The sequence below is a fragment of the Chlorocebus sabaeus genome, chromosome 21 (genome assembly GCF_047675955.1).
Source record: "Chlorocebus sabaeus isolate Y175 chromosome 21, mChlSab1.0.hap1, whole genome shotgun sequence".
In the NCBI taxonomy this organism is placed as follows: Eukaryota; Metazoa; Chordata; class Mammalia; order Primates; family Cercopithecidae; genus Chlorocebus; species Chlorocebus sabaeus.
The window spans coordinates 123,678,022-123,812,787 of NC_132924.1; the positions used below are offsets into that span (position 1 = coordinate 123,678,022).

The 134,766-nt window shown below is 56.4% G+C and overlaps 9 protein-coding genes across 21 annotated transcripts in view; 5 read left to right on the top strand and 4 right to left on the bottom strand.

The window, feature by feature from the left end:
* Positions 1–848: 848 nt before the first annotated feature.
* ABCB8 (ATP binding cassette subfamily B member 8) lies at positions 849–18,134 on the top strand. Its single transcript, XM_007983475.3, has 16 exons — positions 849–1,036; positions 6,114–6,426; positions 6,786–6,941; positions 7,018–7,112; positions 7,238–7,343; positions 8,207–8,368; positions 8,487–8,572; positions 8,678–8,775; positions 9,149–9,254; positions 13,094–13,127; positions 13,326–13,462; positions 13,656–13,750; positions 13,933–14,066; positions 14,799–14,946; positions 16,544–16,794; positions 17,779–18,134. The coding sequence occupies exons 1-16, from the start codon at positions 942–944 to the stop codon at positions 17,917–17,919; spliced, it is 2,157 nt and encodes a 718-aa protein (XP_007981666.3). The 5' UTR covers positions 849–941; the 3' UTR covers positions 17,920–18,134.
* Positions 18,135–19,219: 1,085 nt separating this feature from the next.
* ASIC3 (acid sensing ion channel subunit 3) lies at positions 19,220–25,927 on the top strand. Of its 2 annotated transcripts, XM_007983474.3 has the most exons (12): positions 19,220–20,544; positions 21,747–22,624; positions 23,305–23,455; positions 23,682–23,809; positions 23,958–24,147; positions 24,233–24,289; positions 24,367–24,514; positions 24,984–25,075; positions 25,157–25,236; positions 25,338–25,409; positions 25,588–25,646; positions 25,745–25,925. In XM_007983474.3, exons 2-12 carry the CDS (start codon positions 22,091–22,093, stop codon positions 25,821–25,823), a joined length of 1,590 nt encoding a protein of 529 aa, XP_007981665.2. In that variant the 5' UTR covers positions 19,220–20,544; positions 21,747–22,090; the 3' UTR covers positions 25,824–25,925. The 2 variants fall into 2 exon arrangements, with proteins under 2 accessions (XP_007981665.2, XP_007981664.2); XM_007983473.3 differs by lacking the exon at positions 25,588–25,646 and having other exon boundaries at positions 25,745–25,927.
* A 1,063-nt stretch (positions 25,928–26,990) lies between these two features.
* Positions 26,991–31,130, bottom strand: CDK5 (cyclin dependent kinase 5). The gene is made up of 12 exons (XM_007983477.3): positions 30,996–31,130; positions 30,260–30,348; positions 30,095–30,162; positions 29,923–29,983; positions 29,767–29,823; positions 28,943–29,038; positions 28,722–28,796; positions 28,466–28,562; positions 28,216–28,285; positions 27,585–27,645; positions 27,389–27,469; positions 26,991–27,271 (listed from the first exon to the last, which is right to left on the bottom strand). The coding sequence occupies exons 1-12, from the start codon at positions 31,030–31,032 to the stop codon at positions 27,185–27,187; spliced, it is 879 nt and encodes a 292-aa protein (XP_007981668.1). The 5' UTR covers positions 31,033–31,130; the 3' UTR covers positions 26,991–27,184.
* Positions 31,131–34,600: 3,470 nt separating this feature from the next.
* On the top strand, positions 34,601–37,420 carry LOC140709726 (uncharacterized). The gene is made up of 3 exons (XM_073009499.1): positions 34,601–34,702; positions 35,082–35,195; positions 37,353–37,420. Exon 2 carries the CDS (start codon positions 35,085–35,087, stop codon positions 35,133–35,135), a length of 51 nt encoding a protein of 16 aa, XP_072865600.1. The 5' UTR covers positions 34,601–34,702; positions 35,082–35,084; the 3' UTR covers positions 35,136–35,195; positions 37,353–37,420.
* SLC4A2 (solute carrier family 4 member 2) lies at positions 35,087–50,539 on the top strand. The gene is made up of 22 exons (XM_007983485.3): positions 35,087–35,195; positions 37,353–37,518; positions 37,678–37,919; positions 38,000–38,118; positions 39,665–39,897; positions 39,987–40,129; positions 41,539–41,719; positions 43,650–43,785; positions 43,888–44,053; positions 44,165–44,279; positions 44,436–44,620; positions 44,781–45,006; positions 45,099–45,314; positions 45,398–45,546; positions 45,651–45,845; positions 48,043–48,297; positions 48,403–48,492; positions 48,678–48,844; positions 49,260–49,513; positions 49,611–49,780; positions 50,022–50,195; positions 50,299–50,539. The coding sequence occupies exons 1-22, from the start codon at positions 35,145–35,147 to the stop codon at positions 50,377–50,379; spliced, it is 3,714 nt and encodes a 1,237-aa protein (XP_007981676.1). The 5' UTR covers positions 35,087–35,144; the 3' UTR covers positions 50,380–50,539.
* Positions 50,540–50,630: 91 nt separating this feature from the next.
* Positions 50,631–54,857, bottom strand: FASTK (Fas activated serine/threonine kinase). 3 transcript variants are annotated; one of them, XM_007983479.3, is made up of 10 exons: positions 54,683–54,857; positions 53,505–53,927; positions 52,854–53,033; positions 52,575–52,714; positions 51,887–52,100; positions 51,629–51,788; positions 51,320–51,411; positions 51,110–51,245; positions 50,922–51,036; positions 50,631–50,841 (listed from the first exon to the last, which is right to left on the bottom strand). In XM_007983479.3, exons 1-10 carry the CDS (start codon positions 54,762–54,764, stop codon positions 50,734–50,736), a joined length of 1,650 nt encoding a protein of 549 aa, XP_007981670.1. In that variant the 5' UTR covers positions 54,765–54,857; the 3' UTR covers positions 50,631–50,733. The 3 variants fall into 3 exon arrangements, with proteins under 3 accessions (XP_007981670.1, XP_007981672.1, XP_007981671.1); XM_007983481.3 differs by lacking the exon at positions 54,683–54,857 and adding an exon at positions 54,439–54,641; XM_007983480.3 differs by lacking the exon at positions 54,683–54,857 and adding an exon at positions 54,211–54,450.
* Positions 54,858–55,083: 226 nt separating this feature from the next.
* TMUB1 (transmembrane and ubiquitin like domain containing 1) lies at positions 55,084–57,635 on the bottom strand. 2 transcript variants are annotated; one of them, XM_007983487.3, is made up of 3 exons: positions 57,424–57,635; positions 56,167–56,585; positions 55,084–55,892 (listed from the first exon to the last, which is right to left on the bottom strand). In XM_007983487.3, the coding sequence occupies exons 2-3, from the start codon at positions 56,553–56,555 to the stop codon at positions 55,541–55,543; spliced, it is 741 nt and encodes a 246-aa protein (XP_007981678.1). In that variant the 5' UTR covers positions 56,556–56,585; positions 57,424–57,635; the 3' UTR covers positions 55,084–55,540. The 2 variants fall into 2 exon arrangements, with proteins under 2 accessions (XP_007981678.1, XP_007981679.1); XM_007983488.3 differs by lacking the exon at positions 57,424–57,635 and adding an exon at positions 56,755–57,144.
* Positions 57,636–60,526: 2,891 nt separating this feature from the next.
* AGAP3 (ArfGAP with GTPase domain, ankyrin repeat and PH domain 3) lies at positions 60,527–119,548 on the top strand. Of its 9 annotated transcripts, none has more exons than XM_007983492.3 (18): positions 60,528–61,153; positions 91,870–91,928; positions 92,164–92,251; positions 92,440–92,525; positions 92,706–92,847; positions 93,273–93,407; positions 93,566–93,693; positions 95,064–95,222; positions 98,850–98,942; positions 103,724–103,828; positions 109,509–109,677; positions 113,269–113,439; positions 115,103–115,240; positions 117,019–117,173; positions 117,279–117,369; positions 117,528–117,750; positions 118,457–118,712; positions 118,854–119,548. In XM_007983492.3, the coding sequence occupies exons 1-18, from the start codon at positions 60,820–60,822 to the stop codon at positions 119,058–119,060; spliced, it is 2,739 nt and encodes a 912-aa protein (XP_007981683.1). In that variant the 5' UTR covers positions 60,528–60,819; the 3' UTR covers positions 119,061–119,548. The 9 variants fall into 9 exon arrangements, with proteins under 9 accessions (XP_007981685.1, XP_007981683.1, XP_007981684.1 ...); XM_007983489.3 differs by lacking the exon at positions 60,528–61,153 and adding an exon at positions 90,564–90,730; XM_007983490.3 differs by lacking the exons at positions 60,528–61,153; positions 113,269–113,439 and adding an exon at positions 90,568–90,730.
* A 3,582-nt stretch (positions 119,549–123,130) lies between these two features.
* The window catches only part of GBX1 (gastrulation brain homeobox 1), a 20,765-nt gene continuing 9,129 nt past the window's right edge, over positions 123,131–134,766 (bottom strand). The window contains exon 2 of the mRNA XM_007983495.3: positions 123,131–124,253. Coding sequence (XP_007981686.2) covers positions 123,700–124,253 — 554 coding nt within the window. The 3' untranslated portion in view covers positions 123,131–123,699. The remainder of the gene's footprint in view (positions 124,254–134,766) is intronic.

Below are 134,766 nucleotides of genomic sequence, written 5' to 3' on the forward strand. Positions count from 1 at the left end.
ACTAATCCTGGGAGACTGTCCTACCTAGTTTCACCCTGAATTCATTCTCATTGACAGCCCCCTACCACCACCCCCAATTCAAGTCGATTTATTATAAAGGGCACTTTTCCTGGCCAAGCATTTGGAAGGGAAAAGGACAGATAAATAAAACAGAGCCAGTACCCAACAAGAAGCTGCAGCCCAGTGGGGAGACAGATACGCAAACAAATAATTACAGAGAAGAAATGAGTGGTGCAAACTCTGGTAAGAGCCTGAGGCAAGTCATTCTGACCCGGGTGAGGAAGGTATCTGCGAGGCAGAGAGATCTGAGGCCGCGCCTTGATAAATTACAAGACCTCCATACCAGTAGTTCTCAATAGCTGAGGCGTAGGGCAAGAGTGTCAGAATCACCGGGGACGTGACAGATGTCCCAGCAGTTCTGACGCGCCTAGGAGAGCGGGGTGGGTGGCAGGGTATATGTGCGTGTTTTGAAAAAACTCCCAGTCGATTTTTGTTCATTCCTCCCCCAAAGCCCGTTCTACACGCCCTGGAGATGACGGGACATCTAGAGATCCTCAAGCCTTGGGAAAATTGCCCGAGGTCGGCGGCTGACGCGTTACCATGGATACTCCGTAGCGTGGAGGGCCGGACGGCGCACACCCTTTAGACGTCACTCGGAGCCCACTGGCGCACCGAGCAAAAGGCAGGCCCACTTCCTACTCGGCTCCGCCCAGAGCAGGGGATCGGGCGGGTAGGCGAATCTCTCCAATCACAGTTCCGAAAGGAGGGGGTTGACAACGTACCCTCCAGTCACAGCTTGAAACGAGATTGATGTGTCTTTTCACCAATCACCGCCAAGGCGCGAGGGGATTGTCGGGATGGGGGCGGCAGCCATCATGGAGCCCTCAATGGGATAAGGGTGAAAGTGCTATTGCCTGCTGCTCCTGTTTTCGCGCCCCAGCATGCTGGTGCATTTATTTCGGGTCGGGATTCGGGGTGGCCCATTCCCAGGCAGGCCGCTAGTGCCCCTCCGCTTCCAGACATTCTCAGCTGTCAGGTAAAAAGGGAAAAACCTACTCAGTGCGGGCCATTGACCGACCGGCAGGGCAGTGCCGGGCCCGCCGGGAGATGGAGTCCGCGGGCTTGCGCGAGGCTTGCTGGGAGCTGTAGGCCAGACCTGCCGGGGTGGAATGTCGCTCCGCGGGTATTGGTCTCAGTTATTTATAGTGACACTCCAGGCGCCAGCAGGAGGTTCCGGCGTCTGCATCGGCGTGTCAGCCAGAAGGAGGGAACGCTCTGGGTCTGTGACCACGCCCAGTCCGCACTCTCGGCCAGGGGTCGCCTTTCCTGGACCCCGAGTTGATTGGGCGATTTGGATGAAAATTCTTATTAGTATCAAGAGACATTTAATGTAGTGGTGCTCCCAGGATTCAAAGTGAGTCAAAGAAGAGCTAGAGATGTTCAGCAGGGATAAAGAGCCAATCTAATAGGCCGGGCACGGTGGCTCACGCCTGTAATCCCAGTACTTTGGGAGGCCAGGAGTTTGAGATCAGCCTGGCCAACATGGCAAAACCCCGTCTCTACCAAAAAATACAAAAATTTGCCGTGACTAGTGGCACGCGCCTGTAATTCCAGCTACTTGGAAGGCTGAGGCAGGAGAATCGCTTCAACCTGGGAGGCGGAGGTTTCAGTGAGTCGAAGTCACGACCACTGCACTCCACCGTGGGTGATAGATAGTGAGACTCTGTCTCAAAAAAAAAAAAAAAAAAAAAAAGAGTCAGTCTAATAACTTGTGCATGCGTGTTTTTGGCGAAACACTCTACACAGGTTGGTCGAGAGAGAGACAGACAGATAGACAGGTGGGAAACAAACAAGGACCCTGAAACTACAACTGGAATGTAAATGCTTTATGAGAAGGGACTGATTCCTTTTTTTTTTTTTTTTTTTTGAGACAGAGTCTCACTCTGTCACCCAGGCTGGACTGCAGTGGCGTGATCTCAGCTAACTGCAACCTCTACCTCCTGGGTTTGAGCAATTCTCATGCTTCAGCCACCCAAGTAGCTGGACTTACAGACGTGCACCACACCCGGCTAATTTTTGTATTTTCAGTAGAGACAGAGTTTCGTCATGTTGGTGGCCAGGCTGGTCTTGAACTCCTGACCTCAGGTGATCTGCCTGCCTCAGCCTCCCAAAGTGCTGGGATTACAGGCGTGAGCCACCTCACCTGGCTGTCCTTTCTAATCCTACAACGAATTACTTGGGGGACAAACAGATAGAAGATTCCCAAGGGCAGGTGGATATGGAGTTGTCTCATTTGGAAAGCCCATCTGACTGATGGAGGACAAGAGCTGGATCGAGCTGGAGCTGGAAGTCTTGGTGCTGGGAAGTAATCCATATGCTCTTAGCAATGACCAAGCCTTTCTTAGAGTGTTAGTTTGGAGACAATGCAAGAAGCTGGAAAAAGACCATGCTAAATTATTGAAAGGTTTAAAAACAGTCCTTAGGAAAGAGGAAAGGTGTTGATATTATTTAAGCCAGAGAAAAACCCAAGGAAAGACATCAAATAATATTCAAGTATATATATGTTCATTAGTCAGTATTTTTCAATAGATTATGAAATGAATTCAGTTGGTCAGGACCATTTAAAAGTAAATATAAGCTGGGAGCGGTGGCTCGCGCCTATAATCCCAGCACTTTGGGAGGCCAAGGCAGGCGGATCACCTGAGGTCAGGAGTTCAAGACCAGCCTGGCCAACGTGGTGAAACCCCATCTCTATTAAAAATATGAAAATTTGCCAGGTGTGGTTGCACGCGCCTGTAGTCCCAGCTATTCGGGAGGCTGAGGCAAGAGAATTGCTCAAACCCAGGAGGCAGAGGTTGCAGTGAGCCGAGATTGCGCCATTGCACTCCAGCATGACAGAGCAAGACTCCGTCTCAAATAAATAAATAAATAAACAAATGTAAATGTAGGCCAGGCACAGTGGTTCACACCTGTAATCCCAGCACTTTGGGGGCCAAGGCAGGCAGATCACTGGAGGTCAGGAGTTCAAGACCAGCCTGGCCAACATAGTGAAGCCCCATCTCTATTAAAAATACAAAAATTAGCCAGGTGTGGTGGCTCACACCTGTAATCCCACCACTTTGAGGAGCCGGGACAGGCAGATCACTTGAGGTCAGGAGTTCGAGACCAGCCTAGCCAACATGGTGAAGTCCTGTCTGTTCTAAAAATACAAAAATTAACCAGGCATGGTTGTGGGTGCCTGTAGTCCCAGCTACTTGGGAGGCGAAGGCAGGAGAATCGCTTGAATCTGGGAGGTGGAGGTTGCAGTCAGCCAAGATAGCGCCACTACTCTCCAGCCTGGGCAACAGAGTGAGACCCTGTCTTAGATAAAGGAAAGGAAAGGAAGGGAAGGGAAGGAAAGGGTGGGGAAGGGAGGGGAAGAGAGGGGAAGGGAGAGGAGAGGAGGGGGAAGGGAGGGGAGGCAAGGGGCATGTTAAGAATTAGAGAAAATATTATTTTGTGAAGCATTTCCATTTTGTGTGGTATGTATGTGTTCATTGTACTGGGTTGCAATGTAAGATATGTTTCTTGCTGTAGGCCACAGTAAGTGTAAACATTTGCAAAACCCTGTAGTAGTTAGGTCAGATTGTCCTGCGCCTCTAATGAGGGCATGCATGTGCTCAACAAACATAAACATTTGCAGAACATCTATTATGTACCAGAGTTCTGCCAGTGCTATCTAAGATATAATTTCCTGCCTTTCAGAAACACATGGTGTAATGGGAAAACTGGACAGTTACACAAGGCAGAAGGAGAGTAAGCATCTCTATCTTTATGCTAGAAACAAGAACACAGTGGAAAACAGGACATAAAAACCTGGCATGTTGGAATGGGGTGGGAGAAGGCCTCATGTAGGCAAAAGGCACAGCAAGGGAAGGATGAGATGAAGACTGCAACTAGAAGGGTCTAGGGATGTGAAAGGCCATGATGGTAAAGAGAAAAACTCACACTATTACTTTTTTAAAGCCTTTCCCCATCAGTAACCTCATCTAGATCTTCTAGATCTCACCCTCTTCTCCTGGCTGGATAACTTCTGCTTCCTACAACCAGTCCTGTCTGCCTCCAGCCCACACCCCTCTGCTATGATCTTTTTTTCTTTTTCAAGACAGAGTCTCTGTTGCCCAGGCTGGCATACGGTAGCACGATCTTGGCTCACTGCAACCTCCTCCTCCCAGGTTCAAGTGATTCTCTGCCTCAGCCTCCCAAGTAGCTGGGACCACAGGCACACACCACCACACCTGGCTAATTTTTAGTAGAGACACGGTTTCAGCATGTTGATTTTGAACTCCTGGCCTCAAATGATCCACCTGCCTCAGCCTACCAAAGTGTTGGGATTACAGGCATGAGACACTGCACCTGGCCATGCTGTGATCTTTAAAATGCAAACCTGATCTTGTTACACCTCAGCCTAAAAATCACCACGACCCTTATTGCCCCCCAAGTCCAGGAGCTTTATAAGAACTAGAAAACTGCCCCCCCCCCCCCCCCCCAAGTCTCATGTCTCTTCTCCCTTCTTGTAGGCAAGGCTTCAGCCACACAATTCCTGAAACTTCTCTCCCATCGTTTTGTACTGCAGACACTCAGACTTACTTTCCCTGTGCCTAGAGCTCTCCCCTTTATAGCCCACCCCCACCTGGGCCTGGCCTCCTGTTCCCCCTCAGGCCTCACCTAGAAGGCCTTTCCTGACTCCCTCTGAGGAGAAGGAGGAGCAGGACTTCAAGCTGTTTTGTGCCTCTGATTTCCAGTTAACTGTGAGTCTCCTGCACTCAAGCATGACTACTGTGAGGGGAGTTACTTCAGCTGTCATGTTCATCTCCATCCTCTCCATCACCCAAGCAGAGCACCTGCACACAGTAGGTTCAAAATGTCTAGAATAGGCCAGATGCAGTGACTCATGCCTGTAATCCCAGCACTTTGGGAGGCTGAGGTGGGTAGATCACAAGGTCAGGAGTTCAAGACCAGCCTTGCCAATATAGCAAAACCCCGTCTCTACTAAAAATACAAAAATTAGCTGGGTGTGGTGGCACGTGCCTGTAGTACCAGCTGCTCAGGAGGCTGAGGCAGAAGAATCTCTTGTACCCGGGAGGCAGAGGTTGCAGTGAGCTGAGATTATGCCACTTCACTCCAGCCGGGGTGACAGAGCGAGACTCTTTCTCAAAAAAATTAATTAATTTAAAAAAAAATGTCTAGAATAGTGGAATCAATGTTAGCATTTTATAGATGCGGCAGCTGAAGGAAAGAGAAGGTAATTGGTCTATCCAAGATGACAAGATAAGTTACTAGAATTTTTATTTTTCTTTGTTTCCTCCTTCAGCTGTGGAGAAGGAGTGTGTGTCCATGGTGCCCCAGGCCAGGGAGGGGAGGTGGGGTCATGGGCCTGGGACATCAGAAGACACGGCACACTGGCAGAGTAGAGACAGTCTGGGTGCTGGAGTCAGACTGCAGACTTGGTTCCCTGCTCGTCCCGGTTCTGCAGCCTGGGGACAAATTATTTCAGCTCTCTTAGCTCCACATGATTTTTTTCATCTGTCAAGTGAGAATAATGGCACCTCCCTCCTAGGGAGGTGAGGATCAAGGGAAGTGGCCCATTAGCTCCAGGAGGTGGAGCCATGTCTGCCCTGGTGGCTGCTGTGAGCAAGTCCCATGCCGGGCACAGGAGCAGCTCTCTTTCCTCACCTCTGCACCATAGTCCCTTAAATCCCCGGCCCCGTCCTGTCCAGGCAGTGTGTGGCCATCTAATATGCCATCCAGTTCTTCAGTCTGTCATTCTGTCAGAGCCTGGAGTCGAGGCTGCGAGGACCCTGGCTGGCTGGCTGTGGCCTGAGAGGCGCCCAGGGGAATAAGACAAAAGACTCGATTTTTTGCTCAGCGTCTCATTCCTCTGTGACTTTGCCCATGGACGTCTGTCTTAGAAACTGAAGTTGCTTCAGAAGAGCCCTGGGAAGGGCAGGGGTGAGGGCCTGAAGGAAGAGGAAGTGCTGCTTCCAGAGGGCTCGGCCAGAGCCCCGTGGGTATGCTGGTCAGTTGGAGGGCAGTTGGAGCCTTGAGCCATCCATGCCTCTTTCTCCTTACAGGTACTCTGATGGCTACCGCAGCTCCACCCTCCTCCGGGCCGTGGCCCACCTGCGGTCCCAGCTCTGGGCCCACCTCCCTCGCGCCCCTCTAGCTCCCAGACAGAGCCCCTCTGCCTGGTGCTGGGTTGGGGGAGCCCTGCTAGGCCCTGTGGTACTGAGTAAGTGTCCCCGCCTCTACTTTGTGGCCCTCTGTGAGGCAGAAGAGGCCCCTCCTGCCAGCTCCACACCCCGTGTCGTGGGATCTCGCTTTAACTGGAAGCTCTTCTGGCAGTTTCTGCGCCCCCACCTGCTGGCCCTGGGGGTAGCCATCGTGGTGAGGCTTTCCCCACTTCTCCATCCTGGGGACAGGGCAGGACCCAGAGCTACAAAGGGATGGCATTCCTGCCTCGCTGCCTCTCAGGGGAGAGCTCACGGGAGCAGTGAGGGCTAGCCAGGGTGCCAGGGGTGCCAGGGGCATCAACACTGGGTGGCTGGGTGTGCAGAGGTCTGTGGGGGCTGGAAGCCAGGGTTTGAGCCTCTGAGAGGCACTGATGTAGGTCCAAATGACCAGCCACGACCTGGACAAGAGCAGGGCTCAGTAGTGGGAGAGGAAGGGCCAAGATCTGGCTGGGGATGGGGAGGAGTGTGGCTCCCCCACTCAAAACATTTGTACCCTCTGCCTCCCCATTGCAGCTGGCCTTGGGTGCGGCACTAGTGAATGTACAGATCCCCCTGCTCCTGGGCCAGCTGGTAGAGATTGTGGCCAAGTACACGAGGGACCACGTGGGGAGTTTCATGACTGAGTCCCGGAAACTCAGCACCCACCTGCTTATCCTCTATGGTGTCCAGGTACAGCTGGGAGTGGGGCTGGGGGCCGCCGAGGAGCCACCCAAGGCATCCCTGAGTGCGCTGGGCTCTTTCGCAGGGACTGCTGACCTTCGGGTACCTGGTGCTGCTGTCCCACATTGGCGAGCGCATGGCTGTGGACATGCGGAGGGCCCTCTTCAGCTCCCTGCTCCGGTATTGCCAGCTGCAGGGTGCAGAGTTGGGGTGACTGATGGTCCGAGGGGGCCTGGGGGTGGGGCCTCATCCTGAAGTAATGTCTCCCTCTTCTTCCCTGCTTGTTGGTCCATGTCCCATGCCAGACAAGACATCGCCTTCTTTGATGCCAATAAAACAGGGCAGCTGGTGAGCCGCTTGACGACTGACGTGCAGGAGTTTAAGTCATCCTTCAAGCTCGTCATCTCCCAGGTCAGTGGCCCAGTGGCCCCTCCACATCCACACACACACTTTCCCACGTGGACTCGCCAGGCCAGCCCTGCCTGCCCCAGCCCTGATGTTGGGCTGACAGGCGCACACTGACTCGAGAAGCCCACTGCCTGGTGAGGCTGTGGGTGAGGGACCATGGAAGTTCATAGAAGGAAAGTGTAGAGGCAGTGTCCAAGGTCAGTACAGGCTGCTTCTCCACTGCTCTGAAACCGAATCTTCCCTGGAAAGCCTTCCCAAGCACTCAGACAAGAGCCTTTCCTGGCAAGAGCAAAATCACTTCGCCTGCCTTGTCCCCAGAGTGCCTGGATTGCTGACAAGCATTGAGCATGCACAGAGGGTCTGCTTTGTGCTCGGCCCTCCCAGGACTCACTCCTCTTCCCGTTGCTCCATGGCGAAGGCACGCACAGTCTGGACGTTGCCCAGGGCCTCATCTGCTACGCCCATTGCCTACCTAACACCGATGCCATCCCCTTATCCTCCCCCACTGACTCTGTGGCTGCGGGATTGTGCCACACACTGGCCTAGGCGGTCACTGGTATACCGCCATGCGGTTCTCTTTGTTCAGTTCCTAGAACAGAAAGAGAAGCAAGCTGGGATTTGTCTAGGGGAAGGATGCCACAGTTCATAGCATTCTCACTTGGCCCCTTGAGGCCTGCTGCTTGCACCCAAACTGGCCAAGTTAGGGTTATGTACTGTGACCGGTGGACTGCCACTGGGCCTCCCAGGGGCCAAGACCTGGGGCCTTGGCCTTGGGAGTGCAGAGCTGCAGCCAGCTGACCCTTGGAAAAGTCCTTCCTGTCATGGTGCAGACGCTGTAGCCTCCCGCCTTCCCTCCCCCTCCCTAGGGGCTGCGAAGCTGCACCCAGGTGGCAGGCTGCCTGGTGTCCCTGTCCATGCTGTCTACACGCCTCACGCTGCTGCTGATGGTGGCTACGCCAGCCCTGATGGGAGTGGGCACCCTGATGGGCTCCGGCCTCCGAAAATTGTCTCGCCAGTGTCAGGAGCAGGTACTGGCATTCCTGACCGTCCTCCTCACCCTCCCCACACCGTTTCTCTTTCCACTCCCTGGAACTCCTCCCTCTCCCCAACCTGGACTCCTTGTCCCATTTCCTGAACTCCTTGCAGATCGCCAGGGCGATGGGCGTAGCAGATGAGGCCCTGGGCAATGTCCGGACTGTGCGTGCCTTCGCCATGGAGCAACGGGAAGAGGAGTGAGTCCTGGGAGGGCCAAGCACAAAGCAGAGATGTCCCCCACACCCTGTCCACCCTTCGTGCCAGCCCAGCTGCCTCCTGAGTGCACTGGCCTCTGTCACCAGGTGCTACGGGGCAGAGCTGGAAGCATGCCGCTGCCGGGCAGAGGAGCTGGGCCGGGGCATCGCCTTGTTCCAAGGGCTTTCCAACATCGCCTTCAACTGTGAGTGAGCCAGTTGGGGGTTGGAGGGGCACTTGTGGGCTGGGGAGGATCTGGGAGCAGCCAAGGCAGGCAAAGGCCCGCCCTCTATCTGCTGGCTGCCTGCATTCGCCTCGGGCCAGCTGCTAACTCTTGCAGGTAAAGGGAGGGTACCAATGTCCCAACCCAGCTATGGGATCCCATGCGGAATGCACAGGGCCACCCTCGAGGAGGCCATGGAGGCGTGCCCACCCCGACTTGCTCTTCCGAGGAGGAAGCCAGGGCTGGGACCAGCCATGTGCCTCACCTGACTCTCACAGCCAGCACTGGCAGAGCAGGCCCAGCGCTGTTTCCTCTGCTCCAACTTCGTCCTCCCTCACTGTACCCTCTCCTGCAGGCATGGTCTTGGGTACCCTGTTTATTGGGGGCTCCCTTGTGGCCGGACAGCAGCTGACAGGGGGAGACCTCATGTCCTTCCTGGTGGCCTCCCAGACAGTACAAAGGTAAGTGGGGGCTGTTCCCATTGCTACAGATCCCCCTGCCACCCTCCAGAGCCCTGCTGGGTCAGGGGACACGGTTGCAGCCTTTTCTGGGGGCTGACTGCTGTGCAGCCCCAGGCCTGCCCAGCTCCCCCAGGGATGCATAGGGTCGGGGAGAGAGAGCCCCTCAGGGCCCAGAACAACCCTCCCGGCCGGGGCAGTGGTGCTGCAGCAGGCAGGTGCGTGTCATCTTCAGCCTTCCAAAGGACCCAAAAGTTTCCTTGACAGGTTTTTAAAAATTTGTTTTAGCTGTGGTAAAGTACACATAACATAAAATGCAGCATTTTAACCATTTTGAAGTGTGCGGCTCATTGGCAGTGGGTGTACTCACATTGCTGTGTGGCTGGCACCGCCGTCCGTCTCCAGAACTCTTTATCTGGCAGAGCGGGGCGAATCCCCATTCGCCCTCCCCCAGCCCCTGGCACCCACCATTGCGCTTTCTGTCCTTATGATTTGACAACTCTAGAGACGTCCTATAAGTGGAGTCAGACTGTGTCCTTTTGTGACTGCGTTTTGTCACTCCACATTGTGTCCTCAGCTTCCTCCGTGTTGCAGCCTGTCCGAATTCTCTTCCGCTGCAGGCTGTGACATTCTATGCATGGAAGGACCATCCTTGACAGGCTTTGTGAGCTGCCCTTCCCTATGCCTGCCACTTCCAGGGATGACAAATTGACCCCTGTCCCCACACACCCCACCCTTATAGCTTATTGCTTTGCGTTGGTCCGAAACCACTCGCTCAGCTGAGCCTCTGGGGTGACCAGAGCCGATCACCAGACAGCTCAAGGCGGGCCTCCCCGTTCCTATCTCTTTCCAAGCTAAACAAAAGCAGTTGTACATAAATATGGTAAATAATGAGATAGTAAATATGCTGCAACAGATCATCAAATGGTGAAGACCTGTCTCCACCAACCGTACATCACCTCTGCCACCCCCTCCCTCCCCAACAAACCCCCTGCTCTTCCTCCTGGGCCCCCACCCCATTCTGCTGAGGCATGTGTCCTCCCCCTGCTGCGTGGTGCACCCCTGCGTGGGTGTCCACCGGATCGGAAGCCCTCACTGCAGGGCGTACTGTCCCAGGAAGGGGGAGGCGGATGGAGACAGGCTCCCATTTTCAGCCCCAAACCTGACATTCCACAGAGATCTTCCTCCCATTTCCGCAGATGCACGAACACCCTCGTGGGCCCCATTTCTGCTCGATGCTCTCTAATCTGAACACGTTCAGACCCTTTCTGGCCTGGGCTCAGGCCTCCTGGGAAGCCTCATCCCTCCTCCAGCCCAGGGAGCTATTCCCTCGTGGCTTTGGAATTCAGGTGTTCTCCCTGTGACAGAGATGGGGCCTGGGGGAGGCTGCTTCCACCACTGCCTGCCCTGCTCAGTGCTGACCCACTTCCCGTGACCAAAGCTTTGGCCTCACCAAACAGGACAGTCGTTTTAGTCCTGAGGACCCATAAGAAGCCTAGTGGCGGCCAGGCACGGTGGCTCACACCTATAATCCCAGCACTTTGGGAGGCCAGGGTGGGCAGATCTTGAAGTTAAGAGATCGAGACCATCCTGGCCAACATGGTGAAACCCCGTCTCTACTAAAAATACAAAATTTAGCTGGGCGTGGTGATGCGCACCTGTAGTCCCAGCTACTCGGGAGGCTGAGGCAGGAGAATTGCTTGAACCTGGGAGGCGGAGCTTGCAGTGAGCTGAGATTGCGCCACTGCACTCCAGCCTGGCAACAGAGCAAGACTCCGTCTCAAAAAAAAAAAACGAGAAAAGCCCAGTGGCTCCTTTGATAAAATCACCCCTTAGCCCTCTGTGGTGGGCAATGGTGGGACAGTCTCCCTGTAGGGAGGGTGGCTGTGCTGTCCAGCCCCAACCCTCCCGCTTCGGGGCCCCCACTTCCCCTTTAGGGCCTGAGACTCTGACTTTTTTTTTTTTTTTTTTTGAAACGGAGTCTCGCTCTGTCACCCAGGCTGGAGTGCAGTGGTGCGATCTCAGCTCACTGCAAGCTCCGCCCCCCGGGTTCACGCCATTCTCCTGCCTCAGCCTCCAGAGTAGCTGGGACTACAGGCGCCCGCCACCACGCCTGGCTCATTTTTTCTTGTATTTTTAGTAGAGACGAGGTTTCACCATGTTAGCCAGTATGGTCTTGATCTCCTGACCTCGTGATCCGCCTGCCTTGGCCTCCCAAAGTGCTGGGATTACAGGCCTGAGCCACTGTGCCCGGCTGAGGCTCTGACTTTACCTCTCACCGCACTGCTTGGCCATCCCGCAATTTTATGACACACACAAGAACCCCCAGGGGCTTGTCTGTACTGTTTCGCTGGCTGCTCCCACAGCCACAGGCCCTAGACCCATCCTCTTGGGGGTCCTTCTAGCCCTGGCTATGTGGAGATTCTTCCCCACCCACCTTGGGGGAATTGGGTTTGTTGCATAAAGCAGCTGGTGTGTTTCCCACTGGGTCCTGCCAGCCAAGCCAAGGGCCCATGCATTGGCACTGGGGTCTAGCAGAGAGAAGGCAGAGGGGGGAGCAGGATGGCCCAACCTGCCTCAGGCAGCCTAACCTATGAGCGCATCCTCAGCACTCCTGAGGGAGATGGGGAGGCGCCTAAACAGACAGCAAGCGGGGCCCAGCTGCCTCATCAGAATCAGGGCCAGGCTTCACCTGGGAACAGGCCCGTAGCCCACAGCCCATGGCCCCTGAGAGCAGGGTCATCGCACTCCAGTGAGTCATGTGCATTTTGAATTTCAGTTGCTGCCCAGCCCCTCTGCCAGGTGGAGAATGTTCCCCTGCTCATCAACAGATAGCTGACTGGGCTGGTTCCTTCCTGCCTGGAGCCTCCCCGCTCCCTTTAGCAAGTGCTGACTGCGCTGAGTCCACTGGGACCTTTTCCTTTTGGATTTTGAGGCTCCTCCCACTCACCCCCACCCCAGTGCTGGAAGAAGTGAGTCCGCAGCTGAAGGGTTCCTGAGGAGTCAGTCTTTCCTCTTCTTAAGGAGGGGACCAGGCATACACACACTGTCACGGGTCAGCCAGGCCAGTCAGGGACCAGTGACTCACCTTCCTCCCCAGCCTCCTGGCAGCCGGCCAGCCCTATCCCAGCCCTGCCGGGGCAAAGGAGGCCACCCACTGTCTAGACAGATAACACCGTGGGTATACTCACCTGCAGGGCAAGCTCATGAGAAAAGTTTTTTTCAGGGAATTTTGTTTTGGGTTCTCCCGAGAGTTCCCCTGTGACCCAGTGTCTTCTGTTTTCTTCTTTCTCCAAAAAGATTTAACATCACTTTTTCCACCTAAATGTCAGCCGAAGTCATTGCTTCCCCAAGCGTCTGCAGTGTTAGATCTGCTCTCCCCTTGTGAGCCACGCGCCCTTGATCTGTGTTCACGGTGGCAGCCTCTGCATCCTCAGGGCACAGCAGGGAGTTTGCGGGTCAGCTGGACTCCCTTCCTCTGGGCCGATATCACCCCTACATGTGTGCACAGGCTTCACCCTGCAGACCACAGGCCAGGGCAGTGGAGGACACCCACAGAGGCCTGTACCTTCACTTCCATTTCCTCCTGGAGTACCCCCTCCTGGGGCTTGGGCTGGGCTGAGGGACAGCTGTCATCTTCATCTGGCCAAGGAGGGAGCCAGGGCTCAGCGATCTGGTGTTGCTGCGTCCCAGGGCTCCATGCCCCCATGGTGCAGGAGCAGTCTGCGTTTGGCCACAGGCCACCTGCTTCCTTGCTCCCCTACCCCAGCATGGCTTCCTTCCCCTCCTCTCTGGCTCTTCTTATTCCCATCTATTCCAACCCTCTCTCCTCCTTCTGCCAGGTCCATGGCCAACCTCTCTGTCCTGTTTGGTCAGGTGAGTGGCCAGTAGGGTGGAGGGCCTGGGGTGTGGAGTTTGTGCCATGTGTGTGCCACTGTGGGAGTTGCCTGTTGACTGGGTGTGGGCGGGTAGAGAAGCTGGGGAGACCCCAGCCCAGAGCCACGGCCACTCCCTGGAGATGCTGTGGTCACCCCCACTCCTGCCTCTCTGCGGACTTTGGATCCTCTCCCACAGGTGGTCCGGGGGCTGAGTGCAGGCGCCCGGGTCTTTGAGTACATGGCCCTGAGCCCCTGCATCCCACTGTCTGGGGGCTGCTGCATCCCCAAAGAGCACCTGCGTGGCTCCGTTACGTTTCAGAACGTCTGCTTCAGGTCAGCACGGGTGAGCAGGTGTGGGGATGGGTCCCTGGGCTGAGGATGAGGCGAGAGGATTTGGGGGTGGAGGTCTGGCTTAATGCCCCCCATAAACAGGCCCTCTCAGAGGGCTACAGGGAGACTTCAGGAGGGACCCGGGCAACAAGGGCTGGGAGCCTGGTCTGACTGGGGGTCTCTCGGCTCCTCCCAGCTACCCCTGCCGCCCCGGCTTCGAGGTGCTGAAAGACTTCACCCTGACTCTGCCCCCTGGCAAGATCGTGGCCCTCGTGGGCCAGTCTGGGGGAGGTAAGGGGAGCCCACCACCTTCTCACCCTCTGACTCTTCTCTAGCAGCCACTCAGAGCAAGGGTGGGAGCAGTGAGCCCTGCCCCCCGGTGGGGTCCCTTCCTCCACTGCCACAAGGGGCCTTCTTTCCTGGGACAATCCCCAGAATCCCTGGCCTCCCGCCCTCTCAACCCAATTCCCCAGGAAAGACCACCGTGGCTTCCCTGCTGGAGCGCTTCTACGACCCCACGGCAGGCGTGGTGATGCTGGACGGGCGGGACCTGCGCACCCTTGACCCCTCCTGGCTCCGGAGCCAGGTTGTCGGCTTCATCAGCCAGGTGCGGGGCCACATGGGCAGCCCTTGGCTCCCACTGCCCGTCCTCCCCTGGGCCCCGCCCCTCTTAGTCCTCAGGTGCCTTTTCTTTTCTTTCCACCCTCATCACCCTTGCTGCTCTCGGGAGACCCCTGGCTGCCGTCACATGTCCTCGGCTGTTGTCTGGATGAGGCATCCCTGTCCCGGCAGCAGCCACAGCTCTGCCTGGTCTCCCAGAGCAGGGACGCTTTGTCCCCATTTACAACAGTCTACACAGATGGGGAATCTGTGGGATTCTCGAAAATCCCATAGCATCCAGGTCTAGAGAAGCCCGTGGTGGAGTTGCTGAGCCCGCAGCTATTCTCCCTCTGCTTGAGGTGGCACTGCCCAGCGAGTGTCCACCCTTCCCTTCGAGGGCCGTGAATGAAGAGGGCATGCCTGCTGTCCCGCAGGGAGAGTGCCCCTGCAGAAGGCAGGCAAATGCAAGCTCCCAGTTCCCAGCACCGCGCCCTGCCAGCTCCTCCCACTCCTGCTCCTGAGGAGGGTTCTGGGTCCTTGGTAGGAGGTCAACCTGTCCTTCCCTTTTGGGGGCCACTCTGCATCCTCACTTCACCTCTGACTTTGAACGTCTCGTTCTTCAAGAGATCCTAATCTAATCCACCAAATGGAATGTCCCAATGTACATGGTGGCCCCTCAGGTTTCTGGGGCAAAGAGAATGTTTCTGTGGACTCTGTCTCCATAACCCCTCACCCACAGGAGCCCATCCTGTTCGGGACGACCATCATGGAAAACATCCGCTTTGGGAAGCCGGCAGCTTCCGATGAAGAGGTGTACGCAGCCGCCCAGGAAGCCAATGCTCACGAGTTCATCACCAGCTTCCCCGAGGGCTACAACACCATCGTTGGTAGGTGCTCGGGTCTGCCGGGAACCAGGTGGTCAGGCATTGGGACACAGGATTCCGCAGGAGCAGTGAGCAGCCCAGCGGGACTGAGGGCAGCAGGGACAGCTGGGGAGAAAGACAGTTGTGTCAGGGAAGACCAGAACCACAGCCAAAGGGGACAGAGTTGTTCTGTGGGGACAGGGGAGTCCAGGCCAATGTGGTTTAGCACCAGCAGACCAAGCAGCCTGCAGAGACAGGACGGGCTCCAGGAGGAACTGGAGAATGCGACAGGGGGCATATGACAGGCCCCTGGCCAGGGACACAGTGATGCATGGTATTTGGAGTCCTCACTGAGTCTAAAAAGCCGCCACTTCCCCAGACTGAACAGAAGAAACGGGGGGTTGCCTCCTCTCCACCGTCCATCCCCCTCTGGCTCCTGTTTCCTTCCTGAGCTTTTCATCTCTAAAGTCGTTTCTCCTCATTAGAATCGGGGTGACTGGATGGGCCCCAGGAGAGGGCTCTGGTGGTTCTGAACTAGGAACACGCAGCCTGGCACTGCAGGGCGTGCACCTTGCAGCTTGATGTGTGGAGCTCCCAGGTCTTTTTCCAGCCTTTGGGGCCATGTTTCTTGGCCAGTGTCTTGGCTCTGTTGCACAGTGTTTCAGCACTTCTCAGCATGCAGGGATATCTGAGCTTCTCAACTCTGGTCAGTCTGAGTCCAGCCTTCTGAGCTGTGGGGTCATTGTCTCCAGCCCAGCCATCATATTCTAGATGACTCCTCCAGCCATGTTCATATACTGTCCAGATGCCAGCTGTCCTCATTGGGTGCTCTCCCACATCTCTTGGATGGCACTTTCCTTGTGTCTCTGATCCTAGTACTTTCTGATCATTTGGGCCTTCTTGGGGCTGCGTCCTTACTGACCTGTCACCCTGCTGTCACCTTGAGGTTCTTTTTGGCTCCCAGGCTGCCACTTGTGCTGTCCTCTGTGGGCTTCGAATCCCACTTCCCTGGAGTCACTGGACCCCAGAGCCCATGTTTGGGTGTTGGATGTTCCCCACAGCCACAGAGACCCGGGAGGCTGGGAAGGTGGCTTGGAGCTGCAGGCACAGGGCAGGGTGTGGGTCATCCTGGCCTGAGGCACTGCTATGGCTGGGGAGGGGCATTTGGCAAGTCCCTTGGAGTGCACCAAGCCCTGCTGGCAGGTGTCACGCCACCCTCAGAGGCAGGGCAAGTGTGCACAGTGACTGAGGGACCCAGAGGTGGGATGAGCCAGTGCAGGGGCAACCCAGCAGTAGGAGGAGTATGCACAGTGCGGGGTGGGGGGTCAGAGGCAGGAGGAGGGTACACAGTGCGGGGTGGGGGGTCAGAGGCAGGAGGAGGGTACACAGTGCGGGGTGGGGAGGTCAGAGGCAGGACAAGCATGCACAGTGCGGGGTGGAGGTCAGAGGCAGGACGAGGGTGCACAGTGCGGGGTGGGGGTCAGAGGCAGGACGAGGGTGCACAGTGCTGAGAGGGGCACTTAGAGGATCTTGATGGGAGTTCAGGTGGGACCCTGTGCCCCTTTGTGGGCCACCCTCAAGTGCACAGCTTCAGGCTCCTGCTCTGCCCCTCCCTTCCCAGGTGAACGGGGCACTACCCTGTCTGGGGGCCAGAAGCAGCGCCTGGCCATTGCCCGAGCCCTTATCAAGCAGCCCACAGTGCTGATACTGGATGAAGCCACCAGCGCGCTGGACGCAGAGTCCGAGCGGGTTGTGCAGGAGGCCCTGGACCGGGCCAGTGCAGGCCGCACAGTGCTGGTAATTGCCCACCGGCTCAGCACCGTCCGTGGGGCCCACCGCATCATTGTCATGGCCGATGGCCGTGTCTGGGAGGTTAGTCCTGGGGGCGTGGATCAGTGGGTTGAGGATGGCTTCATCATGAACAGTGGCACAATGCTGCAATGAGTTACACGAAGGCGTGGCCTGGCCCCAGGGCCTTCAGGGCTGTATTCTGGAAGCAGCATCCCATGTAGAGTCAGGAGTTCCTGCATTCAGCCAAGCCCTGGCCTCTCAGGCCCTCAGTTTCTTCCTCTGTCCCCTGGGATAGTATAGTTGCACCATCAGCTCCCAGGATCAAAAGGAAAAGTACTAGCCGGGTGCCTGTAATCCCAGCATTTTGGGAGGCCAAAGCAGAAGGATCTCTTCAGGCCATCCTGGGCAACATAGCGAGACCCTGTCTCTACAAAATACCCAATAAAAAATTAGCTGGATGTGGTGGCATGCGCCTGTACTCCCAGCTACTCTGGAGGCTGAGGCAGGAGGATTACTTGACCCCAGAAGTTGAGGCTGCAGTGAACAATGATTGTGCAATTGCACTCCAGCCTGGCATCAGAATGAGGCCCTGTCTAAAAAAAACAAAAAGGAAACATACTCAGAAAGAGTATGGTGCTGTGAGCGAGGAACAGGGCTGGCTGCCCAGGGTATCAGTTGCAGAAGAAGCAGCACCAAGGAACCTGTGCAGGGAGTCAGAAGTAGGACCCCAGAGGCTGTGTGGCATTGGTTCACAGCCGCTCATTCAAGCCAAGGCTGAGGGGCTTGTGCAGGGAGATGGATCCTGAGTTGGAGCCTTGGCCTCTGTAAGCGGGACAGGGAATCATGTTCTTCCAAAATTCAGCTAAGTAGGGAAGTGGCAGTAAATAATGCAGCATGCCAGTGGCGGTTCCTTTCAGATTGGGCATTGGTTTCAGAGTGTCCCCAGAAGGGACACTGGCCTAAGTGACCGTGGGCCCAATGGCTGATAGAGAGGCTTAGCCCTCGGAACGTTCTGAAGCCTGCACGCCTTGGAGCAACCATTCGCCCCTCCCTCCCATCTTCCAGGCTGGCACCCATGAAGAGCTCCTGAAGAAAGGCGGGCTGTACGCCGAGCTCATCCGGAGGCAGGCCCTGGATGCCCCGAGGACAGTGGCCCCACCGCCCAAAAAGCCAGAAGGCCCCAGGAGCCAGCAGCACAAGTCCTGAGAAGGGCCCCCGAGGTGTGGTCGCTGCCAAGCATCAGTGCTAGGGCTGGGACTCAGCCTGCGGGGAGCTTACTGGAGACTGAGCCCCCGGGAGGGCCAGCATGTGGAGAGTCGCTGCAGCTGCTCCTGCTCACAATAAAGCCGGGGCCGAGCGGCTGGCAGGGGAGGCCAATCCCTCCCTCCCCTCCCTAGTCCTGCCGGCTGCTTCCCTCCCACCAGAGTCTGCCAGAGTCATTGGGCTGCAATGGGCAGAGGCAGAGTTCCCCACTCTGTTCTCCCTTTGCCCAGACCCCTCCAGACCTCTCAGAGACGTTCTGGCCAGTCTCCCTGCCCCACCCAGCAGCCTCAAGTTGGCCAGGCCCAGGGAGTTTTTAAAAATCAGGGTCTGGAAGTGGGCCTGGGAATTCAAACCTAAGGCTCTTCCCACACCTTTGCTAGGACCTCACTTCCCTAGACTGGGGACTGACCCCTTCTCCTGTGTCCCCACTGCCTCACTGGACCATGGGAAAAGGAGCCTATCAGCTGGCTCACCCCGGAACCCACAGTCCCCATCTTCCAAACAGCCTCCCTCCCTTCTCCCTGCACAGTGAACACAGTCCTGATTTCTAGATTTCACCTCCCCTCCCCACCCCCAAGGGACACAGACTTCACAGGGCCCAACACTTGGGTCAGGGTAGGAGGCATGGGGCCACAGTGGCCAGTTCCCACGAGAGGCGCCAGCCTGCGTGGCTGTCTTCCACCAACCCTGCCCTGTGTGCCTGGAGTCTTTCACCCACTGAGATCGTGGACCAGCCTCCATCTACACCAAGAACACCCAGCTCTGAAGGAGATGGGAGGGGCCGATGCCCACCTGAAGCTCTCAGCTTCCTGCCCACAATGCTGACAAGTACAGAACTAAATGGAGCAACTACTGCAGAATCCAGTACAGAATTGGTCCAGGAGGGCGCGGCTGTGGACAGGCCAGCGCCCCCCGCAAGTTCTAGGAGGCGCATCTTGAAAGGGGAAGGCAGACATCCCGAGTGACGGGTGCCTGTGGCCCCGAGGCTATGGATGAGGGGGCTACACTTCAGCTGGCTTCTGAGGGGCCTGGAAAGGCACAGAAGTAGGGCCTTGGCTGAACTGGCACCCAGCAGGACTTCGTGTCCCTGCACTGCTGCAGATGCACCAGCCCTCCCCACCTTGGTGCCACTGTCACTTCCTACTGGGATCCTTCCCCCCATCCAGTGACACCCAGGCTGTGGGACCACACGGGGCCCTGCTCCCCTGGGCAGGAGAAGAGGTGGTGCCTGCGGTGCACCTTCACAGCCAGCCAAGTGTACTAGATATATCCTGCGTAAAGAAGGATGGTACCCTCTTTCAGGGGTGTGGTGCAGTGCGCTGATGGAGCAGCTGATGCTGCTGGGAGGCCATCCTGGAAGAGGCAGCAGTGGCTCAAGTTTGTGTGCAGGAGCCAGAGTGGGACCCACAGGCTCTTGTGGGTATGGTTTAGAACTAGATGGTGCTTTGGGGACAAGCCATCCAAAAACCCCAGGCCCACATCCACCCTGATTTGATATCCCACTTCCTGACAGATCAGAGGCTATGTCTCTAGGCAGTGAAGGCTCAGGAGCAGAGCCTGGGGCTGGTTCACAGCTAAACCCCTCCCTAGGGCAGCCCAGAGTAGGGCCTTAGCTTCTGGCGAGTCCACAAGCCCTGCCGGGGCCCTGCTTGTTGGCCTGACCCCTCCCTCACCAGGCAACCAGCCAAGGCGATTTCTGCTTCACCCGCTCAGTCACCAGCCTCAGGCTGCCCAAGATGCCTCTGACACCAGATTTATATCTTCTGGATGGCTTCTCCAAATCCAGCCCTTTGCCCGCCCCCTAGAGAAGCAGTGAAACCTCACAGCTAGTCCAGCTGGAAGAGCTAGATTGCAAGAGCCGTGCCGTCTTCCTAACGTCGCCTCGGCCTTAGCTCCACAGTGGAGAGGGGGAGCCTAGCTGTGCTTGATGGTGAATGCCTGTTTTGAGAGTGTGAGTGGGATCATCTACGGTACAATACTTGCAAAGCACAGCACTGTGGCTCTGGGGAACTGGTACGCCTGTGCTGTAACCATGGTACTCACTCAGTCCTTCCAAAGTGTTTATTAATCAAGCACCTGTCATGTGCCATTGAGCCCACGATGGGGAATGAGGACGGTCCCTTCCCCCATGAAGCTTGTGTCCTGTTGGGAGGACAGACAGGTGGCCCAGCAGTTGCAGCATGGTGTGTGCACACATTTGGTTGGTGGAACCATGTTTCTACCACTCATGGTCAAAAAAAGCCCACCAAAGTCAGCCTGGCGACCTCAGGTGCTTTTTTGGGCAAAGATAGATAGAACAGAAATAAATTTTAGTAAATTAATGGAGATGAGCCGACTTTCCCACAGGTCTACAAGGAATGTCACCTCACTCCCAGATACATGGGGGCAGATGACCATTTAGCCAAATGCAGAGTGTGACACTGATGAGGACTGCCTGGCTCTCCTCCCCAGGTCCAGGGCTTCCTCCCAGAACCTCAGGTGTTCCTGGGCTGGCCCTTGTGGCCCTGAGCTGGGCAGCACCTCATCTCCAGGACCATGGATCAGCACGGTGTCCTCATCCCACTTCAGGTCAGCTGGCACTAGCTTGCACTAGTAACACGGCCTCCTGGAGGTCTCTACCCACCCTCTGGGAGCCTGCCCCCACCCCCAACCCGTTTCCTTCTCCCCTGGATCATTGGAAGCATCTTAGGTCAGATAATACGCTGGCTCTGCCCTCTGCAGGCTCGCTGTCTCACACCAGGGACACAGTGACTCTAGAAAAGCCCCATGCAAAGCAGGCCTGCTCCCACATTACTGGTGGAGGTGCACAATGGCATGACTCCTGTGGGGGAAATTCAGTGTTATCTATCAGATTACCAACCCAGCGGTCTCTTGGCCCAGCAGTCATCCTGGGAGTTCACATCTGTGTGATGATACGGCAGCATTGTTTGTAATGGAAAGACTGGAGACCCCCAGTGCATCAGTGGGGCAGTCATTCAATAAACTGGCATGTGCACATACTGGGTGGTACGCAGCCCTTTGGAAAAATGAAGGTTTTCCAGGTCCTGGCTATAGCAGTGTAAAATGAGAAATCACAGAATACCCATATTGTACCCGGAAGGGTGGCAGGTGGGCATCCGTGGTACCCAGGACGGTGGCAGGTGGGGCACCCATGTTCTACGTGGGGTGGCAGGTGAGCCCATAACCATTGTAGAGGCCAACATCCTCAACAGGAGGGCCTAAGTGTGGGGAGGTAGGCTCTGACTCCCTAGGGAGAGAGGGACACTTAGGAAACAGACGGGCCCTGGAAGTGGGACGTGAAGAGTGCTTTGGCCATCCAGTGTAGGCTGAGATGGTGGCGGCACAGAAAGAAGAGATTCGCCGATGCCAACCTTCCAACCACTTCCCAGTTTGGCCAAGAGCCAGCTCTGGTCTTTGGGAAGGAACAGATGATCCTGGGTGAAGCTAGAGGGAAGGCCGGAGAGGCAAAAGGAGGGAGGAGCTAGGCCAGGGGTCAGCGACCGACCCTCGGGGCCAGTGTACAGGGGCTGCAACTCGGAGCCTAGGGGGCCTCCAAGGCACCTCTAAGCTCAATTTACCCCTGGACTTCCCTCGAGCTCTCCCTGGGATCACTGTGATTTTCTCCTGGCAGCTCTCGTCTTGGACAGCCATGCCCCCCCTCCATGCTGCACTAATGGCTCAGCCTGGGGCCCCAGGGACCTCCCCTACCCCCCCAGACTGCTCTGCCGGCCCCCTTTCCTCCCTCACTGCTGAAACCCAATCCTCTGCAGCAGCGCCGGCTCAGCACCACCTCAGCACCGCTCCGCAGCCCCTGCCTGCCACGGTCAGCTGTGCCCCACCTGGTCTGCTGCGGAGTCCCCAGCCCAGTGTCTAGCCCAGTGGAGCCACCGCCTGTTCCTCAGGAAGGTTGAGTGGGACCTGACCGGCCAGGTTACCTCCTCCAATCCTGTCAGGCTAGTGCCTCCCTGCCTCCCAACCTTGGCTCTCTCCCACCCTCTCCTTTCTTCTCCTTGCCTGGCCCCCTGAATCCTATCTTAGCCCCCTCAGCCCCCTGACTGACCCTCTCTCGCTCCTTCCAAGCCTCTGCAGCTGGCCCCCCTCCTGGGTTCTGGCCATGAAGCCCACCTCAGGCCCAGAGGAGGCCCCGCGGCCGGCCTCCGACATCCGCGTGTTTGCCAGCAACTGCTCGATGCATGGGCTGGGCCACGTCTTCGGACCAGGCAGCCTGAGCCTGCGCCGGGGGATGTGGGCAGCAGCCGTGGTCCTGTCAGTGGCCACCTTCCTCTACCAGGTGGCTGAGAGAGTGCGCTACTACAGGGAGTTCCACCACCAGACTGCCCTGGATGAGCGAGAAAGCCACCGGCTCGTCTTCCCGGCCGTTACCCTGTGCAACATCAACCCGCTGCGCCGCTCGCGCTTAACGCCCAACGACCTGCACTGGGCTGGGTCTGCGCTGCTGGGCCTGGATCCCGCAGAGCACCCCGCCTTCCTGCGCGCCCTGGGCCGACCCCCCGCACCGCCCAGCTTCATGCCCAGTCCCACCTTTGACATGGCGCAACTCTATGCCCGTGCTGGGCACTCCCTGGACGACATGCTGCTGGACTGTCGCTTCCGTGGCGAACCTTGTGGGCCTGAGAACTTCACCACGGTGAGCTGACCTCCCTACCTGTCCTGCCAGGGACCCAGAGAGCCGAGCCGTCCCTGCCCAGCACCCACAATCCCCTAGCCAGCGTAGACTCCCCCAAAGCCAGGGGACTTCTTCCTTCCTACCAGCCACGGACTCCCCACCCCTCAATGCCACTCCGTGCAGCCCAGGAAGCTATCCTCCTTGGGGCTGTCTCTGTTTCCCAGCCCGGGGGGAGCATGTGAGGCCACACTGACCCTGGCTGGCCCTAGGCCTGAGGTCTGGCCCATGGAGGCCCTGCTCCTGGGGCTGGAGGTCCTCCCTGGTGGGACCATTCTGGGACAGAAGACCCCTGTCTCTGCCAGGAGGGGGTCTTGCTTTCCCTCTACCTTTTCAACATACTGCCAGCCCTGGAGGACAGCCACAGGGGCCCGTTTCCTTTCCCCCAGTCTCCAGAGAAACACGGAAAACCTGTAGGCTGTGCCCTGGGCTTTCGTGGGGACTGGCGGGGAGGAGGAGTTGGGTCGATGGGCTCCCAAGAGCGTCCTGCAACATGTACCCACGTGGAGCGTGGGGCTGGGGGCATTGAGATGTGGGCTTCAGTGTTCAAAGAAGAGACGCAAACATACCATGAGGTGGGGAGAGGTCCCATGACCATGTGCTTGCCTGGGGGAGATGGCCATCACCCTGTCTGCCCGCCCCAGGTCTTCACCCGGATGGGAAAGTGCTACACATTTAACTCTGGTGCCGATGGGGCAGAGCTGCTCACCACTACTAGGGGTGGCATGGGCAATGGGCTGGACATCATGCTGGACGTGCAGCAGGAGGAATATCTACCTGTGTGGAGGGACTATGGTAGGGAGCACACGAATGAGGCTGGGGGAGGGCATGGATGGGGTGCAAAAGGCTAGGGGAAGGAGAGGAGGAGAGGAGGCGTCAGGGTGTTCCCCCAGAACCTGTGAAAGGGGCTGGGCTGGTTCATCCCTGTCCTGGGGAGAGGGGGCTGCAGTGAGAGGTCTTGTCTGGTTGGGCAGGAGACCTGACCACAGGGTCTCAGGCCTCATAGGTCCGTCTCCGACAGAGGAGACCCCCTTTGAAGTGGGGATCCGAGTGCAGATCCACAGCCAGGAGGAGCCGCCCATCATCGACCAGCTGGGCTTGGGGGTGTCCCCGGGCTACCAGACCTTTGTTTCTTGCCAGCAGCAGCAGGTACCCTCCCATGTGCCTCTACACCCATTATTCAAGCCCACACCACCACGGGCCCTAAACCCTCAGCTCCTCAGACCTGTCCAGGGGCCTCTCCCCAGCTGACCTCTCACACTCTCTGGGAAGTCTCCTTAACCCTGTCCCCCTACAGCTGAGCTTCCTGCCACCGCCTTGGGGCGACTGCAGTTCAGCATCTCTGAACCCCAACTATGAGCCAGAGCCCTCTGATCCCCTGAGCTCCCCCAGCCCCAGCCCTCCCTATACCCTAATGGGGTGTCGCCTGGCCTGCGAAACCCGCTACGTGGCTCGGAAGTGCGGCTGCCGAATGATGTACATGCCAGGTGAGGGGCTGGGGTCTTCGTCCCATGGTGGGCAGGGCCCAGAGAGCTGGGGCTGCTCCTGAAGCCATCTCCCCCGCACCCGCAGGCGACGCGCCAGTGTGCAGCCCCCAGCAGTACAAGAACTGTGCCCACCCGGCCATAGGTAAGGGCAAGGCTCCCCCACCTCCCATCCGCCCCGCTCCACCCAGCTGGCAACTGACGCGGCCGGGTGGCCCGCAGATGCCATGCTTCGCAAGGACTCATGCGCCTGCCCCAACCCGTGCGCCAGCACGCGCTACGCCAAGGAGCTCTCCATGGTGCGGATCCCGAGCCGCGCCGCCGCGCGCTTCCTGGCCCGGAAGCTCAACCGCAGCGAGGCCTACATCGCGTGAGCTGTGCGGGGCGGGCGGGCTCCTCCGAGCCGGGGGCTCCCGACGGGGCGGAGCGGGGCAAGCCGGAGCTCTCGTGCGCACAGCCCGGGCGGAGGCAGCCTCCGCAGCCTCACTGGCTCTGGGGCTCCGTGCTGGTTGCTTAACCTTTCTGCCCCCCGGGGGATGCTGACGCCCCCTCCCAGGGACGTTTTTTTCCTTTCCTTTTTTAATCTTTACTTTTAAAAAATGGAGACGGCAGGGGATGGGGGGAGGGGGTCTCGCTATATTGCCCAGGCTGGTCTCAAACTCCTGGCCTCAAGATCCTCCCTCCTCATCCTCCCAAAGTGCTGGGAGTACAGGTGTAAGCCACCGTGCCTGGCCCCTCCCAGGGTTCTTGAAAGGAGTGGGAGAACCCACAGCTGCTTCTTGCCAGCAGTGGGCACCAGGCGGTGGCCAATACACATTTGAGGCCTTTCTTGTCCTCAGGGAGAACGTGCTGGCCCTGGACATCTTCTTCGAGGCCCTCAACTATGAGACCGTGGAACAGAAGAAGGCCTATGAGATGTCGGAGCTGCTTGGTGTGTGTACAGGGCCCCGAGGGCTGGGGAGGTGTGGGCAGGCAGGTGGCTGTGAGTTGAAGGGTGACCCTGTCTCCACAGGCGACATTGGGGGCCAGATGGGGCTGTTCATCGGGGCCAGCCTGCTCACCATCCTCGAGATCCTAGACTACCTCTGTGAGGTGGGCCAGGGCCCCCACTGCAGGGGTGGGAGGTGGGAATCAGGGCCCCTAGGATGAGGGGGAAGGCATACACTGCCACCTCCCATCCTGCTTGCCTCCAGGTGTTCCGAGACAAGGTCCTGGGATATTTCTGGAACCGAAGGCACTCCCAAAGGCATTCCAGCACCAATCTGGTAACAGCCCCTCTTCTGGAGCCCCTGCCAGCTCCAAGGGTTCTAGGCCCCACCCCTGAAGCCTAGAACACCATCCCACCCCAGCTGAGGAGAAACAGGCAGGAGGGTGTGCAGTGACCTTGACTGGTCCCTGGGAGGAGGACCACTTCCCACCTCTGACCCTCTCCTCCTCCCACAGCTTCAGGAAGGGCTGGGCAGCCATCGAACCCAAGTTCCCCACCTCAGCCTGGGCCCCAGGTAACACATAGTGGCCCCCTAAAATCAAGGGAGGGCAGGGACAGGTGCAGGGCAGTGGGTGTGCTGGTTCCCACCCAGCCCTCTGCTCTGTTCCGAAGACCTCCCACCCCTCCTTGTGCTGTCACCAAGACTCTCTCCGCCTCCCACCGCACCTGCTACCTTGTCACACGGCTCTAGGCCTGCTGTCTGTGTCCTCGGAGCCCCACCCTGACATCCTGGACATGCCTGGCCTGCACGTAGCTTTTCCATCTTCACCCCAAATAAAGTCCTAATGCATCAGCCTCAGGTGTTTCTCTTACAGGGCAGAGACTGGCCAAGCCAAGGTCAGCCCAACTCAGGCATCGGAAGTCCTCTGCCAGCCATCATCCAGCGGGAGGTGGCTTCTGAAATGTGGAGTGGGGCCCAGGAACCCCCATGAATCTCTAGGGAAGAATGGTAGCAAGAGGTTATCGGTCCTTTGCAGCTCAGTGGGAGTGAGTTTAGCCGACTGACATCTTAGAGAGAAGGGAGGACGGGTATCTTCCAAGCCCAGGCTTAGGTGTGAGCACAGAATCACAGTCAGCAATAAAGGTATAACTGGAAGAGAGCTCTGCCCAGAGCCCAGCAAGAAGAGGCAGCGAGAAGACAGGGAGTGACTCCACTTTCAAGAACGCCTGTGTCCTGCCTTATATCCTCACTCCTTTCCCACATTTGGGACCAAGCGTGGCACACAGCCTGTCTCCATACCAACAAGCTCTGTCTCCCCAGCCTCCCCACAAGAGCTAAAGGCCTAAGGCTTGAGACGGTGGGGGTGGGGGTGGGGGTTGGGGGAGCTCTCCCTTCCCCTTCCTGCCAGTAAGGACACACCAGGCCCCAGCCACAGGCCCAACTTCCCTCTCTTTCACTGTACCCCAAACATTGGGAAACTGACAAATAGGGAGTGGGAAGGGGTGTTCCTGATGGAACCATATCTTTCGGGCTCTCCTGTGTCAGCCTGCAGGCCTGGGTATGGGGGGATGATGAGGGAAGGGACAAGAGGATCCACCTGAGATATGGAGAACCACAAGGAGAGGCCCAGCCCTTTCCTCCCCACCCTGGCAGGGAGCCCATTCCTGCTCTTAGACACTGGCCCCCTCACCCCAAGGGACCATGTCAGGCGCTCCTGGGCAGAGGGAGGGAAGGTGGGAAGAAGGGGTGTGCAGTGACAGTGCTGCCCTGTCCCAGGGGTGAGGGGTGAGGGTCATGGCCTCTTAAAGTAGAAGAGCAAGGTGCGCCAGAAGCAGGGTTGCGGCCAGCAGTAACAGAGCAGAGACCCCTCCAGCTCATGGCCCCTGTAGAGCCACTTGACCACCACATCAGACAGACTGTGGGAAAGGAGCCAATTTATGAAATTAAATAAAGTCCACAAAGGGAGTGAGAAACTTAGGCTCAGGCAACCCACCCCAGCTGGGCCCAGCACAGCTGGAGCACAGCACACGGGGCACCCCCACCATCTTGCCCCTCCCAAGAGGGGGCTTAAATAGGCCAGGCCCCAGCCTGGAGGCCGGGGATCCTGGGGCCTAGGGCGGGCAGAAGTCAGAGAAGTAGGGGTGCTGCAGGGCCTCTTCTGCTGAGATACGCTGGACAGGGTTACACTTCAGAAGGTTCTGGAGATGGGGGAAAGGAGGCGGCAGGTTCAGGACAGGTCACTGCCCAGAGCCCTGCCTTCCTGTAGTCCCCTCTGGGCAAGTGTCCTGACCCACCCTCTACCCCAAGTCACCTACCTGCAGCAGGTCCCTCCCCGTGGCATTGAGTTTGGGCACAACGTTCACCAGGGATGTTGTGGCCGGGTACATCGGGTAGGGCTGTGGAGAGGCAGGGAGGGTCAGACTAGAGGTAGGGGGAGGGGGGTGGAGGCTGCTAGGAATGTGAAACAAGAGTGACCTTGATGAACCATGACTCCCCAATTCCCCATCACACCTTATAGTCTGGCAGCTTCGTCATAGAGGGCCACTGCTCCTCGGTGGGCGTCCCCAGCAGCGTGTCCACGGAGTCAAGGATCACTTGGGAAAGGGCCAGAGCTGCATCTTCAGGGGCAGGGTGAGGGCCTCTTCCCCTCCCAGGGAGGATTCCTCATACCCACCACCTACTTCTCTCACCTTCCCTTTACCCTCTGGCTTGAGCTTGACAGAAGCAACCCCGGGCAAGTCACTCGTACATCCAACCACGTTTCCCATGACAATCACTAACTAGTCTAACCCACATGCTGCTGTCCTAGTCCTAATGAACTGGTCCTTGCCCTGCTCCCACAAAATGTGTCCTGCTGTCTTTGGCTCCTTCATCCTGGCATCTATCTCTCACCTGGAGGGACACCCTCTTGGCTTTGCCCCCTAGGGCACACTGCCTGTCTCCAAGCCATACCTTCTCCAGTGTGCATCTGCACTGTGACAATCAGGGTGTCCAGCACCTCTGCTGTCTCCCATTGTCCTCAGGAGAAGCCCTACAGACCCCATCACCCCACCCCACACCATCACTGCCCTCACCCACTGCGCTCAAAACTCCATGGGCTGTCCCCTCCCAGAGGGCTCAAGGCAGAGGAAGGCAAGGATATCGGAAGATCCTCTTCAACTGGTCATCAACATCATTGCCGGGAAAAAGAGGCCGCCCAGCATTGGCCAGCTCTGGGGGACAGACAGGGGGCTAAGACATGAGATGTGAAGGACCCCTCACTCTGAGGTACCCCCTGACCTTCCAGCCCCAGTCCCAGGGCCTCCCTCCCTTCCCCTAGAGGGAACCCTCCAGACCCTATTTGTCAACCCAAATGGGAAAGAAGGTGCCTCTGCAGTGCCCCAGCACGTCACCTGCAAAGATGCAGCCGGCTGACCACATGTCGATGGACGTGGAGTACAGCTTGGCCCCAAAGAGGACATCCGGTGGGCGGTACCACAGTGTGACCACCTGGAGGAGACCGCCCCCCGACAGGGGACTCCCACTTAGAGGGCTGGGGAGGAGGTTTGAGGAGGAGGCTCAGAGAGGAGAGGAAAATAGTGTTTTGGGTCCTGGGGTTGGAGCTGAGGGACTCCCTCCCCCAATCCCATATCCCATCTCCTAGCTCACCTCAGCTGAGTAACAGCGGACAGGGATCCCAAAGGCTCGAGCCAGGCCGAAATCAGCCAATTTCAGCTCCCCATTCTGAGGGGAATGGGAAGGGGACATGGAAAAGGGCCTTTAAGCAGCCTTGGGACAGCACAGACTCCATCCTCCCAGTCCTCTTCCCTCCGGGCTCACCACGCCCTGGCCCCAGGCTTCCCACTCCCCACCTTCTTCCCAAGAAGTACCCTGTTTATTAGCAGGTTCTGGGGCTTCAGGTCCCTGTGTAGCACATTGCGGCTATGACAGAATCCCAGGCCTTTCAGTAGCTGGAAGAGGAAGGACTGGGAGGAGAGCAGGCGAAGGGAGTCAGACGCCCTGAACATGCAACTGTGCCCAGCAACGGGTTGGCTCCTCTCCTCACTCTGTGCTTCACTCTACCCCACCCACCTTTCAGCACTTGGTTCAGAGTGACACCATTCATTCGCCATTCAGAACCTGCTTTATACTGTACTAGGCATTAGAGGGACAAGAGTGAAGAAACTGGCCCTGGTCCCCATCTTCCTGGACCATATAGCCTAATGGGCCTTGCCAGGTGGATCCTAGATCCCACCTAGATCCTAGCCCATGCTGATCTTCCCTTCTGGCCGCATCTGAGTATGCACACGATACTACAGCACATAAATATCATGCTGTAGTATCATTCAGGACTGGCTCCCCTGGAACCTGGACCAAGGCATTTGGTCTTGGGCCTAGAAGAGCACTTGGCACACAGTGAAGCATTCAGTAAGTATGTATTGAATGAATGAGTGTGTCTCCTTGAACGTCATTTTCTCATCTCTGAGTATAAATACTATCACTGACGTCAGAGTGCCATTGTGCAGGTCAAAGACGACCACGTGAAAATGTTTGCTAAGACTGGAGGCTCCTAGAGGGCAGAATCAGGGTTTTCTCATTCTCTGACACCCCAGAGCGTCCCTGTTCAGGGCCCAAAGTTAGAGCCCAAGGAGTGCTTACACTGAATGCAGACTCTGACCCCAGTCTGAGGGGCCCCCAACACCACTCTCCTCACCTTTACAATCTCAGGATCAAGGTCACCATTGCAACTGTCAAAATACTTCTTCAGGTCCTGAAAAGGGATATGAGTGGGGTAATGGGACAGAGTTTAACCTCAGTCTGGGCCCCTATACCTTCCCAAGGCTACTGTCCCCCAAACCCCGCCTTTCACCTGGTCACAGAATTCAAAAACCAAAGTCAGCTTCTTGTCACTGTGCAGGACATCATGAAGCCTAGGGCAAAAGAAGGGCTCAGCCATGCAGGTCCGCCTGACAGACGTCCAGTGTCAGCCCCCGCCTCCCCCAGGCGGCCACACCGGCAAGGAGCACCCGCCTCCCGCACACCTGACGATGTTCTTGTGCTTCAGCTCCTTGAGTAGGCAGATCTCCCGGAGGGCAGAACTCGGCACACCCTGCATATGTGAGGGGGCCGGGTGGGCAGCAGTCAGATCCCACCCAGCCCAGGCCCTCAACCCCCTCTCCAGGCCCTATCTCAGTCCCCAGTCCTACCTCATCATCGTCATCCAGCCTCACCCGTTTCAGAGCCACGATCTCATGAGTCTCCCGGTTTTTGGCCTTGAACACTGTTCCGTAGGTGCCTAGGGGAAGGAGGTCAGGGGTCAGGGGGAGGATGCGGCACTCTTCCCTAAGCCAGGAAATGCCTCCCGGGAGGTGAAGGCAGCGTCTGAATATGCAAAGAAAGGGATTCAGGGTGAAGGTAGGTGGGTGAGCTTTGTGAGTGAGGATGTGGCAGGTGAGGAGGGAGGAGAAGGTGCCCGCGGAGGCTCCAGGGGCTCAGCAGGAGGGGCGAGTGCGGCTGCCAGGGCAAGGATGTCTAAAATGAAGGCGGTGCTCCGGAAGGGTCTGGAAATGGTGAGGAGGGGCCTGGGAGAGGACTGAGGGGCTGCAGAAATATTGAGGTTGGAGGTCTGCAGCAAGAACCGAGGCTGGGGCTCGGGGTGAGGTTGTCCAAGTGGTGCTGAGGCTGGGGTGAGAAATTCAGGAAGTGTCGCGGTTGGGAGGTCGGGTCTACTGGGAAGGCTAATGTTGGAGTGAGAGCCTGCGGGAAATGCTAACACGGGGAAGACTGGTGTCTGTACGGAGTGCTGAGCTCGGGGGCCAGTGCTGCAGCCGCTGCTGAGGTCGGAGCCTGTAGGTATTGCTGACGGTAAGGGAGCCAGGGCTGCAAGGAATGCCGAAGGATCTGCAGAGGAGCTCTTACAGGAACATCTCGAGATTCCATTACCTTCCCCAATCTTTTCCAGTTTCTCGTATTTCTGCATCGCGGCGGCCGCGGGGACCCCTGCGGGCCCTCGGTTTTAAGACTCTGGCCCCGGCGTTGCAGAGGAGGCGGCACCCGAGCCTCCAGCCCCGCCCCGCCTCGCCGCGCAGTACCTTCTGGGGCTTGTAGTCCTAAGACAACAAGGTCTCCCCGCAGTGCCCGAGACCGAGGACAAGAAGACTACAACCCCCAGCCGTCTGCGCTCACGCTCTCTGCAGCACTCGACTCCAGGGCTCCGGTTCCACCGCGGAGGCAAAACCCTGGACTTCAAGTCCCAGGGAGCAACGCGTGTCCGTTTTCCGGGCGCCCCGCCGCGGCGCCGCGGTTCCCAGTGTGCCCCGCTGTTGTTATTCATTTTATGTGCTCCCAGCCTTCTTGAAAAGGGCCGCTCCGGGACTACGCGTTCCAGAATGCAGCGGGGATGGGGGCGGAGCTCTCGGTTAGAGGTTTGGGGTTTGGCGGCCTAGATCCCGAGCCTTGGCGGCCCAGCTCTGACCTGGTTGGTGGCATCGAGTTCCCAACGGCCTCTTGACGACCTCAGCACGGGTTTCCTCCACCTCTCCCCAAGCCACCTAGTGACACCAGGATTCACTGGGGAATGCATGTGAGCGATGATGACCTCACAGGGAACAGCTGACCGCAGGGCTGGGAAGAGAACAGCTGTGCCCCTTTGAGGCTGGATTTTAGTGGAGGGACACACGCCAAAGACCCCTCTCTCGGCTGGGCCCCGTTTGTTGTCTCGGAGCCCACCCAACTCCAGCCGCTGAACTCTGACATGCTGAGAAAAGCTGGGTGGAGCCCTGGAGGTCCCCCCAGACCCCAGTCTCCCGAACAGGGCTCACTGGAGTCAGCCAGGGTGTGGCCGGCAGGTTGGTTAACCCCCTCCACAGACAAGACCACAGACCGATGCTCAACTTGCAGCAGCCTCTACCTCATCCCTTAAAGGAGTTGATTATAGATTCCCTTGCGCTGCCTCTCTAATTGTCTCATGATTGCATTCTTGAGGGCTACGGACCGAGGGAAAAGGATCCCAAACAGCACTCCTCAGCACCGGAACCAGTTACTGCCAAACACGTGTTAATTAACTCGTTTCTATCTGAATGCTTTTGCATACACAAGAGAAAAGAAGCGAAAAGTACATTCCTTATCTGGAAGACTTTGTGATTTCGTTGGGCAAACAAGAACTACACACAGGTCTTGAATGATAAGTGATGACTATGACTAGGGTTCGATTCAGTGTGGAGGTTCCATTCAAGAGGAAGTAGGCCACCATAGCGAATCTCTGCCCCTCTCAGGAAGTGGGGAGCCCCTAACAAGTTGCCCTCTCCCAGATCAGCTCAGGGTACTGGGCAGCCAGCCTCCAGCCGCTGTCACCCTTCTCACCTGCTCGCCACCGTCCCTCAGGGGCTTTCTTGGAGGCACGGGGGTTATGGGGGGGGGGCCGCAAGAGAATCTCAATCCCGATACGTTTATGTTTCGACTTCTCCGAATTTCCTTGGGCCTGCGTTTTACTGCCTGGGATCCGTAGCGTGAGGCGGGCTCCTTTCCACCCAGAGGTGCCGTAATGGAGCCAAGAGACGGCATCCTCGGGGCTTCCAAGCCCGGAGTGGGGAAGCTTGGGGCAGAGGGACGGCGGGGGCGGCCCCTGGTGCCGGGCTGTGCCTGGAAGCGCGCCCCCGCCCCGGCCCCCGCTCCCGCCTCCCCACCCGCGGCGGCGGGACCGCGCACGGTGCGCCGGGGGGCGCGCACGCAGGGGGCTGGCCTGCCCGTGGCGCGGGGGAAAGTTGAGTTGGGAGAAGTTGGGAGCGGCGGGGGCGCGCCCCGGGGTGGGCACGGGGCAGTCGTCGGGAGCGCGCGAGGGTGCCGGAGGACTGGGAAAGACCCCGAGACCCCCGGGGCACGAAGTCCAGAGCGAGCGGGTAAGCGGAGAGGCGGTGGCGGGGGAGGGCCAGGGCCGCGGAGGGAGGAAGGGAGGGGGAAGGAGAGGGGGGAACTCGGGACTCGAGCAGGGAGGGAGTGGAAGTGGAGGAAAGGGCGGAGACTGGGGCGCGGGGAACCGCGGTCTTGGGGAGAAGGATGAGGAGGCGGATGGAGTGCTGGTCGGAGGCGAGCATTCCGGGGTCCCTTTCTCAGAGTTCCCTAAAGTCATGGTGCCGCGCCCCCTGCCACCAGGAGTGGGTAGTCTCCCTGAGGAGCCGCCGGCCCTCCCACTCCCCGGCTGGCTCCAGACCACCCCTCCCCTCTGGCCACCCCTCATAGTCCTTCAGTCCCGTCCGGGGCGCCCAGACTGGGGGTTGCCCGGGGCCTCCATCCCCAGTCTGCGGGTTGGGAGGCGAAGCCAGGAAAGGCGGGTGGCGGGTAAGGTCGGGGCAAGGGGTCAGGCAGAAGAGGGAGCAGCTGGGTGGGGATGGGAACGACGAGCCCGGAGAGTTGGACCTGACTCCCGGGGTCGGTTTGTCTAGGCGGGGAGTTCTGTGCTGGGTGTGAGAGACGGCACTGCCTGAAATCCAGGGTCTACTTTATCCCGCTTCGTTTCCCCTGCCAGTCCCACATGGAAGAGCTGTGGAATTTACGAGTTCACTTGGGGGGTGGTTAATGCCCAAGTGGGGGTCCGAGATGCTAATCCTTTGGGCAAGGGGAGAGATGCTAATCCTCTGGGCCGGTCGGGGCTGGTCCGAGGAATGTGCCCCTACCCGGATTATCGGCACCGATGCTCTGGACAGAAGCTGCTTTGTGTTCTGGGACAGCGGGGGAGGGGGTACAGAAGAGTGTGGAGGAGCGCGTTAAGGGCACGGCCTGAGGTGGGAGTGGGCGCCTGCAGGTGCTCAGGGCGGACTCTTCCCACACCCTTCCCAGACTGGGTGCCCTCAGGCTCACCCACACCGCCCGCCCTGGCTGAAGGCCTGCTGAGGGGGAGGGGAAGACCGTAGTTAGCCGAATTGGAGTGTTTGCCAAGAATGTGTTGCCAGGCTCCCCATCCTGGGTGAGCCCCCCGCCCCGACCTATATTGTTTGACCCTACACTGACTTGTCTTACTCCTGAGTCGGGCACCCCTAGTCCCCAGCAACACACTGGGAGCATCGGTACCATCACTTTTTGCCAGTCTTGGGTGTCCCCTGTGCTGACTAGGAATAGGCCCCCTATTTGCAGGGATTGGGCTCCCTCCTGCAGCTCCTTCTCTGCCCCCACCACACAGTGTCCTCCCCAGACTCCCTACAGTCACAGTCAGGAGGGTGGCAGCGCTGCCACTCAGATTTTCCTGGCTCCAGGCTCTGGAGGGGCGGGATCCAGACCGCCCCTCAAAGGCAGAACCTCAAGGTTGCGGTGCCCACCCCCTCCCAGCCCATCACATGCCCCTCCCCCATTATAAAGCTCTGCCCAGCCCATGCCCACCTTCTGTGCCTTCCTCCCTCCCACTGAGTGAGTGGAGTTGAGCTCCTGCCCTCCACCCAGCCAGCCTGCTTCCCTCCTGCCAGCCCCCACGGACCTGGGGGAGGCAAGACTCCTGCTGGCCTGCTCTGGGGAGGGGGCGCCCCCTCCCTGCGGGGGCATCTTGGGCTCTCTCCAGAGTTCTTCCTCTCGTCTGCTTCCTGTCTCGGCAGTCCGGCCCCGGCTCCACGGGGTGTCTCACTCTCCCCACCACACCCTCTCTGGTCTCAGGCCCACCTCTGGTGGGTGCCCTGACCCTGCGAGGCTCCCTTGTCTGCCTGAGTCTTCACTCCCCTCCTTCCCCGGCTTATTATCGCTCCCTCCCTCATCTCTGTTGCTTTCTCTCCGGGCCTGGGCCTTGACTCCTTTCTCCCTCGTTTTTCTTGCGGCCTCTCCCAGGCCTCTCCCACCTTCTCTCTCCTCCTCCCTCTACTCAGTGTCTCGGCCTTTTTTGGCCCCACTCGCCTCAGTCCTCTCCTGTCTCCTTGTTCTTCTCTTTTCTTCCTATAAATAACTCTCTGTGCTGTGGCTGCCGCTAAGGGCCACTCTGAGGCCCTTCATAGTCCAGGAGGATCCCCAGCGGCGGGCTCTCGATGGTGATCCAGCCTCTCCCCCATCCAGGTTATGCCTCCGCCTTGTTGCCCTGAAAGCCGCAGCGACAGCGAAAAGGGCTAAGATTCGGCCATGAGCAGCGCCCCCCGGTGCCCCGCCAAGGGCGCAGATTCTTTCCGCACGGTGAGTTGGTTCCCCAGGTCGCCAGCCTGACCTTCCCTCCCTGGCAGCCTTGTGTGCTCTGGCCGAGGGTCCTCACCATTCAGGGGTGTGAGCGTGTGTGAGCGTGTGTGAGTGTGCAGACCGGGAGGACGCTGCCATCCCTACCCTGATCTTGCATGATGGTCGTGCAGGGGGATGGGTAGTGGGGGTATCAAACGTCTTCCAGTCCTGGGGAGGGAGTTGAGGCTGTTACGTGAAGACCTAGGTAGCTTAGCCTCAGCGGTTGAGGAACTATGAGAACCCTGGGTCTCTCACCCAGCAACCAGTCTCAGACCCAGCCGGCCTTAGAGGCCCAGGTCAAGTCTGCACGCGGGCGAGGGTTCTGGGCGGAGCTCGCCTGCCGTGACTGGCCACGCCCCCTGCCCACGTGCCACCCAGTCCCGCCCCTCCCTGCCCTCACGTGGCCACCGCTCCACATGGCCCCCTCTGGATTTTCCTAAGGAGTCTAATGATTAACCCCGTGCCACAATCAGCTCCGCTATTGGTCACTCTGGCCCAGAAGGGCACGTGACTGGGAAGGGGCGCAGGCTGGTCCCCTCCCCCTCCTTCTCAGGTTCACCCCTGCCGGCCATGGACTTCCTCCTGCGGCCTCAGGTGCGAGGGGCCTGCTACCCTCTCTCCCTATGGGGGCAAGCTCTCTGCGCCTCTCCCCGCCCCCTCGTCCCACGGGGCTGCTTCTGGTGGGAGTGGGGCTGGGCCATGGGGGAGCCAGGAGATGGTCAGGAGCCTTATGTACCGAGGGAAGAAGCCAGCCCCCTGGTCTGCTCACCTCTTATCCGGCGTTCTGCCAGGCCCAGCCGCTCCAGTCCCCACCTCGCCCCTAAGACCCGCCCTTCGCCCCAGCCCTCCTCTCCGCTCTCTTCCTTATTCTCGCTGCTGGCACCGCCATGGAGGGGGCTGCATACCCCCGCCCTTGGAGATCCCGATGCCCTTCAGGTCCAGAAGCTCTTGAGCAAATATTTGGCGGCGCCTGGAGCTAAGACTGTGGGTGGGTGGGGGGCTGGACCAAGGCTGCCTGGCCAGGCGGCTGCCACTTAGCTGTGCTGAGCTCTTGCAAGCGCCGCATTCCCTGCCGGCTGTGCCGGCCGCTGCTCCGCGCCCGCAGGATGACTCAGGTGGGGGCTGTGGGGGTGGGGTGAGGGGTGGGGCTAGGGAGCTGGCCCAGTGCTCAGGCTGGGGGCCTGGGGCTAGGGGAGCTCTCCTGGGGGCTGAAGGGCATCCATTCCTGTACCTGCGGGGCTAGTTTTTTTTGACTCAGACGGGTTCTGGGGCGGTCAGCTTGGGCGCCTCCAGAAGTTACTTTTTGGGCTCAGTAGTTGTCCTCAGGCCAACGGGAGTTTCTTCACTATCTGTCATGTGAACTTCCCGGTTCACACGCCCTCCCTCCAGGCTGCAGATGGGCTGGACACACGGGATTTCTTCCACCTGCCCTGAACTGACTGCACAGCCGAGGGGGCTGGGCTGGGCTGAGGGTAGTTCAGAACCCAGGGGACAGCTGCTGGGGGAACTGGGTCTCTGCATCTGAGGGGGCAGACTGCTGGGGGGACACTGGTTCCCTGTGTTTGAAGGGATGTGTACTGGTAGGGGGACTGGCTTCCTGCATTTGATGGGGCAGACTGCTTGGGAGGACTGGGTCCCTAGGTTTGTTTTCATTTTTGTTTTTTTGAGACAGAGTCTCACTCTGTCACCCAGGCTGGAGTGCAATGGCAGGTTCTTGGCTCACTGCAACCTCCGCCTCCTGGGTTCAGGTGATTCTCCTGCCTCAGCCTCCTGAGTAGCTGGGATTAGAGGTGCCCGCCACCGCCTGGCGAATTTTTGTGTTTTTAGTAGAGATGGGGTTTCATCATGTTGGTCAGGCTGGTCTTGAACTCCTGACCTCCAGCAGTCCACCCACCTCAGCCTCCCAAAGTGCTGAGATTACTGGTGTGAGCCACTGTGCCTGGCCTGGGTCCCTATATTTAGGGGACAGCTGCTGGGGGGATATTGAGTCACCAGCATTAGAGGAGATAGCTGCTGAGGGGAGGGGTCCTGGGTCTCTGGCACTGGGAAGGGTGAGGTTTCGGGGTACAATTCCCAGTGAGTCCTGTGTGTTTTTTCTCTATGCCTTCTTCCACACAGCCAGAGCCAGAGAGCTTGGGCCCTGGGACGCCTGGGTTCCCCGAGCAGGAGGAAGATGAACTTCACCGCACCCTGGGCGTGGAGCGGTTTGAGGAGATCCTACATGAGGCCGGGTCTCGCGGAGGGGAGGAGCCAGGCCGCAGCTATGGGGAGGAAGACTTTGAGTGTGAGGGGGCAGGCAGGGAAGGGGGAGGCAGGGATATCAGGTTTGACTCTTCAGTAAAGAAGGGGCTGGGGTCCTAGTGGGAGGAGCGAGGCGGGGGGGCAGGATGGCAGGGGAGGGGACGCTGTGCCTGCCGCAGCCAAGTCCCCCTCCTCCCTGCAGACCACCGCCAGTCCTCCCACCACATCCATCACCCACTGTCCACCCACCTGCCTCCGGATGCACGCCGCCGCAAGACACCCCAGGGCCCGGGACGGAAGCCTCGAAGGCGCCCAGGAGCCTCCCCAACTGGAGAAACCCCCACCATTGAGGAAGGGGAGGAAGATGAGGATGAGGCCAGTGAGGCTGAGGGGGCCCGGGTGGTCACGCAGCCATCCCCTGCCTCCACACCCTCCTCGGTGCAGGTGTGCTGGGCGCAGGCTCCTAGGGGATGTCGGCAGGGCCCTGTCCTGGTCACTCCTGCCTACATGGGTCCTTGTTACAGTTCTTTCTCCAAGAGGATGACAGTGCTGACCGGAAGGCAGAGAGGACCAGTCCATCTTCCCCTGCACCACTGCCCCACCAGGAGGCAACTCCTCGGGCCTCCAAGGGTGCCCAGGCTGGGTAAGTATACCCCAATCAACAGTGTCCCCAACAGATACTTCCCCTGCTAGAGATGATGCTGGAACAAAGCATGAGCCTTGGAATCACGAGGCCAGGGTTCAAATCCCAGCCCTGCCCTCACTGGCTGGGCAAGTAACTTAATTAAGCTCTCCAAGCCCCAGGTTCCTTATCGGAAACCAAGCATAATAGAACCTTTCTCACTGGGTGGCTGTAGGGATTAAGGGTGGTGTGAATTAAAGTTCTAAGTATGGTTTAGCCTGGCAAAGAACATGCGCTGCCTAAGCTGTCTCCCACCCCTGCCCGTCTCCCACCCCTCCCTGCTCCCACCCCTGCCTGTGGTGTAGCAGGAGCAGTAGCCAGTACTGGCTCAGGTAGTGGACTGGTGACCTCCCAGCACTTGCTGGAGGCCCCAGGGTTCAAGAGGCAAAGGAGACCCCCCTCTCCTTGGAGCACTGCCAACACACGCTGGTTGGAAACCAAATGTTACCATGTGAGATGGCATTAGCATGTTGTCACTGCACCCAGTGGCTGGTTCAGGGAAAGTGTCAGTACCGGTGGATGATTGGCATTTGGGGGAAGGCTTCCTGGAGTAAATGACTTTGAACTAGGTCTCAAGGTCACTACAATCACAGACCAGTTGTTTTCTGGGTGCCAGGCAGCGTGAAGGGCTGCGGAAAGTGAAGGGCATGTTGTCCCCTCTGGGAGCGCATAACCTGCTGGGACCATGGCACAGATGTGGGCGGTAGGTTACAGTGGCCTTAGGGGCGCCAGGATGGCCGGGAGAAGGCTGGGGCTTCCGAGAAAGCCTGGCAGCAGGAAAGGGTCAAATTTGTGGGCTAGGGCACGTGGGGGCTAGGAAAGCCTGGTCATGAGAGGGGACGTGAGCTTTGAGCTCTGGGGGCTCTTGATGTTGAGAGAGAGGGGTAGGACCATGTGGCAGGGCCCTGGCCACCCAGTGTGGCAGAGAGAAGGGAGAGAGCAGAAGCTGGCGTCTGTGAAGGCTGAGGCTCACCCCTCCTCCCAGGGCAGGAAGCTGTCTGCCATCTCCAAGGCTGAGTGCCACGGACTTTATTCCTCTTGATTAAACATAGGCCCCTGTGAACCTCTGAGTCCCATGGCTAGGGGTGTGCCAGGGGGTGAGGGGGCAGGGGGATGAATGCTGACTGTCAGGAAGCAGCGTCCTGAGCTCCTTTTCTGCCCCAGGCCCTGCACTGGGACTTTTCCAAAATCTCACCCCTCATGGCACTGCCAGAGTCTGGCCTCAGTCCTGGCTGCTGAGGAGCAGTTGACGTTCGCAGTGGACGTTCAGAGGGGCCTTGGGGTGATCGTTTGGGGCTGCACAGCTAGAAAAGGGTGGAGCTGGGGTTCGGATGCTGGCAGTCTGCATCCGGAATCCTCCCCATCCCCATACCTGTGCCTCCTGGGAGTGGGAGCTAGGAGGGCCCGGAGTCCGATGTGGTCCCCTCCCTGGCTACCCGCTGTGTGGGTGCTGAGCGTGGGGGAGGAGACTGGCTTTCTCGGGCTCACGGCCATTCTGTCTGCCTAGAACCCAGGTGGAGGAGGCAGTGGCGGTGGCCAGTGGCACTGCAGGGGGTGACGACGGGGGTGCCTCGGGGCGCCCCCTGCCCAAAGCCCAGCCTGGGCACCGCAGCTACAACCTTCAGGAGAGGAGGCGCATCGGGAGCATGACCGGGGCTGAGCAGGCACTGCTGCCTCGGGTCCCCACGGATGAGAGTGAGGCCCAGACGCTGGCCACAGCCGACCTAGACCTCATGAAGAGTGAGTGCTGGGCCTGGGCCAAGCCTGGCACTGGTGGGCGAAGGAGTGAGAGAAAGGGGGAGCCCAACCTTGGTCCTCTGCCCCCACAGGTCACCGGTTTGAGGACGTTCCTGGGGTGCGGCGGCACTTGGTGCGGAAGAATGCCAAAGGTTCCACACAGAGTGGCCGAGAAGGGCGGGAACCTGGCCCCACACCTCGGGCCCGACCCCGGGCCCCCCACAAGCCCCATGAGGTACCATGCTCTGCTTCATGGTCTTCCATTAACTTCCCATCCAGCTTCCCCCCACGACCCTGCCCCTACCTCTCAGACCAGCTATAATCTCAAGCCTCAGGATTGCAACCTTTGTTTTGTTGTTGTTTGAGAAGGTCTCGCTCTTTTGCCCAGGCTGGAGTACAGTGGTGTGATCTCAACTCACTGCAACCTCTGCCTCCTGGGTTCAAGCGATTCTCCTGCCTCAGCCTCCAGAGTAGCTGGAATTACAGGCACCTGCTACACCCAGCTAATTTTTGTATTTTTAGTAGAGACAGGGTTTCACCATGTTGGCCAGGCTGGTCTCCAACTCCTAGCCTCAAGGGATCCGCCTGCCTTGGCCTCCCAAAGTGCTGGGATTATAAGCGTGAGCCACCACACCGGGCCCAGGGATGCCACCTTTCGTTGTGAAGTTTGTACACTGCACAAGAGTGCAGTATACACATCTTAGAGCTTATTGACTTGGGCACTGTGATTATGCTCCCCATGGTGGATGTCGTTGATTTGAGTATTGTGGTTTTAATTCACATCTGAGCCATTGTTGATTCCTGTATCATGACCATCTTAGAAAGAGATGCCATTTTCTGATTTGAACAAAGGGCACCCCTTGGGCTAAAGGTGGCTCTGTGTAGCACTATACTTCATTTTTCAAAACCCAGTTGCCTCTGTACTTGTTCAATCCTCTCAGCCACCTGTGAAGATGACAACAGGTGGTGTCAGCCATAAACTAGAGTGCTGTGACTTGGCCAAGGTCACTTGGTTACCTAGTGATGCCGCCCATCTTAAGGGCCCTGGTCCTGAACTCTGACGCACTGTGTTTTTGTCCTCATTTTATGAAGGCGTAATAGCATACAGTAAGCTGTATTTGTGTGAAACATCCAGCTCAGTGCCCCGTTGCAGGCCCATACCTGCCTAACCATTTCCCACACTCCAGAAGTTCCTGCATGGCCCCACCCAATCAGTATTTTTCAGAGGCGACCACTCTTCCTTCATTTGCAATTAGTTTTGCCAGTTCTTGAATGCCTGTCAATGGAATGGCTGGTAGGCATTCCACTTGTTAAAAGGCCTACAAAACGCCATTGCTTTCATACACAGTGGCCATTTCTCAAGCCCTTACTCTGAGTCATGTAGCGTGCCATGTGCTTTTCCCTTTTGTCCTCCTGACAGTTCTTTGAGGTGTTCCCATTTGACAGATGAGGGAAACTGCATCTCATGGGTTAGTCAGTTGTCCAGGGTCTCAGCTGGCTGTGGGACTGGTGCGCTTGTGCACCACCCACTGTGCTCATGCTCTCCAGGGTCATTTGGCTCCCTCTGATACCACTCACCTCTGACCTCCACCCAGGGCTGCCTCCGGCTCTGTACCCTGAAATGCCTTCTCTTCTCTCCCCGAGGTGTTTGTGGAGCTGAATGAGTTGCTGCTGGACAAAAACCAGGAGCCCCAATGGCGGGAGACAGCTCGCTGGATCAAATTTGAAGAGGACGTGGAGGAGGAGACAGAGCGCTGGGGGAAGCCCCACGTGGCCTCCCTCTCCTTCCGCAGTCTCCTGGAGCTCCGCAGGACCCTTGCCCATGGTAACCCCGCTCCCCTCCGCCTCCCACCTGGCCAATCCCCAGGAAACTCTCCCAAATGGCCCCAAATCTGTCTTGAGCCCCATGATGTGTGACAGCCCCAGAGCCCAGAGGGAGCGTGGTCCACACCCAGCTCGTATTTGCATTTTCAGCCAGCAGCTTCTTGATATTCTCAGATAACAACTGTGTTTTGGTTGCGAAAATGTTCCAGAAGCCATTTTGATGTAAAGTTTTCTGAAATTCCTAGCATGCCTTGGTACCATCTTAGAGATTCTGTGGAATGTGATCTAATCTGTAGCTGTATAGACTTCACGAAATGACCACTCACCACAGATGCAGGACTTCCGAGTCCTGTGTTTGCTTGCTTGCTCCTTCACAATGGGTGACCACTCTCAGTTGTTGTTAAAAGGCCTGTTTCTAAGCAGCTGAGGTTCTGTGGTTTGAGGCAGCTTAGGAAAAAAATTAAATATGTATGTATTTTTCTTTTGAGACAGGATCTTGCTCTGTTGCCCAGGCTGGAGTACAGTGGTGTAGTCTTGGCTCACTGCAACCTCCACCTCCCAGGCTCAAGTGATCCTCCTGCCTCAGCCTCCCAAGTAGCTGGAACTACAGGCACACGCTACCACGCCTACCTAATTGTTGTATTTTTAGTAGAGATGGGGTTTCACCATGTGGTTCAGACTGGTGTCAAACTCCTGAGCTCAAGCAATTTGCCTGCCTCAGCCTCCCAAAATGTTGGAAGTACGGGCATGAGCCACTATGCCTGGCTTAAAATTAAATTAAAAAAAAAAAAAGTAAACAAAAAACAAAGCAGCTGAGGACCTAGAAACTTGCTTTTAGAATTGTTTCCCAACTAAGAGTCCATAGACCCCGAGTGAGGCTCAGGGGCTTTGTGTAAAGTGCCACTGTGGAAGGGCTTTCTCACTAGGCCTTGTGGTCTCCAACCTGGCTGCTTAGGAGCTTTTGGTTCTGTTTATTTTTTTATTTTTATTTTTATTTTTTTTGAGACGGAGTCTCGCTCTGTCACCCAGGCTGGAGTCCAGTGGCGCTATCTCAGCTCACTGCAAGCTCTGCCTCCTGGGTTCACGCCATTCTCCTGCCTCAGCCTCCCAAGTAGCTGGGACTACAGGTGCCCGCCACCACGCCTGGCTAATTTTTTTGCATTTTTAGTAGAGATGGGGTTTCACCGTGTTAGCCAGGATGGTCTCGATCTCCTGACCTTGTGATCTGCCCGCCTCAGCCTCCCAAAGTGGGATTACAGGTGTGAGCCACAGGTGTGAACCCGGCCATTTCTATTTATTCTTTAGTCTTTGTTCCTGAAAGTTGGCCCTGCCAGATGAATGACCTGGTAACTTTCGAAGGGACTGTTACTTCTGTGTGCAATGGTGAGGGGAGGTCGAGAAGCTGACAGGGAAGTCAAGAAGCTTGGGGCAGAGGGGGGTCTTCAGATGGCTCCAGGACAGGCACACGGATGAGGCCACAGATCAGCTGAGTTGTGTATCAGAGGGTAGAACTAGGCCCTAGAGTGACGCAGCACTTGGCTCACTTAAAGGAGAGTTTTCTAATAGCTAAGAGAGTTCAAACAGAGTGGGCGGCCTGGACCGTCCCTGTGGAGGCCGGATGCTCCCTGGAAGGCGTGTCCGGCAGGTGTGGCCTAGATGGCCTCTCTGGTCACTGAGGTTCAGTGGTCTCTGTGGAGCCTTGTAACGTTCCTGGGGGTCTGGGGGAGGGGAGGAACCAGAGGGTTGATGTGACCTAGGCTCCCGAGGGAGCTAGAACCCGAGCCTGCGTCCTTCATGTGTAGGCTGGTGTTCCAGGCCCGGCACCCACCCACCTGGCTGCCCCACCTGTCCCCAGCTCCTGCTCCCATCCCATCTCCTGCCACTGTTTTGCGATCTGGGGCTGAGGGGCTCTCTGTGCCATCTTATGCTAGGGGCTGTGCTCTTGGATCTGGACCAGCAGACCCTGCCCGGAGTGGCCCACCAGGTGGTGGAGCAGATGGTCATCTCTGACCAGATCAAGGCCGAGGACAGGGCCAATGTGCTGCGGGCCCTGCTGCTGAAACACAGGTGAGGCCCTGTGGGCCAGTTGGGGACAACACTTCATCCAGCCCACCTGCCCCGGCCCTTGTCATTGACCCTCCTTTGCCTCACTGCCCTCTGCCCCACCAGCCACCCAAGTGATGAGAAGGACTTCTCCTTCCCCCGCAACATTTCGGCTGGCTCCCTGGGCTCCCTGCTGGGGCATCACCATGGTCAAGGGGCTGAGAGTGATCCCCACGTCACTGAGCCTCTCATTGGAGGTGTTCCTGAGACCCGGCTGGAGGTGGAGCGAGAGGTGAGGGGAGAACCGGCCCTGTCTGGGCTGGCGGCAGGACTGAGGAAGCCCAGGTGTGGACTCAGAGTGGGAGGGGCCTGGCTGGGCTGAGCTCTGTTCTGTGTCCCCCAGCGCGAGCTGCCGCCTCCAGCACCACCAGCTGGCATCACCCGCTCCAAGTCCAAGCACGAGCTGAAGCTGCTGGAGAAGATCCCTGAGAATGCTGAGGCCACGGTGGTCCTCGTGGGTATGTGGGGCAGGTCACATGTGGGGGCCTTGGCAGCCAGGCCTTGAGGCAGGGTCCTGTAGTCTCCCTGGCCCTGCCTCGGTGCCACCCCTGGGCGAGGGACTGGACGGCAGTCCTGCTGCTCTGCTCTTGCCCACGATGGTCCCATGCCCCTAGGCTGTGTGGAATTCCTCTCCCGCCCCACCATGGCCTTTGTGCGGCTCCGGGAGGCCGTGGAGTTGGACGCAGTGTTGGAAGTGCCGGTGCCCGTGCGTTTCCTCTTCCTGCTGCTGGGCCCGAGCAGCGCCAACATGGACTACCATGAGATCGGCCGCTCCATCTCCACCCTCATGTCAGACAAGGTCAGCTGCCCTCCTCCTCTGGGCCCTGCTTCTTGGAGCCCACCCTGGGCCAGTCTTGATCCCCATGACTGCCCCCCACCCACTGGCCTTGCCCACCCCCAGCTCCAGGCCCTCAGCCCTCTTCTTTGAGCCCTCCCCAATCCCCATCCTGCTTTGGCAGCAATTCCACGAGGCAGCCTACCTGGCTGACGAGCGGGACGACCTGCTGACGGCCATCAACGCTTTCCTCGACTGCAGCGTGGTGCTGCCGCCCTCAGAAGTGCAGGGCGAGGAGCTGCTGCGCTCCGTGGCCCACTTCCAGCGCCAGATGCTCAAGAAGCGAGAGGAGCAGGGCCGGCTGCTGCCCACAGGGGCCGGGCTGGAGCCCAAATCTGCCCAAGATAAGGGTACGGCCAGGGCGGGCTGGGGTCGGGGCTGCCTCAAGGGGGTGAGGTGGGCAGAAGGGGCTGGGGCGCCCTGACGGAGGCCTGGGTTGCAGCGCTCCTGCAGATGGTAGAGGCGGCAGGGGCAGCTGAAGATGATCCCCTTCGGCGGACGGGGCGGCCCTTTGGTGGGCTGATCCGAGATGTGCGGCGCCGCTATCCCCACTACCTGAGTGACTTCCGAGATGCACTTGACCCTCAGTGCCTGGCTGCCGTCATCTTCATCTACTTTGCCGCCCTGTCTCCTGCCATCACCTTTGGGGGGCTGCTGGGTGAGGAGAGCCTTCAGGTAGAGGGTGGGGCGGACTGCCCAGGGCCTGGCCACCAGCTCCTGAGCTGGTTCCTGCACCCCTAGGAGAGAAGACGCAGGACCTGATAGGGGTGTCGGAGCTGATTATGTCCACAGCACTCCAGGGTGTGGTCTTCTGCCTGCTGGGTGCCCAGCCCCTGTTGGTGATCGGCTTCTCGGGGCCCCTGCTGGTCTTTGAGGAGGCCTTCTTCTCGGTGAGGGCTCTTCCCGCCCATCTCCAGCTACCCCTCCTCTGCCCTAGACACCTCCCCACAGCATCCCCACCCAGAGCTCGGGACCTGACTGCCCCCACTTCCAGTTCTGTAGCAGCAACCACCTGGAGTACCTGGTGGGCCGCGTGTGGATCGGCTTCTGGCTGGTGCTCCTGGCCCTGCTCATGGTGGCCCTGGAGGGGAGCTTCCTGGTCCGCTTCGTCTCCCGCTTCACCCAGGAGATCTTCGCCTTCTTGATCTCACTCATCTTCATCTATGAGACCTTCTACAAGCTGGTGAAGGTGGGCAGGCCCCTGCCGAGAGCTGGGCCAGGAGGGCCGAGGTCTCAGGGCTGGAGGGAGTCTCTTGGTCCCATCCTCTGGATTCGAGGCCAGGCTGGAGCATTCCTGGGGCTTGTTGCCAACACACACACCAGGGCCTCAGATTAATTTTTTAATCAATTAATTAATTATTTTGAGACAGTCTTACTCTGTTGCCCAGGCTGGAGTGCAGTGGCGTGACCTTGACTCACTGCAACTTTTGCCTCCTGGATTCAAGCGATTTTCCTGCCTCAGCCTCCTGAGTAGCTGGGATTATAGGTGTGCACCGCTATACCCAGCTAATTTTTGTATTTTCAGTAGAGATGGGTTTCACCATATTGGCCAGGCTTGTCTTGAAGTCCTGACCTCAGGTGGTCCACCCACCTCAGCCTCCCAAAGTGCTAGGATCACAGGATTGAGCCACCACACCTGGCCTTAATTTATTTTCAAACAGCAACTTGAACCAGACAGATGAATCTTTCAAAAACTCATACTTTTTCTTTTCTTTTCTTTTCTGTTTTTTTTTTGAGACAGAGTGTTGCTTTGTCACCCAGGCTGGAGTGCAGTTTTGGCGCAATCTCTGCTCGCTGCAACCTCTGCCTCCTGGTTTAAAGTGGCTCTTCTGCCTCAGCCTGCCAAGTAGCTGGGATTACAGGCACACGCCACCATGCCCAGCTAAATTTTTGTATTTTTTTAGTAGAGATGGGGTTTTACCATGTTGGCCAGGCTGGTCTTGAACTCCTGGCCTCAAGTGATCTGCCCGCCTCGGCCTCCCAAAGTGCTGGGATTACAGGTGTGAGCCACTGTGCCCAGCCAAAAACTCATACTTTTATTTTTTAAAAACCTTCTATATTTAATGGCACAGTGGCACCATTAGAGCTATTACTTCAAACTCCTGAGCTCAAGTGTTCCTTCTGCCTAAGCCTCCCTAATAGCTGGGACTACAGGTGGGCCCCATGCCTGGCTAATTTTTAAATTTTTTGAAGAGGCCTGCCTAGATTGCCCAGGCTTGTCTGGAACTCCTGGCCTCAAGCGATCCTCCTGCCTTGGCCTCCCAAAGTGTTGGGGTTATAGGCATGAGTCACCAGGCCCAGTCCATCTTTTTTATTTATTTGTTTGTTTTTTTGAGACAGAGTCTTGCTCTGTTGTCCAGGCTGGAATGCAGTGGCGTGACCTTGCCTCACTGCAACTTTGGCCTCCCGGGTTTAAGCGATTCTCCTGCCTCTGCCTCAGCCTCTTGAGTAGCTGGAATTACAGGTGCCCACCACGCCCAGCTAATTTTTGTATTTTTTTTTTTTTTTTTTTTTTGAGACGGAGTCTTGCTCTGTAGCCCGGGCTGGAGTGCAGTGGCCGGATCTCAGCTCACTGCAAGCTCCGCCTCCCGGGTTCACGCCATTCTCCTGCCTCAGCCTCCGGAGTAGCTGGGACTACAGGCGCCCGCCACCTCGCCCGGCTAGTTTTTTGTATTTTTAGTAGAGACGGGGTTTCACCGTGTTAGCCAGGATGGTCTCGATCTCCTGACCTCGTGATCCGCCCGTCTCGGCCTCCCTAAGTGCTGGGATTACAGGCTTGAGCCACCGCGCCCGGCCTAATTTTTGTATTTTTAGCAGAGACAGGGAAGGCTGGTTTCGAACTCCTGACCTCAAGTGATCTGCCCACCTCGGCCTCCCAAAGTACTAGAATTACAAGCGTGAGCCACTGCACCCAGCCTGTTTTTTTATTTTAAAAAATATATTATTTTTAATTTGCTTTTAAAATTCACATTTTTAATAACAAAAGTACATACTTTTGTGAAAATGTCAAACAATCCAGGAGTGTAGAAAGGGGAAAGACTCCAGAGGTGACAGTCAGTCTGGGCATCAGATGTGTGTGAGAGACCACTCTGTGGTCCTCTGTGCTCATGTCCTCCTCCTTTAGGCCCCCGGATCCTCTCTGAGCCTGGCTGGTGCCACTCACCAGCTGCCTTCCTGACTTAAACCAGCCACTTGGTCTTTTCTGCCCCACACTGCCCTGTGCTCACAGCTGGTTCTCTGGGTCATTGTCTTAATTCAACAAGACAAGCTCCTTGAAAGCAGGCCAGCCTTTCCCCTGCCCCACCCCTTCCACCTGACACTCACTGAGCCTCAGGAATCTTTTCTGCAGTCCAGCTGATGAAGGCCTTGTGGCCTCCTCTCCCCAGATCTTCCAGGAGCACCCCCTGCATGGCTGCTCAGCCTCCAACAGCTCAGAGGTGGACGGCGGTGAGAACATGACATGGGCCGGGGCAAGACCCACGCTGGGGCCGGGCAACAGGAGCTTGGCTGGGCAGTCTGGGCAGGGGAAGCCCCGGGGCCAGCCCAACACGGCCCTGCTGTCGCTGGTGCTCATGGCCGGCACCTTCTTCATCGCCTTCTTCCTGCGCAAATTCAAGAACAGCCGGTTCTTTCCTGGCCGGGTGCGTGGGCTTAAAGGCCAAGAGGGGGTTAGGGGCAGGAAGGGGGGTGGCAGGAAGTCAATGGCTGTGGTGGCAGGCCTCTGAGCGGTGTGCCTGCCCACTCAGATCCGGCGGGTGATTGGGGACTTTGGGGTGCCCATCGCCATCCTCATCATGGTGCTTGTGGATTACAGTATTGAGGACACCTATACCCAGGTAAGGTGCTGCCCACAGCAGGCAAGGGCTGCTGCCTCCACCGCCCTGGGTCTAGGTGTTCCCCTCCAGCCTCCAAACCCAGCCTGTCCTTAAGCTTAAGCCTGTCCTTAAGATGCCAGCCCCTTTCCATGGCATGCCCTCCACATTACCTTAACCCTTGTCCCTACACTGTGTCTGCCCTGCAGAAGCTGAGCGTTCCCAGTGGATTCTCGGTGACTGCCCCAGAAAAGAGGGGCTGGGTCATCAACCCTCTAGGGGAGAAGAGCCCCTTCCCTGTGTGGATGATGGTTGCCAGCCTGCTGCCTGCCATCCTGGTCTTCATCCTCATTTTCATGGAGACACAGATCACCACGTGAGTGGTCCTGGCCGAAGGGATATGAGAGGCCAGAGCCCCAGGCCAGGCTGGGGAACTCAGCATGGAACCTCCAGCCACACTGGGCAATCCCAGGGACTTCAGGGAACCTTGGATGCCTAGATGGCCACAGTTTAATCTGAAGACAGCAGAAAAACCCCCTGATGTTTGCCGGGACAGGAATAGCACGTGGAGGGGCAGGCCAGCCTGGCAGTGCTAGCTGGGAGCTGTTGTGGAGGATAAGGGCTGGGGGCTGAGGTTTTGCTCTGTAATGGAATTTGAATCCTGATGGAATGGACAGGGACCACCAGGTTCCAAAGCCAGATGGAGGGACTGGCTGGGCATTCTGGAAAGACCCAGTGGTCTGTGGAGCTGAGTCCAGCCTGGGCCTTAGCAGCACCCCTCCCTCTCTCAGGCTCATCATCTCCAAGAAGGAGCGCATGCTGCAGAAGGGCTCCGGCTTCCACCTGGACCTGCTGCTCATTGTGGCCATGGGCGGCATCTGTGCCCTCTTTGGCCTGCCCTGGTTGGCTGCTGCCACTGTCCGCTCCGTCACTCACGCCAACGCGCTCACTGTCATGAGCAAGGCTGTGGCACCTGGGGACAAGCCCAAGATTCAGGAGGTCAAGGAACAGCGGGTGACGGGGCTGCTGGTTGCCCTGCTTGTGGGTACGTTGCCTCTTGCCCTTCCCTTCCCAGTGGATTCCCCAGGGCCAGTGGGGCCAGGGGACCCCGTGGCCAACTATTTATCCTGCACCTCCCATAGGCCTCTCCATAGTTATCGGGGATCTGCTCCGGCAGATCCCCCTGGCTGTGCTCTTTGGAATTTTCCTGTACATGGGAGTCACCTCCCTTAATGGGATCCAGTTCTATGAACGGCTGCATCTGCTGCTCATGCCACCCAAACACCACCCAGATGTCACTTACGTCAAGAAAGTAAGCCCCCCCCCAGCTCCCCACTGGAAGGGGTGTGCCTCTGGCCATCCTGGTCTACTTGGGTCATTCTCCAGCTGCCCCTCCCATCTGCCCACTTCAGCCAGCCCCCACCTCCTCTCTGTACCAACCCGGCTCTGTGGCACCTAGGAATGTTCTTCCATCCCCGACTCCGAAGAGGGGAGAGGCTCTTCCCAGCAGCAGGCTGGGGAGGAACCTGGGCTCACCTGTCTCCGCCCCCCAGGTCCGGACCCTCCGTATGCACCTGTTCACGGCCCTGCAGCTGCTCTGCCTGGCCCTGCTCTGGGCCGTCATGTCCACAGCTGCCTCCCTGGCCTTCCCCTTCATCCTCATCCTCACAGTGCCGCTCCGCATGGTGGTGCTCACCCGCATCTTCACCGAGCGAGAGATGAAATGTGTAAGCCGTCCCGCCTGCCTCCCCCAGTCCCTCTTGCCTCCCTGTGGATCTGGAAAGGCCCCCCACCCCCCACTTCCCTTCTTGACCACCCCCCACCCCACAGCTGGATGCTAACGAGGCAGAGCCGGTGTTTGATGAGCGGGAGGGTGTGGACGAGTACAATGAGATGCCCATGCCTGTGTAGCCGCCGCCGAGGTACAGCCGAGGGACCGATGGACGAGGGGACAGGCTGGTGGGATGGGGTCCCCCCTCCCATGCCCCTCCCTCCTTTTTATTTAAGTGAATAATTTAATGTCCCCTCCTCCCCCACTGCCCCTGCAGTAAAGTGCTTTGGCCCCCACCTATCTCTGGCCTTTTGTCTTTGTATGGGGGGCATGAATGGGAAAGAGGCAGGAGACCCAGCTCTGCTCCCTATCCCAAAACTGAGATTCACAATGGGGAAGGAAAGGAACTTTAATGAGAAATCAAAACATAGGGAACCAAAGTGCAAATCATCCACCCCCCATGGGGGGGCCATCCTGAACCCCACATCATCCCCTCAGCCCCCTTCAGGCCCCCAGCGCAGGCCCAGGGCCTGGAGCTTCTGCCTCAGGTAGCTCTTGAGCTGGGGCAGGCCTCTCTGGGACTCCAGTTCCTCGAAGGGTAGCTGTGGGGAGAGGATAGGGCGGCAGGTTACCCGCAGGCCGGCTGTAAGGATGCGCCACGGGGAAGGCCAGGGCCACTCACCGGCAGGAGCTGGTAGCCCATCAGGCCCAAGTGCCGCTCCCTCAGGGCCCTCGAGCCCAGCAGCACCCTGCCGTCCCGGCAGAAATGCCAGCGTTCCCGCAACACCAGCACCACCCTGCAGGGGGAGGGACGTGACTCAGGGCATGGCGGGCAAGGTGGCCAGAGTTCCCCCACCCTGCCTCCGTTACCTCTGAGCAGGGTCTCGAGTAGTGGAGCTAGAGGCAGCCTGGCCCTGTAGGCAGGACCTTGGTGGGTATGGCAGGAAGGGGTCCTGGGTCCTCACGGGAAGCACAGCACCAGAGCTGCCGACGCACAGCAGGAAGTCTGGAGGGGGAGCAGGGTCAGAGGCCTTAGCCAGAGCTCTGTCTCCACGGGCCTGCCACCTTCCCCTCGCTCACCTGTGCAGTAGCCTGGAGGCACAGTCAGGTCCTGGCGGTATTTCTCCTCCCCCAGCAGCTGGCGCAACCCCTCAGCTACTATGTCCTTGTGACTGAGGAGAAAGGACACCAGTAGCAGGAAGGGCCCGGCACCTCATCCTAGTCTGTCCCAGTCTAGTGCCACCACCCTGGGTAAAGCCCTCTGCTGCTTCAGGGCCCAGTTTTATGGTGGCCGAGAGCTCCTTAGCTTTGGCTTCATGGTCCCTCTGGCTTTTCCACTCTGCTGCTCCCAGGCTGGCCCCTCCCCTTACCCCAGGCTGCCCCATCCACCTGTACTTGCAGCGGGCACGGTCGGTGATGAGAGGCTGGGGAAAGATGGGCACTTGCTGCCTTCGGGGAAGGCGGGGACCCCGGTATCCTGGGAGCTCCAGCTCCACGGCCGTGTCCAGCAGGGAGAGGTAGCGACGCACAATCAGAGCATGAGGGGTGCCTGTGGGGAGGCGGGGACTGGGGCTCCGGGCTGCAGGCCACCCTGTTCCCCTGCCTCTCCAGCCCTCAGGGGCCCAGCCGGCTATCCTGGCTGCGTACCACTGATGTAGTTGATGAAGCCAGGGGAAAAAACAAAGTGCAGGGCTCTGAAGGGCAGGCACCGCAGTTGGCACAGTGACATCAAGATGTTGACTGTAGCCAGGGGTGCCACCCCTGCTTCCCGAGCCAGGATCCTCTCAAGGCAGGGCATAAACTGCTGTTCTAGGGGCAGGTAGTTCAGCCGCCCAAAGGGCAGAACCAACTTCTGTACCACCTGTGAAGGAAGAGCAGTTCATTACCCAGTGTGAAGTATTTCTGCAGTCATTTTTTACAAGCTAAGCCTTAGAGAGGCTTAGCCCTCAAGTTTGTAACACTGCTGTAAAGACAGGACAGTCCCTACAGCCTCACAGTTCAACAGCAAAGCAGTCACAAGCTGCACGTGACTAATCACCAGACAGGCAGAGGGGACATCACTGTGGGGTTTGGCCCTGAAGACTTCAAGGAGAGGGATGGGTGGAGCTAGGATGGTGCTAAGAGTGCTTTGGGAAACTGCAGAGTTCCAGGAATGCATGCTGGTGACAGGAGGTGGACAGTCACAGAGAGGGTGGAGGAAAAGATGCAGGTCCCAGGGGACAGAGAGGGTGTGTCTGCTTCAGGAAAAGGATAGCTGAGCTGCACAGGGTGCTGGGCCTGACGAGGTCCCTGAGAATGACTGAGAGATGCACTGGAGTGTGGGTGGCAAGCCCACCTTGCTGCTGAGCTGGGTTTCCTGAACCACCAGGAAGTGGGCAATGGCTTCCAGAAGCTGGGGCTCCCGTAACCGGTGCCGGGCCAGGTGCTGGGCCAGGAGCACCATCACATGGGGAGTCAGTTCCTCTGGCCTTGCCTCTGTGAAGAACAGCCTGTCACGCTGGGCCTCGGCTGGACCTCCAGCTGGCTCAATTCCACCTCAGCCCAACCAACTGAGACCACCTTCCTCCTCCTGTCAACCCTCCCAACCCCGTCTGACTTTAACCCCCTCCAGCACCTGCCAGGCTGCTGATCAGATGCTGCCGTGGATACCGCAGAAAACGGGGACAGCTTAGAGCAGCTTCCAACCCTTGCCCCCCTCGGAGAAGGGGCTGCAAAGGGGGAGGTGGCTTCGGAGGGAGGCGGAGCCTTCGCTCCTGTTCCAGGGCACACACCAGGGGACCATCAGACGGAAAGCCTGAGGGGGAGAGGTAAAAGGCAGCCTGGTAACGGAGCTGTGCTGCTGTTCCAATCATGGGGTTACTTGAATTCCCCACCTTTCTCCTCTCTGTTTCCTGAGCAAGGTGTGCTAGAGTTTAAGTGCAAACACTAAAGAAATGTAAAGTATCATGTGGCTATGAGGTATCAAAACGGTCTGTGGGAAGTACATACAAAGATGGCAAATAGGCTTTCATCTTGTACCAATTGTGACAAATTATGGTGGCTTCCTAGGGCACTCTATTAGCAGGAATCTGAGGTGGCACCCTAGCGAGGATGGAAGGAGTGCGTTCGTCTCATGATGTCTGCTGCAGACATAGGACCGGAGCAGAAGCAACCATTCCTGGGCAAACGCCTGAGAGGCTGGGTCTCTGTCCGTTGTCCTCTACTGTTCTCCCTATTCTTCATTAACACCCAGCCCCCCAGGCGCCCACCTTAAGCCCCTCCTCACCAAGTAAGACTGCAAGGTGCAGACACACGTGGATGGTGTGAATGTCAAAGGAGGGGCAGTTTCGGATGATGAGCTGACTCAAGTCCTGCAGTGTGGCCTGCTCCACAGGAGGGGGCCGTGGCCGAGACCCCAAGAGCTGGCCCAGACGACGAAGCGCCACCGAGTAGTGGTGGGCACGCACTTTGGTGGGGTTCTGGCCCAGCCAGCGCAGCAGCTCCCCAGGGCTCTTTGCCTGTTCCAGAAGCCGCTGCAGTCCTTGCACAGGAACTGCACTGGGGCCTCCTCCAAGAGGCCGGTCCGCCCATTTGCTGGGCCCCAAACAGCAGGGCTGTACTGGAGGGATCAGCAGCAGGCCAGACAGCCGAGCACGGGAGGTCTGAGCAGAGAGCAGGACTCGAAGCATGGAGTTGGGTGATGGAGACCCTGAGGGGCAGCCCAAAAAAGGGGGTGAGGTTTTCTCCAAAGGGGAGAAAGACCTGCTACCTACTCCTTACCTCACTCCTCATTTAGGGGGCCTGTGGTCAGAGCAACCCTTTGTGACTGCTCTGGGCCTCTTCCCCACCCCGCCCCTCTGCCTCCTTCCACGCCTTTGAAACAGCAATCATAATCCTCAGTGCGCTCAGGGCACTACTTGCAAAGCAATTCCACATGCACCATCTCTGATGCTCCTTACACGCCCGTGAAGAGTAGGCAGGGCTGGCATTACCTCATTTCACCGGTGGAGAAACGCAGGCCCAGAGCAGCGAAGGGGTTAAGTTAAGCCCGAGGTCATTAACCGGGTTAGTGGTCGCGCCCAGTCTGGAGCCCAGGCGGCACCGGCGTGCACTCTCCCGACCACCTCCCTCTCCCGCAGGAGGCGGCGGCGGCACAGAGGGTGGAACGCGGGCTCCGCGGCTGGACGGCGCTGGGTTCCATGCTGGGCGCTCCCACTCACCAGCGGCGTGACCTTGGACAAGTGGCTTCGTCTAAGTCTCCTCACCCGTGAAATGAAAACGCAGCGCCCACCTCGCAGGGCGCGCGTGGAGCCCGAGTGCACCGCTTTGCGATGGCGTGGGGTCGGCGAAGTCGGGGGCCCCCACACCCACCCCGACCCAGGGACGCCAGGAGACCGTGGCCGCTGCCGCTAACACCAGCTCCCGCTGCCCTCCCACAGCCCTCCCCGCAGGCGCCACCCCTACATGACTCCCCGGGCCCTGCGCAGGTCGCTCCCTCAGTCGGTCTCGGGGCCCGGGGGCCGGGTTCCCCCCGCGGCCTCCTCATCGGCTGGCCACCGAGTCCGCCATCTTCCCAGCAGCCCCCAGATAGCCGCCCGGACACCAATCCCGAAACAGCTATCGACCAGCGGAGACGTGGCTCCCGGCAGGCACTGCGAGCCAGGGAGCCGTGAGCTCCGCCCGCGGAAAGTGCGCGCGCGGCACCGAGGGCGGGGCCACGGAGGCCGGCGCCAAAGCCAGAGCAGAACACAGGGGAGAAGGGAAAGCGGTGGGCCAGAACCGAGGGCGCAGTCCGTGCCCTTCTCTCCCAAGGGACGAGGAGTCCCCGCCCGCCATCCCGCACACACTCAGACACACTGCAAGAGTGAAAACTTCACAGTTACTTTAATCTGCACAGGTTCCGGGGAACTCCTATGCCCCTCCCCTTCACCTGCCTCCCACCGTCCTGGCGTCCCCAACTCAGGCCAAGGAGCTGTCAGGGATTGGAGGCGGCTGGGTCCTCCGGCAGAACGCTAAGACGGGCCCCGGGGGCGGCCGGGCTCTGCCCGGGGCCGAGGCAGCGACAGCAGATGCCCGACCCCGAGGAGCCCACTCCCAGTGCGGACTGAGGGCCAGCAGCCCCGGGAGGTGGCCCCGAGCCCCGGTGGTCGCAGGGCGGGGCCTCTGCCAGCCCCTGGAGTCTTCTGCGGCGCAGGGCTGGGCTCCAGGGCAGCGGGAAGAGGCAGGCGGGAGAGACGGGCCTGGGCAGGCAGCAGCTCCCGCTGCGGCGCGGGGAGCAAGGTCCAGAGGGGCCGGCGACGCTGCCAAACGCCCGCGGAGGCACTACGGGCGGTACATGGCGAAGGCCAGGAGACTGAGGAGCAGGGTGAAGCCGGCCAGGCCCAGAGTGGCGGTCAGGGGAAAGAAGGGCCGGTACTGGATCTGGCAGTACCAGAGCAGCAGCAGCAGCAGGAGCAGCAGGGGCAGCAGCAGGCTGCCGATTTCCAGCCCGGAGGGGCCGGGCTCGGACCCCGGCGGGCAGGGGGGATTTGGGGGGCCGACCCTCGTGGACACGTGGCAGTGGAGAACGCAGTTGGGAGGGAGGTGAAGGCTGCCCAGGGTCTGGGTGTCGTCGCCTAGCAGCTGCCCTTGGTAGATGAGTCGCACCTGCTGTTCCCGGCCAGGAAACTGGGTCCTGAGGAGAGAGGGACCTGGGTAAGAGAGCAGGCCTCAGGCAATCCTAGTCCCTGGCCCCGGAACAACACTCCCACCCTCCCCCTGCCCTCCACAACACACCGGCCCTGGCCTGGGAGGGGCAGTCTGCCAAGGGAACAAGTGCAGTTGTGATCTGGGGCGCTCAGCGCCTCCAGTGTAAAGGAGGGCTGGGTCTTAGGTCTCTCCGGGGGCCTTCTGTGACCACTCCCCCCACCCCTGTCTTCAGCATTGCTCCTGCCTCTTGACCTACTTACCTTTTCAAGGAGCCAATGGTGTCTTGGGGCCAGGCCCTGGCCACCTGCTCTGAATCATTGAGGAATTTCAGCCGTAGCACGAGGGGCTCCTGCGGGGAGTCCGGGGCTGGTGGTGTTGCTGTGACCCCCGTGCTGGGCTCTGGCTGTGCAGCTTGACCTCTGTGTCTCAGGCTGGGGGTCTCTGCCCCTGGGACCTCCGCTCTCATGGTGTCGGTAGCTGCCATGGCTGCGCTGGGCTGGGATGGCGTTGGGGTCCCTGACGGCTGGGGCAGTGGGTCCCCGCCCTCAGCGGTGTGCGTTGAGACCCAGGCGAGGGCCAGCACCAGAAGGCAGGCAAGCACCGAGAAAAGGACGGTCACCTCATCACCCACCCCTTCAATCAGGGTCATGGCGCCTGCCTTGCCCGCCGCGCTACCGAGCTGGAGAGGCACAAAGAGCCGTGAGGCACGGGCCCTCTGACCAGGAGCCCTAGAACCTCCACAGGGTCCTGCCCCCACCCCACCACGACGCTCCCACCGTCCTCAGCTTCGGTTCCCTCACCCACCCCAGGGTACGGGCTGCTTTGCCTCCCAGTCGCCCCAAACTTGCCTCCGGGTGCCCCTTCCCATCGCCGAATCCCAAGTCCTAACTTTCTGTCATCTGAGCTCGAGGTCTTCAACCAGCTCCCAACTCACCCAAACCCTATCCCAAGGTAAGGGCCTAAGCAACGCCTCCCCTAAACTTCACCCCAGCCAAACTTCACCCCCAAGCGTATCTATTCTCCTGCCCACTTCACCCCAGTGTGTCTACTCCTTCACCGACTTCACCCCATGCTCATCTACTCCGTTGCTAAAGTTTCTCCGAGGTGGGGGTAGAGCCACCCCCCGCCCCCCGCATTACGGTTCACCTAAACCCCACCCGCGGCACAGGACTGCTTCCCAGGCTTCCCCCACAGCAAACGTCAAACTCCGCCCCTGGGCAATCTGGAGCCTCCGAGCGTCACCACCCACCCAGCTCGGTACCCTCAACCCCACTCCGCGGAGGCCCAACTCCACGCCTTCTCTGGAAGTGTCTCCAAGCCCCGCGGGCTGCCAGACCCCAGATCCCGCCCGGAATCCGAGACTTCACGTTCCCTACCCCCACCCCTCATCACCCCTCCCACCTTCCCGCCCCCCGGAGCCGCAGGAGGGCACGGCGATCCCGGGCAGGGCAGGGCGGGCGGGGCCCGGCCGGGGCCCTGGGCGGTGGGGTGGGCGCGGTCACGGCGCGGGGACTCACCGCCCGGCTGCCCCAGCTCCATCGCGGCCCCTCGGGCACTTCCGGGCGGGAGGCGCGGAGGTCGCAGGCACCTGAAGCACCCCTCCTTCCTCGCCGCCGCGGCCCGGGGCATTGTGGGACTTGTAGTCCGGCGCCGCTCTGTCTCCGCCCTCCGCCCTGCGGACCCACGTGCTGGGCTCCACCCGCGGTTCTCTGCGCCAGCAGATCGCGGAGGGGCCGGTGGGGACGGCTCTGGGGGGTTGCGCTACCGGCTAGAAGTTTGGGCGGCAGCAGGGTCCGCCCCCTCCCCCGCCAACAGCCAGAGCATCTGTCACACCAGACACCGACGTCAGCTGAAGCACGTCAGAGCACCCGTGTTCGTGATGCAGTGAGGAAGGCTCTGAGGAACTCAGGTGGCCCCTACCCTTATGTCAGAGTGGACGCCAGAAGGCACTTTGGCCACCAAAATTAATTCTTCAGCCCAGAGCCCAATATCCATGGGCTGTCCCACCAGGCTGGCCAGGGATACCCATCCTCAGGGCTGCCCCTTTCCTTGGTCCCCTCCTCCACCTTGCTCTTTCAGGACTGTGGAAGAAGCATAGACCTTGGAACCTGGCACAAATCCTGATCCCTTATCCTGTGCTTCTCAGCTATATGACCTTGGGTGGGTTATTGAATCTCTCTAAAGATTGATTTCTTCCTTTCTGAAACATACGTCGTAAGTCAATCATAAGGAAGAAATTAGATGTTTTATTAAAAAGTGTGAAAACTAAGGTACATGTCACACAGTAGCTATTTGCTCACCTCCACTCAAAGCTGGTCTCTGGAATCGGGTCCTTGGTGTGTTACTGTGTGGATGACACTGAATCCCAGGCCTGTGGATATCTGTGGATTTTTCCCTCTGGGCTCCTGTAGCCACAGAGATCTCACATCCTGGTTTTTACAGGCCAGTCTTGATTTAAAATAATCTATCCTAGTTTTCCCATAGTTCTTGCCTACTGTGGGAGCAAGTGGCCCAAATATTGCCTTAGGAATGTCAGTCTAGATTGATACCATACAGAACTAACCTATCTAGTTCCATCCCTCCTGTTCATTCATTTATTCTACTAACATATTTTTAAAAGATATACTATGGCCAGGCGCGGTGGCTTATGTCTGTAATCCTGGCACTTTGGGAGATGGGGGTAGGCGGATCACTGAGGTCAGGAGTTCGAGACCAGCCTGGCCAACATGGTAAAAGCCCATCTCTACTAAAAAAAATACAAAAATTAGTTGGATGTGGTGGAGGGTGCCTGTAATTCCAGCTACTCAGGAGGCTGAGGCAGGAGAATCACTTGAACGTGGGAGGTGGAGGTTGCAGTGAGCTGAGATCGAGCCACTGCACTCCAACCTGGGCGACAGAGTGAGACTCTGTCTTGAAATATATATATATATATGCACACACACTATATGCCAGGCATTGTGCAAGATACTGGGAATAAAATGGTGAATCAGACCGTCTTCCTGCCCTCATGTGGCTCCATATACTAGTAGAGGAGCTAGTCGTGTGAACAGCCCATCAGAGCTATAACAGGTGTGTGCTAGTTGCTGGGGCAACACATTTGAGGAGCTCTTTGCTCTTCGTATCTCTCTTGGGAGGTATACCTGGTGCTACTTCCTGCTGTCAATTCTAATTAAGCATCTAAAAGAGATGTTGGATGTTACTTTTAGAATTATACAACATCAGAACTAGGTTTTCTGTTCAACCACTATATTTTGCAGATGAAACCCAGAGAGGGCACAAGATATCCTTAAGGTTATGCAGGGAGATAGAAACACAGACACAGATTCCTCAGGAGCTTAGGAGACCCTATGTGTTGATTAGCTTGCACCAGGTGCTTTGGAAGGTACAAGGAACTCAGGAATAGTGACTGGGTTGGTACTGGGGCTGAGTTGTGTGGGTAATCAAATGGTGGACAGCTTCATGCTGGGAAAAGATCCAGCTTGGCCGGGGAAGTGGAAGTGTGTGTAAGAAGGACAATGTGTGTCAGTGATGCCCGAGGATATCTGGGGGTAACAGATACCCTGCAACATCTCTGGGAGATTTATTGGCTGGGGCCACTGCTCTGCAAATGTCACCTCTTGTAGGTTTTAGAAAACGTGTGTGTGTGTGTGTGTGTTTTGGGGTGGGTGGGGGGGTGGCTAACAACTGCAGCCCACTTTGGCAATGGCACTGCAGAGGACATTGCAGGGAGCTACCTGACCCTAGAGGGAGTGAAAGGACAGGATGGACAAGGGGTGAGGACAAGAAAAATTGAGAGCCACGTGGGCTTTGGTTGGTCTCTCCAATGGGATGAGTAGGGGAGAAAGGCATATATTTCATCCCTCCCTCTTCTTCCTCTGTGTACCAATGGGGTCGGGTAACATTTAGCTAATCTCCCAAGTCCAGCAGGGGGACGGTCTTTTAGGAGAGGCCGATCACGAGAAGGTAAGAGTAGAGACGAGTTTGTTCAAAGTGTCATTTCCAGGGGCGCGCCGATGATGAAGCGCTCAGGGAGAACTGGAAATAGCAGCCCAGAACCCATCCCAGCCTCTGAGCTGCCGCCGGCAGTGGAGAGACTGGGCAGGGAGCCAGGGAGAAAACTCTGGCAGCAGGGTGGTCTCTAGGGCTGACCTCGGAGCCTGGGGATAGGGGAGCCTATGCCGCACTGAAGGCGGGACGCTGTAAGCGAGGAGCGGCTGGGCCTGGGCGGGCTCCTCGACCAATCAGCCTCGGTCAGCAGCACCCTCAGGCGCAGGGCACTGTTTGGGCATTGCCTAGAGATCGGACACCCGGCCCAGATCAGCGCAGGGAGGCGAAAGCGACAGCCGGGCGCGGGAGGAGACCAGGGCAGCTGTCCCCTCGGAGAGGGTGGCCCTCGAGGCAATGCGGGTGGGGGCTGGTGAGGAGGCGGAAGGGCCGAAGCTGAGTGGGAGGGGCCCGGGCGCCTGGGCTGGAGCGCGCGGCTCGGGGGTGGAGGCTGAAGAGTCAGCTAGCGAGCGAGGGGCGGGGGCGCCCGGGCCGGCGCGCAGGAGGGGCGGGGGCGGCGGGGAGGGGGGCTCGGGCTGCGTGTGCCGGAGCCGGCGGGGGCGGCGGTGCGTGCGCATGACGCGGGGGGAGGGCCCGGGCCGCGCGCTCCCGGTCCCGTTGTTGTTGCCGCTGGAGGCTGCTCCGAGGCAGCGGGATCACGGCGCCGGGAAGCGCTCGGCAGCGGCGGCCACAGCGTGCGCGGCGGCGCCTCCTGGCCTCGGCCTCCGGCCCCCGGCCCCCGGCTCCATGCGCTAGCCCCGCGCCACCAGCCCAGTAGTCCCGGCCCCGCCAGCCCCGCGCGCCCGCTCGCAGCCGCCGCCTCCGCCGCGCCGCCCCGGGCCCGCCTCGGGCCCCACGGCTCCGAAGCCATGAACTTCCAGGCGGGCGGGGGGCAGAGCCCGCAGCAGCAGCAGAGCCTGGCGGCTCCGGGGGGCGGCGGCGGCGGCGGCGGCGGCAGCGCGGGGGGCGGCGGGCAGTTCGGCGGCGCGGGGCCCGGGGCCGGGGGCGGCGGCGTCCCCTCGCAGCAGCTGGCCGGCGGGCCCCCCCAGCAGTTCGCGCTCTCCAACTCCGCGGCCATCCGGGCCGAGATCCAGCGCTTCGAGTCCGTGCATCCCAATATCTACGCCATCTACGACCTGATCGAGCGCATCGAGGATTTGGCGCTGCAGAACCAGATCCGCGAGCACGTCATCTCCATTGAGGGTGAGCGAAGCCGGGGGCTGCGGGAGCAGGGGCGCGGTGGCCTCTCTGGCTCCGGTCGAGGGCTCCACGGGCCGGTCCTGGCCATGCTCTCCCTGTCGGGGGTCCTTGCGCGCTTGAGGTCCAGGCCACGAGGTTTGCCGATCTGTGCTGTAGAACCGGCGGGCAGCTTCGCCATATCTCGTTCGGGGACACTTTGGGGTTGGGGGTTTTCTGCTCACTGTGCTCCAGGGCCCGAAGGTGGTGTCGCTTCGGGGGGCCAGGACCAGATCTATCCAGGCCTGGCCGGGGAAGGTGGGCGCGGCAGAGGGCTTCAGCTGCCGGGAGGTGGGGCCGTGACCGGGGAGGCATCTTAGCCGCTGCCCAGGCCCTGCTCCGCAGTGGGGCGGGGGATCGGAGCCTCGCGTTAGTGGATGGCAGCCTTCCCTGGCCCAGCGCCCGCAGGCCCGGAGGGTGGCGCTCGCCGCGGCGCCCTCTCCCGACGCACACCCCCTACGCCGCGGCGGCCAAGCGGGCGCGGGCCGGGCCTGGCGCTGGGCTGCGGCGCCGCGACCGCGTGGGAGGCGCCGGCAGGTCCATCCGCGCCTTGGCCGGGTCGTGAGCGCGCCAGGGACCCGCGGCTCCTCGGTCTGGAGGCAGCCGCGGGGCAGCCGGGCGCTGACTGACTCAGGGACAGCGCACCCGGAGTCGGGGACCGGAAAACCCCGGCCACTGCGCTGCCTAGCGCTTTTTTCTCTGGGCCCTTAGGCCCTGGACTTTCGACCACTGAGGGCACAGGAAGTAGGGGCACGCTGCTGGTAGATGGCTCGCAAGCCCTGGTGTGGTGGGTGCTGGCGGCACCCGCAGGCACGCCAGTGGCATGGTGACCTTCGAGCGGGCACGGACAGATGGGCCTCGCCCTGGGCCATCTGCTTCCTCCCCCAGCTCTGTTTGAAAGGGGACGCCCACCGGCAGGTGGTGGGTTTGGCCTCCGTGGAAATGCAGTGAGAGCCAAGGCCTTTTGCGATAACATGGAGTTGTGGGCAGGGGCCTGTTCCTGACTTGGGCCTTAAGGTTAGGGCACCACTCCCAGCTTCATCTGCGTGCCTGAGGTTCTGGGGGGTAGTGCACCTGAACACCTCCCTTTCTACTTTCAGAGGCCCCCATAGCTGAGGAAGGAGTATTGGGTCTGGGGGGACCCCATGTAGTGCTGGGTCCTATCTTTTGTTGTGACATGAAAGTCTGACTTCCTTCTGCCTTTTCCCAACCGGTTCTTATTTCTTTCCTCTCAAGGCTGAGTTCTCTGTGAACTAATTAGGTGACAGAAAAATCTCATTAACGTGGATCTGAGTAAATGGCCTGAATCACCGCTGTAGCTGGGGACTAGGAGATGGCATTTGTGCGAGCCCTGGGCCCCAAAGAGAGAAGATGACCAATTTTTCCTCTTAGATCTGAAGAGGGTGGAGGCGGGAGAGACATCGTTGCTGCAGCTTCACTGTCCTTGGAGGAAGTAAAGACATTCCTGATTTGCTCCAAGCTTGCCTTCCCCCAGCTCCTTCTGGAGGGCGACAAGCCTCGTGGGCTGGCCACAGGAGGGTGGGGGCACATCTGCTTCCTGGCTTTTCCCAGAGCAGGGACAGGTTTCCGGGCTCCCCAGGGCTCCAGCTTGATAAGCAGCGACCCCTCCTCCTCAGCTCAGGGGAGCCTCTGGTTGAGCATCTTTTGTGATGTGAAGGCTGTGATTCCTGGGGCGCCCTTGAGTTTTTTGCCTCGTCTTAAATTTAACACAACAGGCAGAATTTCCCCTCCTAGAGCCCTCCCTTGACCAACTTCTCCATTGCGGTTTGGAAATACCCCACCGTTCCAGCTACTAGGCCTGGAAGCTCGGCCTCACCCTCGTGAAATCCTGGGAGCCGGTGTCTCATTGTCACCAGACCGACCCAGCTGCGGCTCACACATCCGTTCTCGGCCCTGCTGTTCCCACTCCTGGGCCCTGCTGCCCTGCTCTCCCTCCCTCCCCCCTGCCCAGCCTCTCCTGGCACTGTCATCTTTATCCACCTCACCTCTCTTGCGTTCCCACTTTTCTGCTGTAGACAGTCTTCAAAAGAAAAAAAAAACCACTCCTTCTTCAATTTCTGCCCTATATCCTTCCTGCGATAGAACTCCTCTCCATCTGCCAAACCATATTGCTTCTGTCCTGCGAAGCCGCGTCCCCACCTTCTTTCTGCAAGGAGGGAGAGGCGCAGACTCCCTGGGCCTTTCTGAGCACAGTCTGAGGCTGGACTGAGACTGAGCCCTCCACCCCCAGCCCCAGGGTCCAACAGACCTAGGCTGTTACATAAACACAGTGTCAGCTGGGAGCCGGCTCCTATGTTTCCTGGGGGTAAGCCTCTCCGTGGAAAGGGGCGGCGTGTTCCAAGTGTATAACAAAGCCTCCCCCACTGTTTAGACTTCGGTGAAGGGTTTGTTTGTCCCAGCTCTGAAGGTGACGTGGGACCTGCGGTCAGGATCCATTCGGCTCTGAGGAAGTGCAGTGGGCACTTGGGCCTCCTGTAGTCTCTCTGCCACTCACAGTCACTTCTGATCCTGTGTCCAGGGCAGGAGGAAGCAGGGGATGTTTGGCTTTCCTGTGTTTCAGGACAGGATTTGAGGGGAGGGAGACCATTTTGAAAAGTTCCTTTCCCACCAGAGGCCAAGGAAAGAGGAAACCTGCCCATTACTTGGGCTGAGGGAGTGGAAGAAGTACCACCTTCAGCTGGGAGGGAGAGCTGGAGGGCTCACTATGTGCAGAACCTCTGAACCACCTTCACCTCACTAGTGGGGAAACTGAGGCTCAGAGAAGGAAGGGAGCCAAGCGGGTACAGCCAGAGAGAGTCTGGGCCTTCAGCAGGAGCCCGCTTCCTGCTTGGCACTCACCTACAGTGAGCGCTCCCTGACAGCTTGGGTTTCCTGGCTGAGTCCTAGAAAGAAGGATGCAGGAGACCCAGGGCCTCAGTCCAAATGGGGACACTGGGCATGTGGAGTGCAGGAAGTTGGACCAAGCTAGCCGGGAGCCCCGAGAAGCTGTTGGGAGAAGCAGCCGGGGATCCAGCAGGTCCTGGGAAGGTCTGCTGGTCCCAGTCAGTGTGTGCAGGTGAGGGCCCCGTACAGAGGAGGAGCAGGGGCTGGGGGAGGGGCTGGTGTCCCCTCTGGCAGTTCCGGAGGAGCTCCCCAGCTGGAAGTGGAGGTGGACCTATTAGGTGTATGTGTGTGCCATATGGCTACTATTGTGTGTGCCGGAGCTGGGCTTTGTCAACTGGGTGACTTGCTCAAGTTTCTCCATTGTTTTCCCCCTAGGGCCTTTTTTTTTTTTTTTTAAACAGTTACTTTGAGCATTCCAGCCAGCCTGGCCTGGCCACCAGAGCGTTCTCACTTACACCCTTACCCCACTCACTTTCATTCAGTTCACAGATTGCCTGCCCTGGGCTGTGGGCTTGGTGACATCCTTAAGGGACTATGGTAAAGAGATGTGGTGGTTTCTTGTTTGGGTCAAGCCTCAGCTAGACAGAGAAGGGGCCACAGCTGTGACCACAGTTGGGTGGCAGCTCAGATGGAGAGTAAGATGGTGCACATGGCAGGGCACGGTGGCTCACGCCTGTAATCCAAACATTTTGGGAGGCCGAGGTGGGCGGATTGCGAGGTCAGGAGATCGAGACCATCCTGACCTAACACGATGAAACCCCCCCGTCTCTACTAAAAATATAAAAAATGAGCCGGGTGTGGTGGTGGGAGCCTGTAGTCTCAGCTACTCGGAAGGCTGAGGCAGGAGAATGGCGTGAACCTGGGAGGCGGAGCTTGCAGTGAGTCGAGATCGCACCACTGTGCTCCAGCCTGGACAACAGAGTGAGACTCCATCTCAAAAAAAAAAAAAAAAAGACGGCACACGCCCTGGCAGCCCGCAGCCCTCAGCCCTTAGGCACACCTGGGGTTTTAGTGTTTGTGTCCGTTTCTGTTTGTCATGTGACTTGATCCTGGAGGACTGGCATGATGATCCCCGTGTTTGTGCCAGGGCGCTCTCTTGAGCTTTCCTTACTGTTCCTCGGTGGGTACTCCCTGGCCGGGCCCTGCATTCCCCTGTGCGCCCTGCTGCACCACACACTGCTGAGGTTGCCTTCAAAGACGACGACTAGGGAGGTCTGGGATGGGAGCCGGGGACATGCATTTGGAGCCAGCCAGGGCCCCTCTGACAATTTGTTGGTTTAGGGACTGAGTGTCTCATGGGGGCCTGGTTGCTTATGTAGGACTTTGCTCACAAGAGTTCTAGGAATTCTGAAAAAGAGCATAACCATGTGGGTGCTAGTAGCCAGGGAAAGCTTCATTTGTTCCAGATACATTCATTTAGCTCCTACTGTGTGGCCCAGTTGCATCTAGCACAGTGAAAAGCAGACCATCAAAGGAGAGGAAGGGAGAGAAGGGGCTAGAAGGTCTGGGCTTGGTGCGCCTGGAGAGAACGACTCAGCCTGTAGGAGGTGCCAGAGAGGCACTGGGAGTATGGAAGGAGACCGAGATTTTCAGAACACCAGGGCAGGGCAAAGGTCAGAGACTTGGGAAACCTCATCACTTCTTTCTTCCGGGTCAGAAGCCAGCACGGGAAGACCTGTCCAGCCTGATCTCAGGCTGCATGGCCTCGTGGGAACCCCTGGTACCCTGCTCAGTCCAGGGTCTCAGGTCTGGCTCTTCCCAGCAGTGGTACCCCATATAGGAAGCAGTCCTTGTCCCTGTGGTGCCACCTGGCTATCTTCCTGTATCATTTATTTCTTTCGTCAAACGTGTGCCAGGCCTGGGGGTCAGGAGGGTTCCCACATAGAGGAAACAGGATGATTAAGATAACAGAGGCAGGAGAACATAGAGTAGCTCTTGGAATGGCAATTTGGACTATGCAGCTCGGGTGTTGAGTTGTAGGAGATGGGTGGGTGAGGTGGGCAGGACCCTGGTGAAGGAGTATTTCATGCTTTCTCCAGTATTTATTTCCACCCTGCCGTGTTCCTAGAAACCACAGGAGTTGGTGCGTCATTCTGCAGGAGATGGGCGTCACGAGGGTTTAAGCCTTTAACAAGGCTTGAGCCACGCCAGTGTCCACACCACTTGTTTGTGCTTGTGAGCCCCCTACCAGCTGTCAGCACATTCCTGGCCCAAAAGCAGAGGGAGGGAGGTACCCTTCTTGGAAAGCAGGTGTAGCCTGGGAAAGCCGAGGCTGTGGGGAGACAGACACCCCCATAAGAACTCCCATGACCCTGTGTGGCATTGCCTAAACATCCACCTGTTGTGTTAGTTTCTTTTTAATATTCAGGTAACTGGAAATTAGTTTAATCAGATGCTTTCCTCCTGACCCCTAGCTGACTTAAACCATGCAGGCCAAGCAATAAGGGAGCTCATTTTGGAGCGCGGAGTTGAGGTGGAGAGGCGGGGTGAGCCCAGCCACCTGCTTTGAGGGTGCAGAGACTGGGTGATGCATGTTCCACCCAAGAATGTTCTTCCCTCTGCCAGGCTCACTGCTGGGGGTTGGAATGAGGCTGTGCAGCACTTTGTATCTCATAGTTTATTTTCCGAGAGGAGGGTCTTTTTTGGATTTGCAAGTATCATTTCCATTTCACAAGTGAGACAGCCTAGGTCCTAGATTAAGTAACTTTCCTGAAGCCATGCAGTGAGCGGAGGATGCAGGGATTTCCTCTGGTTCTCCAACTCCAGGTCTCTGTGGTTTGCCTTGCATGTATGGGCTGAATAAGTTTTGGTGGCCACACCACATCAGCCCTTAAAAGCTGCTTCTACGGGAAGCTTTATGAGAGTCAAACAGACCAGAGTTTAACTCTTGGAAGACTTTAGAATATAATTTTAGGGTGAACTAGGACTCCTGCTGCCTACTATAATTTTCTTCTGCTCCCTACTATAATTTTCTTCTGGATGTCTTCAGTCTCCAACTGAATTGAATGGTGGCTCTCTGAGGTGTCTCTCTCCCATGGGTAGCACGGATGTAGCATATAGTAGACAGATGTTTGCTCAAGAAACATATATATATAAAATATATATGTATATGTGTGCGTATATATATTTTTGGAGACAGGGTCTCACTCTGTTGTCCAGGCTGAAGTGCAGTGGTACAGTCCTAGCTCACTGTAGCCTCAAATTCCTGGGCTCAAGCGATCCTCCACCTCAGTCTCCCAGGCAGCAGAGACTACAGATATGCACCACCACACCCAGCTAATTTTTTCATTCTTTGTAGAGATGGGGTCTTGCTATGTTGTCCAGCCTGGTCTTAGACTCCTGGACTCAAGCGATTTTTCCACCTCGGCCTCCCAAAGTGCTGGGATTACAGGGATGAGCCACCACCGTGCCCAAATGCATATTTAATTCAAATTTCATTTTAATGTGTTTAAGGGATGAAAGTAAATACATGGGCCGGGCGCGGTGGCTCAAGCCTGTAATCCTAGCACTTTGGGAGGCCGAGACGGGTGGATCACGAGGTCAGGAGATCAAGACCATCCTGGCTAACACGGTGAAACCCCATCTCTACTAAAAAAATACAAAAAACTAGCCGGGCGCGGTGGCGGGCGCCTGTAGTCCCAGCTACTCGGGAGGCTGAGGCAGGAGAATGGTGTAAACCAGGGAGGCGGAGCTTGCAGTGAGCTGAGATCCTGCCACTGCACTCCAGCCTGGGTGACAGAGTGAGACTCCGTCTCAAAAAAAAAAAAAAAAAAAAAAAAAAGTAAATACATGCTTGTTAAAAGCCATTCAAATGTAGAAGTAGGAAGGTGGCTGCCCGGCCTCCCCTCTCCTGGGGGGATCTGCGGTGGGCGGTCAGATCTGCATCCTTCTGGTCTTTTTTCTATGAACGACTCTTTGCTGGATTTGCTGTTACTAGGCTTTTGCAGCAAACGTGGGATTGTTGTGGAAAATGCTTTGCTGGGAGAAGGGGAGCCAGAGATTCACAAAAGGAGGCTCCTGCATTCATTTACGTATTTGGCAGCTCCTAGGCTGGGAGTCAGGATACCTGGATTCCCGTCCCTGTTCTGCCACTAACTGGCTGTGAGAGCTGGGGCAAGTCTGCTCTGGGCGCATCTTCCGAGAGTCACATTCTGGTTGTCTATGCAGCTAGCTGTGACCCTGGCGTGAGTATCTGGAACAGGCCAGGCTTGGCTCCCTGGCCAGGGGTCTTGTCTGTCAGATGAGGACCTGAGCTGGGGTCCCTAAGATCTGTTCTGAGGCTGCCTCTGTCCCTGCAGCACTTTGAGATGCGCTACCTTGGAGCCCTCCAGGAACTGATAATCAGAAGGGATCCTGTGGGGAGAGGTGAGATTTTCTGTGCCTCCGTTTCCTTACCTGAGATGGGTCATGACAAAGCTGCCACCGCCTCTGCCACTTGGTAGTGCTGAGGATTGAGACCCCCTCTGTGATGTGTTTAGAACAGTGCCTAGCGCATCATAAGCACAGGTGAAATATCAGGCATTATTCTGAAAGGTGGCAGAGTATCCTGTGTAAGGGAATGCTGTTTATTATGTACCTCCTTGTACGCTTGTCTCATTATTGCTTTTGGACAAATTTTCAGAAGAAAATGGTCAGACGCTGGGGTCGGCACATTTTTAGGGCTTTTGCGGCACTCTGGCACACTGCCCTCCAGAAAGGCCATTTGCTTTCCAGGCATAGAGACGGCATGGAGTTCCCTGCCTCACTTCCCTGGCACCCGTTCTCCATCTGATATGTAAGAAAAAAAAAAGACTAAATGACCCTCGTTGTTTTACTTTGCTTGACTTTGATTACTAGTTCATCACTAGCTATTTAATTACTGGATTCACTTTGACTATTAGTGAGATTCAATATTAAAACATTTTTGGGGGGGTCATTTGCATTTTGTTCATTCTCTACGTATCCTTTTTTCATTTTACTCTTGGTTTGTTACTCTTTTTTCTTTTTGTAAAAATGGGGTTTCACTATGTTGCCCAGGCTGGTTGTAAACTCCTGGCCTCAAGTGATCTTCCCGTCTTGACCTCCCAAAGTGCTGGCATTTCAGGTGTGAGCCACCATGCCTGGCCTCCCCTCCCTCCCTCCCTCCCTTCTCTCCTTCCTCCTTCCCTCCATCCCTTTCTTCCTCCCATCCTTCCTCAGAATATTGGTCTGTCACCCAGGCTGGAGTGTAGTGACGCGATCATAGCTCACTGCAACTTCAAACTCCTAAGCTCAAGCAATCCTCCCACCTCAGCCTCTTCAGTAGCTGGGACTCAGGCATGTGTCACCACATCTAACTAATAATTTTAAAAATTGCCTTATAGAGACAGGTTCTGTGTTGCCTAGGCTGGTCTCAAACTCTTGGCCTCAAGTGATCCTCCTGCCTCCACCTCCCAATATTGAGTCAAAGACTGTTTTAATCTCTTTTAATGTAGGTTTTTCTACAATGTACATCTATCTGTCTGCTGCAAGTCAGGCACTGTCTGAGCCCCATAGTCAGTACTTTGGCCTCAATGTGCCCTGAGCTGAGCAGACAGTGCCATCCTCTGGGCCACCCAGGAGGCTGAGGCTGGCTGTGCCTGCTCCATACCATATCCCCAGATGGCTGTGCCTTAGGGCTTTGTGCCTGTTCCTTTTTCTGCCAGAACTCCTCCTTGCCACTGTAGGGGTGCCTGCCTACAGCAGCTTCCCTTTTGCCTTTTCAGTTTGGTGTTTTGATGGCTTGCAAACCTGAAACCCCAGCGCCTGGAGTGGGATCAAAGCCTGTCACAGGGGCAGAGGGAGGACCGAAAAGTCTAGACCCCTCCAGGGATCTCTACTCTGCTTCTGCTGGGATCCCCACCCCTTCCTGGGCCTGGGCTTTTCCAGGCACTGGTGGATGGCACTTCTGTGCCTGGAGGATGTTTTGGTTAAAGATGCTCTAAATGTCTTGTCCAATCACAGTTATACAAAAAACAAAACAAAAGAAAACAAAAAAAAGATACCAGAAAGGCAAGCCCCAGAGCCTTTGTTGGAGAAGAGTTGGGACATTTTGGAGGCTGTCCATCACTCTGAAGCAGTACCCTCCACCACCACCCCCCGCTACCCCATTATTGCTTCTAGATTGTTCTGGATGGTTCTATATTGGGTGATGTGGAATGAAGCCTGGCCTTCATTTCTTCTCTCAGGGCCTGAATAGAGTAGAAGTTAAGAACCTGGGCTCTGGAGCCAGGCTGCCTAGATTTGAGTCCCAGACCTACCACTTGGGAGCTGTGTGACCTTGGGTGAGTTCCTTAACCCCTCTGTGTCTTAGCTTTGCCATTGGTAGAACATGGGCATCCGTTTCATGGTGTGGGCGTGAGAAGCAAATCAGTTAACGTCTGTAGAGTTTTTAGAGCAGCAGCCGCCCTGAGGATGTGCACCCTGGGTGGCAACTGTCTCATTACTTATCTCAGAGGCTCGGCTCTCATCACTGCCTGCATAGGGGTGTGTGAGGTGAGGGCTGCGTGAGATCACGGGAATGACCGTTTCCAGATCTGAGCCCGAGAGCCCAGGTGGCAGAGTGTGGGGTACGTTGGTCTAGCTCATCCGGGCCCAGGGGCAGGGACCGGAGGGGGCAGGGCTGTCACAGGGCCTGCACATTACCACGAGCACCCAGGGTCATCTTTGATGTCTTGCCTGTTGTTGTTTTCTCTGATTTAGCACTGTGCAGTAGACATGGGCGAGTCACATGTGTGAACTTAAATTTTCTTTTTCTTTTTTTTTTTTTTTTAAATGAGAGAGAGTCTCGCTTTGTTGCCCAGGCTGGAGTGCAGTGGTGTGATCTCAGGTCACTGCAACCTCTGCCTCCCGAGTTCAAGCAATTCTCATGCCTCAGTCTCCTGAGTAGCTGGGATTACAGGCACATGCCAACATGCCTGGCTAATTTTTGTATTTTTTGTAGAGACAGGGTTTCACCATGTTGGCCAGGCTGGTCTTGAACTCTTGAGTTCAAGTGACCTGCTTGCCTCAGCCTCCCAAAGTGCTGGGATTACAGATGTGAGCCACCGTGCCTGGCCGATTTTAAATTTTCTTTTTTTTTTTTTTTGGAGGTGGAGTCTCACTCTGTCGCCCATGCTGGAATGCAGTGATGTGATCTCAGCTCATTGCAACCTCCGCCTCCCCAGTTCAAGCAATTCTTTTGCCTCAGCCTCCTGAGTAACTGGGATTACAGGCATGCTCCACCATACCTAGCTAAGAGATGGGGTTTCACCATGTTGGCCAGGGTGGTCTCGAACTCCTGACCTCAAGTGATCCGCCCACATTGGCCTCCCAAAGTGCTGGGATACAGGCCTAAGTGAGCCACCGTGCCTGGCCTGATTTTCAGTTTTCAAGTAGCCATATTAAAAAGGTTTTTTAAAAGTGAGATTAATTTTAATATATTTTATTTAATCCAGTATATTCAAAATTGTATAAGTCAGTTATGTTGCTATAAAGAGACACCTGACGCTGGATAATTTGTAAAGAAAAGAGGTTTAGGTCAGGCCCTGTGGCTCACACCTGTGATCCCAGCACTTTGGGAAGCTGAGGCGGGCGGATCACGTGAGGTCAGGAGTTCAAGATCAGCCTGGCCAACATGGTGAAGCCCAGCTTTACTAAAAAATACAAAAATTAGCCAGGTGTTGTGGTGGGCACCTGTAATCCTAGCTACTCAGGAGGCTGGGGCAGGAGAATCGCTTGAACCTAGAAGGCAGAGGTTGCAGTGAGCTGAGATTGCGCCACTGGACTCCAGCCTGGGCAACAGAGTGAGACTCTGTCTCAAAAAAAAAAAAACAAAAGACAGAAAGAAAAAAAGAAAAGAGGTTTAATTGGCAGACATTCAGCAGGTTGTGCAGGAAGGTGGTGCTAGCATCTGCTGTGCTTCAGGGGAGGCCTCAGGGAGCTTTCACCGGTGGCAGAAGGCAAAGCAGGAATAGGAAGTCACATGGCGGGAATGGGCGCGATCAGGAGGGCGCTACACTCTTAAACAGCCACAGTGGGGACAGCACTCATGAGGGACCCAGCCCCATGACCCAGACACATCCTCCCACCAGGCCCCATCTCTAACACTGGGGATCACATTTAAACATCAGATTTGGAGGAAACACACATCCAAACCATATCAAAAATATTCTCATTTCAGCATGAAATCTATTAATATATAAATATCTATTAATAAGATATTTTTATCTTCTTCTATTCATACCATGTCTTCACACTCCACTTGGTATTGACACCCAGCACGTCCGCATGGGACTGGCCATGTTTGCAGTACTCCCTGGCCACACCAGGCTGGTGGCTATGGTGTTGAAGAATGGCTCTAATTTATAGGCTATAACATAACAAATGGGGCCGAGCGTGGTGGCTCACGCCTATAATCCCAGCACTCTAGAAGGCCGAGGGGGGCGGATCACTTGAGGTCAGGAGTTCAAGATCAGCCTGGCCCAGCATGACGAAACCCTGTCTCTACAAAAAATATGAAAATTAGCCAGGCATGGTGGCATGTGCCTCCAGTCCTAGCTACTCCAGAAGCTGAGGCAGGAGAACTGCTTGAACCTGGGAGGCAGAGGTGCAGTGAGCCAAGATTGCACCACTGTACTTCGGCCTGGGTGACAGAGGGAGACCCTGGGGCGCGCGCTCTCTCTCTCTCTCTGTCTCTCTCTCTCTCTCTCTCTCTCTCACACACACACACACACAAATAACACATGGAACTGGGTGCCACTTTGGGAGGCCAAGGTGGGCAGATCACTTGAGACCAGCCTGGGCAATATAGTGAGACCCCATCTCTAAAAAAAAAATTTAAAAATTAGCCAGGTATGGTGGTGTGCACCTATAGTCCCAGCTACTTAGGAGACTGAGGTGAGCAGACTGCTTGAACCCAGAGGTCAAGGCCGCAGTGAGCCGTGATCACACCACTACACTCCAGCCTAGGTGACAAAGCAAGACCAGTCTGCCTAAAAATAAATAAATAAATAAATAAATAAATAAATAAATAAATAACTCATGCCTCTTGGTTGTAAAAATTGAATACTGAAGTGTACCCTCTTTGATTCAACTGTTTTTTTTTTTTTTTTTGAGGTGGAGTCTCACTCTGTCGCCCAGGCTGGAGTGCAGTGGCATGATCTTGGCTCACTGCAAGCTCCGCCTCTCGGGTTCCTGCCATTCTCCTGCCTCAGCCTCCCGAGTAGCTGGGACTACAGGCGTCCACCACCATGCCCGGCTAGTTTTTTTGTATTTTTAATAGAGACGGGGTTTCACCATGTTAGCCAGGATGGTCTTGATCTCCTGACCTTGTGATCTCTCCACCTCGGCCTCCCAAAGTGCTGGGATTACAGCCCAGTCTTTTTTTTTTGAGACAGAGTCTCGCTCTGTCGCCCAGGCTGGAGTGCGCTGGCACAATCTTGGCTCACTGCAACCTCCGCCTCTTTGGTTCAAGCAATTCCCCTGCCTCAGCCTCCTGAGCAGCTGGGATTACAGGGGCATGCCACCACAGCCGGCTAATTTTTTCGTATTTTTAGTAGAGACGGGTTTTCACCATGTTGGCCAAACTGGTCTCGAACTCCTGACCACAGGCAGTCCACTCGCCTCGGCCTCCCAAAGCACTGGGATTACAGGTGTGAGCCACCATTCCTGGCCTGATTCAACTTTTCAAAAGATTATATTAAAAATTCAGGGCTGGGCACAGTGGCTCACACCTGTAATCCCAGCACTTTGGGAGGCCGAGGCGGGTGGATCACGAGGTCAGGAGATCGAGACCATCCTGGCTAACACAGTGAAACCCTGTCTCTGCTAAAAATACAAAAAATTAGCCAGGCATGGTGGTGGATGCCTGTAGTCCCAGCTATTCGGGAGGCTGAGGCAGGAGAATGGCGCGAACCTGGGAGGCGGAGCTTTCAGTGAGCGGAGATTGCACCATTGCACTCCAGCCTGGGTGACAGAGCAAGCCTCCGCCGCCCCCACCAAAAAAAATCAGAATAATGAGCCCTTCTCAGTCACATAACAAATACTTCTCTGTCGAGCACGCACCAAGGCTGTGGTGATTAACAGCAGACAAGTCCATTTAAAAGTCTTGCTGAATTCACAGTAGTTTTTTGTCCCTGTGTGTTTTCTTAAAACCTAGAAGTACAACTATTGTTGTGTGTGGTAGGTGACAGAGTGTGTTAATGTTAAGGGGTACCCATGTTCCCACCTTGGGTCCTGTGCCAGGTGGGAGGGTGGAGCCCAGATGCTGCTCTTGTGAGATGAAGTGCACACGGGCCCAGGGACTGGGCTGCTGCCGCTGTCAGTCAGCATCTTGGCCACCTGCTAGGGGCTTCCCTCGGGATCGTGACAGAGGCCTCAGTCAGCAAAGCCATAGTCTTTCCTCACCCCATCCTGGCATTTTAGGCAGGGCCATTTGTGTAAGTGTTTTTTGTTTGCGTTTGTTCCATACTAAGTAATATATGTAATAGCAGAAAGTGTGCAAACACACACGTACTCTTGGAAGCTCTGTGGCACAGGAGGAAGCCCCGTCTCTCCGCCCACTTCCTGGCTGAGAAACAGGGAGAGCCCCCCACCTTGGAGAGCGCCCCACCTTGGAAATGAGGCGCTTGGCCGGGCGCGGTGGCTCAAGCCTGTAATCCCAGCACTTTGGGAGGCCGAGACGGGCGGATCACGAGGTCAGGAGATCCAGACCATCCTGGCTAACACGGTGAAACCCCGTCTCTACTAAAAAATACAAAAAACTAGCCGGGCGAGGTGGCGGGCGCCTGTAGTCCCAGCTACTCGGGAGGCTGAGGCAGGAGAATGGCGGGAACCCGGGAGACGGAGATTGCAGTGAGCTGAGATCCGGCCACTGCGCTCCAGCCTGGGCGACAGAGCGAGACTCTGTCTCAAAAAAAAAAAAAAAAAAAAAAAAAGAAAAGGAAATGAGGCGCTCATAGACTGTGCCGGGAAGAGCCTGCAGGGCTGCAGCAGTCAGTGACAGATCCCTTCCCACCCGCTCTTGTGAATGTCGGGGAGGACCTGGGGCTTTGTGGGAGCCTGAGGACGGGCTGCAGGGGGCAGCCCCTGCCTGCAGTGCACCCTTTGTGGCATCTCAGATGGGGTGTCCCAAGCCCAACTCCAAGAGGCTCTTGTGAGGATTTCGTGCTCCCCCAGCTGCGGTGCCGTTTTGGAGGGAGATGCCGTCCTGAACCCATGTTACTAGATTCTCATCACATCCCTTGGCTGTGGAGCACCAAGAACCCTCCTGGCTTCCATGCCTGGGAGAGGCTTGGTGTGAGGTGCCACTTGAGCCTGCACTGTGCCCGGCACTTCTCTGTGTGGGTCCTGAGCCGTGCAGCAGCCCCTGAGAGATGTGTGGCGTTCCACTTCACATGCGAGGGGTGCTCTCTCTCCCAGCAGCTATGCCAGTGTCCGGCTTGCTCAGCAAGCTGGGGTGTAAACCTAGCTCTCTGTTGAGTAATTCGAACCCTTAAAAAAAAAAAAAATTAAGGCCAGGCCTAGCACGGTGGTTCACACCTGTAGTCCCAGCACTTTGGGAGGCCAAGGCAGGAGGATCACTTGAGCCCAGGAGTTCAAGACCAGCATAGGCAACACAGTGAGACCTCATCTCTACAAAAAATAAAAATAAATACATAAATTAGCTGGGCATGGTAGTGCACGCCTGTAGTCCCAGCTACTCAGTTGGCTGAGGTATGAGGATTGCCTGAGCCGGGTAGGTTGAGGCTGAAGTGAGCTGAGATTGCACCACTGCATTCTAGCCTGGAAGACAGAGTGAGACATTGTCTCAAAAAATAATAATAATAAAATAATAATAACAAATATACCTGGTTCTGTTGGGACTCCTTGCCCCCACCACAGGACCCTGCCTGGACGACTCTACTCTCCCTGCAGCCCTGGCCTGGTGGGTGGGTGCCTGCCCCACCTGCAGCCATCATGGAGCTCAGCTTGTTCCAACCACCTTCAGGTCCCCCATGGCCTGGAGCAGCCGCCACCTCCCCCGCTGGCACGTGTCAGTGCTGGTGTCCGCATCACTCACCGCTTCCCTGATGAATGTTGAGCCCTGAGCCCAAGTGGAACTGCCCGGCCACCCCTGGGTCCCCAGCCTAGCACCAGGCCCAGCCTCATGAGTGCCTGAGCCACCAGGGAGCCTCCTTACCTCTGTAGTGGGTCCACAGGGCCCCTCCTGGGCTGGTGGGGGAACGGCTGTCAGACAGGCACTTGAGGAAGCAGCTGACAGGAACCTGTGCATTGCTATCCCCTCCTGGGCTGGAAGGGACAGGCCATTATGGTGGCTGGACGGTCTTCTTCTGAGGCGGGTGTATCCTCTGACTCATGCCCTCCCTGTTGGCATGGATATCAGGATCAGGTCTGTGTAGGAGCCTCTTGCCTGGGTTCCTAAAGGTCTCAGGCTGCTGGCACTCATCAAGGGTGTCCAGGTGGCTGGGAAGAGGCTGGCGGGGCATTGAGTGCCCTCAAGGGGTGGAAGCCACGACTTGGGAGACTGTGAGAAACTCGTTGTCCTGCCCCGTGAGCAAAGCCCCAGAGTGTGGACGCCTCCCTCCCTGTGCCCACCAGAGCCAAGGGGCCACAGTCCCATAGGCCTGGCTGAGACACATGCCCCGGTAGTGCAGAGGCCGGGAGGAAGTGAGCAGGGAACCTGCCTCGGCCCCAGAGGAGGGGCCCAGGATAGGCCGAGCCTCCCAGGGAGCCAGTTGAACGGGGCAGGAAGCCAGGGCCTCGGGAGGCCCGGAGAGGATCATCTCTCACCCCAGGCCTCGGGGTGGGAGAGAATCTGCCTCGCATCCCTCTGCTCCTGGAAGGCAAGGTGGGCCGGTGGGCCTGGGCGAGGGGAGCCATGCCGGGGTGAGGGCTGGCAGAGGTGAGCTCTGAACCTGGGGGCAGTGGTGCCATGAGCCCTTCCTTCCCAGGTGACCCCAAAACTTGAGCAAGGGTAAAATAAAGCAGAGGTGCAGATGACAGCCCTGCTTAGGCTGGGAGTGGGCCATGTGGGTGTGCCTCGAGGTGCAGTCCCTTTGCTCTGAGTGGGAGACGGGCCTGGAACATCAGCTGACTGAAAAGCAAAGCATCTCCACTCAGGAGCATCCTCAGAGCATGTGCTGAGGGTGGTGAGCAGGTTTCTGTGCAGTGGCCTGGGCCATGAGGACAGCGGCCCAGAGCTTCGGCAAGCCTGCAGCCCAGTAGGTACCACTAGACATGGCTTCACTGCAGTAGTGATTTCATTATTAAAATTGCTGGTGCAGTATGTTTTCAAACTACTCAAATGTGCCACCCCACACTCCAGCACTTTGTGTTTGTGCTGCAAATGTCACAAGATTGACAGCTCCTGCTGCGGGTGACAGGAGTTACAGGTTCTAAGCCAGGGACAGCAGGACCAGATCTGCTATCTCAGAAAGAATGGTAGGGTGGTGGCTCATGCCTGTAATCCCAGCACTTTGAGAGGCCAAGGCAGGAGGATCACTTGAGCCTAAAAGAGTTCGGGACCAGCCTAGGCAACATAGTAACACCTCATCTCTACAAAAAAAAAAGAAATTTTTTTTTTTTTTTTGGAGATAGGGTCTCGCTCTGTGGCTCAGGCTGGAGCACGATGTCATGGTATGATCTCAGCTCACTGCAACCTCTGCACCCCGGGCTCAGGTGATCCTCCCACCTCAGCCTCCCAAGTAGCCAGGACTACAGACCAGGACTACAGACATACACCATCACACCCAGCTAATTTTTCTATTTTTAGTAGAGATGAGGTTTCTCCATGTTGTCCAGGCTGGTCTCGAACTCCTGGACTCAAGCAGTGCCCCTCAGCCTCCCAAAGTGCTGAGATTACAGGCATGAGCCACTGCACCCAGCCTCTACAAAAAATTTTTAAAAATTAGCCAGGTGTGGTGGTACACTCCTGTAGTCTCAGCCACATGGGAGGCTGCTGCAGTTAGATAAGCTATGATTGTGCTACTGCACCCCAGCTTGTACTATATTTAGCAAGACCTTGCCTCTGAAAAAACACACACAAGAAAGAATGCCTTTCTCTTAGTGCTCATACTGTGCCAGGCACTGCCTATGTGCTTACTTGCCCTTCTCGTATTCCTGCAATTTTTGGAGCATCCCTGCAGGGTAGTTTTAACCCCATTTTGCAGATGAGGAAACTGAAGTACAAAGATGTAAAGGAAATGGCCCAAGGCTGCTCATTCAAATGGTGGAGACAGGACCTGTACCCAGGAAATCTGGCTTTGGAGCCTGTGCTGCCACCTTTATGCACAGGGAAAAAGATAAGACCTTTAAAAACAGAGCAGAAATGTAGAAGAATGTTGTCTAATCTTAGGATGAGAGATCCTCTTAAGCGGACAGAAAACCCAGAATTTATAGAGGAACAGACTGACAAATTCCCCCCACCCCCAGCTTTTTATTTTGAAAAATGACAGCATTTAAAAATGTGATCATTATTAACATTTTACCGCATTTGCTGGCTCTCTGTCACTGTCTCACTCTCACATATGTTTTTTTCAGCAGTCGTAGACACACTGACACATCTTCCCAAGCTCTTCAGCAGGCATCTCCTGAGGATAGGCACATTATTCTACACACCCGTAACACCAGAATAGCACCCAGAAAGGTCGGAAGAATTTCCTAATATCATTTAATAGCTGACCCATAACCACATTTCCCCAGACATGCCTGAAAGGTCTTATAGAGCTTTTTTTGTTTTCCTAGATAAGGATGGAACAGGGTCCAATGTGATACCTTTTCTCCCATGACGTAGACTTACTGTAGGGCCAGGACCCATTTTCCTGTAGAAGGCCCGAGTCCTGGAACCGTGGGCTGGCTGGTGCTGGGTGTTTTCTCTCTTGTTCCTTTCTCCCTTGTGGGGTCTTTGAACTGAACTGTGATCTGGAAGCTCGGCGGGAACACCCCGTTCCTCCACAGGACCACGCCTTTAGTGCCGTCAGGGGCGTGAGGACCAGGTCTCCCCAATGTGAAGGTTTCTTTCCTTCCTCTGTAATTAGTAAGTGGTCTGTGGGGGTGATCATTCCACACCCTCAAAATAAACTGCCCTCCACAACTGTTCACCTGATGGTTTTAGCGTCCATTAATGATCCTTGCCTGAGTTGATGATATCAGGGTTGTCAAGGTGCCCATAAACCCGACAATCTTTCCATAAGTATTAGCCAGTGTTCTTCTGTTAAGAACAGCATCTCCCCACCTCTTATCTTTAGTGTCGCCCTTGTGTCATGGATTTTGTTGTTCAAATGTTATAACCAGTTACAAAACTAGCAGATGTAATTACATTCTGGGTCATAAAGCAGGAGAAGCTGCTTGCAGTGCACATGTGCCGGATACATGCTTTGCATGCCCGCTGTACGAAGAGCTCCTGCAGATTAAGGAAAAGATTTGAAAAACCCAAGAGAAAAACAGGCCAAAAAAAAAGAAAAGAAAAGACAGGCAAAGAGTAGGATCAAGACAAATGAAAGAAGAGGAAATGCTTTGAGTTGTTGACGAACATGAAAAGGTGCAACCTCACTAGTAATCAGGGACGTGCCCATCAGAAGAGCCAGGGGCTGGTTCCCCCGTTGGAAGAGCAGACTGCTGGCACACAGGGTGCATGAACATCCTCACCCACTGCTGGCGGAGAGCAGGAGAAGGGATTGCTACAATCAAGCTGGAAAAGTAACTGGGCGTTATCCATTCACATGAAACATTCACATGCCTTGGGAAGAACACATCATAGGCACACAGTATCCATTTCAGCCTTGCTTGTAGTAGCTAAAAAAGAAGGAAGTGACGTGAGTGTCCCTCAGCAGGAGAAGGGTTGAAGAATGGACAGAACATTCATACTGTGACATGCTATGAAGCCAGGCCACTGGAGCAAGCTAGAGCCAACCCAGTGGCCTGGGGAGGGCCCCAGGTGCCCCTGACTTGGCAGTTTGGTGTGAACTGCAGTGTGAGCAGGAGCTGGGGGGACAGTCACTCAGGACGCACCCGTGTTAAGGAGTGGGAAGAAGGCATGCGGCCCAAACAGCGGTTTTCTAAGCATGTTGTGAATGTTTTCATACCCTGAAATACAATTGAAAAAAGATTGGCATAGTGCACATTTGTACTAGTCACAGCTTGTTTTCTTCCTTTGTATCCCCTCAGAGTCTGACTCAGAAAAATTTGCTCTCCTCATTCCAATGGGGAACAGTCTTCTGTTTCTTTTTATAAAGTAATGTATCATCTGTAAATATTTCAGAAAACAGGGTGAGGTACACTTACTGCAGAAAAACATAAAAGCAGCAAAAGAAGTCACCAGTAATTCTAACCAGAGGCAGGCAGCCACTGTCACCATTTCATCATTATTTTGATATTTTCTTGCATTTTTTTATACAGGTCCATACAATTTTGTTACATAAAAATTTGTATCTGACTTTTTAAAAAATCAAGTGTTATGCCAGTCATGGAGGCTCACACCTGTAATCCCAGCACTTTGGGAGGCTGAGGTGGGAGGATCATTTGAGGCCAGGAGTTTCAGACCACTCTGGGCAACACAGGGAAACTCCGTCTCTACAAAAAAAAAAAGAAAAAAAATTAGCCGGGCATAGTTGACACACACCTGTGGTCCCAGCCACTTGTGGGGTTGAGGTAGGAGGAGCTCATGAGCCCGGGGGGCTGGAGGCTCCAGTAAGCTGTAATCTTGCCACTGCACTCCAGCCTGGGGAACAGAGCCTGTCTCCAACCCCTCCATTCCATCCCCCGACACCACATACACACACACACACACACACACACACACACACACACACACACACACAGAGTCAAGCATTGCCACCCACCTATGCTAGGTAAGAGTTGTTTTTTTTTGTTTTGTTTTTAAGTCAGCTCATGTTTAATTGTGACATTTTAAAATTGTACAAGTATTTTGATGTCTGCCCCCCATATTTAGTCTCTTAAAATGACAGGAAAACACCAACCAATCACAGGTTTAATGAGTTTAATAACTTTACCTCTCAGTTCCTATTTGTAGCACCCAATATTCCTTTGAAATATGAAACAGACCTGTCAGTGGCCAGCAGTGAATTTCTGCCCGACGAGCAAAGCTGAAAGTTCAGGTACTCTGAGCATTGTGTTGCAGTGGCACTTGTCTGGAATTGGTACCTTCCCATAGTTGGGGGACTTTAACTGTACCAGTGAAAATCGCTTTTTCCTCTTCAAGGGGAAGAAAGAAAATCACTCCTCAAAACACAGCAGATCTGGCTGAGGTCTTTCCTTTTGTCTCTTCAGGCTGGTAAAAGAGTCTTTGCCAAAATTTATATTAAATTATTTACTTTTTCGAGACTGGGTCTAACTCTGTTGCCTAGGCTGGAGGACAGTGGCACAATCTTGGCTCACTGCAACCTCCACCTCCCAGACTCAAGCGATCCTCTCACCTCAGCCTCCTGAGTAGCTAGGACTACAGGCATGCAACACCAGCCTCAGATGCTTTTTTTTTTTTTTTTTTTTAGATGGAGTTTCACTCTGTCACCCAGGCTGGAGTGCAGTGGTGCAGTCTTGACCCACTGCAGCCTCCTCCTCCCGGATTTAAGCAATTCTCACCGGGCGCGGTGGCTCACGCCTGTAATCCCAGCACTTTGGGAGGCCGAGGCGGGCGGATCACAAGGTCAGGAGATCAAGACCATGGTGAAACCCCGTCTCTACTAAAAAATAGAAAAAAATTAGCCGGGCGCAGTGGCGGGCGCCTGTAGTCCCAGCTACTCGGGAGGCTGAGGTAGGAGAATGGCGTGAACCCAGGAGGCGGAGCTTGCAGTGAGCTGAGATTGCGCCACTGCACTCCAGCCTGGGCGACAGAGCAAGACTCCGTCTCAAAAAAAAAAAAAAAAAAAAAAAAAAAGCAATTCTCCTGCCTCAGCCTCCCGAGTAGTTGGGATTACAAGCACGTGCCACCATGCCCAGCTAAATTTTGTATTCTTAGTAGAGATGAAGTTTCGCCGTGTTGGCCAGGCTGATCTTGAACTCCTGACCTCCGGTGATTCGCCCACCTCAGTCTCCCAAAGTGCTGAGGTTACAGGCGTGAGCCACCATGCTTGGCCTCTCAGGTGCTTTTAAACTTCTGTCCACTAGACTCTCAGCCTGTCTGAATCTTTTTAAAAATCGCTGCACTGTTACCTGCACTTGTCTAGAGTGCCCCTCGCAGTGCAGCACCTTCGAATATCTGCAGCTGCACTTCCAGAGCTGTTTTCCACACCTCCTCCACATCAGTCCTGCAAAATTAGTGCAATGATTTGAACACTTTATTGCATCTTCTGTTTATAAAAATATTTTGCGGCCGGGCGTGGTGGCTCACGCCTATAATCCCAGCACTTTGGAGGGCCAAGGGAAGTAGATCACCTGAGGTCAGGAGCTCCAGACCACCCTGGCCAATATGGTGAAACCCCGTCTCTCCTAAAGATACAAAATTTAGCTGGGTGTGGTGGCAGGCACCTGTAATCCCAGCTACTCAGGAGGCTGAGGCGGGAGAATCACTTGAACCCGGGAGGCGGAGGTTGTAGTGATCTGAGATCGTGCCATTGCACTCCAGCCTGGGTGACAAGAGCGAGACTCCGGCTCAAAAAAAAAAAAATTTTTTTTTGCTTTTGTGGCCGGGCACCATGGCTCATGCCTCTAATCCCAGTACTTTGGGAGGCCTTTTGTAAAAAATATAAAGACAAGTGGAAGTGCTGGTGCTGCTGACAGGGAATTAATCTCATACTTGGAATGTATTTTAGAGACTCACTGGGCTGGAAGAGGCAGAACTCTAGCTCATGGGACTTCAGCTGGGCTGCCTGCTCAGTTGTAAAAAGAGAACATGTTTCAACGTTGAAAGTATAGGAGATGGGTCACAGTTGTGAGGAAAAGGTGCAACACAGCATAGGGCGATGCTTCATATTCTGAGGCTGCAGCCCTCTCTGTCCCACCCTGTGGTGGTGGCTCACCTCCTGCCCCCACCCTTCAGGCCATGGGAGGGCTGGAGATGCCGCAAGGCGCAGGAGCCCCTGGCATGGCACCAGCCCATGCCGGGGGTGCGGCACATGCTGGTTGCGTTCCTCTCCAGGGAGGAGCTGCTAGAAAGCAGAGCCAAGCCCACAGCTGCTGTTGCTGGTCAGAGCTAGAGTGGCGTCAGGGGCACTCCCAGGGTCTTAGAACGTGGCCAGATGGGACAAAGCCAGGAGGCCAGATAGGGGAGATGCTGAGGGACTGAGTCTTCCAGGGGAGGGCCTTCGTCCTGTCCACCATTGCGCCCAGCACAGAGCTCGTGGATAGACAGGTAAACAAACTACTCTCAAGTACCATCTATAGTACTACAATACCGCTATGACACCAGCCTGGTGTCGAAAGGCCATTTTCAGCTGGAATGACAGCCACTCCCACCCCCATCCTGGGGTAATCTGTTTCCCTGCGCCATGCATTGCCCTCAGTCCTGTGGCTCTCTCTGCCACCGACCCCTCTGCCGCCTTCTCTCCCTCAGCTTTTTCCTGGGGAGGAGAGGAGCAAAGTCACTGGGGAGCTCTCAGACCAACACCCTGACCTCTGGAGATGGGGCAGAATCCCTGGGCCTCTGAGCAGCCCTCAGAGGGTCCCAGGGATGTAGGCTGGGTCCTACGCCAGTCCAGACTGCCAGCCATGTCACCTTGAGGCAGGATGGGGCAGAGACTTCAGTCTGCTTGCCCTGAATGCACTTAGTAAGCCCTCAAAAAAATAATGTGAAATGATGACTTAGAGGCCCAAGCTCCAGCCTGGGATTCTGGAGTCCTGGGCCCTGCCCAGACTCTGTCACTGCTGGGCTGTGTAACTTCAGGCAAGTTACTTCCCCTCTCTAGGTGTCAATGCCCTCATCTCTAAAAGGAGAGGATGAACCAGAACACGAGTTCTGAACCTGGAACCCATGGCGGGGATTAAGGGGACCCGGACCTGCTCAGAAAACACCTGTGTGTTCTTCCCGGCATGCACGAGCTTTTCTGGAGAGCCCACAGCCTCCTAGGGCTGTGGTAATAAACCATTGTAAACAGGGTGGTTTGAAACAACCTAAGTCTGTTCCTAGCTGGCTGCAATGGCTCACGCCTGTAATCCCAGCACTTTGGAAGGTCAAGGCCAGATGATCGCTTGAGCCCAGGAGTTCTAGGCCAGTGTGGGCAGCATAGTGAGACCCCCACCTCTGTTTTTTTTTTTTTTTTTTTTAAGTAGAAAAAATAGCTGGACATGGTGTTGCATGCCTAAAGTCCCAGCTACTTGGGAGGCCGAGGCAGGAGGATTGCTTGAGCCTAGGAAGTTGAGGCTGCAGTGAGCTGTGATTGCCTGGGTAACAGAAGGAGACCCTGTCTCAAAAACCGAAAAGTTTATTGTGCCACAGTTGTGGAGGCCAGATGTCTGAGATAAAGGTGTGGGAAAGGCCACGCCCCCTCTGAAGGCACTAGGGAGAGATCCGCCCCACACCTGTCTCCGTGGCTTATTGATGGCCGTCTTCTCCCTGCATCTCTTCACATTGACTTCCCTTTGTGTCTGTCGATGTGCCCAAATTCCCCCCTTTTAAAAGGACACGAGTCATACTGGATTCAGGGCCCACCCTACTCCAGTATGACCTCATCTGAATTACATCTGCAACAACCCTATTTCCAAATAAGGTCACATTCTGAGGTCCTGGGGGTTAGGACTCAGGACTCTCCAAGGTCCTCCCTATCTCTGAGGTCTCTTAGAGGGGAGGTGGAGGGACCAGCCCAGGAATCAAAGCCGAGCTGAGGGGGAGCTGCTAAGGTTTCATGGGCTGATCACATCTGCCTGGATTTCCGACATGAAGAGAGCTGGTTTCAGTAATCCCAGCGTCCACTCTGGCTCTCCCTCGCCTAATAGGAACAGCTCCTTCTGTTGCTCACCCACTGCATGCCAGGTACCATGCGGCCCTCCATGCTCACAGTGCCGGCCTGCACAGCACCTTTAGCTAGAAGCTGGGTGATTCCTGATTTACAGACAGACCTGAGATTAAGGAGACCGTGGCTGATCACCCACTAATAGGGGCCAGAGGCTGAACTTGAATCCAGCTTTCTCAACTCCAGGGTGCACTGTGCCTTTCAACTTGGGGCCTGCACAGATTATTTTGCCTATGACTTCTCTCAAAAGACTGGCCCAGGCAGGGCCCATCTCTCTTAGGCCTTCCTCCCTACAAAGAGGCCAAAAGCCCCAGAAGCACAGTGCATGCTCAGCAAAGACCTTCACCCATTCACTCAGGGAATCTTGGTCATCTTCATGTACCTGGCAAGGTCCTGTTGTGGGGGCACTTGCTGACAGTGGCAAGTGTTAGATGATGTTGAGTATGGTCACTGAGATGCTCAGCCTCCCAAGGAAGGGATGCTTCAGCCACGGTCCAAATGACCTCAGGGACAAGCAGGGCAGAGGCTTGGGAGGCATCAACGATGCATGGGGATGGAGGTGGGTCCTGGGGAGGGGGTCAGGTGAGAGCAAGCGGGTAGTCAGGAGCACACGGGATGTTGGAAGAGAATAAGGGGTTTGGGTGCCATTCTCCGCCAGCGGGAGAGCCATTGCAGGGCTTTGCTGAGAGGTGACCAGGTTATGGTTTGAAGAGGTCCGCCCTGGCTGTAAAGGAAATCAGCTGGCAGTGGTGGTGACGGAGGCTGGAGATGGGAGACCCATAGGAAGCTGTTGTGGTGCTTAGGCCCAGGAGGATGGTGGCTTACCTTTGAGTTGGAGAAAGGAGCTGGTGATGGATTTGGGCCACATTTAGGAGGCAGCGCCACCAGGACTGACACGGTTTGGGCTGGGGGAGTGGCAAGGAAGGGAATGGAGGGTGATACTAGCAGGTTTTTGGCTTGTGCAGCTCCAGAGCTCATGTGTTGCCATTGAAGATGGGGGCTGCTTTAATGGAGCTGTTGGGGGTGGAATTTAGGTCCATGGCTGCTGCTGCAGCAACTCGAGTTGTCTTGGGACAGCTGCTGGGACACTTAGGGAGGACTGTGGCCTCGCTGGGGAGGCGTCCTGAGTGCTCTCCCGCTGCCTCCCCGTCTTCTCCTCTGATTCCCTAAGCTCCGACTTGGAGAGCCTGCTGGACACCAGCCCGTCCTGGGTGGCGAAGGGGGCTTGGTGTGGCCCCCACTGTCTCCCGGGCTCAGTGGCGGGGGTGTGGCCAGGCCTCGCATCTGCCAGCCTTCCTCGCTGCAACCTAAGCCCAGCTGCAGGAAGATGTTTTGCTGCCACCTTGTGGGCAAGGAGAGCCTGTTTGGGAGGGCCGGGGTGGTTCTGGGACCACACCCAACTGCTGGAGGAAGCCAGAGTCTTCCCCTACACAGCCGGCCACAAGCTCCGGCTTTCAAGAGAAGGCTTATCCATCCTCCCTCATCTCCTCGAAAGAAATCTGCCAGCTCCCTGTGGGCCACATGGGCCGCAGTGGGCACAGCCAAGGTTCACCAGTGGATCAAGCAACACACACCTGGAGGCGACCAGGTCCCACATCCTCAGGACCAGCTTTCTCTTTCTGGCAGGGTCTCACACCTCACACCTGCCCAGGGGTGTTCTCTCTCCCTGTCACGACCCCCGCGGCCCCTCAGCCCCCTGTGCACATGCAAGCAGGGCAGCCGAGGCCCAGGCTAGCACAGGCACTGGGCATAACCAGAGTCAGCTTTTCCTCCTGACGTCCAAGTATTCCACAGAAGGGGGTCTCAAGCTTGGCTTCTGCGCTCTCTGGCTCCAGGGAAGGCTGTGTTCATCCTGCCCTAGGATGCACACTGCGGGCATTTGTGAGAGATTTCCTCTTAGTCCCCCAGAAACTTCCACAGAGCCTCTCAGCCCCTAAGAGGCAAATTCAGTCCGGTGCTTCCGGTGGCCTTAATAAACAGAGAACTGACATGAGCGCTTATGTGGCGGGATTTCAGTACTGTTCGTGTAATCCCAGCCTGGAGCTTTTTAGGGCTGTCCTAATTTCCTTTGGGCCCAGGAGGTAGTGGCTCTGTGTGAGCACAGCTGTTTGTTGTTTGCTGTGTGTCTTTGGAGCAGAATCTTATCGGGCAGAATAGAGACCTTATCTCTGACCCTGGGCTGAACCAATGAGGAAAAGGTGTGTGCCAGAAGCTGTTCTCCTTTTCAGGGTCTTTGACTGGCTTGATGTCCTGAGACATTTATGTGGGAGCAGGTGCCCTTCCCTGTCTAGTCTCCGGGTCAGGAAAGGTTTCTGGGGAAAAGGACTAGAAAGGAGGAGGCAGCCAGGTGAGGAAGAGGAAGCTGTTCCCGGTTTGGGAGTTGACCCAGGTGGCACTTTCTCCTTGGACTGATTCTGCAGGTGCAGTGGGACTTTACATGTCTTCTGAGACTGTAAGATGTTCTTCTGGGGACTGGGATTGCTGCCTGCCTTCCCTGAGAACTACACACGCACCCGTGTGTGTGTGTGTCTATCTGTGTCTGGCATGTATGCAGCTGGGGCCTTAACCCCCTTCTTTTCCATCCTTCTGTTCTCCCACTGAAAGAGCCAGCTAGGTTCTAAAGTGACCCATCCCCTGTCGGGTACCTTGTCCCCATCCCCTCTCCGTCCCCAGAGGTCGGCTCCCATAGCTGCTGTCCTGTGCTTGCTGCTTATTTATTTCTTGAAACAGGGTCTTGTTCCGTGGCCCAGGCTGGAATGCAGTGGCTTCATCTTGGCTCACAGCAACCTGGACCCTCTGGGCTCAAGCGATCCCCACCTCAACCTCTCAGGTAGTTGGGACCACAGGCTCATGCCACCATGCCTGGCTAATTTTTCATTTGTTGTTGTTGTTGTAGAGACGGGGTTTCACCATGTTGCCCAGGCTGGTCTCCAACTCCTGGACTCAAGTGATCTGCCTGCCTTGGCCTCCAAAAGCACTGGGATTACAGACACGAGACATGGTGCCTAATTTCTGTATTTTTAGTAGAGATGGGGTTTTACTATGTTGGCAAGGCTGGTCTTAGACCCCTGACCTCAGGTGATCCACCCGCCTCGGCCTCCCAAAGCGCTGGAATTACATGCGTGAGCCACCGTGCCCGGCCCTTTGCTTGCATTTTCATTGGCTTGCAGAATGGGCTTGTGAGTGGGCAGCCTTATTCTTTGGCGGAACAGCCATTCCCTGTTGTGTGTGAGAGAGAGGACAGATACACGCAGATAGGGAGGTCAAGGCAGAATGCGTTTCCTTTTGATCTGCAGCTCAGTGACGTTGGCCGGCTTCACTGAGTTGTGTTCTTGTCTCTCTCCCTGCCTGAGGACCCGCGAAGGGTGCTTCTGCAGGTGCTTCTATTGTGGGGGGGAACATGCATCCCGTACAGGAAGAAGCTGTCTTCACGCTAATAACTAGTCCTGTGGAAATACAAACTCACCACCAGGGCCTCTCCAGGCCTGGGAGATCCAGCCCAGGACTTGGGAATTTCCAGTGCTCCTTCTGCAAGGAGCACCTAGGATGGAGAGGCCCTGCCTTCCTTAGGCATTCCCACCCAGCCCCTCAGGAATGTGCCACTTTTATCTCCTACTTGGCTCTGACCAGGACCATGGAATTCTAAAACTGAAAAGGACACTGGGAGTTGGGCTGTATTGGGGGTGGAGAAAAGTGGGCAGTATTATCTCTTTAAAGGAAATGCAAGCCCCTCGTCCCTTGCCACTACTTAAACTGGTTTCTCCTGATCTGCCAGTGGTATTGAGGCAGCCAATGGTTTCTGACTTTGTGGATGACAGGAAACTGGCTGGTCTTCAGAGCCTGGGAGAGGACTGATGTTTACAACGCAGTGTCAATCACAGCCGGGGAGCTCTTGCCCCCATTCTGGGTGAGCCCTGGGTTTACTGGGTGTCCAGGCAGCCCACAGTCATGAATTGGAAGGGCCTCGGAGCTTGGAGGAGTGTTTTCATTTACAGAACGTCAGGCTCCAGCCAGTACCGCAGGCTACCACTTGATCTCGGCCCATCATCCCGACAGGAGGTGAGACCCAGTGAGTAGCAGGGGCCTGGAGAGGTCCGGGCCTCAGAAGTGAGTCACTCACCCAGAACTGCGGCCGAGGTTATCTTTGATTTCTCTGCTGCCCTTAGGCAGGACGCTTAACTCAGTCCAGACAGATGAGTATCTTCCGGATTTTATAATCTCCAAAGAAGACAGCCTCAGTCATCAACAGAAGCCAACTGTAGCAGCCAGCAGCTCTCGACCTCAGAATGTCAGAGCCAAAAGCTAAGACAGGACCACCGCGTTGAAGCTCGCGTGCTGCAGATGAGGACTCTCCCGCAGAGCCGGCATGGCTGCCTCTGACTTCTCACTCAGGCCTGTCATACTTCGGCGCCTCATGTTGTTCGCTTTTCTGGCTCTTCTTTTGAGGAATAAGAAATGGCCCACTTTTCTCCAAAATGGGGCCCAGTGTGTGGTGGACTGAGGACTGTTATTTAGTTGGCCTGCTCGTAATGACAGCACCTCACCTACCTGCTTGATCCTAGGAGGAGCCCTGGGCTGGAATTTCCTGTTTTCCGAGGGCTCCCGGGGGCTGCCCCAGCAGGCCGGCTCCCCCGCGCCGCGCCGACACGACCCGCCGTTCCCGGGTGTTCCAGGCCAGACTTGCCGCCTCTCTCTCCGGGCTGGGCTGGCTCCCGGCCTCTCCAGGTCTGGGCTTGCCGGGCGCGAGGTGGAGGAGTTGAGGGACTCAACTCGGCCCACACCAGGTGCCCAGAGGCCGGAGGTCCGTGCGCCCCGGCCGCGGCCCCGGCCCGGGCCCAGCCCCGTGCCCCTCGCCATGGGCCTGGCCAGCGCCCGCCGGCCCTGAGCATGGAGCGGGGCTGGCCGCAGGGGGACAGCTGTCCCAGGGAGCGGCCCGCCGTTTGCCGCCGCGCCCACAGCGTCTGCGACTCGCTGGACCTGCACGGCGCCCCGGCCGGCCGCGCGGCCGCCGCCCTGCAGGCCGCCCTGTGCGCCGCCCGTGAGCAGCCGGCGCGGCCGCGGAGCGTGTGCTCGGGCGGTCCCGAGCAGCCGCCCACCGGCGCCCGCGGCCTGCTGTTCGGCCTCCTGCGCCCGCGCCTCGGCCGCCGGGGCCCGGCGCCCTCGGGACCGCCCGTCTCGCCTGCGCCCAGCCCCGCGTCTAGCCCCGCGCCGACCCGGCGCAGCCGCACCCGGGGGGAGCCGACTCCGCGGCCCCGGCCGGCCAGCATGACTTTCCTGGAGGTGAACCGCTTGGAGCTGGCGGCGGCCGAGGCGCCCGGCGCGGGTCTGGGGCGCGCGGGCAGCGCGGGCTTCCTGCGCGGCACGGCGCTGTGGAGCAGCCAGCGTTGGCCGGTGCTGCGCGGCGGGCGCGGGCCGGAGGGGCCCCGGCGCGGCCTGGCGGCACTCAGGAAGAGCTTCAGCTTCCGCCTGCGCCGCGGCCAGGAGGTGCGGCGCTCTGAGTCGGGGCTGCTGGCCCGGCCGCCCCGCGCGCGCACCCGTAGCGACGGCGACGCCAGCTCCCTGAGCACCTTCCCCAGCCGCCGCGACCTGCTGGGCGCCGATGCCCCGCGTGTCGCGCCGGAGTCCGGCCGCCCCCGCACCGCCGCCGGCCTCTGGAGGCTGCTCACCAGCCGCTTCCGCCGGAGGGAGCCCGCGCCCGCCGCGCCGCTGTGGAGCCGTCGGGCGGCTGCGGCCCCGGAGCTCCTGCGCGCACCCAGCGGTAAGGGGGCTGGCCCGGGGGTCTGGGGGGGCGTCTGGCAGAAAACAGCTCACGGGAGAAAGGCCGGGCGCGCCCAGGTGAGGCAGGCTGCGGCGCGCGTCCGGGGCTAGCCGGGTCTGTGGTCTGGCCCGAGTGCAGTCCGCGCCTGGCGTCTGGGGTCTTCGACAGTAACCCAGGAGGACCGCCCGGAGGGTGCGGTCCAGGAAAGGAAGGAGACTCACCAGAGTCAGAGGGCTCTGGGCTAGGCCAGACACCTTTCCTAGTTCCCTGTCGGGGCAGCGTGCTCGCCTCCGGCTGCCCCGCGCTTGAGGTTAGGGACTTCTGTGGACCAGGTCGTCATAACTACTCTTTGACACAAACTTGGGACAGTGCCTCTGGAAGCCAGGGCAGTGCTGCCCAGCCAGAGAGGGGTTCCCGGAGCTGGCCCGAGCACGCATGTGGAACCTGGAGGTGACGGAGATGGGGGCCTGGCTGTCAGAGGGCTCTGGGTAAAGGGACCTGCCAGTCAGGTTCTGAGAATGGACTGAAGGGAAGCGAGCCCAGGAGGCGGCCTCCCTGCTAAGGAGGAGCTTAGGGAGGAGGCAGGTGGGGTAGATGCCTCCCTATCCACCTGCCCCTGGCAGAACAGGGCCAGGCCAGACCAGGCTCCTCCCTCTTCACCCGGCTCAGGAATGTGGTGGGTGGCCCCACCCTGCCAGGGTGTGCTGTTCTTACTTGCAGGAGTCTGCCCCCCAACCAGGTGCCCAGCCCTTGGGTCTGTTCTGAGACCTGCTGGATTGGCCTCTAGCTTGGGCCTAGTATTTGGGCCACAGGGGCACTAGGTCAGGTGTGGCTGGGTGGGGGGACAATAAACCTGCTGGAGCAGGAAGAGGAAGAAGAACACAGGGCCGAACCCAGCGGGACTGAGCCCACAGCCCTCAGAGTCCTGTTCTGAAGACCATCCTCACTCTGCTCCACTCTAAAAGAACCTTCCCACTGCCTCCTAGGGGAACTAGCGGTGAGGGTTGGGGGTCCCTTGGAGGAAGCTGCTGTCCTCTGGCCTGGGCCTGGGGAGGGCATCATAGGCGACACAGGCAGCAGTGGTTGGGACAGGTGTGTGTGCCATCCTGGCCCTGACGGGGCGGCTCTGTCTTCCGCAGACTCGTTTGTGAACAGCCAGGAGTGGACGCTGAGCCGCTCCGTACCGGAGCTTAAAGTGGTGAGTGCGGCCCATGGGCAGCGCAGGTGGCCTGGAGCCGGGGGGCGAGGCTGGGTGCCACGGGCCTGGGCCTTGCTTCTCCAGCTTCTGTCCCCTTCTCTGCTCAGCTTGGCCCTCTCTGCCCTCTCTCCTCCCCTTCAGCCCTGGCCTTTCTCCCTCCTGCCGCTTCTTTGCTTTTCCTGCTGGGTCTTCTCCCTTGTGCCCTCTGACCCACTTACCCCTTCCTCTCCCGCAGGGCATAGTGGGGAACCTGTCTAGCGGGAAGTCAGCCCTGGTGCACCGCTATCTGACGGGGACCTATGTCCAGGAGGAGTCCCCTGAAGGTGAGCGTCACGGGCCCAGCCTGGGCCCTGAGGCTGGCCACTCCTCCCCCTCCCGCCCACAGGGTCTGAGTTGGGGGTCTCCAGCCCCCTTCCAGTCCTCTTACCTCCTCCATGGAAAGCTGTAGATTTCTTCTTGGCCCCTGGGCTCTTTCTTCACACTTTGGACCTGACTGTGCGCTCTGTCCTAGGGGGGCGGTTTAAGAAGGAGATTGTGGTGGATGGCCAGAGTTACCTGCTGCTGATCCGAGATGAAGGAGGTCCCCCTGAGCTCCAGGTGATGCTCCTGCCCGGGGTTAGGGCCCACCTCTGTGCCCGGAGCCCTTTCTCGAGCTTGCTGGTTGGGACTGGGAGAAGGTGGTGTGTCCAGGGAGAAGGGTCCACTTGGGTCCACCTGCCCTGCGTGGGAGTTTGCCAGGTCCAGTTGCGGGCGCTAATTTTACTTGGTTTCCCCTAGTTTGCTGCCTGGGTGGATGCAGTGGTGTTTGTGTTCAGCCTGGAGGATGAAATCAGTTTCCAGACGGTGTACAACTACTTCCTGCGTCTCTGCAGCTTCCGCAACGCCAGCGAGGTGCCCATGGTGCTTGTGGGCACGCAGGGTGAGGCGGGGCCCTGCAGGAGCTGGCAGAGAGTAGGAGGCCCCGGGCAAGGATGCATGGGGGGGTGGGCAGGTGTGAGAAAGCCCCCAAGCCCCCACTGTTTTCCCAGTGCTGACCGGGACTGTCAGCACTCCATCTGCTCGTGTCTGAGGGCTTTTGTGCCCACTGAAACCTGCCGTCCCAGTGACTAGCAGGTCCGTATTTTTTTAGATGAATAAACATGCTCAGAGCTTAAGTGCTTACTGGTTTGCACTCAGTGAGGCCATGGCAGGATTGAAATGAGATCCAGGCGCCTGCATTCTTGGTGCTCTGTGTGTTCCACTCACCAGGCCCTTTGCCCACCTGCCCTTAGGCCAAATGCCCCCCACCACACTACTCCAGCTTCTCCGAAAGCTGAGTGACTCCTGCCCTCCCACCTCCAACAGACGCCATCAGTGCTGCGAACCCCCGGGTTATCGACGACAGCAGAGCCCGCAAGCTCTCCACAGATCTGAAGCGGTGCACCTACTACGAGACATGCGCGACCTACGGGCTCAATGTGGAGCGTGTCTTCCAGGACGGTAACTCGGGTGCCGGGTGGGAGTCACTGGCAGCCGTGGCCCCAGTGCTGGTGATTGGAAGGCTCCCAGTGAGCAAGGCTGTGTGTTTGGGGGGAGGTGCTAAGCCAGGCTTTTCCCTTCTCTCCAGTGGGTATAATTGATTCTGCTGTCCCCTGCAGTGGCCCAGAAGGTAGTGGCCTTGCGGAAGAAGCAGCAACTGGCCATCGGGCCCTGCAAGTCACTGCCCAACTCGCCCAGCCACTCGGCAGTGTCCGCCGCCTCCATCCCGGCCGTGCATATCAACCAGGTTCGGCCTGCATCCTGCCCCGCCCTGCCTGTGTCCGCCATGTCTGTCTTGCCTCTGTGCGTCCTGCCACTTGTGCTGGCCTCCTGCTCACACCTGTCCACCTTCCTCTGGCCTCCCAGCCTTGCATGTGGCTTGGAAACATTGGTTGGAATTCCAGTTAGCCTGCACCATAGCCTTGGCCTCATCCCTGCCCCATGGTGCCTGACCCTTCCCGCTGCACTCCCCACTTCTGTCTGCTCTCCACCATTCCACGGCCTGCATTCCCTACCCTGATGCCCTCTGCTGAAAGTCCTGGGCCACCCACAGATGGTGTGGTCAACACAGCAGCCGCTGCACTTTATCTCTGCAAATGGCCATCATCTTTCAAGGCCTGCCCTGGCTGCAGCTGGCGTTCCAGGACAGCCTGGTTGCATTTCAGGGACCCCCCCTTTAGGGCTGTGAGAAGGCGGTAGCATTCCCACGTGGGAAAAAGGAGGAGGAGGGCTGTGTCCTTCTCACTGTCTCTGAGCCGCCCCGCCTGACACCGACAGAGTGGGACTTGTGCAGCTCACTTCTGCAGTGGTCCCTGTCCCAAGGGGCAGGTTGTGGAGGGGCAGTCGTCCAAGCACCTCTTGTACAGGGTAGGATTCAAGGGAGGCAGCTGGGCAGGCCACACGCTCTAGTGAGGGCAGTTTCGGTGCAGGCCACCTGCTTGTGCCGTGCATGTTTCCTGAGTCCTGGAGGAGCTGCCATACTGTTTCTTCTCCATTCTGTGATCTCTGTCTTTTTCTCTTTCTTTCCCTTCTCTGTTCTACATCTACACCTTACTCTGACTGGGAGTCGTCGCTCTGTTCTCTCTGCCCCAGCTGTCCTGGAATCCCTTTCCCCTGCCACGGGCATGCTAGGAACAACCCTCAGCCTCCCGCAGTGCCCTGGGCCACCCCCGGCTCCCAGCTCCCGCCTCCTGGCCTCCTGCACTCTAAACATATATCCGTGAATGTGAGAGTTTGTCCGGGGTGACCCTCTACCTCCTTCCAGACCACTTGCAGGTTAGGACTCCAGTCTGTTCACTGCCAGGCTCTGCAGCTGATTCTCGCCTGCCAGCCTGTGCCTCTGACTTAGCTCCCTGGTTGGCCAGAAGCGCTCTTGCTGGGGTCCCAGGACCAGGGTTTGCTGCCCTAGTGGGGCAGCCCTGGCAAGCTGACAGTAGATCCTGCTGGCCTCCAGGCCAGGTGAATGTTTCTCCCATACCGCCTGTAGGGGCTAGTGACCCCTCTGCTGCCCATGAGCCCCGGCCAGGCCCCCATGAGCACAGGGATTCCTGGCACCCGCCTGGTGCCCGTCCCGCTCCCTGACCCAGAGCTGCCCTCAGCAGCCCTCTCTGTCCTTAGGCCACGAATGGCGGCGGCAGCGCCTTCAGCGACTACTCGTCCTCAGTCCCCTCCACCCCCAGCATCAGCCAGCGGGAGCTGCGCATCGAGACCATCGCTGCCTCCTCCACCCCCACACCCATCCGCAAGCAGTCCAAGCGGCGCTCCAACATCTTCACGGTACGTGACCGCCCTCCTCCCCCGCCCAGCCGCCTTTGCTGCACAGGCAGGGCTGAGCGCCGAGCTCCCAGCCAGGAGGGGCGTGGGCAGCCCCAAGTCAGGAAGACGGCACCTGCAGTCTCTCCCTCAGATACACACGGCTCCTGAGGGTCCTTGCCGGTGCCCTCAGTCTTCCATACTGTTCCTCTACGCCCACAAGGGGCTTCCAGTAGTGGCCCTCACCCTGTCCCTGCAGTCCTCCCTGTCCTCTGCCGCACACACTCACCCTCCCTGCCGCCTTCCTCTCTCCTAGGCCCCTTTAGGGTGTCTGTCAGCTTGAAGGTATCCTTGGACTCACTTGGCCTAACTCCCCTGACCCCCTTTGATTCAACAGCTAATGAACCGGCGGCCGGAAGGCTGTTTGCCCAAGGCGACACAGAGGGTTAGCTGGCCCAGCTAGAGTCAGAGCCCAGGCCTCCCCGTCCGCCTTCCGGCTCTTTTTCCGTTACCCCACTGCCGAGGGGAAAATTCATGCTTTCCACCCACCGCTGTGATTGGTTTAACAAAGGCTTAGCCATCTTTTCCTGGGCTTCACCACGCTGCCTCGTTCCTCCCTCTCAGGTTTGTCCTGTCTCCTTGTGAGCTCCTCACTCACCCTTCACAAACCTCACACCCCACACCCGGGGGCTGTTGTGCTGGCCCGGCTGAGGGTGGCCCCTGGCTCTCAGGCCCCAGGGCCTGCTGTTTCTCCACTCCCAATGTGTGACACACAGAGCCCATCCAAATCCTAACCCTCCAGCCGGGCTTGGCTGGATGTTCCAGGAGTCTTGGGCCAGAAAAAGGTGGGTGAACCCCCTTGTGGGTTGTCACGAGAGTGCCCGCCCCTCCGCGTCACTCCATGCGCCTCTTTCCAAGAGCAGGGCTTGGCTTGGCTCTCAGCCTGGGCCTGAGTGCGGCCAGCCCGGCCAGATCTCCGGACCCTGCCCGGACAGAGCTGGCGCTTCCAAGCCCTGCTCACTCATCCTCGCCTCTGCCTGCCCAGCTCACTTCTCCCTCCCTGCTGCCTGCCTCCGTCCCGAGCTCGCCACCTGCCCTCACGGCCATCCATGCTAACAGAGCCTCTGTGCTGACGGCTCTGCCACACATTGCAGCTGCCCGGCCCTGACCCTGCCTAGATGCGCAGCTTCTCCTTTCTGTCCATGGCCATTGAGACATTAGAGCGGGGAGGGCGGGCTGCTCGAGCCCACACCTGCTGCTGCTGCTGCTGCGGGGCCCTTGGGTGCCTCTGTCCACAGTGACTGCCGCCAGGGCCTGGGCACCCTGCTCCCTGGCATCATGCCTCAGTCATCCTCTGTCTCAGTTCCATTCTTAATCTCCCCTTCCCCTTGCTGGCGAGCTCTGTAGCAACCCCAGGGCACCGCCTGCCTTCCCCTGCCCTGCTACCCTCTCCTCCACCCTTGCCCAGCCCCCGGCCTCCTCCCTTGCGCCCCGTGCTTCCTGCCATCCTGTGCTCTCTGCTGCCTGCCTCGACTGTGCTGCCCTCCATCCTGGCTGCTCACGGCACGGCCTTCCCTCTCGCCCTTCCATTCTCTCCATCCTCACAGCGGCGACCTTATATTTTCTTTCCATTGTTTCCGTGGTGACCTCACTTGCACCATTATCCCTGAGGCAGCCTCAAGACGCGTCTGTCTCTGTGGGTGTATCTTGGGACCTCCCCTCTCATCATTGCTGTTGGGGCCTCCCCTCTTCTCCCTCATCGTCCTCCCCAGCAGCGACATGCTTGCTCGAGGGCGAGCCCCTTATGTCCTGCTTGCTCTGTGGCTAGTGACCCCCACTGGACATGGTTGTGCTGTCTCCAGTCTCTCCTGTGACTTCATGTGCTCATTTTGTTGCTGCTCTTGCCCCAGTTCCTGTCCGCATGGGGAGGTGCCCCTCTGGGCTCCCAGGGGTCCTCTGGTGGTTGGGGCCTCTTGGCTCACAATCTGGCTGGGGTGGGCTTCACCCCACTCCCCCCAACCGGCTCTTCTGTCTGGGGACCCGGTGGCAGCAGTCCCATCCACCTTCCTCCTCCCTGGGCCGAAGGGGCAGAGGGCTGTGGCGGTTCAGGCCGTGGAGCCTAGGAGGGGATGGGGCGGTGCCACCTGCGGAGCTGCTGGGTGGCACTTTGCTCTCTGGTGGCTCTTTTGCCCGGTTCTCCTTGTTTCCTTTGGCCTTGCTTTCTCCCACACTGCAGTTGTGGCCCTGTATCCCCTCGCTCTGCCCTTGGCTTCTGGCAGCCTGGGAGAACGGGAGGGATGGCGCCTGGGCTGCCTTGTGGCAAACATACCATCCCCTGCTGAGGTGGATGCTTGGCCTGTGTCTGGCCAGCAGGTGCCGCTGCCGCCCGCCGCCTCCTCCTCCTCCTCCTGGTCCTTCTCCTCGTCCACCTCCTCCTCCTCCTCCTCGTCCTTCTCCTCCTCCTCTTCATTCCGCTGCCGCCGCTCCCCAGGCGCCTGGGTCTCTGCCCTCACCGGTGCTGACCGACTTGTGCGGGGCTTGAGTATAACTTGCCAAAATCTTTATTCTTTCGATATTTGCAGATATGTGCCACTGTTTCCAACTTTTCATCAACAAAAAGGCCTTTCCAACTCCTTCCAAATTAGAAGACCAGTTGGTGACACACAGCACCTCTGGACATGCCCCCTGTGCGGGGCCGGAGGCGGGCCGGGCCCTGGGACTGCTCTCAGATGAGAAGCGGCCGCCGAGCTCCCCACTCCAGAGACCCACGGGAACCTTTGTAACTAACCCCACCCCCAGGGAAGGCTAGGAGCGCCGGAGCCCGCGCTGGGGGCTGCCGGGGACCAGGCCCGGCCGGACGCTGCAGGCTCGCTGCATGGAGAAGAAGGCAGCTCTGCCCCACGCCCGGCGCTGGCCAGCGCGACGAGGCCCAGAGGGGCGGGGGAGTCCAAGCCCGCCCGGCCCGGCTGCTCCTGGGGGGCGCTTTCCTGCCCCTCCCCTCCTCTGCTCCTTCCTGCATGGACCTCTGCCGTTCCTGCTCCTGCTCCGGAAGCCGCCGCCGCCGCCGCGCTTGCCTTGCCCCCTCTTTTTGGCCTCCCCCTATTTCCTAGGATCCGCATTCGGGTGGACTCTGCCCCAGGAGCTTGACAGGGTGCAGGGCCTCTTCTGGCCTCTCTCCTCTCTCTGTCCATCCACTGTGCCCCTTGGGCCACGCCGACGCGCTCGGTGCCACGTGCCATGTGGTGTCTGTGCCGCAGATGGGCCATCTGCCCGCTCACTTGTGGACTTTGCGCTCCCGGTTGTCGCGCCCTGTGCTCCCGACCAGCAGCCCCACCGACCACCTCCTTGCCCCTGCTTCTCTTATGCCCCCGCCCCGGGCGTGCTCCTCGCGCCCTTGGCCTCTCTGTCCTTGCTCTTTTGTAAGGGGCGGGCCCGGCTCAGTGACCTGTGCTGCTCTGTATGGTGCCGTGTGTAAGAATAAACCCGTTGGAATACTCGTGGTCTCAGTTCCTTCCCGTCCCGCCGCCCCGGCCCGACCCACTGCTAGGGCTGCCCAGGAGGTGGGAGGCAGGAGGGAGGCCGGGAAGTCCAGGTGGGCAGTTCTCAGCAGACCCTGGGCCTCTTTAACACGCCTTTTGTTTTCTCTTCCAGTCTCGGAAGGGTGCTGACCTGGACCGGGAGAAGAAGGCCGCCGAGTGCAAGGTGGACAGCATCGGAAGCGGCCGCGCCATCCCCATCAAGCAGGTCAGCGCTTCTCTTCCCGTGTGCTCCAGGGCTCAGAATGAGGCCCAGGAATGTGGCTCTTCCCAGGGCCTCTTCTCAAGGGGGAGGTGGCATCAGAGGCCAGCACCACCCTCCCAGGCGGAGTCCTGTTGGCTCTCCGCTGAGAAGCTGCCTTCCCTGCGCCGCCAACTTCTGGCCGCCAGATCTGCCTGAACCTTCTGATCACCACCGGAGGGCAGCAGAGAGCTACCTGCCGTGTTCAGCCAGGCGCTCAGCCTGTCCCGCTGGTTCTGGAGTTGGGTCTGAAGAGGGTTGAGTGGCTAAGGAAAATGAGCAACCCGAGGAGCCTGCGTGGAAGGGGATACTGAGGGCTAGTCCAGCGCTAGGTCTGTTGGCATGGTTTTGTTAATAAGGGCCTCTGATCGTCTTTAAAGAAAAAAGTTGAGACTACCTCCTCACCTCTCCCACCTCCTTTCTAGTCAGTTCTGGGAGCACTGGGCCTGCCTTCTTCCAGACCTTTGGTCTTGGGTTCCTGCACTGGACACGGCATTGCCCCACAGAGGGCGTCTCTCTGGTGTGTTGAGCCAGAGCTGCTGGAGTAGAATGGGGAGGTGTGTCTTTGGTGTGTGGGCAGGAGCCTGAGGGGCTGGGGTGCCCATAAGGACAGGGGCAGTTGGCACAGGATTTCTTGGGATCTGGTGGCTGGAGAAGCCACGTACATAGGCAGCTGTACTGCCAGGTTTTGGCCACAGAGGAGGCTGACGTGGCCAGAGCACCTGAGCCCAGCGTGGCAAGGCCTGCGGTCAGGTGTGGCTCTCCTGGGCTGGGACTCATGGGCAGTGTGACCGCTTGTGAGGAGGGGCCAGTCAGTGTGACCAGGATTCATTCGTTAAGGCTGGGGGTTTCTGACCCCCAGCAAAAGTCCATTTAGAATGAAGAGTCCCAAGCTGGGTAGTGTCCCAGAGGGCAGGGTCCCACAGGGTCCCATGCAGTGATCTGTATTGTTTCCACTCACCCCTCCCTGAAATGTTCATTGCATTTATGTCTGACAGTGACCACTCCAGTTGGGCCAGCCTACTGGGAGGCCCCCTGAAAAGCCAAGAGCACAGTGACAGCAGCCAGAGGCTTCTCTGTTCGTTCATGGAGTGCCTGTGTGTGTGTGTCTTTGGGCAGAATCAGACCCTGCAAACCTGTTGCTCATTTGATCCCCTCTCTCCGGGCACCTCCTTTGTGGGAGCCCCTGCTAGATGATGCCCTGTGCTTTGGGCAAAGGCTTCTCAGCTCCCTACTTGGAGATGGGGAGTGCAAGGGAGGGCGTGGGCTGTGAGTGGGTATGTAGACACACTTCACCAAATTCACTACGAAAATGGAACCACTTTCCTTAGGGTTGTACGTGCTCCCTTTCCTCACTGGGAGTTGTGGTCATCAGGGGCTGACTTACTTGTTCCCTGAGTCTCTCACACGGGAAGGAAGGAGAGATGTTGGGTTGGGGAGGAAGCCCTGTGAACTTGAACCTGGGGTCCAGGTCACTTGGGTGTTTTCACCCCTAAATCTCAGGGACGCTCAGTACGAAGACCCTCTAGCTGCACAGCCCAGAGGGGTGCCGCCTGCTGGGGGCAGGTGTCAGAGGCTTGTGCCTGATGCAGTGACACCCTTTAAGGGGTGCCGGCTCCTTCCCGTTCTGTAACGATCGCTCGCTAGGGGCGGGGCGCATCCGTTCTCTTCTTCCAGCTTGGTGGCCATTTCTGGCGCTTCCCCGCTCTGGGACCTCCCCGCTGCCGCCTGTCCAGCCCCCGCCAGATCTGTAGCCCCTCCTTGCTCCGCCCTCCTGTCCCGTTCTCCCGGTTCTGTTCCTTCCCCTCCCCCCCAGCTCCTGCTGGGAGTGGAGATTGCATTTCAGTTGCCATTTGCATTCCCAATCAATCCGGACTCCGCAATTAAGTCGGCTGGCGGAGCTGGGAGGGAGGCGGCGGCGGGAACGGGTCCTCTGGGGGCTGTCGCCTCCGCGCCTCCGCGCCGCTCCCATTCCGCCCCAGATTGCTTCCTGCTCCGCCGTGCGCAGCCGGCCGGCCGGGGAGGGAGCAGGAACCCCTGTAGCTTCTTTGGAGAGGGAGTGGGGAGAGGCGCGGGCTAGGCGGGTTTCCTCCCCTCCGCTTCCGTGAGCAGGCGGGTGAGCAGGGCGGGGCTGAGCAGCCGGGTCGTTCCGCCCGCGTCCCCGGCTAAGGAGCGTCGTTACAGCGGCGGCGGAGGGCGCTGCCGAGGACCGGGGCGTTCAGGGTGGAGGAGGGGACCCCCCCCCCCGCCACGATCACATTCTCTGCGAGGAGGGAGGAGCCTCACGTGTCGGGGTTGGAAAGGTGTGGAGACCCGTTCCCACCCTGACTGCCAAGAGAAACTGCGCGCAGCGCAGGCCACGAGCGGCTCCACGTACCAGGCCGCTGGAACTCGGAGCAGAGCTGGGCGGGGGCCGGGGCCGGGGCCGGCCGTGGAGTGTCCCGCTGAAGGCTGGGAGAGGGAAGCACGCCCAGTGGGGTGAGGGAAGTCGGGACAGGGGCGGGGAGCTGGGTCCATCCCTCACACTTGGTTATTTCTTTGATCTGTGTGTTGGGGGCGGGGCGGGGACAGGGGATTGAGGATGACTCCAGGGCATCTCCAGAGCCCGAGGGTCACAGCGGAGGGGGAATAGTTGACTGCTTCTGAGCTCTCGGTGCACCTGGTCCCTGGCCAGTGACAGGAATAACACACCCAGAGGCAGGTCACCAAGGCCCAGCCGACCTGGAAGACTCCTTCACAGACCACGAGGCAGGGCCCGTTTGCCTTGTGGAAGGCCCCCTTAATGCCGCTTGTCTTCGGAAGCCCCTTTTGAAGGTAGGGTCTCCCAGGCCAAGGGGGCCAGGTAGCAGGATGTGTCTGCACATGGCCATGTACTTCAGCTTCCAGCCCGCATGCTCGCACCTCCGGCAATGGCATTTGGCCCTGATGTGGCCGGAAGAGGAGCAGCAAGGATGTGAAATGTGCTGGAAAGTCGGCAACTGATGTCACAGCTGCTAGGGCCGCTGGAAGTGGGTGCCCTTTCTGGCCTCCACCCACCCCCCATCTGTTGGGGAGGGGAGAGGTCCAGGAAACGGGAATCACTTTTACCCTAATTGCTTCCATCTAGGGTTGAGCCTTCTATTAGGAAAAACTTAGAGGAGGAAGGTGCAATTGAATCCCGTATTCACCCCCTACCCTTGGGTGTCAGGATCACGAGCTGCAGACAAGGGACTGCCATTTCCTTGTGCCTACATCTCTTAGTCCCCGTGTTGTTGGCTGTCTTCCGGCGGGGCTCTCCGTTCCTAAAGGAGATGCCATCCTGGGGCCTCTTCCCTCTCTAGGTGCCCCCTTCTCTAAGTATGGGCAGAGTCTGCTTTTTCAAGGGTCCCTGCTGGGGGTGCTGCCCTTTCTGCTCTCCCAGCTAAGGGTGAGCCCCACACTCAGCCCCCTGTTTGTGGATCTACCTGTGCCCCTCTTCCTCTTACGGGATTTTTGCCTTGAAGTCTCCAGGGAGCACTGCCTCTTCTCAGCCCTCTTGAGGTGGGGGTTTTGGAGGATGGGGGCCCGCGGATGGTGATGTTGGTCCTGGATCTGCCCCTGGTCTCCACTGTGGCACTCCCTAGTCCTGAATGACCCCTGCCTCCCATTCCCAGCTGTTGCCTGGGAGAGGCAAGCACGCCCAGTGGGGTGAGGGGAGTCGGGACAGGGGCGGGGAGCTGGGTCCATCCCTCACACTTGGTTATTTCTTTGATCTGTGTGTTGGGGAAAGGGGGGCGGCCGGAATTGCGGATGAAGCCAGGGCATCTCCAGAGCCCCAGGGCCTTAGCCTTAGAGTACACTAGTCCCATTGCTGTTGTGTGTTGTTTGAGGGAGAGAGCCTGAGCCAGTGAGGGCATCTTTATAGGGTTCTCACTAGAGGGACTAGGTTTCTCCTGGGAAGGAGGCCACAGCTGTGGTTGAGCGTCGTCTCCTGCCATCTTCCTAGTGGGGTCTGTCTCCTGCATTAGTCATCTGACAGCCAGGGTTTTAGGGGGCTTTTCCCCAGTTCTTCCAACAGATGTTTACTGGGTGTCAGCTGTGGCCCAGGCCTTGTCCCCAGGGCAGGCTCCTTGCTGTGGCACTTTCGCTTGTCCTTCTAGCCATCCTGCCTCTGCGTTCAGCGAGTCTCACTGGCTTACACAGGAAGTGTGGTTGCTGAGAGGGAAGGCTGGCTCTCCCTGCTGCCTGGCTTGGTGGTCTGGGGGATGCTTGGGACAATTAGGGGATTTTCTGCCCTATTAATGGAGCTACCATAGGGGGTGGAAGGCCAGGACCTTACCAAAATCTCTGCTGTTTTGACCCTTGGAGACTCTTGGGGAGGAGCATCACTGATGGCCACTGTCTACACCCCTGAGCGTCTACTCCTGACCATCTATACCCCTGACTGTCTACACCTCCGATCATCTACACCCGACGGTCTACACCCCTGACAGGCTTCTGCTGTGGAGGTGGCTCCACACACTGGGGAGGGAAGATGCCCACCTGCCAGAGCAGTGGTCCAGCTGCTTCCTGGGGGATGATGGGGGAGAGCTGAGTTCTGGGGAAGGACTGGTCTAAGGGGCCTTCCCAAGTTCAGTGATAGGTCCTTAAAGGCTGCTTTGCTCAAAGTGGCCCAGGAGAAGTAGGGAGGGAGGAGGTCATTGCCTAACGACATCGTGACCTTCCCATGCCCTATGAGGCTGGCTCCTCCGGGGCTGGCTCCTGGTTTCTGATCAGACCTCTGTTCTCAGGGGATCCTGCTGAAGCGGAGCGGCAAGTCCCTGAACAAGGAATGGAAGAAGAAGTACGTGACACTCTGTGACAATGGGCTGCTCACCTATCACCCCAGCCTGCATGTGAGTCTGGGAGGAGGAGTCTCCTGGGGGAGTATGGGGAGGGGGTAGAGGGAGGATAACAGAATGTGCGCAGGCTCCAGGACTGGGGGAAAGCAGACCTTAGTGATTTCGAATGGATCATCCCTGGAGAAGGAACCTCACACTGGAGCTTGGGACATGCACAAGACCCGGCTGGCCCCTCCCTCGCCCTCTGGGCAGTCAAGCTGTATATCAGACTTTCCAGTTGTCTAAGGTGGGGGATTCAGCCACTCCCACAGAATTTCTAGTCGGGGTGCCAGTGTTGCCCAGCAGTTGTGTTAAGCTGGGCAGTGCCAGTGGGGAGCTGTGGGTTCCTAGGCCTGGGATGGTGGAGGCCCATGGCTGTTGAGAATGGGCGGGAGCCTCAGACAGTTCTCCTGGGATGAGAGTGAGGGTAACCTTGTCTGTGGTTAGGAGGGTCTGGTGGCCGCGTGGCCTGTGTCCCAGCTGGGGGGTGTTGTGGTGACTGGAGTGGCCCCTGTGCAGCTCCCTCCACCCTTCTTTCCTCCCCTCCCCTCACTGCGTGGCTCCAGCACACAGCTGTCACCGGAATCCATCTCTGTCACCACCCCACTGTGGGGCTAATGAGTTCTCCTGTGAAGCCCCTCAAGCACAGCGCGTGCCCCCCCGTCCCCCCCCAAGAAGCCCTGGGCCTGCCTCTAAATCCGCCCAAGATGTCAGGAAGGCCTGACCCGAGAGGTGCTGGGTCCCTGTGTCCTGGCCATCACCCAGGCCCGAGAGCACCGCCCAGACAGTCCTGCGGAGAAGACACGCAGAGAAGGCCTAGCCCTCCCGGGCTTCTGGGTATCTGACCATCTTCAGGCAATGGTCCTCCCCGTCAGCTCAAGGGAAAACGCCAGTCGGCCCCTCGGCCTTCCTAACGTGCCTTACTCCACAGGCCAGGGCCTGGTACCTGGGAGACTGGAGGAGGGAGCACCCGCATTCAGTGCAGGCAGCTCCTGAGCTCCTGCTCGAGCCCCCCGCTCCCCACCGCGGGCACAGACCTTGTCCCGCTCGCGAGTCCTTGTGAGGCGATGAGAGAGGCCGCTAGGCCTGCTGGGAAAAGCGCTGATGACAGAAGCAGAAAGTATCGTAGGAGGCCAAAGGGCACTCTTGTGGGCCCCAGGCTTTGTTACTGTGTACAGAGCCCTACACTAAAGGAAGGGCCAGAAGACAAGGAGAGCCCCAGTATTTCCCTGTCGAAAGGCTCCAAGGGTTTCACGGCCGCTCACAGACAGGAAGTCCCAGGTAGGAGTGCTGAGGCCAGGAGACCACACCAGAGTCTTCTAAGTCCCAGCTTAAGGTGTTTCACGGCCGACACCACCAGGCAGCTTAGCCGTGCCCTTCGCTCATGTCCAGCTGCCCATCTCGGTGGTGGAGCTTGGGAATGGGCCTGTTTGTAATGTCTGTTTCCCCACTTGTGTGGAGCTGCCCTTCCCCTTCCCCCTTTGCCAGGTTCTTACCTGCTCCTCTCTTGTTTTATGTGACCCTAGCTTGGTGCACTGTCTGTGCCCTCTGCCAACAGTGGAGGCAGCGAGGATGAAGAGGAGTGGCAGAGGGTGTCTTGGGATGTGGAAGAAAGGGTGGGTTGTGGGGTTGGGCTGGGTTTTGGTTTCAGTAAAGGGAACCAAAACCGGGTGGCTTTTCAGAGTCATCCGGCTGGTGGCTAAGCCTTGGACCTATGACTTTGGCTGTGAGCATTACCCAGATTTTTTTGCACTTGCTAAGAGCACCTCCCTCTGGGGCTGACTGAGAGAGTCATGTAAGAGTTAATAACAGGGCGAGTGTTGTCAAGTAAGGAGGGAGCCAGGTTTGCCTGCCTGGGGCTAGGGTGGGCATCTGAGCCCCCCCGGAGCGCCCCTCCATGCCACACTTGTTGCACTGTGTGAGTTCTTAGAATTCACCCTGCAAGGCCAGGCCTGGAAGTCCTGGCACCCAGATCCTGTCACAGGCCCCAAAGCATACTTGGCTACACATGGTGCCAAAGCACGAGTGGAGGCATGGCCAGTTGTGGCTCCATGTGCTCACGGCTCTCTGTGGAGCTCTGGCAGAGGCCGCTTCACTTTGTGCCACGCCACCCTCCCCAGCCACTACACTTTCCCTCCCTCTGGGGCTGCTGCCTCGCCTCCTCCATCTCCCCTGGCCACCTTCTTCCAACCTGAGCGTGCGCTTCAGTTGCCAGCAGTGAGCAGGCTGCCTCCCTACCTGTGAGCAGCCGCTTCTCTCTAGGGCTCTTCAAACCCTAAACCCTGGCAGGAAGCATGTCGAGGAAGGAGCTCCAGCAACTCCAGAGGCTCCGACAGAACTCGGGGCTGAGCCTGGCTCTCTGCTCCAGCAAGGGTCTCCCCTGAGCCCCAAGGGCATTGGGGCTGGTAACTCACCTATGGATGGGGGCTGGGCGGGACAGGACACACAGAGGATGAGTTCATGGGCCAGCCCTGAGCCCCACGCCCGATTCTCGCCTGGCCCAAGAGAGCCCGCCACAGCCTCCCCCATTTTGCAGCCAGCGGAGCCATTCACACAATCACCTTCTGTTAATTCTATCTGCAACATCAATTAAATTGTTTGTAGAAACTAATTGAATGTGGCTTAATCACACATCTTAATAGCTTTCCACGCTCTGAACTCGTTGTTAATTCCAGTAATAAAACGAGATGAGAACGCTGGCTGGGTAATTAGCGAGGAGGCTGGGGAAGAAATTGCTGTTTGATGGTGGGTAATAAAGGCAGCCGTGGTGACCGCTCTCCTGAGCAGCCGCCACTGCCACCATGCTCCCCGTTCTGCTGACGGAGGGAAACGCTGCTGCCTGGCTGAGGTTCCCATCCCTGCTGCTGCTCCTCAAGCTTCTCTCCGCTCTCCTCCGGGCCCAGGCTCCAGGGTTGCCCGGGCACGGGAGTGTGGAGTCCGGGGCTGTGGGCGCCAGCCTGCCCTGGGAATTCGGAGTGCCTGGCTGGTGCCATCAGAGATGCTGAAGTTGAGCTATCCTTTCCCCTGAGGCCAGTTTCTGGACCTTAGCTCCGAACGGAGTCCACCTGTGCAACTCTTCTTCTTGGCGTGGGGTCAGCTTTTCCTGCCATGTCCCAGCCTGGGCATCCCACGGCTGTTGTGGGGCCTAAAAACTGTTGCAGCTTCTGTGACCTCCTTGTGAACTAGAGCAGCCCAAGCCCCTCCCCTAAGGAGGGAGTGCAGCTGTGCCTTTGGCCCAGCCAGCTGTTGACTGTTGTCTGTAGTAGCCGATCTAAGATGTGATTGTGTACAGGGACTGCTGACGGGGACCAGGGACGGGAAGCTGAATCTGTGGGATGCAAGTCGAGAGCCGGTGAGGCAGTGAAGTCATTTAGTCGACAGTGGGCTGAAAGCAAGACAGAGGGCCAGTGGGGCCAGTGGCGTGCAGCCCAGTGTGCTGGAGAAGGATGGATGGAGGTACGCTGGGAGGGCAGGAGGGGCTCCTGGGTCTGCTTCCTTCCCAGCCACCTTGGCAAGCCCCCAAGCTGTGGGCAGAGTGCTGCTCCGCCAAGTGTGGGCCGAGCGGTTGTTAAAAGAGAGCCTGCCTGGGCGGGAGGCTGCTCACTGATTCCTCGGTTATGTCGTTCTGTGGTTCTGGGACAACGACCAAGACTTTAGCACATGTGTGCTTGGGGCCAGGCATTTGGTACTGTCCCTTACAGAGGACTGGGGTGGCAGGAGGGCACAGGTAAGCCCAGGGCTGCCAGGAGCAGCAGTGGCAGGGAGTGGGGGCTCCTTCCTGAACACACCTTCTAGGCGTGGCTCCTCTGCTGTGGTTGGTTACTCCCCTGGTCCTATTCCTGAAGGGCTGTCTGCCTGGGAAGATGCCATAGCCACCTTGAGAATGAAGGCGACTGCAAGCTCGGCCAGACCCACAGGGCTGGACCTGGGAAGGGAGGCCGCGTGCTGACGCCAGGCCTTTCCACCATTCCCCTGGTGACACGGAGCTGTGGGTGACGTCCAGCCCAGCCACAGAAGTGCAGGTGGAGGCTGGTGTTTGGCGCCTCTTTCCTCCATCTAGGTGGTAACCTCCTCACCTTCTCTTAGTGACCAGGGACCAGGTGACTCCTTGTCTACTTGCTGTCCTCATTATTCCTCCCAGAGGGAGCCCTGGTGAGACTTCCTGCCCTTCCACTGCTTCCCAAGAGGCAGCAGGCCCCCTGGGCTCTTTTCAGCAGAGAACAGTGTGGGTTTTCCCTGGAGCTAACGGGGTGAGAAGGTAGGGCTAGCCTCAGGGGAAAGCCGTCTGATGGCCGGAGTGGTAAAGGTGAAGGCCGGGCTCCTTGGCGTAGGAGGACCGTGTCTGGGAAGACTCACACGACCGCCCTCAGGATGCAGACATTCCGGAGGTGCTCATGGAGGGGAAAGGAGGAGCAGATTTATGTCCAATCAGTGTAATTCAGTCAGAAGTTAAATCTGGCACCACCACCCAGGTTCTTCTCTCAGGAAGGGGCATAGACCCATGGAGAGGAATTCGTGCCACTTTACCAAGGGCATTAGCTATGAATTGCCGCGGAGCTCAGGGACAGTGACAGGGACACGGAAGCAGGAGGCAACAGGCTGGGACAGCCCTTGGGACAGTGTCTGATAATAAACACTTGTCGAACAGTTTAAAGGGAAGCCTCTGGAGGAGAGGCTGGAAGCAGGAGGCCCAGCGGGGGCTCCAGGCCAGGAAGCTGCAGGCCGCCACCCTCCCTCCCTGCACTCGGCCGTGGTGCTCCCTAAATGGTAGGGGGAGTCCAAGCACAAAGTGGCCCCCCATCTCCGGGGCCCTGACTTGAAGGCAGGGTGAGTCCCGAGCCCAGGACAGGCTGGAGGAAGCCTGCGTACAGGGCACAGGCTTGGGAATCTGAAAAAGCTGGGCTTCAATCTGACTCTGCTACCGTTTAATTGTGTGTTCCTGGGCAGATAAACCTTTCTAAGCCTCAGTTCCTTCATCTACAAAACAGGCACTGTCTCCCTCAGGTAGTGAAGATTACATGAGGTCATACGTGGAATGTATAAATACACTGATGTAGGATGCTAAATACCCTGCACACGACAGGCAGATGACATGACGGCGATGACAGTGACTGCCGCCAGGGAATCGGTGGGACCTGTGAGACCACCTGTTGCTGTATTCCAAAGTCCAGCAGAAAGAATCAGAGGCTTCCCTTTAAACTGTGCGACGAGTGTTGATTATCAGACACTGTCCTAAGGGCTGGGACTATGCTAGACTTTAGAAGTTTCTTAATGCCCAGGTGAGGGCTGCAGTGCTTGGTGGCCACCCTGTCATCCATGTCCCCGAGTCTTTCCGCTCCCCTCCTCAGCCAGGGGCTCTCCCTAAATCCCAGCATGGCCTAACACTCGGCCTGCTTTGTGCTGTTGCCTCCGAAGCCGTTGTTCCTGAGGCCTGAGCCTCAGCGCTTAGCTCCAGGTCCTTAGCCACCCCCAACTCTACTTCCCTCCTGGCAGAGTCCCCCTAGAGCTACTTTGAGCACCGTGGAGATCGAGGTGTAATCCAGACTCAGAGACATTCTGTGGCTTAGAATCCTGCTTTTCAAGATTGGAGCCTTCCCTCCCTCCCACAGCAGGGAGAGACCTAGGAGCTTCGAGGCTCAGTGCTGGAGTGACTGCTGCTAACCGGTCTTCATCTGTCTCCCCCACCCGGCCTTAGGATTACATGCAGAACATCCATGGCAAGGAGATTGACCTGCTTCGGACAACGGTGAAAGTGCCAGGGAAGCGCCTGCCCCGAGCCACACCTGCCACAGCCCCGGGCACCAGCCCCCGTGCCAACGGGCTGTCCGTGGAGCGGAGTAACACACAGCTGGGTGGGGGCACAGGTGAGGCGGCCGCTGAGGTGGGGCCTGTGGGGTGGCTGCTATGGAGCCCAGGCAGGCATTCTGGGTTTGGCTGCTTCTCAGCCTGGGCACAGGGTGCTGGCCAGCATCACACTTCAAGGTCACCTCAGCCAAAGACATGTGCCCTAATGCAGCCCTAGTGGAGTTAATTGAGGTGGCAGTAAATGTCTAGAGCAGCAGTTGATCTGGATGTCAGACGAGGCCAGGTAGTGTCATGTTTGGGCAGTGGTGCTGGTGGTCCGAGGCCCATCTCTGCATCCGGATCCGAGGCAGGCGATGGGTGGGGGCAGTGCCTCTGGGTGCATGGCCGGCATCAGCCAAGGTTGACATGTGGAGATGGGAGAGGCAGAAGGGGACGGAGCTGTCTGGGGTCAAGCTGGTGCATATTCTCAGGCCTGAGTGAGAGGTGGGATCTCTGCTCAGAGAGGACTGAATTTAGACAGGAGCTGGAGGCAGGAAACTCCAGTGAAGAGCTGTCGTGTTCTTGCCTTTTCAACTGATGGTGCTGGCTCAGGCGGAAGGCCTCCTGTCCCAAGGAACTCCCTTCCTAGCGCTGCTTCATTCTTCCTCCTTCGGGCCCCCAGGCCCCGTGCTCTTCCAGGGTCCGTCCTTCCACACTCGTTTCCCTCACTTCCAGAACCGCTGACTCCCGACTGCTTTCCCCCAGACTTCAGTATCCCTGACGTTGTCCTAGACCATTGTATCTCATGTTCCTGGGCCCAGGAACAGCAGCCCCAAACCCTGCCAGGCTGGGGCCATTCCTGTGCCCTGTCCCAGCAGTCAGCGCCTGGTCGCACAGGTCTGCAGCTGCGTGAGTCACCTCCCTAGAGGGCCTGTGCTTGTCACAGTGAGGGGAGGATGTGACAGACTTAGTGGACAGGTGGCTGAGGATACGAAGTCCCCTGGAATGGATGGGAGAGACCCCAAACAATAAAAAATTGTCTCACTCAAAATGCTGATGGAACTCCGCTGAGAAAGCCCAGGTTAGAGGGAAGGAAGGCGCAATGATGCCTCCAGGTGTGGTCCTTGTTGGAGGCAAGGCTCCTGAAACAGGTGTGCTGGGCCTGCTCTCGCAGAACCGCCATGGACCAGGCTGAAGGCAGGGGAGTGGCCGGGGAGGGGCCTGACACAGCTGAGATGTGCCATACGCAGTGGATGTCTCTGCATCAGGCCCCAGGTCCACAGCAGCTCTGAAGTGGACATTACTGTCCCCATTTTAATGAGGAAACAGAGGCTTGGCATAGCTAACAAACTTGTCTGTAAATTCCACAGTAAGTGGGAGACCTAGGGTTCAGCCGAATTGTGTCTGACTTGAAGAGCCATGTTCTTTCCTCCAAGCCACCCTGAGCTCAGAAGGGAAGCCTGTGAGGTGGATGGAGGGAAGGAAGGAAGCCAAAGGGGAGAAAGCCAGCCACTCCTCATCATGAGGCTATGCCAGTGGGGGACCTTGAGCCTGCTGTGGGGTTGCACTGGCCTGATGGCAGGTCACAGGCAGTCTTCAGTGCTCTTCCTGGAGAGCGGGACAGAGCTGCAGGGAGCCCTCTGGCACCGGCCCCCAGGAGCCCCTTTGGTCAGCTTGAGGTTTCTCTTATCATTCCAAAAATGAGGAGCAGGCCCAAGTGAGTCCCTTTCCTTGACGGCAGGGAGCCAGAGGACAGCTGGACTGTTTCCCTAGAGTGAGGGAAACGAGACGACGCTGTCCTGTCCCGTTCCTGTCCCTGACATCCCTCACCTGGGAGCAGCAGTGGCATGGAGGAGGCAGCCCCGTGCTCTTGCTCCTGTAATGACAGCGCCCACACACAGGAGCTCGTGGACGGTGCCCACCCAGCCCGCGTCCCGCTGCCGCGTGCCGACACCAACACCGACCCTCATGCACACTCACACATGTCTCTCGCTCACCGGGCGATGTTAACATCTCATTATCTTTGTTACTGTAATTACATTATCCGCTGCTTTATGCAGAATTATCCTCCGAGGACTAATTGATGGCTCCATGTTTAATTCATTAATCATTAGCATCAAATTCGACAATTACAGTGCACACTGATTGTGGGATTGCAGGCGTAATGAGGGGAGAATTAACAAAGGAAAGGGAAAGCACTTTCCCTCCCTCAGGGTTTTGGGCTGGGGGCTTGAGGAGGAAGTTGGGCCTGTGATGTCTTTGGATGGGGCTAGGGATGAGGGGGAATACGATTTGGAACCTGGAAGGCCAAAGCAGGCGTGAGGAGAAGCAAGGTGTCTGAGAAATGAGGGACCGAGTGTGCACCCCGGAAGGTTTCCTGAGGCGGGACCTGTGAGGGCGGAGGAGGGGAGGTGGGCAGGATTCTGAAGAGGCAGCATCTGTGTGTTCCTTCTGGGCCTGGAGATGGAGACCGGCCTGTAGCCTCAGTGCTGCACGTATATGACTAAGTACTTACTATGTGTCTGGTCGTGTTTGGGGTGTTGTGACAAATACAAGAGGAACATAAAACTTGCTCCCTGCCTTTAGGCGTCATCCCAGTGGCAGAGCAGTGACACGTTGGGCCATTCCTTTCCCTTCCAGCTGCTGCAGCCCGGCGCTGCCTCCCCATAGGCTTCCCCTCAGTCCCACCGCCTGCAGGGCTGGTGTGAGGCCTGGTGCCTGCCCTTCCCCTGGCTGGGCCTCTGCCTGCTGTCTCCAGCTTTGGCCAGCTCCGAGCCCCTTCTCTGCTTTCTCACTAATGTCCAGCACCCGGCTGGCTCCTCGGCTTCAAGGTTCAAGCACCCCAGGTTTGGCCCCCCTGTTCTTAGACCTCCTAGGGCCATTTCCTTCTGGTCTCAGTCTTGGGTGGACTGAAGAAGGGGAAGGAAGCTTAGGTTCTTGGTGTTCCAACCCAGGCCTTCAAGTGTCCCAGGCCTCTGAGGCCCCATGGCTGTTCCCAGAATCTCTCCAGCAGGGGCTCAGCCAGGGAGTGAGGTGGGAGAATCGTGCCGCTCTCTGTCCTCCTCCACTGCCGGCCGCGCCTGCCCCAGCCTTGGCTTTCCTAGAGCCTTTGATTCCCCCTGGCTCTGCCATTCTTCCCTGATGGGAAACGAAAGATTAATTTTCTCCAGCCCAACAGGATAATTACTAATACTAATTAGACATAATTACTTGAATTTGATACAGTTATTTCTCATCAGAATGGCTGTAAAGCTGAGGCAAAGCAAATGGCATATGTGGACTAGAATGGAGGGTGCAGGGGCCCAAGCCAGGAGGAGCCCCACAAGGAACGCTGCAGAGATGGGCGTCAGCACCACCCAGCTCCACAAGTTGGGAGATCTCTGATGCAGAGACCTCTCCCTACTCCCAGATCACAGTGAGGGGACAGAGCTGTAGACCTTTCTGCTCATGGAGAGAGGAGGGCGTGAAGATCTGGGGACAGGCTGCTTCCTAAGGCACACAGGGCCCCTGCGCGGCCTCTGGCTCTCCCAGAAGCTGGCCTGCTACCTGATGAACCAGTGCCCTGCTGGAATTTCTCCGGCTCTGCCCTGCAGCCCTATTTTTAGGATAGTATATTTGAGCATTCCCCCCGGCCCGGCCTCCCTTCCCAGTCTGACCCTTCCCACCCCCAGGTGCCCCCCACTCGGCCAGCAGCGCATCCCTGCACTCTGAGCGCCCCCTCAGCAGCTCGGCCTGGGCTGGCCCGCGCCCTGAGGGGCTGCACCAGCGCTCCTGCTCCGTTTCCAGCGCCGACCAGTGGAGTGAGGCCACCACTTCCCTGCCCCCAGGCATGCAGCACCCTGGTGAGTGGTGGCTCTGCTGCTTCCCACCTTTTCTGGGGCCCCAGTGACAGAGAGGAGGGGAACCGGGCAGCATTCTTTGCTTGGGAGGCTGCAGTGGGACAGTGTCCAGGCCAAGGGGTGGGGCCCAGCTGGGCCCTCCAGGGCTTGTCAGAGAGACCTTGCTTCGGGGCTAGTACTGACGTTGTCTTGGAAGCAGAGTAGGGGCACTGTCCCTTCTCCAGCCTCCACGTGCAGCCCTTTTCCCCAGAGACCCCATCGCCTGCAGCCCTGCCTAGGGCCAGCGCTAGAGGCCCGCCCTCTGCAGCTCCTCCTCCCCTTCGTCCCCAGGCGGCGCTGGTGGCGGCTCCCGCATCCCCATCAGCCCCCCGCGCAGTTAGCTCATCAGCCTCTCGGCAGGGGGACAGGGAAGCGGCTGAGTAGGGAGGTCGGAGGCTGGGCGCTCTAAGCCGTGTGCCACGTTCCGAAGGCAGCAGCATCTTACCCGCTACTGTGGAGTGGAGGGGGGTCCCTGTGGAGTTGTCCTGAAAGGTCATTTTCCACCTGTGCTGCCCCCCTCAGATAGGCCTCCACCCATCCTAGGTGGGTTGGTGACTCCACCGTCTCTCCCGTCTGCCCCTTCCACCTGCTTCCAGGGCTCTTCCGTTTGCCCCTTTGTCTGTTCTCTTTCTCTCTCTGCTTGTCTTCTTTTGACCCTACTTCTTACTTTCACCATTGACCACAGACCCCATCAGCAGTTCTGAAGGCTCAAAAGGGCATGGAGCCAACTCTCTTGTCCCTTGCCCTTTCCATGCCCTTGTCCTGAGTGATGGTGTAATGACAGGAAGACCCAGGGTGCCCCACTGTCACCCCAGCCAAGGGTGCTTTCCCTAATTGGCTTCCCAAAGGCCTTCCTTGAGTCCTCCTAGTAGGAGCCCTGAGGCCCAGCCTCTGAGCTGCCATGGCCTCAGGAGCGTGGGCTGAGGGAGGAGCTGGGTGGTGCCAGCCCAGGGATCTGCCCTACCTCTTGATCCACGCCCAGCCCACCCCTGGGGGAAGTGAGCTTGGAGCGCATGAGAAGGGGAGCCAGGGGCCCTTCCATTGGCTCACCGGTCCAGTGGCCTGTGCTGGCCTGCATGAGGGCCCTCTGTTGAGTCTGGAAGGAGGAAGGCAGGGAGGGAGGGAGCGTGTCTGCCTCTAATGAAGTTTGACATTTAGTAGTGAGCGCCGGGCGGGGTGTGGGAGACGGAGCTTGATTAGCGCGCTCTAATTGACAGTAATTAGGCAGCTCCCTGATTGTTTCTAATTCTGCTATTAATTGTGAGGAGCGGGGAGTGTGATTGAGGATAAATTTGGTGCGGAGCTGCTGGGGCTTCAGCTCCCCGTGAGTTCCCTGGGCTGCCTTCCACCCCTCCAGGCTGCAGAGGCAGCTTCCTCCCTTTGCCTCCATCCTGTTCTGCCTAAGTTTCCTACTCTCTCTCTCCACATTTGCCTCCTCCAAGGCTGGGGAGCTTTGGGACTGGGAAGCCCAGGCAGACCTCACCTAGAGAGAGGTGTCCGTCTGGCTCTCCTGAGTGTGGCCCAGCTACAGTTGGCAGGACTGGTCCTCTCCTCCTCCCAGTGCCCTGTGCCCCTCCCCTCCTCTGCCTCCCTTCTTCCCACACTTCTCCAACTCTCCCCTCACCAGCCAGTGGCCCAGCTGAGGTACTCAGTTCCAGCCCCAAGCTGGATCCTCCCCCATCTCCCCACTCCAACCGGAAGAAGCACCGGAGGAAAAAGAGCACCGGGACCCCCCGACCAGACGGCCCCAGCAGTGCTGCTGAAGGTTAGGGGGACCCAGAGGGAAACCGGGCACAGGAGGTGGGCAGTGGGACTTGGGGATAGTACCCTAAAAGTAACACTTATTTTTTTTTTTGTATTCAATGGATTAAGCACTTTCTAGTAGTTGCTAATCAAAGTAGTTCTACAACTTCTTTTGGTAATCTAGACCTGGTATCTTAGAAAAGTTCTTCTGCTAACTGAAACCCTTTCTGTTGAAATGTGGGCTTACTTCATTTATTCTTAAAGAAGGTAAATGACAGCAGACTGCTACATCAATAGCTCCTCTAAGATGTTCAGGCAGGACCTGTGTTTTCTGTCTCTTGTGTCATCCTGAGTTTAATAAGTGCTGGGTATTTACTAGGTGCTTAATACATGTGTACAGATTGACTGAGTCTCTCCTTAGTTTTCCTTAGGCTAAGGAATTCCAGGTCCTGAAGCCTTCTTCCATAGGACCTTTCTCTTCCTCTGTTGATTATACTGCTGCTCCTCAGATTTTCCCCAAAGTATCTTCAAAACCTGCCTCTTCTTGGTGATTGGAGTTTCTTTGCTCCCAAATAAGTTTAACACTTCTATAGACTCATAATTCCTCACTTCTGCTCTAATCGTCAGGGTAGAGGTATGGGTCAGGGGAGCAGAGACGCCTAGCCAACCTGCGACAGTGATGCTTAGTACTTACAGCATGGGGGCTCCCTTCTGGTTCGGCAGACCGAGCCCCACAAATGATCATGGAGATCTCGTAGTTCAAAGGCTGTGGTCAAAAGCAAGGTGAGGCACAGTGGTGGTGCCTGGGGAAGGAGGCGCCGGTTCTATTTCTGTGGGAAGGCAGTTCTGCTAACAGTCCCTGAGAGCAAGGGCCCAGCAGAGGAGAAATTCCAGGGGATGTCGGCATCACTGAGGTGAGGTTGCCTGGGGCCAAGATGCAGTGAAGACTTACAAGCAGGGATGGCCTTGGCAGAACTGGGGTTCACCCTGGGGCCTTACCATAGGCACCTGTGCTGTCTTCCCAGGCCCCAGGACACAGTCACACTGCTTGTTAGGAACTGTTCACCCATGGGGCGGTGACCATTGGGAATGAGATTCATGCGGCTGTCTTCTGGGGCCTGGGGGAGCAGAGCTTGGAAGAGCTTCACCACATTGCTTGGGATCACAGTCCAGCCCTCAGTGCTTGTCACTACAGATGCTCTCAGGCCCCTATTTGCTCACATACTCCAGGTCCGAGAGAAAACCTCTCCTCCTCTCCCCCATCCACTTGCCCTTCCTGCCTGTCTATGCCATGGCAGTGGGGGAGGGGCCCAGCTCCCATGAGCCCCACGCTGACGCCGTCAGGAATATTGGGTTTAATGAGCTGCAAAATGAGGCGGCTGCAGCTGACATGTACGGATGGTGCCTACACCCGCCTTCCCCCACCCTCTCCCAGTGTTTGCCTCCTAGCACCCCGTCGCATCCTTCTCCAGATACTCAGCTCTTTCTCTGGGAAGCACCCTCTGATTTCACACCCATTCCTGGCAGTGCCAGGGGTGCCAAGATCTTGCACCCCCCATCTGTTTTCACTTAAGCTCCACAGGTGGTTAGGAAGGTGGATTGGGAGCTCACACTAGTCTTGCAAGTTTACTCTGGCCTCCCCCTGCAAGTTGTCCTGGAGCGTGTGGCCTTGTGGCTGGGGAAGGATCTAGGGGAGGACATGTGCCAGTGGAGCAGGGTAGTGAGTGGAGTTGTGGCGATAGCATGCCCTGGGTGTGCACACAGGCCAGGAGCCCTGATGGCATGAACACCCCCCAACAGAGGCAGAGGAGTCGTTTGAATTTGTGGTGGTGTCCCTCACCGGGCAGACGTGGCACTTCGAGGCTTCAACGGCGGAAGAGCGGGAGCTGTGGGTTCAGAGTGTGCAGGCCCAGATCCTTGCCAGCCTGCAAGGCTGCCGCAGTGCCAAGGACAAGGTGGGTACAGAGTGACTGGGCCCACACAGAGCACCTGGCTGGGGTGGGACTGAAAGGGGCCTCATGACTGACCAACTGCCCCTTGTCTCTCCTGCTGTGCGACAGACTCGACTGGGGAACCAGAACACAGCTCTGGCTGTGCAGGCAGTCCGCACCGTTCGTGGCAACAGCTTTTGTATCGACTGCGATGCACCTAGTGAGTGCAAGGCTGGTGGGGCTGGGAGCTGGGGACAGCCCAGGGAAAGCTTCGCAAGCATCAAGGAGCAGGGAAGAGGGCAGGGAAGACTTCCGTAGTTGTCCCAAGCTCTGGTGGCCTGCCTGCTGTCGCTATATCATTCTCCTCTCCTTGCCTAGATCCAGACTGGGCCAGCCTGAACCTGGGTGCCCTGATGTGCATTGAGTGCTCAGGCATCCACCGACACCTGGGGGCTCACCTGTCCCGGGTGCGCTCCCTCGACCTCGATGACTGGCCGCCTGAGCTGCTGGCTGTCATGACTGCCATGGGCAATGCCCTCGCCAACAGCGTCTGGGAGGGGGCCTTGGGTGGCTACTCCAAGCCAGGACCTGACGCCTGCAGGTGAGCGGATGGCACCCTGGAGCTGGCCAGGAATGGGGGAACCGTTGGGGGCTCCCAGCATGGGGAAGATTGGAGTGGCTGTGATGGTTTTAGAAGGGTTAAAACTGTCCGTTGCTCTGCTTGGCAGTTGGCCCCTTGGGGGTGCCCCTCCTGCTCTGGTGCCTGTCACTCAGTTGCCTCACAACAACGGGCCCTTTCTGAGCGTTATCAGCAGGTCAGGGGCCAGCAGGAGGCGCATGCGCAGGGCCCCTATCATGGTGTGGTGCAGAGCGCCCACTCCGGAGCTCTGAGATGGGGAGAATGGGTGGGAGATAGGGGAGTGCATGGCCCCCCAGTGCAGGCCCCCACCCGCTTTGTTCCAGCACTGCCAATCCAAGAGAGTTCAGACGGCCAGATAAGCTGCAACACGGGCCTGCCTGGAATCTTCCTGCTCTCTCAGCCCCCACATCCCCACGGTCCCCAGGGGGCCTCCCTTCTGTGTCCCTTCCTGTCAGCTTCTCCCACCCCCCTTTCCATTACCCACTGCCCCTCTGTGTGCCTGGTGTTTCCAAGGCTTCCCTCCTCCCTTTCTGCTCCGTCTCATCTTCTCTCACTGTTTCTTCCTTCTTCCCCCTGGTGCTTGCTTCCTTTCCTGCCCACCTTCTTGGCCCCACCCGTTGCTTGGTGTCCTTCCTTGGCTTATGCCCTGATGGGCCTGTGGTTGCAGAGAGGAGAAGGAACGTTGGATACGGGCCAAGTATGAACAGAAGCTCTTCCTGGCCCCACTGCCAAGCTCAGATGTGCCGCTGGGGCAGCAGCTGCTCCGGGCCGTGGTGGAAGATGACCTGCGGCTGTTGGTGATGCTCCTGGCACATGGCTCCAAGGAGGAGGTGAATGAGACCTATGGGGACGGGGATGGGCGGACAGCTCTACATCTCTCCAGTGCCATGGCTAATGTTGTCTTCACACAGCTGCTCATCTGGGTGAGTCACGTGTCTCTAGCCTGCCCTGACCACACTCTTCTTAGCCTTGTTCTTTGAGAGCCACCTCTTCTTTCTTCCCCTACAACCAATCTGTCTCCTCCCATGTCATCCCCAACTGTGAACATGTGTTTTCTCCTACAGTACGGGGTGGACGTGAGGAGCCGGGATGCCCGGGGCCTGACTCCACTGGCCTATGCTCGCCGGGCCGGCAGCCAGGAGTGTGCAGACATCTTGATCCAGCATGGCTGCCCTGGGGAGGGCTGTGGCTTAGTGCCTACCCCCAACAGAGAGCCTGCCAATGGCACCAACCCCTCTGCTGAGCTTCACCGTAGTCCTAGCCTCCTATAAGGCCCAGGAAGAGGGCAGAGGGGCCAGACGGACTCCATGGCCCGAAGACCATCCTCCTTGCAGGCACTGTGGGAACAGACACAGAGATGGACAAGCAGGGACATGCCGAGAGGACGAAGCAGAGGAAATTAGGGAGGAGAGTCAAAGGGATCAAGGAGAGTTGGGGATTTGAGCTGCAGCAGAGAGGGATGAGGGATTTAGCCCTCTGCCCTAAGGTGCCATTGAAAAGGGACAGGACCCTTCGGAGGTGCCTGTGAGGAGAGGGGAGCAGGACCTCTCCCTCCTCCAGATCCCTGCCTCCTAGTGCCAGCCCCTCACACGCCTTCATCCTGAAATAGGAGGACGGCCCAGTTTGGGGGTGCTGGATGAAAGAGACGAGGGGTGATCTGTGAGTCCCATGTAAACTTTGTACATTGGAATATTTATGTTTGTGTACATATTTGATGTGTGTGTGTATGATGAGCCAATAAACCAGATTGTGTGCGTGGTCTTGTTTCCCCCTTTTATGTTGCTGCCCTCCCAAGCGCGCCCCTCAGCTCTGCTCTCTCCTTGTCCTTTTCTTCTCATTGTTTACCATGTTCTGAGATTTTCTTCCCTCTGTTTGGCTGGGTCCTAGGTGGTCTGTGTGCATTGCTTTCTTTCGGCCTTCCCTTGGTAGGGTATGGTTGAGTTTTCAGCAGCACAGCACAAGGCCCCTGATGAGAAGACACAAAGCTCTTTGCTTCCTACTGGGTGCTGCCTCCCCAACCTTCAGACAGCTTTTTTTTTTTTGTTTTTTTTTTTTGAGACAGAGTCTCGCTCTGTCACCCGGGCTGAAGTGCAGTGGCGCGATCTCGGCTCACTGCAACCTCATTCTCCTGAGTTCAAGCGATTCTCCTGCCTCAGCCTCCCAAGTAGCTGGGATTACAGGCGCCCACCACCACACCCAGCTTATTTTTGTATTTTTAGTAGAGAGGGGTTTTTGCCATGTTAGCCAGGCTGGTCTTGAACTCCTGACCTCGGGTGATCCTCCTGCCTCGGCCTCCCAAAGTACTGGGATTACAGGCGTGAGCCAGCATGCCCAGCCATCAGGTAGCTTTTCCAGCTGCCCTCTTCATTTGTCATCAATATTCTATGTAGAAAGCTTGTTGCCACACCCTGTACTGGCCAGAATGCACCCAGAGAGAGGGCGTAAGCATTGCCCCTTTCCTACAAGTCTGGGAATGGCCATACAGCAGGATGTACAGGGAGATACTTGAGTCAGTACCCAGGAGAAGAACTGAGGGTGCCGCAGGATAAGTGGCAGCACTTCTCTCCAGATAGCTGTGTTACAACATAGACTGACTTGTGCCTGGGCTTTGCTTGTGAGGAAAGGGGAGGAGGTAGGTGGTTGACACCAGAATAGCTGCCCTAACTCCCACCATCTTGCCAAGCCAAGCTGGGGGCAGAATCCAGAGTTCCTGCTTTTCCTTCTGACTGAATCCCTTAGTCCAGAAGGAAGACCTGGGGGAAGTGCGTCTCCCTGCTGGTTCTGAAAGGATGAGAACTTGCTGAGTTAAGAGTCTTGGCCCTCTGAGGAATCTGTTGCTATCCCATTCCTGGACCCACGTTGCTGGTAGCCCTTATCTTCTTTTTTAAAAAAAATTTCCCACAGACCAGGTGCACTGGCTCACACCTATAATCCCAGCACTGTGGGAGGCCGAGGTGGGCAGATCACGAGGTCAGGAGTTTGAGACCAGCCTGGCCAACATGGTGAAACCCTGTCTCTACTAAAAATACAAAAATTAGCCAGGCGTAATGGTGGGCGCCTGTAATCCCAGCTACTCAGGAGGCTGAGGCAGGAGAATTGCTTGAACCCAGGAGACGTAGGTTGCAGTGAGCCGAGATCGCGCCACTGCACTCCAGCTTGGGTGACAGAGCAAGACTCCATCTCGGGGTGAAAAAAAATCCCACAGACCTGACATAGGTCCTTTCTAAAACACCATGAGCATATGTTGGGTGTGGTGGGCTGGTGTGTTGTGCGGGTAAATAGGCAAGTAACACTCTTCAGAGAGGAAGCCAGGCTTTATTTTCTCAGCCCACAGCCCCTTTTGCAAGGCTGATGCAAACCTTACATATAGATAGGGCAAAATAGAGATAGGGCTGTGGGTTTTGTGTAGGAGTAGGTGCCTGGGCTCCAAATACTAGCAATAGTCACCTCCAGATTCCCTATGGAAAACAAGCTGCTTGGGCTGGTTGAATACTGCTTTGAACAGGTTAGGAGGCTTCATGGTAGAGCCAGAAAACCCCTGCAGGTCGGGGCCTTGGTTTGAACTGCTTCTCATCTGTGGGCTTCCTGCCCAGGTGCTCTCTTGCCTGCCACCACAGGGGACACATGGCCACAGAAACTCTGCTCCAGCTCTGCCAGAATGACAATGGCTCCTGTGATCCTCAACCTCTGCCTGGCTTATCTCCTAAAAAGATCTAACCACGGCCAGGTGTGGTGGCTCATGCCTGTAATCCCAGCACTCTGGGAGGCCGAGGTGGGCGGATCACGAAGTCAGGAGATCGAGACCATCTTGGCTAACACAGTGAAACCCCATCTCTACTAAAAATACAAAAAATACAAAAAAAAAAAAAAAAAAAAAATTAGCCCGGTGTGGTGGCGGGTGCCTGTAGTCCCAGCTACTCAGGAGGCTGAGACAGGAGAATGGCGTGAACCTGGGAGGTGGAGCTTGCAGTGAGCTGAGATCGTGCCACTGCACTCAAGACTGGGCAACAGAGTGAGACTCCATCTCAAAAAAAGAAAAAAAAAGAAGGTTCTAACCCCATAGGTTTCCTGTGAAGGCTGAATCTAAGGTATCAGGGAGACTTAGCCTTGATCTAGACCAGGCTGGGAATGGGGCTGGTCTGGACTACATATTTTTAGCCTAATTCTCAAGCCCTGCTGAAATTTAGCCAAAAAATAGAGAAGACCTGCCCTAGCCCTGTGTGTCCTAGCTGAAGAACTGTGGAACCATTGTTAATGACCAGTCACGGCTCCAGGTTGCTTTGTTTGGTTGCCCAAACCAGCTAGGAGAAATGGGCTGCCAAGGAGAGCTGTCTTGGTTTCGCCATAAGAAGTGTCCAGCACATGTCAGGGTGATGAGACGTTGATAAGTCTTCCATTCCAGGAATCAGGAATAGCCAGAAGCTTTCCCTCTAAGGAAAGTAAGGAGGCCAAGTATTTGAACTGTACTTCCATCCCCTTCCTGACATTAATACCTTCATTTCCTGAATTTCTTGGCCTCATTCACAGCCCATTTTTCTTCTCGATGGCTCTGCTCTCTACTGTATCTTCCCTCCCAAATCAATACGGGTCATATTTCTTCCCAGGAAGCCCAGTTACCATGAAACCAACTTCCACTGGTTTCTGTGCCCTTTGCCTGCTGTCTGCAGATGGATCTGTGAGCCCTGCTCCCTGTGTTCACTTTGTCCACTAATGCTGTTCCAATCCCCAAGCCTCTACTATGTCTATCACACAAATTCATTCCTGTCCCATCCACTTTGCAGTGCCCCCCCTCAACTGATCTCATTCTGTAACAGAAGAGGTAGGGGTATCCCAAGCTTCAAAAATGGTGCAACGGGAAGAAGAAGAGATGACAGTTAATGCCGTAAGAACAGAAAACTGGAAGTGGGTCTTTCCCCCTAGGCCCTTGGATCCGGAATATCAAAGGGTGGCAGAGACAGACTAAGCTGCCATGTCTTCTGCATAGAAAACAATTTATTCATGAGCTCACAGGTGATATGAATGCCCCAGTCATTAGTGACCTCCACTTAGTTAGATGGCTTGGACATACCCCAGCTAAACTAGGGTCAAGTACTTCATTTCCCTTCATAATACAACAGGAAGTTAATCTCTCCCAAAGTCTGCCAGCTCATCCAAGGAGGAGAAAACAGCTGGAGAAGCTTGCCTGTTTAATGGGAAGCAGGAAGAGATGGCACGTTAGGAGCACGAGGTATAGAGGCAAGAGCGAGCAGTGGGCAGCCCTAGTGGAAAAGCGCAGGGGTAGAGGTAGTTAACATGGGGTGGGGGAGATGGGGGAGTGCTGAAGAATTTCTACAGAGGCCAATGATGGTTGCCATTTCATTTCTTTGTAGAGAGGCAAGATGGGGCCTACCCCAAAGCAGTAGGACAGATGAACTCTGGCTGAGGATTGAGGAAACAACTTTTCCAATCCCTCTCAGGGGTGCAGACAGACGGACAGAGACAGATAGCTCCATATATACACATTTACACAAATAAATAAGGAGCTGCGATCTCCTTGGCTAGGTATCACCTGATCCCTCCACCCATCAGAAGCTGTTCCAGGGCATTCGCCACAGAACCTTCAGGCCCTAGGCATCTTAGAACCCACCCCATCCCCAGGAGTCCACCTCAGTCTCAACAGCTCCTCAGCAATTAGAACCCCAGCCCCTCTAACCTTGAAGCCCCTAGTCCTGAAGGTTTCTGGAACAGGCTCAGGGCCAAGTGCTCACATCTCAGGTTCTGGAAGGAACACACTCAGGGCTAGGTTAATTGCCAACTAGTCCCTCTCAAGGCAGAATCACAGTTGCAGCCCCTCTGGTCCACAGAACCCTGACAGTCTCAGAGCAGGCTCAGGTACAGATCCCTTGCCTTCCTAAGTTCTTGGGTGCCCATTCAGGGCCGGGCCCCCTGCTCCATTTGTTGATGCTGGCTCCGCACAGCAAACCTGTTGACATGCACAGGTATGGGGACAACAATCTTGGGGTTTCTTACGGGCTCCCCAGAACGGCTGCTCACATTGCCAGCTTTGATGCGCTTCCACTTGGCCCGTCGATTCTGAAACCAGATCTTGACCTGCACCTCACTGAGCTTGAGGGCGTGGGCGATCTGAGAGCGCTCTGTCAAGCTCAGGTATTTCTTGCAATGAAATTCCTTCTCCAATTCCAAAAGCTGCTCACTGGTAAATGCTGTGCGGCGCCGTCGGCTTTTCCCCCCAGGAGCTGTGACCCCTGCTGCCACCGGTGCCCCCTCCTCAGTTCCAGTCCCCAGGCTTCCCTTTAGCTTCGGTTTAGGTCCCAGAAGAGCCCCTGGGCCCCCTGCAGAACTGTCCAGGAAACCGTCGTCCTCGCTGTCACCGCCTGAGCCCTCTTCCTCCTGTTCGCTGCCTGCTGGGTCTCCTGCTGGTGCCTCCAGCTTCTCCTCATCTGAGCTGTACACCTTCCCCTCTGCTGTGAGGAGCAAGAAGCCAATGGATGGGGAGGGAGAAGCAAGGAAAAGAGAGTTTGGAGGAGGCACATGGAACCATGGCCAGAAATGGGGGGTTGGGAGACAAGAGCAGGAAAAAAGAGAGCCATAGAGAGGAGAAGATAGGGAGAGACAGGAGGCAGAAGGATGGTACGTCCAGGATATGGAATGGGAAGAGGTTTAGGGAAGACAAAGAAATGGGAAGAAAGGTATTAACCAGCACAGATTTCACTACGGAAAAGTGTGGGAGGCAGTAAGTGTATGGACAATGACCCCTCAACTTCCCCACCACCCCCATCTCATTCTCACCCACCACCTCCCCAGCTTTCTCAGAACCTAGAGACCAACGGCCCAGCATCGCAGTCATATACCACCCCTCCAGAGCCAGGCCTCACAGCCTCAGGGGCCAGAATGAAGCAGTATGGGACCCAGCTTGGGATCCTTCTGGAGCCACTGTGAGGAGGAGTGAAGCAATGCAGAACTGACCTTGACAGGACAGATGGGGAGAGGAAGGCTCAGCCTTTGCTGTTCTCCTGGGAGTCCTCATCTGGTCCAGCTGACGAGAGCTGTCTCATGGCTTCTGTTCTGTCTCCTCCTCTCCCTCTTCCCTAGATCTGCAGTCCCTGAACCTCATTTCCATGGTTCCCAGCCATGCAGCACCCTCAGTGTGGCCAGACTTTTTCTCCCATTTACTTAGGCTTCCTGATCCCCTTTCAATCCTTTCCCTTGACCTTAAAATGACACCATCTCTTTCCCACCTTCCCTTTTCCCCAGCCAAGGATGCCTGAGCAACACAAACAGCTGTTTTCTGCTCAGGTTCAGAATCCTGAGGCCCCTAAGCTTGATGTCAGCTGGGAGAACTGGAGGGAATATAGGAGGAGGAGGAAGAGGGAAAAGTACAACAGGGATAAACGAAGAGAAGGAAAGGGTAAAAAAAATTTGATTCAGTAGAATACTGATTATTTGTAATCACAAGCATATAAACATTTTAATCCACACAATTCTAAAACTTAATTCAACCATTGGTTTTAATCTTTGTATCCAATGATGTTTATATCAGAACTGCAAATATGCATTACACATGTTTTCAGTGAGTTTTATAAACTCCATTTTCTGCTCAAAGGACCAAAAAGCAGTGAAACAAGTCAAAAGACAATCAATAGGCAGGAGAACAAGAGAAAATGGATAATCTGCAAGCTGAATAGTCAGTTCCTTTCCAGAAGTGTCCACTGTGCAAAGGCAGGAGGCCTGCATACTTATATGTAGGAATGCATCTCGCTGTATTGGCCACATATCAGATATGCCTAAGATAGGCAGACTCAGGTTGAGACTACAACTCCAAGTAAACTAAATTCAGGGCATGGGGAAATGCTTTCTTAGGGAAAGAGGGTATGTGTGTTCACAGATAGAACATCTCCTGGCAGTCAGAGCGTCCTGGTGTTCTCCTTCAGCACACCCCACCCCACCCCCTACCATGTTCCCTTTCCCCTCGCAGGTGCAGTCTACACCTAGTCTTTTTCCTCAAGAGCCACAATGACATTTTCTTTTCCTATCTTTCTTTCTTTTGAGACAGACTCTCACTCTGTCAGCAAGGCTGGAGTATAGTGCACAATCTTGGCCCACTGCAGCCTTGACCTCCCAGGCTCAAGTGATCCTCCACCCTCAGCCTCCCAAGTAGCTGGGACCACAGGCACACACCATGTCTGGTTAATTCTGTTTATTTTTTGTAGAGACAGGATCTCACTATGTTGCCCAGGCTGGTCTTGAACTTCTGGGCTCATGCAGTCCTCTAGCCCTGGCCTCCCAAAGTGCTAGGATTACAGGTGTGAGCCGCTGTGCCCAGCTGACATTTTCCTTAGTGGCCAGAACTCTCAACCTTTTTCCACATCACCCATCTATATCCCAATCAACTTCATACCTCAAAGGTATTTTCATCCCTCTCCTTTTCTTTCTGGAGTGCTTCCTGTTTCTTCTAACCTTCTCAAAGTCCATGCGGCATGCCCCAGTTTGGGCTCACCCAGTCTTCCCATGCCACTCCTGTACGTTGCTTTTCACCAGCCAATGGCTTTTGTTCTTCTTTACTAGTTTGCTCAGGCTTCACTGGCACCCAGCATCAAGTCCCATCTGGATAAGTACTGTATCCTGTCTGTAGCTAATTCGCTCCTCATAATATCTCCCATCGCCTGTTCTTTCTCCTCTATCTCATCCCTAGCCAAATCCATGTTGTCTTCTCTAAGATTCACACCCTTGGTTTCCTCCTTCATTTCATTAAGAGCTCTTCTCCCACTATTTTCCACTTCCACAGAACTCAAACTTAATATGGCCCAAACTGAACTCCAATCAGATCATTCCCCCAAACCAGCTCTTTCTCATCTTTATCCACATCATCGCCATCTCAGTTACTGGCAACTGCATCCTCCGTGTGTTCAAACCTAACCTCGATGCCATCTTTTCACTCCTCTCTCTCACAACCCACATCCAGTCCACCTGCAAGCCCTGCTAGTGCTGTTGCCTTTAAAATACCCCCAGAGCAGGCGGGCGCGGTGGCTCACGCTGTAATCCCAGCACTTTGGGAGGCCGAGGCAGGCAGATCATGAGGTCAGGAGATTGAGACCATCCTGGCTAACATGGTAAAACCCCGTCTCTACTAAAAATACAAAAAATTAGCTGGGCATGGTGGTGGGCGCCTGTAGTCCCAGTTATTAGGGAGGCTGAAGCAGAAGAATGGTGTGAACCTGGGAAGCAGAGCTTGTAGTAAGCCGAGATGCACCTCTGCACTCCAGTCTGGGCGACAGAGTGAGACTCTGTCTCAAAAAAAGAAAAAAAGAAAAAAAATACCCCAGAGCCCAATCCTTTCTCCCTATCTCCTGCTTCCAACTAGCCCACGCCACAGTTATCTCTGACCTGGTTTATTGTCATCTTCTAACTGGTTTCCCAGCTTCTGTCCTCCGCACTCCACTTGGCCCATGATTCCTCTTTCTGTCTGGAATACACTACTCTTCACCTAGATCTTTGCACTAGCTTATTCCCTACCTCCTTCTGGTCTTTATCAATGACACCTTCCCTGGTCATCCTTTTAATATTCATACTCTCTGATACTCTCTATCTCCTTTCTCTGATTTATTTGTTACTTTGGTCCATGTTACCAATTTTATTCATTTATTTTACTGGCTGCCTCTTCCTAATAGACTATAGCTTCATGAAGGTAGATATTCTGAATATTTCTCATTCACTGCAATATCTTCAGTGTCTTGAACATGACCTTCACAGAGTAGACACTCAATAAGCATCTGTTGACTAAATAAATGATTTCCAAACGCTCATGCATGTGCTCCCTGTCTCCTTTCCTTCCCTCCCTGTCCTTTCCTTTCCCAAGCCCCTCCTATGATAATCACCACAACCCCACCCCACCCAGCTCCAGTGCATAAGACATCTCCCTATGAATATTATCCTTCCCACTTTTCAGAATGCCCTCAGATCTCACATTAGCTGGAGAGGAATTCATATGCAGTAGGAATCTATAGGATCTTAAAAATCTACAGGATGCTTAAATAAATTAATGACAATTCCATTAGTAAATCCTCTATTTTAATTTTTTAAAAACAGAGTGTGTAGTAAATAATAACAGAAAGAATAACAAAGGCTTGTACAAACTCAGCCCAATATTACAACATGTTAAACAGTGCTAAAAAAGGAGAAACTAGACTTCGAGGCTTGAAGGATGAAATCAGTTAATACAACTCCAAGCACCCAGGGGGTGTCCAATAAATCTAAATTGATGATGATTGAGACGAGGCTCCCAGGTTCCCGATATGGCAGGGCCCTCCTGAGATCATATCATCCATCCCTCTCTGTCTTCAGACAGATCCATAAAATCAAGCACACATGAGCCGGCCACCCTCAGTGCTGCTTTTAAAGCCATACAAGGAGCACAGGTTCACAACCTCTCTTGGTTACTTGATCCCAGTGGGATGCTGAGCGGCAGGAGCAAGAGTTTCTCTCTGAGCCTTTATAATCATGACATTGAAGACTCTGATAAGTAACTCTTGGAACGAAATGGGGTGGGACAATAGAAGAAAGCAACGAGAGGAGAAAATACAGCCACATGCCTCAGAGGAGAGTCTGGGACAATGCGTAAGATCAACAAGGAGTGGGAGAGAGAAGGAAAGGCCAAGGAAGGCAGAAAGAAGACTGGGGAAAGAAAGAAGTGGGGTAGAGAAATAACAACAACAACAAAAATGATGAGTCAGATAAAATAAAAGGGCTGAAAAGTCTAGAGAAGGGAGAGAGAAAATACGGGAAAAATTAGGGGAAAGAAAGCAAAAGGTACTTTTTCAGAAACACCTCATCTACCTTTCCCCCTAGAATACAGATACATTTGAAGCAAAGCAAAACATTTTGGCCCTGCCATTTGCTCTTGCTGCCCCAAGAGAAGAAGCACTATAGATTGCAGTAGCCAAAGACACAGGCAGAGAAAGAATGAGCAACACAGTAATGTGATCCTTTACAATGTGGAAATTTCAAAACAGCTAACTATTTTCTCAGGAATTAGCCAAGAAATAAAAGTATTTCCTTTTATCCAATTTATAATGAATATTAATGGTAAAAAAATAAAAATTGAACATAAAAATTTGCTATTAACTAAAAATTAAAAGAAGCAAATTTTTTTTTTTTTTTTTCTGAGACAGGTTCTTGCTCTGTTACCCAGACTGGAATGCAGCAGAGCAATCATAGCTCACCGCAGCCTTGAACTCCTGGTATCAAGTGATCCTCCTGCCTCAGCCTCCTGAGTAGCTGGGTCACAGGCGCACACCACCATGGCTGGCTAATTTTTTTAATTTTTTTATTTTTATTTTTTTGCAGAGCTGGGGTCCTACTATGTTGCCCAGGCTGGTCTCAAACTCCTGGACTCAAGCAAACCTCCCACCTCGGCTTCCCAAAGTGCTGGGATTACAGGTGTGAGCCACCATGCCTGGCAAGAAGCAAATCTCATTGATAAAATTTCTGTTTGCAAAATTCGATTTAGAATAACTGGACTTGGTGGATACAATGTTCATAAAAGTAAATTTCTGGCTGGGCATGGTGGTTCATGCCTGTAATCCCAGCACTTTGGGAGCCTGAGGTGGGTGGATCACCCGAGTCAGGAGTTCACCACCAGCCTGGCCAACATGGTGAAAACCTGTCTCTATTAAAAATACAAAAATTAGTCGGGTGTGTTGGCGTGCGCCTGTGATTCCAGCTACTCATGAGGCTGAGGCAGGAGTATCGCTTGAACCCGAGAGGCAGAGACTGCAGTGAGCAGAGATAGCGCCACTGCACTCCAGCCTGGGCGACAGAGTCTCTGTCTCAAAAAAACAAAAACAAAAACAAAAACAAAAACAAAAAAAAACCACACAGTGAATTTCCAATTGCAGACAGTATAATTGGTTGGTATGAACAAAAAACAATCAATAAAATAAGAATTAAAAATTTTGGCTGGGCGCGGTGGCTCACGCCTGTAATCCCAGCACTTTGGGAGGCCCAGATGGGCGGATCACGAGGCCAGGAGATCGAGATCATCTTGGCTAACACGGTGAAACCCCGTCTCTACTAAAATACAAAAAATATTAGCCGGGCGTAGTGGCAGGCACCTGTCGTCCCAGCTACTCGGGAGGCTGAGGCAGGAGAATGGCGTGAACCCGGGAGGCAGAGTTTGCAGTGAGCCGAGATGGCACCACTGCACGCCAGCCTGGGTGACAGAGCTTGACTCCGTCTCAAAAAAAAAAAATTTTTTTTACATGGAAAGTTGCAAGTTGTTGGTTTGCATGAAAAAAATTTCCTATGGAAAATAATGAAATAATGGTTCTGATGAGAATACTTCAGCAAAATGAAAATTTTAAAATTGTAAACTATTTTGTTGTACTAGGTAGGTAGGCCAAACAGACAGAAAGTTTCTGGCCTTTATGTATGAGAATGATATTATTGGTAATAAGAAGAGTATATGGAGTTTCCAGCTTGTTCCCTACGGTTGAGTCTAATCTGTGAAAAAAGGTTTGGCCTCTGGCCAGGGGAAGTGATGGTAGGACAGACTGGTCATTAGGAAACAGAGTTCATGTGAATTCTCCTGGTGGATGCTATTATCCTAAGAACCAGAAATCACAAGGTTTGAACCTTGATTACTTGTAGAGTTCATGCCAAGGGCATTAATCTCATTCCAGAGAACAGCACTCATGCTCCAGGAGACGTGCTTGCATGGGGCATTCCTTCCAAGAGGAAGGGGAGCAGCTCCAGAGTCAGAAAGAAGGCCCATCTCGGTAATGGGTCAGTTCAGGCTAGGGAAGAAATCAAGGGCCAAAGATCCATGGTAGGTGTTCTCCAGCAGAAAGAACACAATGCCTTAGACTCACTCCATCTAGGCAGGGAGGCCTGCGTTAGAGGCACCAAGGAAGAGGAGAAGCCACAGAGGGAGTGGAGAATAACTTTAGGCTCCCAGCTGCAGGAACTCATCTAGCCCCTGTGCTGTCCCTCATTCACCCTATTACTGCAGCTCCTGCTGTTATCGCTGTAGGAAATCAATTATCTTTAGTATTCTTAGAAGAGAAGCCCCTCAGTTCTGACTTCTCTCTACTTCAAAAACAACTATCCTAACACTTGCCCCAACTACTCTTAGGAAAGGTTCTCTCTTGCCCTGCCCATCTTAGGACAATGAATCTCTTCCTGATTTTCCCAGGCCAACTACTCATCTCCCTGAATCCAGTTCCAGTTTGGGTGAGGTCAAAAGGTGGGAAGAAACACAGGTCATTCCTCAAAAAAGAGACATATTTGTCATCACTCCCACTTCCAAATCCTCATTTCATCATGCCCCGTACAGAATTATTTCTCTGTTCTTTTCAAAAACAGTACTTTCTTCCATTGTTTAAACCAACCAGCTCACTCTCAGTTTATTTTTCACTCATTCTCATGAATTTCATGCTTCCGTTATGCTCCTACTCCTGCCTATAATTTTAGGTATAATTGGAAACATTCATTTTCATTCTCTCTCTCTCTCTCTCCATTCTTCCTATGAGTCCTTAGCATTCTTTACTCCAAATCAACACAATTTTCTTTACATCACTGTCATCCAGAACCCCTCCCAGCTTCATGACAAGTTCAGGGCAATTTCCCACCATTTTAAGCTTAGACCTCCTTTCAGGGCATACTAACATTGCCATTTCTAAGAGCACCCTTGTATGATCTTTAACTTTTCAAAAAACTTTTCACATTTATTATCTTATCTTTGAGCAACTGACTGAAGTAGAGCAGATCCAGGAGAGGTAGTAACCTTATTTTCTGGTGAAGAAATGGAGTTTCGGACAGATTAAATGATTTTCCTAAGTCACACAGAGAGGGACAGAGTGTCAGGTCTAGAATCTTAATCTCCTAAAGTTGCAGTTAATGCTGTTTTCATTCTTTCCAGTAAAATATTTTCTCCTCCTCTCCCACTTGTAAAAGTCTTCTCCCTAGATGTCTCATTAGATAAATAACCTTCTTATCAAATCCAAGTTTAGATCTCACCCCTTTTGGTCAGACTCAGAGGCTCACACCTGTAATCCCAGCACTTCGGGAAGCCAAGATGGGCCGATCACTTGAGGCCAGGAGTTGGAGACCAGCCTGGCCAACATGGTGAAACCCTGTCTCTACTAAAAATACAAAAAAATTAGCTGGGCACATTGGCTAGTGCCTGTAATCCCAGCTACTCTGGAGGCTGAGGTGGGAGAATCACTTGAACCTGGGAGCGAAGGTTGCGGTAAGCTGACATCACATCACTGCACTCCAGCCTGGGCGACAGAGTGAGACCCTGTCTCAAAAAAAAAAAAAAGGCCGGCGCGGTGGCTCAAGCCTGTAATCCCAGCACTTTGGGAGGCCGAGATGGGCGGATCACGAGGTCAGGAGATCGAGAGCATCCTGGCTAACACGGTGAAACCCTGTCTCTACTGAAAAAAAAAACACAAAAAACTAGCCGGGCGAGGTGGCCTGCGCCTGTAGTCCCAGCTACTCTGGAGGCTGAGGCAGGAGAATGGCAGGAACCCGGGAGGCGGAGCTTGCAGTGAGCTGAGATCCGGCCACTGCACTCCAGCCTGGGTGACAGAGCGAGACTCCGCCTAAAAAAAAAAAAAAAAAGAGAGAGAGAAATAAAAATATCTCATCCCTTTTACTTACTAACACAGAGTCCTGGCCTAATTGTTAATATCTTCCCTTAACATTCTCAGAGAAGATTCTTAAAACTGTCATCAGAGAGACTTCACTCACCAAACTTCACCTGTCCTTTAACAAACTACTTTTCCTATCATTCCTGAGACAAAATTCCCACCAAATCTTTCTCCCATTCTTTTGTCCTTATTGGTTTGCATGATGTAATCTTACTAGTCAGTGTTTCCTTTATTTAAAAGTGTATTTTTGCCTAGGCACAGGGGCTCACGCCTGTAATCCTAGCACTTTGGGAGGCTGAGGTGGGTGGATCACTTGAGGTCAGGAGTTCGAGACCAGCCTTGCCAACATGGTAAAATGCTGTTTCTACTAAAACTACAAAAATTAGCCAGGCAGGGCAGTGCGCGCCTGTAATCCCAGCTACTCAGGAGGCTGAGGCAGGAGAACCGCTTGAACCCAGGAGGCAGAGGTTGCAGTGAGCTGAGATCACACCACTGCACTCCAGCCTGGGTGACAGAGCAACACTCTGTCTCAAAAAAAAAAAAAAAAAAAAAAAAAAAAAAAAAAAAAAAAAAAAGGGTATTTTCTAACTTTGAAAATAATACGGCCAAAGTAAAGAAAGTTTTGTTTTAATACCAACGCCTGTAATCCCAGCACTTTGGGAGGCTGAGGCGGGCGGATCATGAGGTCAGGAATTTAAGACCAGCCTGGCCAACACAGTGAAACCCTGTCTCTACTAAAAATACAAAAATTAGCCGGGGATGGTGGCACATGCCTGTAGTCCCAGCTACTCGGGAGGCTTGCGGTGAGCCAAGATCGCGCCACTGCACTCCAGCCTGGGCAACAGAGTGAGACTCCATCTCAAAAACAAACAAACAAACAAAAACACCCAGTGTTCTCTAGCTTCTAGTTTACAGCTTTCTCTCTCATTCCTCGTAGAGCTCTTTCTCGTATATGTATCAGAGCAAAGAGAAAGCCTCACTGAGGGATGGAAATTTTTCTACTATCTTCATCTCTCTCTGCCTTCCTCGTTACAGAACTCTCTTCAGAGCTTCACTGCCAGGATCTCTTTTTTTTTTTTTTTTTTTTTTGAGGCAGAGTCTCGCTCTGTCGCCCAGGCTGGAGTGCAGTGGCCAGATCTCAGCTCACTGCAAGCTCCGCCTTCCGGGTTCACGCCATTCTCCTGCCTCAGCCTCCCGAGTAGCTGGGACTACAGGCGCCCGCCATCACGCCCGGCTAGTTTTTTGTATTTTTTAGTGGAGACGGGGTTTCACCGTGTTAACCAGGATGGTCTCGATCTCCTGACCTCGTGATCCGCCCGTCTCGGCCTCCCAAAGTGCTGGGATTACAGGCTTGAGCCATCGCGCCCGGCCGCCAGGATCTCTTTATCTAGCCAGTGGGGAAACAAAGGATTTCCTTTCAGTATTTCTTCCTAATAATGAAAGGGAGCTGAAGGCCCATTCTTTTCCTTCTTTCTGGTTGAGGCAGAGATCCATCTTGGGTTGTTTTAGTATCCCCAGCATACCTTCCCCCTTTTGCTCAATAGCAGTACCCACTTCCTTCAGGTACTGCTTCCCCGCTACACTACCTACTACTTGGTGGGACTGTTAACAGCATTTCTCTACTTTCCTGACTAAAGGTGGGCATGTGACTTGGTTCTGACCAATTGCAACATGCTATCTCCCTGGGGCCATGGCTCAAGCTAGTGAATCAGTCATCCCAGGGTTTTATATACACTAGAATCCACTCAGGTCCTAACCTGGGATTACAAAAATTTAGAACTGCATGTGCTTGTGCCTTCTCTTACCTCTAGCTAAATGAAGGAAGCTGTCTTAAGGAGATGAGTTGAAGACAGAAAGAGGAGCCAGGTTGGGAGCGAAAAAGAAAGACCTCACAACACTACTTGCATTTCTGAATCCACTCAGGTATTTTGTAGTTACAGAAAGCAATAAATCTCCATTTTAGCTGAGAGCTGAGCCACTATCACTACCAACCCAAAGAGTTCTGACTAAATACAGTGCTGTAACCAGAAGAGACAATGGTCACACGACTCCAGGGAAAGTAAGCCTCTCCACCCCACTCCCACAACTCTCCCATCCACGCTAATGTTTCCATATTACCTAAAATTATTCACAGTAATACCATGTAAGATTCCCCCAGTTTGAAATTCATTTGGACTTTTAAAAATCTCTATCCACTCGAGTGTGAATTAGTTTAATCCAGTGGCTTTGATTTTAACATCAAACTAAAATGAAACATATGAGGGAATAGACATTTTTTGATAAAGCAAAAAGAAGAGTTTTTTTTTTCTTTTAATGGAGAAAGGGAGAA

Excerpts from the sequence above, each read along its gene's own strand:
- ABCB8 (XM_007983475.3), top strand. The coding sequence starts at position 942 with ATGCTGGTGCATTTATTTCGGGTCGGGATTCGGGGTGGCCCATTCCCA. Across the intron at positions 7,344-8,206 it reads TCAAGCTCGTCATCTCCCAG|GGGCTGCGAAGCTGCACCCA; the intron begins GTCAGTGGCCCA and ends CCCCCTCCCTAG. Across the intron at positions 8,776-9,148 it reads TTCCAACATCGCCTTCAACT|GCATGGTCTTGGGTACCCTG; the intron begins GTGAGTGAGCCA and ends CCTCTCCTGCAG.
- ASIC3 (XM_007983473.3), top strand. The coding sequence starts at position 22,091 with ATGAAGCCCACCTCAGGCCCAGAGGAGGCCCCGCGGCCGGCCTCCGAC. Across the intron at positions 25,076-25,156 it reads TGAGATGTCGGAGCTGCTTG|GCGACATTGGGGGCCAGATG; the intron begins GTGTGTGTACAG and ends CTGTCTCCACAG. Across the intron at positions 25,410-25,744 it reads GGCATTCCAGCACCAATCTG|ACCTCCCACCCCTCCTTGTG; the intron begins GTAACAGCCCCT and ends TCTGTTCCGAAG.
- CDK5 (XM_007983477.3), bottom strand. The coding sequence starts at position 31,032 with ATGCAGAAATACGAGAAACTGGAAAAGATTGGGGAAG. Across the intron at positions 29,984-30,094 it reads AAGCACAAGAACATCGTCAG|GCTTCATGATGTCCTGCACA; the intron begins GTGTGCGGGAGG and ends CTTTTGCCCTAG. Across the intron at positions 28,286-28,465 it reads AGCCGGCTGCATCTTTGCAG|AGCTGGCCAATGCTGGGCGG; the intron begins GTGACGTGCTGG and ends TCTGTCCCCCAG.
- SLC4A2 (XM_007983485.3), top strand. The coding sequence starts at position 35,145 with ATGAGCAGCGCCCCCCGGTGCCCCGCCAAGGGCGCAGATTCTTTCCGC. Across the intron at positions 44,621-44,780 it reads CCACCCTCATGTCAGACAAG|CAATTCCACGAGGCAGCCTA; the intron begins GTCAGCTGCCCT and ends CTGCTTTGGCAG. Across the intron at positions 49,514-49,610 it reads GCTGGTTGCCCTGCTTGTGG|GCCTCTCCATAGTTATCGGG; the intron begins GTACGTTGCCTC and ends CACCTCCCATAG.
- FASTK (XM_007983479.3), bottom strand. The coding sequence starts at position 54,764 with ATGAGGAGGCCGCGGGGGGAACCCGGCCCCCGGGCCCCGAGACCGACT. Across the intron at positions 53,034-53,504 it reads GCACCTTGCAGTCTTACTTG|GCTTTCCGTCTGATGGTCCC; the intron begins GTGAGGAGGGGC and ends TCTCCCCCTCAG. Across the intron at positions 50,842-50,921 it reads TGGGCTACCAGCTCCTGCCG|CTACCCTTCGAGGAACTGGA; the intron begins GTGAGTGGCCCT and ends CTCTCCCCACAG.
- TMUB1 (XM_007983487.3), bottom strand. The coding sequence starts at position 56,555 with ATGACCCTGATTGAAGGGGTGGGTGATGAGGTGACCGTCCTTTTCTCG. Across the intron at positions 55,893-56,166 it reads ACCATTGGCTCCTTGAAAAG|GACCCAGTTTCCTGGCCGGG; the intron begins GTAAGTAGGTCA and ends CTCTCTCCTCAG.
- AGAP3 (XM_007983492.3), top strand. The coding sequence starts at position 60,820 with ATGAACTTCCAGGCGGGCGGGGGGCAGAGCCCGCAGCAGCAGCAGAGC. Across the intron at positions 92,526-92,705 it reads GAGGTCCCCCTGAGCTCCAG|TTTGCTGCCTGGGTGGATGC; the intron begins GTGATGCTCCTG and ends GGTTTCCCCTAG. Across the intron at positions 117,174-117,278 it reads GCCGCAGTGCCAAGGACAAG|ACTCGACTGGGGAACCAGAA; the intron begins GTGGGTACAGAG and ends GCTGTGCGACAG.